Source organism: Mastacembelus armatus, chromosome 16 (assembly GCF_900324485.2).
Source record: "Mastacembelus armatus chromosome 16, fMasArm1.2, whole genome shotgun sequence".
Taxonomy (NCBI): Eukaryota; Metazoa; Chordata; class Actinopteri; order Synbranchiformes; family Mastacembelidae; genus Mastacembelus; species Mastacembelus armatus.
This window is the reverse complement of record NC_046648.1, coordinates 440,207-581,085: the sequence shown is the minus strand read 5'-3', so window position 1 is coordinate 581,085 and position 140,879 is coordinate 440,207. Positions and strand designations below refer to the sequence as shown.

General features: G+C 43.2%; 12 protein-coding genes across 23 annotated transcripts in view; 8 read left to right on the top strand and 4 right to left on the bottom strand.

Annotated features, from left to right (window-relative positions):
• hacl1 (2-hydroxyacyl-CoA lyase 1) overlaps window positions 1-455 on the top strand; it is a 4,624-nt gene extending 4,169 nt beyond the window's left edge. Inside the window, exon 17 of the mRNA XM_026293251.1 lies at window positions 230-455. Within this exon, the coding sequence (XP_026149036.1) occupies window positions 230-262 (33 nt within the window). The 3' untranslated portion in view covers window positions 263-455. The remainder of the gene's footprint in view (window positions 1-229) is intronic.
• A 109-nt stretch (window positions 456-564) lies between these two features.
• colq (collagen-like tail subunit (single strand of homotrimer) of asymmetric acetylcholinesterase) lies at window positions 565-9,812 on the top strand. Of its 4 annotated transcripts, none has more exons than XM_026293253.2 (17): window positions 565-1,714; window positions 2,328-2,437; window positions 2,722-2,829; window positions 3,604-3,648; window positions 3,774-3,800; window positions 4,598-4,669; window positions 4,985-5,047; window positions 5,145-5,171; window positions 5,262-5,306; window positions 5,415-5,450; window positions 5,529-5,609; window positions 5,861-5,957; window positions 6,474-6,595; window positions 6,686-6,805; window positions 6,929-7,055; window positions 7,163-7,265; window positions 7,368-9,812. In XM_026293253.2, the coding sequence occupies exons 1-17, from the start codon at window positions 1,618-1,620 to the stop codon at window positions 7,435-7,437; spliced, it is 1,350 nt and encodes a 449-aa protein (XP_026149038.1). In that variant the 5' UTR covers window positions 565-1,617; the 3' UTR covers window positions 7,438-9,812. The 4 variants fall into 4 exon arrangements, with proteins under 4 accessions (XP_026149038.1, XP_026149037.1, XP_026149039.1 ...); XM_026293252.2 differs by having other exon boundaries at window positions 6,914-7,055; XM_026293254.2 differs by lacking the exon at window positions 2,328-2,437 and having other exon boundaries at window positions 6,914-7,055.
• Window positions 9,813-10,372: 560 nt separating this feature from the next.
• On the bottom strand, window positions 10,373-18,921 carry plekha8 (pleckstrin homology domain containing, family A (phosphoinositide binding specific) member 8). Of its 2 annotated transcripts, none has more exons than XM_026293249.1 (13): window positions 18,882-18,921; window positions 18,396-18,512; window positions 16,568-16,723; window positions 16,335-16,456; window positions 15,981-16,139; window positions 15,840-15,880; window positions 15,463-15,587; window positions 14,546-14,906; window positions 13,657-13,742; window positions 12,862-12,920; window positions 12,428-12,629; window positions 12,277-12,338; window positions 10,373-12,176 (listed from the first exon to the last, which is right to left on the bottom strand). In XM_026293249.1, exons 1-13 carry the CDS (start codon window positions 18,919-18,921, stop codon window positions 11,979-11,981), a joined length of 1,728 nt encoding a protein of 575 aa, XP_026149034.1. In that variant the 3' UTR covers window positions 10,373-11,978. The 2 variants fall into 2 exon arrangements, with proteins under 2 accessions (XP_026149034.1, XP_026149035.1); XM_026293250.2 differs by having other exon boundaries at window positions 12,095-12,176; window positions 12,302-12,338.
• A 343-nt stretch (window positions 18,922-19,264) lies between these two features.
• Window positions 19,265-21,752, top strand: fkbp14 (FKBP prolyl isomerase 14). Of its 2 annotated transcripts, none has more exons than XM_026293600.2 (4): window positions 19,265-19,580; window positions 20,201-20,352; window positions 20,460-20,587; window positions 20,698-21,745. In XM_026293600.2, the coding sequence occupies exons 1-4, from the start codon at window positions 19,384-19,386 to the stop codon at window positions 20,854-20,856; spliced, it is 636 nt and encodes a 211-aa protein (XP_026149385.1). In that variant the 5' UTR covers window positions 19,265-19,383; the 3' UTR covers window positions 20,857-21,745. The 2 variants fall into 2 exon arrangements, with proteins under 2 accessions (XP_026149385.1, XP_026149386.1); XM_026293601.2 differs by having other exon boundaries at window positions 19,470-19,580; window positions 20,170-20,352; window positions 20,698-21,752.
• A 760-nt stretch (window positions 21,753-22,512) lies between these two features.
• On the bottom strand, window positions 22,513-44,485 carry chn2 (chimerin 2). 2 transcript variants are annotated; one of them, XM_026293599.2, is made up of 13 exons: window positions 44,373-44,485; window positions 35,097-35,135; window positions 33,446-33,501; window positions 32,146-32,177; window positions 31,877-31,990; window positions 31,467-31,737; window positions 26,977-27,060; window positions 25,925-26,009; window positions 24,557-24,730; window positions 24,278-24,355; window positions 23,912-24,049; window positions 23,718-23,823; window positions 22,513-23,225 (listed from the first exon to the last, which is right to left on the bottom strand). In XM_026293599.2, exons 4-13 carry the CDS (start codon window positions 32,175-32,177, stop codon window positions 23,054-23,056), a joined length of 1,254 nt encoding a protein of 417 aa, XP_026149384.1. In that variant the 5' UTR covers window positions 33,446-33,501; window positions 35,097-35,135; window positions 44,373-44,485; the 3' UTR covers window positions 22,513-23,053. The 2 variants fall into 2 exon arrangements, with proteins under 2 accessions (XP_026149384.1, XP_026149383.1); XM_026293598.2 differs by lacking the exon at window positions 44,373-44,485 and adding an exon at window positions 41,073-41,555.
• cpvl (carboxypeptidase vitellogenic like) lies at window positions 44,172-47,768 on the top strand. Its single transcript, XM_026293597.1, has 13 exons — window positions 44,172-44,258; window positions 44,429-44,607; window positions 44,674-44,795; window positions 45,302-45,416; window positions 45,532-45,590; window positions 45,692-45,771; window positions 45,874-45,940; window positions 46,144-46,266; window positions 46,397-46,528; window positions 46,654-46,752; window positions 46,833-47,006; window positions 47,113-47,295; window positions 47,382-47,768. Exons 1-13 carry the CDS (start codon window positions 44,254-44,256, stop codon window positions 47,478-47,480), a joined length of 1,437 nt encoding a protein of 478 aa, XP_026149382.1. The 5' UTR covers window positions 44,172-44,253; the 3' UTR covers window positions 47,481-47,768.
• A 4,624-nt stretch (window positions 47,769-52,392) lies between these two features.
• creb5b (cAMP responsive element binding protein 5b) lies at window positions 52,393-87,866 on the bottom strand. 5 transcript variants are annotated; one of them, XM_026293038.1, is made up of 12 exons: window positions 87,737-87,866; window positions 82,990-83,067; window positions 82,561-82,654; window positions 80,718-80,839; window positions 79,139-79,296; window positions 69,666-69,792; window positions 68,403-68,513; window positions 58,020-58,343; window positions 56,658-56,885; window positions 56,185-56,293; window positions 55,474-55,505; window positions 55,109-55,250 (listed from the first exon to the last, which is right to left on the bottom strand). In XM_026293038.1, exons 2-11 carry the CDS (start codon window positions 83,041-83,043, stop codon window positions 55,489-55,491), a joined length of 1,344 nt encoding a protein of 447 aa, XP_026148823.1. In that variant the 5' UTR covers window positions 83,044-83,067; window positions 87,737-87,866; the 3' UTR covers window positions 55,109-55,250; window positions 55,474-55,488. The 5 variants fall into 5 exon arrangements, 4 of the variants coding, with proteins under 4 accessions (XP_026148821.1, XP_026148824.1, XP_026148823.1 ...); XR_003294826.1 differs by lacking the exon at window positions 55,109-55,250 and adding an exon at window positions 55,605-55,924 and having other exon boundaries at window positions 55,486-55,505; XM_026293036.1 differs by lacking the exon at window positions 55,474-55,505 and having other exon boundaries at window positions 52,393-55,250.
• Window positions 87,867-93,667: 5,801 nt separating this feature from the next.
• Window positions 93,668-106,781, top strand: jazf1b (JAZF zinc finger 1b). Its single transcript, XM_026293040.2, has 5 exons — window positions 93,668-93,850; window positions 100,500-100,572; window positions 103,181-103,377; window positions 104,100-104,269; window positions 104,873-106,781. Exons 1-5 carry the CDS (start codon window positions 93,736-93,738, stop codon window positions 105,047-105,049), a joined length of 732 nt encoding a protein of 243 aa, XP_026148825.1. The 5' UTR covers window positions 93,668-93,735; the 3' UTR covers window positions 105,050-106,781.
• A 429-nt stretch (window positions 106,782-107,210) lies between these two features.
• On the bottom strand, window positions 107,211-120,020 carry tax1bp1b (Tax1 (human T-cell leukemia virus type I) binding protein 1b). Of its 2 annotated transcripts, XM_026293033.1 has the most exons (18): window positions 119,897-120,020; window positions 118,248-118,441; window positions 115,265-115,367; window positions 114,647-114,837; window positions 114,358-114,516; window positions 113,297-113,445; window positions 112,854-112,944; window positions 111,836-112,021; window positions 111,417-111,668; window positions 110,631-110,804; window positions 110,427-110,499; window positions 109,983-110,101; window positions 109,725-109,850; window positions 109,092-109,178; window positions 108,331-108,532; window positions 108,080-108,234; window positions 107,883-107,968; window positions 107,420-107,618 (listed from the first exon to the last, which is right to left on the bottom strand). In XM_026293033.1, exons 2-18 carry the CDS (start codon window positions 118,422-118,424, stop codon window positions 107,420-107,422), a joined length of 2,529 nt encoding a protein of 842 aa, XP_026148818.1. In that variant the 5' UTR covers window positions 118,425-118,441; window positions 119,897-120,020. The 2 variants fall into 2 exon arrangements, with proteins under 2 accessions (XP_026148819.1, XP_026148818.1); XM_026293034.1 differs by lacking the exon at window positions 109,092-109,178 and having other exon boundaries at window positions 107,211-107,618.
• Window positions 120,021-120,447: 427 nt separating this feature from the next.
• Window positions 120,448-126,330, top strand: hibadhb (3-hydroxyisobutyrate dehydrogenase b). Its single transcript, XM_026294393.1, has 8 exons — window positions 120,448-120,548; window positions 121,546-121,706; window positions 121,802-121,911; window positions 122,009-122,130; window positions 124,691-124,824; window positions 124,952-125,028; window positions 125,116-125,272; window positions 125,709-126,330. The coding sequence occupies exons 1-8, from the start codon at window positions 120,482-120,484 to the stop codon at window positions 125,865-125,867; spliced, it is 987 nt and encodes a 328-aa protein (XP_026150178.1). The 5' UTR covers window positions 120,448-120,481; the 3' UTR covers window positions 125,868-126,330.
• A 3,175-nt stretch (window positions 126,331-129,505) lies between these two features.
• On the top strand, window positions 129,506-130,572 carry hoxa13b (homeobox A13b). The gene is made up of 2 exons (XM_026293943.1): window positions 129,506-130,139; window positions 130,340-130,572. Exons 1-2 carry the CDS (start codon window positions 129,506-129,508, stop codon window positions 130,570-130,572), a joined length of 867 nt encoding a protein of 288 aa, XP_026149728.1.
• A 5,946-nt stretch (window positions 130,573-136,518) lies between these two features.
• On the top strand, window positions 136,519-138,486 carry hoxa11b (homeobox A11b). The gene is made up of 2 exons (XM_026293645.1): window positions 136,519-137,248; window positions 138,174-138,486. Exons 1-2 carry the CDS (start codon window positions 136,645-136,647, stop codon window positions 138,404-138,406), a joined length of 837 nt encoding a protein of 278 aa, XP_026149430.1. The 5' UTR covers window positions 136,519-136,644; the 3' UTR covers window positions 138,407-138,486.
• The last annotated feature ends 2,393 nt before the right edge of the window (window positions 138,487-140,879 follow it).

The window sequence follows — 140,879 nt, the reverse complement described above, 5'->3', positions numbered from 1 at the left end:
TCACGTCGAGGACTGTATCCACGGTTGTGCACTGACTTCTCATCATTGTTTTCCTCTTGGTGGTTATTAATTATTTTTCCTGTTGGGCTGAAAGTTAGATACTAGGTCAAGACAAAACTAGGGATCTGAATTTAGACATGACATGGATTCCAACATCCACGAGGCCTTTTACATGCAGCAGCTTCATGACGTCAGTTGGTCTGATATAAAGTTGTGTCTGTATTTGCAGGAGTTTCCTTGGCTCACACGCTCCAACTTATAGACTCGGAGAGAATCATCGAGGCTTCCTCCTTCACAGGAAACAGACAAATGTACGGCTGCTTTTGATTCTTTGTGATTATTTCCATGAAATAACTGAAATATTTTTAGTGACTTTTTACTAAATACAAGTGTTAAAATTAACAAAAATGACAACTATAAAACATTTTACTTGAACAGTAAAACCATGAATTTTATTTCTTCCTGTCAAGTCAGTTTTTTCTCTCACGTACTGTGAATATTGATTAGTCTGATCATTATTCTAACTGCTCAGTTATTTTATCTATAAAATATAAAACATTTTGAATAAGCTAAACTTTATTAATCCCTGAAGGGAAATTCAAGATCATGTTTGACATGACATGTTATTCTTTATCCATACACGTCCACAAAATGTAATGTTTTTCTGTTATATCTATAATGGACAAAACCTGCAACCAAAGCCTCTTTTAAAAAATGTACTGAAATTATTAATCAAATATATAAATAGTTGGCGATTAATTCTCCATCGATCAGTTTATCAAGTAACAGTTTCAGCTCTACTGCCACGTGATGCGTCTTGTAGCATCGTTAACATGATTAACATACTGGACACGGGTTATTAAAGCTGTCGATCTAACGGATCCGGTGCAACCAAAAATGCTGTGAAGGTGAAGATGCCACTTTATGGTCAACTTGGTGCTGAAGTCCACTTCAGATTTCTTATATTTGCATGTGCATAGAGTCACACCCTTTAGACTTTAGGTGTTTTTTCATTAGATGCACATCATATTATCATGTTCTGTGCTCTTGTGTGTTAAGCCACCTGCACCTTAAGTGTTTTACAGCTCTCACGTCCCCCAAAGAGCCTCCTTAGAAATTCAAGCACTTCATTCTGTTGGCAATAAAACCAATCCATACTGGGCTGAATGTTACGATGACGTGAACTGGGATGCAGATTAAACCACATTAGAAAATGTACAAGTGTATACGGACTCTGAGACGTTTGCTGAACCTATAAAGGTTGTCACGGGATACACAGATGAATGCATACACCTTTGTGCAGAATCCTCTCTGGCAATAAAAGCCCAGTGTAGGTTAGTCTGTGACAAGTCTCTGCGAGAGGAGTGGAAACAACAAAAGGCATCCCCTGCAGTAGTAGAGATCTAATATTGGCACCCGAAGCAGCTGGCTGGCTGTCTCCTGTAATTTTAGAGCACAGTGATGGGGAGGAAAGATTTAATGGGCATTGGTCAATGCACCCTCTTCTGAGGGCGTAGCAGAGCAGAGCGAGCAGAGGGGGAGGACAGCGAGAGAGAAAGGCAGCGTGTGAGGCTGCTGTGGCTCAGAAATCCAAGTCAGGCAACTATCTGGAGCAGCATGACTCTTCTAACACTTGGACTCTGTCTGCCACTGTGGTTCTGTTATGGCCTGGCCCGATCCTCGTTTCTGGACAGCCTTAATTCTTTCCCAGCAGGTAAGAATATTGTGAGCTTAAGCCTCTACGTGTGTGTGTGTGCGTGCGTGTGTGTGCGTGCGTGCTGTGTGCGTGCTGTGCGATACTGTACATACAGTAGAGTATGCACCACTAGTGCTCAGGAGGTCGAGCTGTAGAAACATGGTTGCAAAATGTCCAGCTCTGAGATTCACACTGAGCTCACTGTCTTTGTGAAATACACTCGTTGTTATTTGTCTGTCTGTCATGAAGTCGACTGCAAATGCCTCTATAAATAGCGAAACCAGCTCTAGTCCTACACAGGCACTTCATGTCTGAGTCCAGCCTTAGGAGTTCTGCTGGACGGGTGTCATGATTTGATAGTTTGCACCTGTTTGCCTGTTGCTCATGCTGCTCTCCCGCATGTTCTAACCTCTTTGGTTGTCCAGGCTGTAACTGTATGTGTCGGGTATTTTGTGTCACAATATGCTCGTGCATGTGTTGGGTTAGGGTTAGGGTTAGGTCGGTATTTACATTCAGCTGCGCTGTTGCAGGAGTTAAGGGTGCACATAAACATGACCTCTAGCGACTGGCTTCTAATTTTGACACCCGGTATCATTGCCTGTGTGACTGACCGCATGCACACCTTGCACAGCTCTCAGTTCCCAGGAGCAGCAGGAGAGATTCAACCCATGCTGTTTACTGAGTCCGCCTCCACCCCCACTGTTTCCTCCACCCCCTTCACTTTGGCGCCGCCACACTCATGTGAGTCAAAGTCATGTGACTTTCAATTATGGAATATCTGACTGTTGATACGTCCTTGGGTGACATCCAAACTGGCCCCAGTCTTACTGACCCCTGAATGGGACCGTTAAAACACTTGCAGGAAGAAATGGATTAGCAAGTCCAGGATGAGATTCAGACCTAATGTTCTGTAAGAAAACTTTATCAAGTCAGTAAAACGTCCAAGTGATTTTCGCTTTTCTCCAATTAGCGTTTGTCAAAGGAAAAGTGTATTTTTTAAAATATTTTTTTTATCTATTTTACAGAATGAAGACACTTCATCAAATGGTGCTGAGTCTGAGCCAGGCAATGAGAACAGAGAGTCTAATTGTGGCCAAGGCCCCACTGGGCCTGCTGGGCCACCTGGACCTCAGGTAGGATCAGGACCTTTCCCAAAGATATTGCAGAATCATGAAGGTACTGTTGACCTGACATGATCATCCAGTTTGATTTAGATGTACTGTCGGTATCGCTGAATCACAGACTGTCTGTGTTCCAGGGTTGGGGTCTGCATAGATTTAAGGTGTTAAGAATCCAGCAACATGTTAGCCACATCCCCTTTCCAAATTGAAAGTTCCTGCAGAGCAGGAGATGGGGATTTCTCTGGCCCCTGCAACACACCGGCCCATTAACGCTCTACATTTAGCTGAGACACAAATAGCCTTTTTCCACTGCCTGCCAGTGCACCACACATCATTCTCAGAAACCGTCCGAAGAGCCGTCTGCCTGGAAAGGCATACGGTGTCTCGTAAATTCCAGGGATTACCGACACAAACATGTGTCCCTTTGTTGCTGTACATCGATGATGAAAGTTGTAAAGACATTTTGGCTCAGTCGGTGCCTGTAAACCTCCTGCACTGTTGTCCCGGCATTTCTTCAGTGAGAAGCAGGTCTAACAAATGGCTGCTAATGCTTTTGCTCTGTTTGTCCATCTTAGACTGTTACAGCACCAGCTGGACTGCAGCAGTCCATCAGTAGAGACCCACAAGGCACTTTTTAAATCAATAGTGGGCACTCAGCCTTTAGATAATTGAAACTGCAGCTCTGAACCACCAGATGACTTTGTGCTGGGATGTTGTGGACAATGAAATTAATTTCAATGACTATCTTTGTGATTTATGAGGATCTGTTTTTTTAATGCTCATCAGGGTCCACCTGGATTACCTGGGATAGGAGGGCCTAAAGGAGAAAAGGTAGGATGTTTACTTCCCAGTGCAATGCTCATTATACAAGTCCTGTCATGCATGATGGAGAGAAACTGGCAGACGTGTATTGAATGACTGCTGTCCTTGTCCCCTCCTCCACATTCTGGTATCAGGGAGAAATTGGAAGACCTGGGCAAAAGGTAAGAATCTCCATTAATCACTTCATATTCTCCGCTAAGTGGATTTACTCAAAAATGAGATGCAGTGCCTGTGCCTGCTCTCTGGCTGTAACTCTGCCAGGGCCCGGTTGTGGACATTAAGAAATTATGAGCAAGTACAACCTTGACAGGAGACAGAACACACACATTGACGGGATGCGAGGGATGCAGAGCTGCTGAGATGGGCTGTTTTAATGGCGGGGGGAGTTAACATGCAGTTGGTGTCGTGTCATAGGAGGAGCATGTACTGCCTCCTTTGACTCCTCATGTCGCCCTGCAAACCTCTGTGTTACAAAGGGAGGCTGAGCACACGCAGCTTTTATTATTGAAAACTCAGGACACGCTGTTTGATCAGTGGAGGCAACTTCCTAAATGATCTGTTGCTGTGATGGAGCAGTAAAAGCAGCCTAGTGGGACATTCGCTGGCTGGTGGCCTGACTGAGCAGCTTTGCAGCACTGCGGTGCAATTTAGCTTAGTGCTTCAGCCAGGTCATAAATCATTTTATTTCCCACAAGCACGGGTTCCTGTTCTATATACAGCCCATCATTTAATTAAACAGAGCAAAGTGACAGAGCTCATTAAAGTCATTCTGCCCCTGTATGTGCAGCAGTGTGTCATAAATACTGTAGCAAGCAGAATGTCAGCTTATGCAGCAAATACTGCACTTAGATTTCTATTTTAATAAACAGGCTTAAGAGCCACTGGATCCATAAACTTCTTCTTCTTCAGCTTATTGGTGTATCTCAGACTCTGTGGTAAAATTGGTGTCACCTGTTAGGGTCGGACCGGTCCTCCTGGACTTCCTGGGAAGCAGGGACCAGCTGGATGGCCAGGACCAAGTGGGCCCAAAGTGAGTAAGTCAGACCTCATAACGCAGATGATATGACCTATAAGAGACAACAGGAGACCACTAAGTGCCAGAATGAAGTATGTTTGATTAAAATGGTCAAAAAGAACCTTCTGGATTTGAAGCCCTCTGTCATAATCTCTGCTCTGGGTTGGGGTGATGTTGTGGGACCTCGTATCTGAATGATGGAAGCGTATCCACGTTTTAATCAGAAAAGACAGATTAACACGGGGGCGGAGAAATGAAGCCTCAGTGTGATGATGAGATTCGACTCACTGTCTTCATTTGTCTTATTTCTGATGTTTTTCTCTGTGTCAGGGTGAAAAAGGTGACCCGGGGCTGATGGGTTTGCCTGGACCCAGAGGACCAATTGGGCCAAGGGTATGATCCACATCTGAACTACACCGATGACTCTCACATGATCTCGTCGTTCATTAATTTACCTTAGATATTCTGTGTTTTTGAACTTTGCCTGTAGGGTTTACCTGGGTTTAAAGGGGAAAAGGTGGGTATCACTTTAATAAACAGAATTGACTGTTTACACAGCAAAAGTTACCGAGCAGATTTTCTGTAACGCCGCGTTCTGCTCCATCAGGGCTCTCGAGGGGATCGTGGTGAGACTGGAGTGAAAGGCGACAAGGTGAGCGGCCGTACCAGTGATGCCGTAGCTGTGTGTCATGCATATACACATCTCCATGATTATATCACTATTATGACCATAATACCATCCGATGTCCTGTATCCACAGGGGGCGATGGGTTTCCCAGGGATGCTTGGACAGAAAGTGAGCACCACGTTGGTTTAAACATGTTTCAAAAGTCTGAATGAACTCGGTGTTGAGTTGGTCTGATTTGTTGTGCAGGGAGAAATGGGCCCAAAGGGAGAACCTGGGATCTCAGGAAACAGAGGACCCACTGGCCGACCAGGGAAGAGAGGCAAACAGGTGAGGTGTTCGTGGGCACTGAGGGAGATCTTTATATGTTTGATATATGGATAACAGCTACCACACAAATACATGTATTGATTACTGATTATTGTTCAGATTAGATTATTAGATTGGATCATTTGGTGCTATACAGATAAAACTGAACTGAATGAACCAAAACGTCCCATCACATACATCAGATCTGTGAAACATTATGTGACGTTACGCTTTAAACATGACTGTCCAGTGTTATTTTGATGGTGTTTCAGGGAATAAAAGGTGACCCAGGCAGTGTCGGTCCCATGGGGCCAGCAGGCCCACAGGGACCCCAAGGCCACCCTGGTCCTCCTGGTTCTCCTGCCACAGGTAAGAACTTGTTTGCTGAGAGTGTGTGTGTTGTGTTACGATTGAGAGGACTAGGAAACGTCTTTGTCAGCAAAGAAAAACAAGAGAAAGCAGAGTCCAGACCAGTGTAAGAGGTAACACCGGTCATCTTCTTTAGCACCACAGAAATCTAATCCCCTGAGGTGAAACCAGACGCTCTCCTCATGACATCATGTGACTGAAATGGAAACACAGATGGCGTCCCACAGTTTCACAAATATGTCACCACATAATGAAAGTGACATTTGTCTTCATAAAGTCTGTCTGTGATTTAAACTGGTTGTGTTTGCCTCCTGATTGAGGAATCAAACATACTACATGTACTGTCATTCACTACTTTCATGACTTGCGGTATTTATATCAGCTCCTGTATCGTGTACTCTCAGAAACACGTAGTTTGAGCCGCTGTATTGTGATACTTGGCACTGAGCATGTAACCTGTGGTGACTGGATACTATGTGGTATCTAACAACCACTTTCCTCTCTGCATATGTTCAGGCCTGTACATGGTTGGAGCAAAGGGTGCACGTGGTCCACCTGGGCCTCCTGGAAAGTGCAGCTGTGGCTCCCTCAGTAGCTCTGATCATACTTCCAGAGGAAACTATCCCAAAGTACCAGTGGTGAGGAATGAATCGTGTTGTTGCATGGAAGCTTTAGTAGTTCAGTTCATGAAAACATGACAGGAAATTGCCTGTTTGCCTTTCATTCAGATATTTGTTGTGAGCAGTGAAGAAGAACTGGAGCAGCTTCACATGGACAATGCTCTTGCGTTTCGCAAAGACCAGAGATCTCTCTATTTCAAAGACACCGAGGGCTGGCTGCCCATCCAGGTATCACTGCATGCACCAAAATGTGATTTTAGCTTTTCCTGCACATGGTGTGATGACACTCCTTTTTTTTTTTTCCAAGTTTTTTTTTTTTTTTTAACTCTGTCAAAGACTTTCCCATTCCAGCTGAGCCCGTTCCAGTCCATGGAAAATGCCCCTGACGATGAAGGTTACTGCGGTGATGGGATAGTGCAGATTTCCAGCGGGGAGGAGTGTGATGACAGAAACAGAGTCGTCACTGACGCTTGCGTCAGTAAGTCATCTGTCTGTGTTAGGTGGTTTAGAACACGGCTCTCTGGTTGCCTTTGCTGTTCACATATAACACAACACCATAACCTCAGTTACTTCCACTTATTTCAGAGTGTAAACACGCCTACTGTGGAGACGGATACCGCTATGAGGGAGCGGAGGAGTGCGATGGAAAGGACTTTGGATACCAGACATGTAATTCGTATCTTCCTGGGTGAGCACAGTACACAGCTGGACGTGGACAAAAGTCTATGCTTCATACACAGTGTTTTGTTGACATGTAAGACTTACCTGAGGGTGTTTCCTGTGTTTCCAGCTCATATGGCCACCTTAAGTGCACACCATACTGCGTTATTGACTCCACAAACTGCAAATACTTCACCTGAGGAGGAAGCTCTTCGATGCGGTGGGATCCTCTGTGTCGTTCGCTTCACACACCACAGGAATATTTTCATGCAAAAAAAGGACAATAATGCTCCAAGTGAGAGACTCTGAAGAGGAAGCCAGTGATTCTATAAACTATAAATATGTATTTTCTCTATTTCTGCTGAGACGCCACGTAGCTCCTCGGAGTTACAGAGTCGGTCAACGGAGCCGGAAACCTTCACCCACACATAGGAAACGCACGGGACAAGTGCAAACCATCTTCTCAAGCAGGACTTAGGGCTGACCTCCTCACCACACCCAGTTGGACCAGAATCAGACTCTGGATGCAGCAGTTGCGTGACAGCCATGCAAAGACTCAATTAAGTGCCAGAGGGAGATGTTGCAGAGGAGCCAGGCCTGGGGTGTGTTTATCTTGACCCACTTACTGTTGAGAAAAAGAGGCAGTAGGACACCCGGAGCTGTGGTCTCAGGTCTTCTACTGCAGTGTGAGCGACATGCACAACACTTGCATGAGGCTGGGATTGCTAAGACTATGGCAGCAGCTGTCACTATCCAAGCATGTAACCTATTACGTTTTTTCATTGTTGCCACAACAAGGTTCGTACTGTACACTCTCACTATCACATCAGTCATTTCATTTGTCAAAGTGAAACCAAACGTATGGGAAGATCAATATGTGGTTATGGGATGGAGGTAGAAGTGGATATAGTGCTTGAATTGTGCACGTGTTATATTTTAGTAGGACTGTTACACAAGGAGACCACACTTGAAATCTCCCGGCTCCTGGAACCTTCAGAGGCTGAGTTGACTTCATGAGCTCGTGGTGCTGAACTGAACTGGACGAGGCTTCATCAATTCAGAAACTTCTCAGGAACCAACAAGTAATGTAGCTCCAGGCATCCTCCACTAATCTCTTTGTAAATGAAATGGCAGTGACTGTACCCTGATGCACACAAGCAAAAGCTTTACCGGACCGACAACGTGCAGTCCTGTGCGTTCGATCGAGTTCCTTCCCTGTGCTTTGCTGAGAAACAAAACCTACTGTCTGTGAAGGCTTGACACTGTTATGTTCTTAATTTTCTCACTGCACAGGAAAGGCTGGAATAGTCTGTAGCTGCTAAAGGGGGAGAAACTTCAATTCCAGTCTGTTTTATGGTCATTACTGTATTTACTCTAATACCTCTCTATCCAGTCTTTCTGTCTTACAGCATATACAGCAACAGAGAAACTCAACAGTAAACTTAACGGTGTAGATGTAGTCTGCCGCGTGTTGGGCACCAATGGTGAAGTTTGCCGATATAAGCTGACATGTTCCATAAGCTACTGTACGAGTCGCAGTGCCAAGGGAGACCTTTTCTCAGCCACACGTAGACGTAGTCAGGTGTTACAAAGTGAATCTCCTGTAAAAGCAATCAAAAGATAAAGACTGTTATTAGATTGTGTCCGCATGCTTGTGATACTGTGCTAATGACTTCACCACACATCGTTTTGTAAACCATTGCATTCATCAGCAGAGCAGGCGTCTTAAGAAAGGTCAGTCTTGCTCTGGCCAGAGCAGCGAAGTGCAGTGTGGATGACACGGCTTCTATCATAGTGACGGATGGTGCCACGAAGCTGACGCACCTTTTTGGAAATATGTTGAGTGTTGTGACTGTGGCCTGTGCTGCTGTGATCGATCCTGTACCGTGTATGCACATCAAAACATGCATGTGGTAACGTACTGTAAGGCTTTAAGAAATATATTACTCACTGTGACTGGGATAGTAAAAGTTAATATTGTTTTATTATTCTGATATGATTTATACAGTAGTTGTGATGAATTTTCAAAAGAACCCAAAATAAAAAGAGATTTTAAATCTCTGCCTTCGACGTGCACTTCTAAGGTTGGTGTGGGATTTGTCTGCAGCTTTGCCTCTCGTCTGCTCTGAGCAGGCGGTGACAGTGATTGGCAGCTGTGCAAAAAACAGATAGTGATGAAGATGCTATTGATGTTCTTTCAGAGCTGAGCTCTCAAAGTAGGAAAAAAGAACTGATGTCTGTCAAGCGGAGAAAAACTGCTGTCAGCAGCTCCTGCGAAGTGCTGCGTTAGACGTAACAGGCAACAGACCACAGTGAGCTGTTTTCTCTGACATGCCAATGTTTCTTTTTTCTTAGCTTTAGTCTTCATGAAGCCCTCAAAGCTGAGTGTGCTGGGACATGGGTGGGGACAGGCAACCAGCCAGTGTTGCAGCAGAGATGTTTGAGACCGAATGCGACCGTGTAACTCTATTAGCGTGGCATATTTCTTTTCTAAATCTTATCAGGACAATTTGTCTGCAGAGATGCCCGAGTAATAGCTTACCTTAGTGTATTTCTCCCATCATGTGCATTCCTCGAACCAGGCCAATCAGATTTGTGCCACAGAACAGCACTAAATGTCAGTGGGGATGCATTGAGCAACCCAGGTCTACTGACTCTGTAATGAAAAGATCAGCTGTGCACACAGAAGAAATCCCCAAAGTGAAGTTTTCTGTGTGGGGACAGATCAAATTATCGACTAACACGATATATCCTCAGTATTTTGTAACTGATATTCCCAAAGACATTTAGTTCATTAAGTTAAAGTTGCTCTCACATGTATTGAGTAGATGAAGTGAAATCACACACCTTTTCCAACAAAAGGGGTTATTTTAGTGCAGGTTGGCTGGTGTAGCGTTACAGCCGTGGCAAAGAGCTACGCAAAGGAGGCCACAGGGAGATGAAGCGGGCAGGGACCCAGCTGTCGGCCCCGGCCAAGTGAAAATCCCTGACCCAGAGGGAGGAATTACCGGCATGCAGGGCGCTATGGTTCCAGCCGAGGACGCGACACGGCTGCACATACAAAACACAAAAACATGATTATTTTACCTGTGGCCTTGTATCACATAGGACTGGAATGTATGAAGGTGCCAAGAATATTAGCCATCTTAAGTATTTATTAAGTAAAGATCAAATAGCATCTTATATACACTCATAGAAAAAAAGGTCGATGTTTATTATACAAGAGTATATTTGCAGGATTAACATCAGAACATCTGAAAAAAGGAAATCGGCCTATTCAACATCTGTACACCTGCTGTTACTGTACAAGAGGGTTCAGTGTATGCATACCTGAAAGACAAAACAAACAAAAAATAAAAAATACATTTTTAAAAAATACTACGGGGTACATTGTGGTGAAAAAGCCCTCTGAGAACGTTCTTGCTTTGTCCGAATGGCTCAGTGAATCTAAAGCCAAACTTTCAACTGGCCAGGAGGCGCCTTAACATTCATTATTCAAATATTGTTAAAGTGACCTTATAAAGTCTTAAGTCCAGTACATGGATGAGGAACCTGTAGGACACACCTGCAGAAGGTTACTGTTCATTATCAGTGCAAAGATGAAGGAAGAACAAGGTCTTTGAACTTTCCCTTAGGTTCATAACTGACTTCATCTATACTCAGTTTTCCATTGGCACCTATGTTCCTAAACGCAGAAGACCATGCAGTCAGTAAGCATGCTCTACGGACAGACATGTCAGTACATTCACACACGACACGACCGATCGCCAAGACATTAATATGATTTTTATAACTTAACACATAATAAATAGATTGTGACAAAGCGTAAGACGCGTTGGGTTGTGCAGACACAATACTCAGCATTTGTCAGTACTTTAACAGCTACACTGTATTAGTTCGCTCTAGTGTGTTGGGGTACGGTAGGCAGCGAGGTCAAAGCCATTCATTTTTGGTCCTATGGAAAAGGTTTAGAGCGACAGCTCGTAACATGTTGGTGACTTCAACAAAACAAAATACACCAGGTGCAGGATTTTGATTAACATATCAGGGAAAAAACTAATATTGGCCACAATTTTCACTAAACAACGATCAGTGCAATAAAACAGGTCTACTAAATACACCAAAAAACAGGGTAGTATGTAGTTCGATTACATACATAAGGCATATGTTGGACTTTGTCACAATTTGACATCATTTGTCAAGTTAGTGCTTCATGTTTCAGGTATAACCCTATTTCACAATCCAAGGAAACAGGACAATCTCCATTAAAAACTCTGGATGATCAGTTCAAGGGGAATCACAAATGATCTTCGCACAAAGAGCCAAATAACTTGTGGGTATGTACCTCAAAACATGCATAGTACATTAGAAGCCACAATAAAGAGACATGTGCACCAGAAAGAAAAGTCACTATGAATTATTATTGTTGGAGTCTGTAAAACAGGACTTAATACCCCGATTTCATCAATGATCATCTGACCTGGCAACTACATTTAATCACATCACAATGTCCTCACTGTTCCTGCTCGCTCTGCGCCTTGTGGGATCCCAAAAAGAGACATTAACGCCTCTGACGAGCTAAGAGCCTCTACTGAAAACAGCCCACACTTATACGGGACATGCTCACGTTATTTGTACATTAAGACAGTTTTGGCATCCAGAGCCTTCCTTCAGCAGTTAGGCATTACCCTGCCTCTGCAGTCAGGCCTATCTTGAACTCTACTCATCTCTGTTCCAGGTGTCACACCACCTCATCGGACTCCAGGTTGTACTCTTCATACAGGCTGTCTAAGATGGCCAGCTGTTTCTCCATGGCGGGCAGATACACTTCCAGGTCCCTGTGCATGCCGCTGATGAAGCCGCTCTTCAGCTCGTCTCCTTCTCTCGACACTAAGGCAGCGGTGAAACTCTGATAAGATGGGGCGGCTCTCAGGGCCAACTGAGGGACAAAAAGTGAAAAGGTTAGTCCCACTCCAAGCAGGGATGAACATCAAACACTAACATGAGAGAAAACAGTGGTGTAAGTGAAGAATACCCACAGCAAACACTCCTCGCACAACCCACCCATGGTACTGTCGAAGTGTCTTTCCATAGGCATTATCTGCGTGAAGCGGGACACATCATGAGGACACCGGACAGGGAACATGCATTGAATTTCATGTTTGTATGTATGTATCCAACACTGCTCACTTAGCGCTCCCTGGATGTCTTGCTCCCCCACGTTAACCTCGGACAGAAACTCTTTGAGGAACTTCAGGCCTCGTCTGAGCCACAGCAGGGCCTCGGTGGCCGAGTTGCGCACCTGGGCAACATCTGTCTGGACTTCATGCAGTACAATGGACTGCAAGGTGGGGAACCTGTCAGGCTCTGACATCAGCTTCTGGTTAATTTTCTACAGACAAGACAGAGTGATGTAGTGACCAAATCTGAAACAGATCCAGGTTCTACTCCACTATTAATGTTAATCTGATTTATATTTGACAAACGAATGAGCAAAACTAAGAAACATTATGTCATTTATATAAAACAGCTTTTGAATAATGCAAATATAGTTTTTACAATATTTAGAGAAACCAGTTTGTTGATCAGTAAAACTAATGACTAACAAAAACATCTGCACTTACCTTGATGTTTCCAACAAAATCCATTTTAACTGGTGCAAAGACTGTGGACCCCAGTTTGTCTGAGAAGAAAGAGTCCATGATCATTTCTTTGTTGCTTCCTAAGCAGATTTTCAGTGTGATGAAAATGTGTATGATGCTGTGGTTGGTGCTCAACTGTGTCAGGTCAAATTCACAGGATAAATAGAAATGCATTTTGCTATGATGAATGTTATATTTTGCATCTCGTTTAAGAAATGTTGGTTAATATTAAACAATATTAAGACAATTAAAACTGAAAATTATGGTTCATCTGCAAATATACCAAATAATTCTTGTGTACCAATATGACGCCCTCATCCTATCTCTCCTAAATATAAATAAATATGTGATAAAGCTCTAACAAAGAGGCCTGTTGTGTCTGTGGCCACTTTTCTTTCCTGACAGTTTCCACCAGAAGAAACAAGCATTTCTCCAAACACTGAGCGACCACCTCAACTTTCATCTATGCGCAGTAGGCACAAGAACATGTATGACCTGTTTAGATCTTGTCATGTGATTGACTTTTAAGCTCCAAAGAAAAAATTGAGCCACTGACAGACACAGGTTTGGATGATGAACCCCAGACAGGAAGAGGCCTCCTGGTTAATTACAGTGTGAATGACAGAGCAATCGAAAGGAAAAATAGCAGGAAAATTAGTTGTAGTTTTCCTGGTTAGCTGTGAAGGATGAAATGACTGCAGATGTAGATGGGCATCATGAGAAGGAGGAGCCAAGTGGCAGATTAAAATGAGAAGAGACTGAAAGTGACTGGCCTACCTAATACAGGCACTATTGCATAGCATGAGTCCAAAAACTCTTGTGTAGGGATACCATTGTCGTCGTCCAGTCTTATATCACTAAATCTAAAGAGCAGAACAGATTCAAACAGGAGAATATATTAGATGAGAGTATCCCATTTCAATGTTTATTTGACCAAATCAAAGAGAATAAGAAAAAGGTACAAATGTCAAAGCCAAGCCACACAAATGAGTCACAGTGTCATGCAATTATATGCCTGACGATTCCTGAGGCTATTTGGCTTCTTTCTCCACAGTTCATAGTTTTTGGCCTTTGACCATGTCTAAACATACCAATTTCAAGATGCATATACTGTAACTTCATCCAGCTGTTGAGTACTGGATGAGATACTGATTTCCTTCGTTGTAATAACAGCAGTTATCTCAAAACTTCATTTTACAGAAATGATCATTCACACTAGTCAAATGTTCACTTGCACTCTTTGAGAGCTTAAAAAACAGAGAAAGCAAATTATGATTGAAATACAGAGTGAAAGGCTAACAGAAAAAAAACTTTACCAACCCAAATATCAGATGAGGGCCTCTGTGTGACGTGGTCAAGAGAAAACACACTACTATAAAACATTTATTGTGACATCTCAAAAAGGATTCAGCTCTAATTTAAACAAAATGCTGTTCATTTTGTGCAACATAGTGATACAATAAATATATTTCCACAACCTAATTACCTGTGTATTTTAGTTAAAAGATATAGCACAAGTGCGGTGCTTCAAAGTCTATATGTAGCTTAAATAGTACTTACTTTAACACTGTATATCAGAGAGAAATATCAGACAATAATACAGTAACCTTATACAGTAACTACTGTGCCCTAAAGGATGTGACTTTCCAGAGTAGCATTTTCATACCTGTGACTCATTGTGCTGAAGAAAGTGTCCACCTGCTCTGTGTCTTCAGGCTCTGCTGAATCTCTGGAGGTCTTGTCCTCATGTTGAGCCTCATCGTGCTCTGGGCTGTCGTCGTCTTGGTGCTGCGGCCGGACTGTGTTCAGTTCCTTGTTGTTGCTGCTGCTGCTGTCACACTTTTGACTTTGGCCCATCTTGTGCTTCTGCTCTTGTTTTGTTTCCTTCAGATCTTCAGCCTCGTTCGCCTTACCTCCCTCTGCTGGCTGGTCGTAGTGTTCAGGATCAGACTCATTCTGGGCATTGTGTAGAGCAGAATCAACTCGACCCTTGTCCACTGAGCTGTTAACCTTGGCTGCATCAATATCTGTATGATACAGGAGACAAACAAAGACATTGGAAAATGAACAACCATACAGAATTTGGTTTCCAGTCATAGCAAGTTGGAGGCAAACCTCACAATCAGCCTTAATTCTGTCTTCTGTATGGACCAAACTGTAAGTGTTGCTGCACTGAGCTTCATGGGTTGAAAGTATAACACCGTAAATCTCAGTTGGGTGTGGCAAGGTATTACCGCACTCAGCTGTGACCAAGCCCAACTTCAGCATTGTGCTTTGTGAAATAGTGTACAGCACAGGGTGAGGACAGAGCAACTGTGGGAGAGACTGGTCTTATTTTCTATCAGCAGCAACAGTGTCCCGTGTGTAAAGGCTGTGTCGCTGCTAAGAAAAATGCAATAACGTGACCAGGCATCCATCACTGTCTCCGGACTAAAAAGCAATAATCCATCCACATCAATTATGATGATGTACACACAACAAACAGGTCCCTTGTGTGTTGTGGTCTTTCCTTTATGGAACGGAGCAATGGTTCCTGTTTCAGGGAATTGTATGTAAAGTGAGTGGCTGAGACACCTGACTTACCCAATTTGGAAGGATGGTGTTCCGGTCTAACAGGTTCATCTGGCCCCTCTATCACAGAGACAAGGTTCAAGCTCTGGTTGTCATGTACAATAGTTTCTCCTGAGGTTTCAGCCAAATCTCTCAATCTGAAAAAAAATTGACAACACCCTATATCCAAAATTGGCAATGAAATTCTTTTGGGCCTGTCTAATTAGCAATCTTATCCAGCTACAAATAAAAACAACATAACTTAGCAGCAGAATATCAACCAAGTGTGTTTAAGGGAAGCCTCTGCCGAGAGCTACTGTGGATATTTACGTGACAGTAACCCCAGGGTAGATGAGGACATGTTGTACATCAAAACAACATAATTACACAGTTACGAAAACACAACCTACTTTTCTCCAAGGTTCTGACTTAAATGGTTGACTGGCTTGATCTGGTGAAAACAAAAGACATAAGATTACACATATTTACTTTTGAGAACTATCCAAGTCTGGTTATACTAGACTGTGAGTACATCGGAGAGAGAAACGTACCTTCTGGGGTTTGATGGCTGCAACTGGAGGTGATCCTGGTGGACTCTGCGTTGCCATATCTGTACTGAAAGTACGATTGGCTATCTGCATGCATTCCTCTAGAGTTTTAAGGAAAGTGGTGCATGTAGACTTCACCATATTTCTGGTGTCTATACCCGTCTGAAAAATTGCACACAAGCACTTTAGCTAACTCTGAATCCCAACATTGCTCTGTCCATACAGGTAAATATGTTGTTTGCTAACAATATGCTAACAAATCCACTCAGATGGTTAAAGGAAAGCACACGGTGAATTGCTGTTTTGCTACTAAATACACAAAAAGACAGCTTCTCTCATTTCATCCCGTACCCTTACCTCCACTGCCTCTCCCAGCTCATCGCTCTCCTTGATCTTGTTGACTTGTTGGAGAAGAAGGTCACAGTACAATCTGAGCTCTGACATCTTAGTTTTCAGCGCCTCTGTGTTCTCCTGGAGCTCTGGAGTAGTTACAGCAAATGAGCCAACGTTTAGAGAAACATTGCACAGCAACTTGCAGCTATAGTGGAATCTGTACAACAGCCTGTCTGGAGCTTTTGGCCTCCAAATACCTTTTTCTCTCTTTGTTCGGTTGTCTGTAAGGCAAGCTTTGGCTGTTCCCAGCGCCACCAGCCATTTCTGCCTCTCTGCTGCATTGATGGCTCTCAGGTAAAAGTGCTGCTCTCCTGGTATGGTCAGGTCAACCCGAGTGGAGTCAGAGGAATGAACTAGTAACACAGGGACACATGCTGGTCAGGACTCTCTCACACACACACTCTCACACAATCACACACACTCTCTCTCACACACACACACACTCTGTCACACACACACACACACACACAAACTCACATACACTCTCTCACAAACACACACACACACACTCACACAGACACACTGACAGACACACACTCACACACTCTCTCTCTCACTCTCTGTCACACACACACACTCTCACACTCGCTCTCGCTCTCACACACACTCTGTCACACACACTCTGTCACACACACTCTGTCACACACACACACACACACACAAACTCACATACACTCTCTCAAACACACACACTGTCACACACACACACGCACACACTGACACACTGTCACACACACACTCTGTCTCACTCACACACACACTCTGTCACACACACACACACACACAAACTCACATACACTCTCTCACAAACACACACACACACACTCACACAGACACACACTGACAGACACACACTCACACACTCTCTCTCTCACTCTCTGTCACACACACACAGTCACACACACACACTCTCACACTCGCTCTCGCTCTCACACACGCTCACACACACACTGTCACACACACTGTCACACACACACACACATACACACAAACTCACATACACTCTCTCAAACACACACACTGTCACACACACACACGCACACACTGACACACTGTCACACACACACACGCACACACTGACACACTGTCACACACACACACACTCTGTCTCACTCACACACACACTCTGTCACACACACACACACACACACTCTGTCTCACTCACACACACACACACTCTGTCTCACTCACACACACACACTCTGTCTCACTCACACACACACACTCTGTCTCACTCACACACACACACACTCTGTCTCACACACACACACACACTCTGTCTCACACACACACACACACTCTGTCTCACACACACACACACACACTCTGTCTCACACACACTGTCACTCACACACACACACACTCTGTCTCACACACACACACACACTCTGTCACTCACACACACACAGACACTGTCTCACTCACACACACTGTCTCACACACTGTCTCACTCACACACACTGTCTCACACACTGTCTCACACACACACACACACACACACTGTCACTCACACACACACACACACTCTGTCTCACTCACACACACTGTCTCACACACTCTGTCTCACACACACACACACTCTGTCTCACTCACACACACACACACTCTGTCTCACTCACACACACACACTCTCTGTCTCACTCACACACACTGTCTCACACACACTCTGTCACTCACACACACACAGACACTCTGTCTCACTCACACACACTGTCTCACTCACACACACACACTGTCTCACACACACACACACTCTGTCTCACACACACACACACTCTGTCTCACACACACACACACTCTCTGTCTCACACACACTCTGTCTCACACACACACACACTCTCTGTCTCACACACACACACACTCTCTGTCTCACACACACACACACTCTCTGTCTCACACACACACACACTCTCTGTCTCACACACACACACTCTGTCACTCACACACACACAGACACACACGCTCTGTCTCACACACACACACACACACACACACACACTCACAGACAAAGTGAGACATACCAACCTTGGATTTCACAAACGGAAATTTTAATGCTGCCCTTGCAGCCCTTCCAGGCATCCTCCTGAGAGTCATAGTAGGACAAAGTCCCTCCATCGAGCACAAACCAGCGAGGCTGCCAACCTGACAAACACAGTTTAGATCATGAGCCTCATAACGAATCTGCGTCCTGACGACGTTAATTTAGGCTAAAGTCCGTGAGGAACAGCTGTATCCCAAACTTGGAAAGAGTTAACCTGACGTTATGTTAGCAACAACTAACCAGCCGAGTCGAATTACAGCAACAGATGACAGGAGCTGCCTAAACCAGCTACTCGTTAAGATTCCCTACACATGGTTAAGTCGTTGGACAGCTAGTTAAGTTAGCTCCTCTAGAATTAAGCTGCCACAGCTGAAGGCAGACGGCAGCTAGCGTTAGCTTGCTGTGACGCCGTGGTGCTAGCTAGCTAGCCGCCGTAACGCGAGCGGCGTAGACACGTCCATGAATCTTACCGCTAATGTAGTTGGTCCACTTGTACAGCATTCCCTCCATCCTTCAGCTAAGTGTCTTCGCCGCTCATTACTTGTTTAGCCTAACAAGCTACGATGCCCAGCTGATTGCAGCGACTCCACCGGCGCCAGAGTGAGCTTCGTGGAGTAACGTCCCCTGATTTACATCCGCCTACGTAAATAAAAGTGCGTAAACTTTTTCATGAATTCAGCTCTAGGCGCTCACGAGAGACGCTAATGACGTCCCTCCCACATACGTCAGAGGGATTTAAGTACAGAGGGGTGCGGATTATAAAGATTGACATATGAATTAACCAATCAAATGAGAAATGTGGCTTTGGGGCGGGGCTTATGAATGAATTTATCCAATTAGAGAAGGAGGAGGGCGGACAGCTGAAACAGTAGCTGCCACGTCGTTAGCGTTTCTTCCATGCATTTGTTTTAGGTGCAGTGTTTAAATGAGCTTTTCATAAATGCTGTGCGAAGTGAGCTGTTGTCTGTCGACATGATCCTCTTTGCGATTTGTTCGATCTTCCCCTCGCTGCTTGTGCTCGCCATTGGAAGGAAGCTGCCTGAGCCAGAAGTGAAAATTGAAGTTAAACATAAACCCTTCATGTGTTACCGCAAATCAAAATATGGAGACATGCTTCTTGTTCATTATGAGGGCTTCTTGGAGAGCAATGGCACCATGTTTCATTCCAGGTAACTTTTATCTGTTAACCTTTATCTTCCTGTACAGTTTTTCCTCAGTGCTGGAATGTCATTAAGTTAAGGTAACTTGTTGTTGCAGCAGTACATAGACCAGCTCCTTCCGGTTTTGGCCCTCAACACATGGATATTGTTCTTACACACATAGTGTTGGATCATCACTGGACATACAGTCCTGTGCACAGGTTTTATGCACTTCCCATGGTGTCTGGCTGATCCCAGATCCCAGGTTCATTGTGCAGGACAACAGGCCCATAAAGAACCCATTACAGTCCATGAAGAACTATTTTCAGCGGCAATAAGAACCAAGAGTCCTGCAGCAGATGGTCTGACCCCCCACTGAGCCCTGATCTGGGCAGTGTGGAAGGAAACACTGCCCAGTTACTGGGATGCTGCTGGTTTAAAATGGAGAGAGCTGCAGATTCTGATTAGATTTAGGTTTTGGTTCCTTTTCCCTTTGGATGAAGTTAACTGATAAATAAAACACAATTTATTTCATTTATACTAAAAGAAACCAAAACGTTTGCACCTTAGTGTATTTCTGATATCAGTTCTCTGCTTACTAGACTTTTCTTTCTCAAAGAAAACTGTTGCATCTCTGTGACTCTTGGCAGCCGCGAGCACGGGGATAAGAATCCAGTATGGTTCACTCTTGGGATCCGCGAAGTGATTAAGGGTTGGGATAAGGGTCTACAGAACATGTGCACAGGAGAGCGCAGGAAGCTGACTGTCCCTGCATCACTGGCATATGGCAAGGAAGGAAAAGGTAGGCTGCGGAGACATGGACTGTTTCTGTACCACCAAGGATATTTTCTGTTCCATCAAAATTCTCCTTTCCTGGTGAGTTTCATGGTAACATGTATTTGTTTACAGGCAAGATCCCACCAAGCAGTACCCTAGTTTTTGACATTGAGCTCATGGAGATCCGAAATGGTCCCAGGTCACATGAGTCTTTCCGGAATATGGATCTCAATGACGACTGGAAGCTCTCCAAACAAGAGGTGTTTTTTTTTTTTTTTTTTTTTTTAACACTACTTTTTAAGTTTTAGACCCTGAAGGCATGTTTTGGTGTTTTTCTGTAAAATCTGTTATTTTTCTCTCTGCACTTCAGGTGAAGGAGTTCCTGAAGAAGGAATTTGAGAAACATGGATACTCACCCAATGACACAAATCATGAAGTGATGGTAGATGACATCTTCAAGAATGAGGATGAAGATAAAGATGGTTTTATATCTGTGAGGGAATTCACCTACCAACACGATGAGCTCTAAAGGACGTATTTTGAACCGATGAATCGTGAAACAGTCACTGAGATGCTTTATTTGAACTAAGACCAAGGGCTTCTTTTGTTTTTGGTTTTTTTTTTAACACTGCATTTGAGCTGTATGGCCTTTGGTTTGTATGGTTTCCGTTCTACATGCACTGATAATGTCACCACAGATGTATTTAGGCTGCAGTATTGATCTTTTTCATTTCATAAAATAAATGTTTTTTATAAACAAGAACAATTCATGTGCTGAAAACTGAACATGTGAATGCTCTGACAACTGGGGTGATGCCATAGCGGATATATATCTTTTCTGGTAATGCCTTCACCAGTCACTAGGGGGCACTGGTGTCCTTTTGTATTCTAGTCAAGAACTCTAATCCCCCAAAACAGCAAAAATGTACCACAAGTGACCCAGTCTACAAGTTTCGAGGTGGCATAATGTTTATAGCACATAGACTGTCAAAGTTTTAGCATGACATGCTTAAAGTGTTCACTCCATTACATATGTATGAAAATAGCACTAAAGGAAGTTGGTGTTGTTGGCTGCTCATTATTTTAGTAACTCAGTTAACTTAACTTATAGCCAATAAATAAAGAAAGGTGTGAAAAACACACAGGTAATATTGTCAGGGACCACTAACAGATTTCAGAGTGACGACCATTAAAGCAGGAATCTGGTGGGGACACTGTGGCACAACTATATCTGCTCTTACAAACAAACTGCAGGTCATGGGATACCTGGCAAAACTGACGAGCACACCCCCAGGTGAGTGTGACAGTGATATGGCCAGACAGAGACTGAGTAAGAGATATGGCATGCAGTGTGGCCTTTTTGGCAAGGGCCTGACAATACTTGTCAAAAGATGAAAAAGGTTGTGAGCTACACGCTGTACCTGATTTACTGCACTTCAGATTAAAGCCAATCATCACTAGCAATGACCAGAGTCTTTATTCCGACTGAAACACTTCAGACATCTCCCTGTGGTAAAATCATGTAGAATTTCAGAGAAGAAAACATTTTGAAAAACTGTAATAGGTTACACATTATGTTTTAACTGACCTTTACATCCTTTAAAAATCATCATTTGATAAATTACATTTTAATTGCAACTGTCATAAAAATACTTTTTGAAAAATGGATTTGTAGAAAGGACTCGATCGTGGAAACATGCTCGGTAGAGTCTTGGTATGGTTGTTAACTTCCATGGCACTATGTAGTGAAGTGAATGGCATCTGCCGCGGCACCGAGCGATGCTACTGGCATCAAAAAAATATATATATTTGACCTCCAAAATGACAGAATGTAAATGGAGCTACTGCAGAACTGGCAACCAACATGTAAATGTAGTGCTCTATGCAGAATGACATGCAAATCAGTGACCAGTATTTAATCCACCTGTGCATTCCTCACAAAACACTGAACACGGTGAAAATGGAAAATGTACATCCATAGAGTTTAGCTCTTCTCTTTTCTCCTGTGTATTTAGACATCAAGTCAACAAATATCATTGTCTACAGTATATATCATCGTGAGTGAACATGATGCAGAGTAAAAGACAAAAATAAACATCTTTACAAAATAAATCTTTACACCTGTTGCAAAAAAGTGCTTCAACGAGCGCCCAGTTGCCTCATCTCATATTTTTTAGTACACACAAAATATAAAATAAAATATTGATCATCACATGATCTGATTTTATCCACAATGAAAGGATCCATATTGTTTCATTTTGAATTGTAATCAGTGTGCCCACACAAATCTACATATGCATATGTGGCAATGTTTGCTGCTGCTGTGAGGCTTGGTTTACACAGCACCAGGCCCTCAGTGACTGATGAGCTGCCTGGGGCAGATTTCACATAGTGCTGTCATCAAGACTGAGTCTACACCAGGTAGTGACAGCCTTTGAAAGACAGAGGCGAGGGAACAGCACTGAAGGTAGTTCAAATACTGGATCCTTACCTAATATAAAAATGATGGTCTGGGCTGAGTATGGAAACTCAATTTTACAGTAACAAGACAATTTCACCACTGAACCAACTTCAACAAAAAGTCATGCGAGAAAGAAGAGTTTCAAGTTCAATCTGATTACAAACTATTCTGCAACTTCATTAGAATCAAGGTGGCTTGAGTTCCCTCTTTGACAGAATAAATAACTGTCCTTCGTTTCTGCTGTAAGGCTGGCATGTCTCAGTCCTTAGAATAATACATCTTCATGCTCTATCATAAGCTGCACCACTAGTTTCTGTTGCCTCATGTCATTCAGGGTTGTCAAGGCATTCTGCTCTGGTGGCTGCATAAGAGTTGGACCAAAGACAATCCCCAGGTTCTCAGCATTCATTAAATTGTCCTTTTCAAACATTGTCACCCTGTAAAATAGAATAAGATAACTGTAGGGAGAAGAGAGGCAATGCACTAAAATGTTTTCAAGCATGTCAGTGGTTTTCCCTTTTTCAGGTCATGAAATAATTCACCTCAGGAATATTAAATTCAAGGAAAGGCTCCCATTATTCTACAATTCTCCTCATTTTAACAAACCCCAAATCCCAGCTCTCAATAGTTTTCTTTCTGGTGCATGTAGCCCATAACACAAATGTTTAAAACATAGATTTATTGTTTGAAAATGAGCTGAATCATTTGAATAAAAAAAGGCTCTTTGGCCACAGACTACACAGTTAACACTGTGAGTGTTTGCACCAGGACAGTGCATGTGAAGCACAGCAGCCATGTTCATAATAACGATAAAATGGAGCACCTGTCTGTGTGTTATTAGGTTATTAGCTTCATCAATTTATTGTTAGTGTTTCCATGGGACCTACAGACATCACAGCAAATATGACTGATCTGCGTATTGAACTAACCTCTTGAGGTGAGCCATCAGGTATCGTAGGGTCTCATAGTGGGCCGGGGGCAGCTGCAGCAAGCCTTCATGGATGGCCTCTAGTCTGGACTCAGGATTAGGAATTTCTGTATCCAATTAGAAAAAGAAAGAATTACTATCGGAGCACAGCGTAACGCTCTAATGGCATGAAACTGCCTCAAGAGAAGCTCTTACTTGCAGCTTGAATAAATTTGGAGTATAAGTCAAATGTAATGACTGGAATGGGAAGGTCTCGTAGGTAAAGCTTCAAAGCACCAGCAATGATGTTGATGTCTGCATAGGCGTTGGCACTGATGTCCGCCTTCTCACCATCTGTTGATATGAAACAGAAGATGTATGACTGACATGTAATGTTATATTTGGACCACATTATAAATAAACGCTGGAGATGACTGTGCACTGCATTGTCACAAAATAATGAACAGGACTATTTCGTGCTGTGCTGCAGCTGAAACAAGCTTCTTATTTAAAGTTATGAAGCTATGAATGAAAACCTCAGAGACCTAGATCCCAGGGCAGAAAACGCTGATGTCAACAAACCTCGGTCAAAAGCGAGCCTCACATCCTCTACGTGCTCTGAGAAGCCAGACACTCGATACAGACCTTCAGATTTCATACCTGCAACAGAAAAGTGGGACGCGAGTTTTTTCTTTTCCCCTTACACCCGTTCTGCTTTGTAGACAGAAAATTAAGTCTCTAGTCAAACAAAAGGACAATTTACATTTTGAATCACTGCAAACTAGTGATTACTCCAGACTTTCTAATCTACTTTCGTTCCTCTGAAGCAAATGATGTGATGCCTGATTAACTGCGTCCTACCTCTCAGCTCTATCTCTCGTATACACATGTCCACCACCATGGGCCGCGTCGTGTTATGAGCTTTGACAAGCGTAGTGAGGTCACAGCTAAACACTTTCTTTATCCTGCGCAGGTCCGGCTGGCAGTCGCTGGGAACCAGTTTGGAACACTGTTTGTGTACATTCAGCCCACAGTCTAGCAGTGGGAGAGCGAGATAAACAGAGAGGGAGAGATTAGCATCACACTGATGCTTACACACCTATCACAGCAGGCTTAAGACAGCAGTTTGAAAAGATTTCCCAGAGTCACTGATAAACTGCACTGTCAGACAGCACAGCCACTGCTAAGCTGTCTCAGTGCACTGCACCAAAGGTAGATAACAGCTTACATGGCAGCTTGAGAGGGGGCTCTTGTAGTTTTAGTCACATGGAGCATGCTGGACAACTGGCAAGTGCAGTGTGTGTGTGTGTGTGTGTGTGTGTGTGTGTGCGTGTGTGCGTGTGTGTGTGTGTGAAAAAGAGATAGGCCTGATTGTGTGGCAGCACAGTCTGGAATGAAGGTTTTGAAAGAGCCATACTTGTAGACGGGGGTGTCCATCTGAAATCATTCATCACAGGGACTTTTTTACTGCCTGAGCGACGTTAGCTCTGGTTTGCTGATTGGGTTCCCCGCCCAGTCAGTGCTTGCAGAGAGAGTGTAGCACGAGATAAGACAAAACACAGAGGCTAGGCAGGGAGTGAGAGAGGACAAAGAAGTCTCTCCTGTTTCCCAAAGCACATGAGGTGTCTGATGATACCAGTGCTTGCCTCTGGCTTATCAGCATGGCAAATATCTCAACAAGTAACACTCTGTTGGAGGAGAGCACAAGCAAATCCAGCAATGTGTACATCTGGACACTTTCTGGACTGTGTCTGTGCAGTGTATGAACCTTGTGAGCAGGAAAACCTCACCGAGCTTTTACTTCACGTAGTTCTACTGTGTCTGACCTGCATTTCATCATAGTTAATGTTTGCATATTTTATTTGCTATTTCTTTGGCAGAGAAACACAACGTCCATCTGTGCATGAATGCTGTCAGCCCACTGCATCACATGGCTCAGTCTTGACGGGAAGAGGGTTCAGGCAGAGTGACAGCAGTTAGAAATGTGATTGTCTGTGCAGTCTTTCTGAAAAACGGGCTTTGTTGAGTCAGTGACAGGTGGATCTCAATTTGGTTTCCACAAATATAGCAGGAAACGGAAAATAACCATAATTTCCATCTTTCCATCTTATGGATATCACATAGAAAAAAATAAATCAACCAATTATAAAAGCAAAACATCCATATAGTCAGGACAGACACTTTGTGTAATCCACAACAGGCACCTTTAATGTCGGAGCGTATAGTTACCTGAGCAGCGGACACCTTGGGCAATGAGGCCCCACATGAAGTTGGCACAGTACTCGCACCAGTGTGGCCCTCGAAAGGTGTGTACCTGAAGTGAGAGACGACATATGGTTATAAACAGACACCACGTATCGCAAGCCACTGCTGAGTCCACTGCAGAGATTATGTTGTGATCCCAAGCCAGAGTGGATGGGACCCCTCCGCCAAATAACAGCATTTGTATATACAAGGCAGCTTAAAGGATTTACTGCAGCGTGTCTGGCATCTGCTCCTGGGCAATCGGATACATGCAGGCAAACCCAGAGGCAAGTCAAAATAGCAGATGTACACCCACTGTGCACCCTGAAACACAGATAAGATGGCAAATGGAGCCGCACCTGCACGCATGTGCACACACACCACTGGTACAGTGAATAGGTAGCATTAGACTGATGAGTGAAGAGGCCATATGGCAGGTGGTGAGTGGAAGGTTTTTGTTCTCTTTCAAAGGGGAAGCAGAGAAAAAGCTGCACGTCATTACAAACTGCCTGTTAAGTGAAACTCAAGATACAATTGCAAGAATGTTGATGTGCCCAGAGGCAAAGGTTCCCTAAAGTCTGTTGTTCTTTATTTTAAAAACATTCTGCTTTTACACTTAGACTGAGAACTTACAGCTGTAAAACACTTGTCGGTCCTATAACTGTTTTTATGAAACAAAAATGGATCTAAAAGCTTTCAAATCAATGAGAATCAATGTGTTTTGCTGTTAATGGGTTGTGGCATAGTGTTTCCATTAGTTCCCCTCAGTGCATATGGGTGTCAGCTGCATGTGTTCTCATCCAACCACCAACACACACTGTGGCCAGTGAAGCAGGCAAAGACCTCTCTAAAGGACTGTTTAACCAAAGAAAAATAAAACTCAGTCACTAGTGAACAGCTGAGAAGGTCTTAGTTATTTATGGAAATATGACCAATCTCGTCAACAGAAAAAGTCAATTGTAGACAGCTGCTCTAAAGTCCTCAAACTTTTCTTTTGGCTCCGGCTTCACTCTCCGTGTTAAACAAAAGCCACTTACCTTGAAATTGTGGATCTTCTCATAGGAGCACTGCTTCTCCGGCGTGTCTCTCAAGGCACTCCGTCGCACAAGAGGTGAGGAGATCTGTGGACAGGAGGCCAACAGTTTAATAGGCTTCCACAGGAAAGTCCCTTTGCTCCCCAGTTTGACTCCCAGAGCCAAAGCCAGTAGCTCCTGACGCTTTCGCTCCTGTCTCTTAGATTTCTGGGTTATCAGTTCCCCTCCTACGCCCCCTTTGTTTTCTTCGGCATCCACGTCGGACCGATCAGGTTCCCACAGACTCTCCATCTCCTCTGGGGAAAGGTGTGGAGAGGAGACGTGGGTGCTCTGGAGCAGACGCTGCCGGCAACAGCCCAGCACAGAGGCAGCAGCTCCACTCCACTCCCCTCTGACCCAGGAGGCTGACTGATGACAGGCAGCACGGGGTTGACTGTGCATCTGGTCTGAATACAGCAGCAGCAGCAGCGAGCAGGAAGAGCAGGGCGAACAGGACTGATAGTGGGAGGCCCGAGGGCAGGAGTGTGCCTCACACAATGGCCCTCTTTCACACACTGAGAGAAAGGAGAGAGAGAGAGAGAGCACAGGGTCCCTGATGGGGAGGGGCCAAAAGGTTGGTCGGGTGCTGTCAGGACCGCTTCGCACAGCTCAACAGCTCTGTAAAGCAGGATCAATAGTGCAGACGCCCTCTTTGTAGCACAGAGCACCCCCCCATTAGCACACTCTCTTCCGGACACACTCCACTTCACTTAACTGATGATAATAATCCACTGCCAGCAGCTCTCAGTCAGCACCGGGTCTCCTAAACGGGTCACTTGCCAGCTCAAAGACAGACCCAAGACTCTCTGGCATGACAGTGCTGAGGCTGTCATCGTAATTCAAACAGATCCTGACCTCCAGCTATGCCGGTCGGCCGGTGGAATTCCCCACGCTGCTGTCCAGACTGGGTCTTCCAGACAAAATGACTGCAGACCACTCACGCCAATCACAATCGTTTGTCTCAGAGGACCAGCAGAGCCAGACCATCAACTGGGATTGAGAGGACTTACTCCCATAATCCTTAGACAGGGAATAATCCTGCAGTGCCCAAATCCAAGTAAAATCCCATAGGAAGCTCATTTGCAGCATATAGTGTTTTACCAGTGGGGGGTTGTTGCTATGTTCATGCTGAATTTGTCCCTATTAGCTCAGCTTTTAATGAGCCAATAAACAGCACCACACGGCTTGTTGCTCTTCTAATTAATCAAGAAGCTCTGAAATGAGGCAACCGAACCACACATCACACGACATGGCAGAAAACACCAATCGCCAATATTCTATGTCAAAACTCACAGAAAATAAGGCTGTAGTGATTTATTGAACAGGGAAGGCAGGAGAGCAGTAAGCAACGGATTTACGATGCTACGGAGCACAGTGAAAGCAGAGTGGTGAGGGAAACTGAGACAGGATGAACGGACTGGCAGTTCACAGACACAGAAGCAAAGTGAAAAACTCTTTTTGTGCATCAGCTATTTCGTTTTGTCTGCGATGTCTGGGGGCAACGATTAACTGGCCGATAACTGCAAGAGTGACAGGACAGGTGAAGATATCTGTCACTGTGCTTTGAAAAGACCTACACATACCATAGCATACAATTCGAGTCTGAGGGGACAGATGAGGAATAGACCAGTCTGAGATATTTTAGCCTTGTGAGGCAGGAGGGAGGGAGACGGGGGCTGCTCTTTGTCTCCAGGCAGATGGCTTCTTGTCTTTTAAAGAAAAGCTTGGAAGAAAGGAGACAAAAGGTGGTCACACAACAAGCTCTGCTTTCTCTGCAAGGCTTTGTGGGACTCTGTGGTGAGGGAGTACTTGGAATCATGGGAAAATAGTACAGTTGGCACTGATACAGTGAGACAGGAGGAAAGAACTACCCACATGCCAAACAAAACAGCCCTAACAACATCTCTCACAAACAGCAAAAAGGAGATACTGTGAAGGGGGTGAAGTCAAAGACATCGTCCATTATTCAAAAAAGAAGAAAACCTTTGTCTGCAGTAGAGTCACTGAAAATGTATCTGCTTTTCTGTCCAAGGCTGAAAATAAACACACTTATTGCTGTGTGAGGAGCATTTTTACATTTTACAACTACAGCCGTAAAGAGCAGTTTTTGCATTTTTATAGCAAGGACCTCTGGGGAGAGAACAGATAATTATCCTAACAAACAACATGACATTTCTTTGGGAATCTTTCCAGAGCATGTGAGCAAACCAGTCTCAGTCTGAGTCCCACTGAGATTAAACCAGTGTGGTGCATATCAGGAGGACTGTGGCAGAGGTCTTGGCCACTGAGCAAATTCCTGCACATGCAAAAAGTACAGAAACTCAGGATCCACAGGTCCACAGGTCGTGTCAAGTACCCCCTCTCATCTTAAGGGAGTATTTTAATTATACAAGAATTTGCAGTCGTAGCAATATGGAGGCATCAACGTGACGCAGAGCAAATACGTGTGAACGCTGACTGGACAGTGAAGCTAGTGTGGACTGAAAAGCCTCTGGGCGTGGTTGTGTAATTGGTAAACATGAGGTTCAAAAAGGTACCACAAATTGGAGCCATCAAGTCCAGGGCTCTACTCCTCGGACCTGAAACGTTCGAGCACACAGAGCGTGTGTTTCTTATGGAAGTGACTGGCAGGTGGTTTTCTGACAAAGGCTGCCATCGTCATAGCTGTCACTGCCTCAGATCCTCGTGTTTGAAGCTTGGCAGGAAGAATATGAAGTGAGTTTTACATTAACCGACAAGCTGACATTTATCTAGAGATGTGCTCCAGATTTACTTGCCAAAGGGGGCTTACTGGGGCCACAACATTTTAAACATCCCAGTCGCAAACCAAATAAAGAGCAACATTGCTTGATACTATTCAATAAGGCACTGTGCGTTAAGCAAACACAGTTTCTCTGTATGTCTTGGAGGACTTCTGAGGGCTGCTCTCTGTTCTAGAGGCTTCCTGGGGGTCCACAGTGGGGTCTGTAATACCAGGCTTATTTAAAACACAATGTCAGTGGGCTGCTGACTGACTGATGGCCATCGGGTCAAAGTGTCTGCAATAATGGCTCATGTCCCCATTTACAGAGACACCACACTAAGACTGATCACATTAATACTGCAAGTGATGCCTCCACCAACAGGACTGACTGGGTCTGTCTCTGACCGACTGCCACACTGACAAACCACAGTCTAACAACCAGGTAGACAAAGAATCCTCAAAGCAGCAGACTGACGTCTGAAGAGGAAAATATTCAGTCAGTGCTATAATCAGAGGGAAACAAGAAGAGATTGCCATCTAGTGGAGGGAAACTTCAGACAGACATTCCACATTCTTCGTTGATAAATCATTGACAGACCTAAATCAGACAACAGCTCCGCAGCGCCGCAGAATATAATGTGCTGTGTCTCACCCAAGATCTGTGTGTCTGATATGCAGGGTAGGCAGAGCAAAGTCCCAGTCCCCTTGGTCATCATTACCTTTCAGTGGAGGCAATGAAGCATGGCTCCAGTGAACACACCCAGAGGCCACAGAAATAATGTACGTCTCATTCCCAGGACAAAGTGTCCTCTCAGACGCACTCTCATTCCACTGTAAACGTAGTGGAAATGTTCAGCAGGGACATAGATCAGAAGTGTCTGTCAAGAGGCCTGTGGAAATGGACCGGATCATTTACACACACAGATAATGGGAAACCAAGGATTTTTAGTTAAATGAGATGTCTTGCCTTTGAAAGAACTGAAACTAATCTAATTCAAAAACAATCCTGGCTTATTATAAGTGGCCTTTAAATGACTGTGGGCAACACAAGTCCTCAGATAATAGATGTAAAAAGTACTTTTTTAATAACAAAATGAAAACAGTTTTTACTGAACTCCAAAGTCAGGTTTAAGTGCTGAGGGCTGTAACTGTCTAATCCATAAGAATTTAATTTTACAATCATATAAAACAGATAAAGGCAGATCCTAATTGATCTGCCAATCAATTAAACAACCAATTAATTATTAGTAGGATGGAGATGTGGCTCAGACTGAACTGGAAGCAGCATCTTGCTCAGCTCAGCAACAGATGCTTGTAGCCTCATGTCAGCTCATGTTAGCACAAATGAAAACGTAAGAATGTGGATACAGAAATTATTAAGAACATCAAGTGTGAATGTCTCTGCAGTGCTAAGAATAACTGAGTAGACTTAAGATACGCTGAATGGGGCTGCCACCTACAGGTCCGTTCTCTGGAGACAGGGACAGACTTGTCCTGAAGCCTCTGAACGATTCAGGTCACTGTCGTGCTGAAAGGTGAACTGCTGCCCCAGTCTCTAGTCATTTGAGCTTTGGGGCATGTTTTCTTCAAGGACCTCTTCCTATTTGGCTGCATTCATCCTTCCCTCAGTTCTTACCAGCGTGTAGGGGGCTAAATACTTTCTGAAGCTATTGAATGTACTTCTGGTGGCATGGGGAGTCATCAAACTCACCTTTTCATCTCTCTGGAAGGTGACCTTGCGTGGTTCGTTGCGTCCCCGGCTGAGCCTGTGAACCGTTTTGTCCTTAAATAGCGAAGTATAACCGAGATGCTCATAGATGGGATTAGTGGTCATTTTGGCGATATACTCCGCTGCCTTGGTCTCGATGTATAAAGTGATGAGGGCGTCCGTCACAAGGTCGTGGACTGACTCGAACCTCTTTTCCCCGACAAAGTGTTTCCCATCATAGAACAGCCTGTAATTGAGGGTCTGGTGCCCAAACCTGGATTGGAATACATGGACAAGGATGTGGCAGAACACAGATGGAACAGAGATGAGCAGAGGTGGAGGATGGAGAAGCTCTAGGCCTGTTGCCTGCAAGGGCGGACCTTTCATGGGTTTTATTTTCATGGTGTCGGTACCTTAAGGCCAAGGTGTATGTGCCCGGCTGCCTTTGGCTCTCTCTGATGAGGTACGCACCCTCTGCCCCTGCCAGCAGCTCATCTGCGTACTCTCGAGAAATCACGCCATGAAATCTGTGGAAAAGAAAAGAATTTGTGTATAATTCTTCCTTCATTTGCGTTTAATCCACACTACCCACATCTGATACCAGGCAATAATAAGAACATTGTCTCCACAATAATACTTAAGAAAAACACATAAAAAATGACAGTAATTAAGTTGCACTCACTCTCTGCCATAATATTTGGGTCTGCTCTCCATCTGTAAACCAGAAGAAGAAATGTTGGCTGCAGCAATATCAGTTAAATGGCTTTGCAAACTGTGAAAGATAAAGGACTCTACACCACAGGACAGATTATCACCATCTGTGCCCCCATGTCTGTTCGTGGCTACCAAACCATAAACCCAAATTATTGAGTGCAGAGATGAATTAGAGACGGTGTAGGAAAACAGCTGGTGACAGATAACCAGCTGAAGAAAAAACCATCTTGAAGATGATAGATAACAATGTCAAACACTGGCAGGAAGAACGTCTGTGATAGAGTTGTTTTTTCTTCAGTCAGGGAATAAAGAATTTAACAATTTCATTATCTACACCCTCTTTCTAAACAAATACCACCGCAAATGTCAAATCTCCTCAAACTCACAGTTCTGATCTTAATGGATCTACGGGAACACTTTGGTAACACGCCAAATGTCATTTTGTATTTCGAATTAATGGGCCACTAATCTTATATAACCAGCCCACAACTTTCACTTTGCTCATCACAGTGTGACAAGACAGGATAACACATAACGCATCGTTTCTGGGAGACTGGCAGCTGTTCCATCAGCTTTATTCACAGAGCTGAGGGAATCAGGTCTGCTGCCTGGACTTACTCCACTTGTTACTTTAACCGGTGGTTAGGCGTCCATATGGACAGTGATTATAACCACCCTGCCTGATAAGCTCCCAGAGTAGGTGATGGGTAACCAGTGTCCTCTCATTGTTCAATGCAAAAATCTATTGTACTCTATATGAAGTTAGTGTGAAGCATCAGCTGTTTGAGGTACAGTCCTTGTATGAAAAAGTAGGAGCTTCGAGAGGCAGCGGGTCAGTCCACACGGGTCACTGATCAGTCCGCCTTGCAGCTGCCAGGCTCAGTCATTTCTCAGTGAACTAAGTTTGGCTGCAGTCTGGTAGAGCACGTTCGAACACAAGGCTGTGAAGAACTCTCGCATTTAAACAGAAATAAATGGGCCCAGCAGATGGTTCAGCCTGTTGAGGTCTCTATCTCTAAAGCTGTGAAAAATAATCCCAAACCAGGTTGGTGCTCATTTTTACATTTGTTTAGCATATATACAGTCATAGTGCTGACTATTGATAATCAATTAACTATTAACGTGAGTCAAATGTATCATATAACAAGTACTGGTCCCTTGAAGGGAGACATTATTTTATATGCTTCACAAACAAAATGGTTAATGAGGATGCAAAGCTGATCATTTCAGCCTCAGCCTGTTGTAACGAGATTTACAGGTGTACTGACCTCCTGAGGACATGTGATCCTCTTTGGTCTCGGGGCTTCCTGCTGTAGCTGGTACACTGTTACAGACAATACATGCATGTTAATTAACACTGCCTGCCCTTCTGTACGCAGCTCAGTGCCTGCTGCAATCACATACATAGTAGTGCAGCTTTCATACAAAGGACAGGACAGAAAACAAGTTAACATCCTTTAGACCAACTGCTCTAACTCACAACAAAGGCAACAGGGGAGAAAAGGAGCCATTAGCTTACAGTACATTTGCAGGGCTAAGCAATCAATGTTTCACAGGACAGCAGCCATATATCTTTAATCCATTTGTGTGAATTAAGACCTGTTGTGCACTTATAACTACACACTGTTCCTTTTCACTTTAGAACATAGGCACTTAGACTTACAAATACACCCATGCTGCAAATCCAAGCTTCAGTGTATTAGATGCACATGTATTGGGAGGTGTAGTGGGAGTAAATCAGTGAAGCAGAGGGGAAATGGAATTGAGGGATTTGCGGCAGGTGGAGTAATCACCACAAACACCTCAGCAGCCTCACAGAATTAGTACTTTACAATTAGTGATTAAAATGTGAGAGAAGCCAAAACGCTGCTGCTGTTTCTGCTGTTTGCCAGAACTGGATATCTGTCCAGAGAGAAATATTACTAGCTGAGTGTGGTTTCTTTCTTTGTATCCAATGTTTAGTCCTTCGTCTGTCTAGATGTGCAATTTCTACTTTACTGTGTTTTAACTGCATCTCAACCCAGATTCTTGCAATAACAGTCTCTGCTGTCTCACACCATAACGCACACGCTCCTGATGCCTGTTTAGCAGTCCATGGCCTTGTGAAATGTGGATGAGAGCTGGAGCCATACAACAGTGTCCTCATTACTAACGACTGGCACTACAGAAAAGAAATCTCTGTGTGAGGCTGAGCCTCAGTCTTCACTGCAGCAGATTCTCCAGGCAGGAGAAAGAAGACTCCTAACTGTGAAATTTCATGTTTTGTCAGGGGGACTTAAGCCAAGCAGCGAGAGCTGGACATTATCCATTCCTGTGACACTGTGTGCTCTAAAAATACCTCAGCAGAAGACCACAGGAGTCAGGGGAAGATGGGAGACCTCAGAAAATTATGCAGATTTAATCGCAGGGCACAGGTATATAAAAGCTATGCCTTGTAACTGGTTCAACTAAATGTAATCACTCTAATGACCACCAGTCAGTCAGAATCCCAGCTGAGGTGATTTGTGCTCAGCTTTAAAAAATGCATCACATATTTTCAGAGGAGTCAAGCGATTTCCTCCCACATGCCAAAACCATTGAGCAATGAGGTGGGTGCTCTGAGAGGCAGGTAGAAAACCTTATTTTGCTGGTTGATGGTAACCTACTTCACTCAGAGATCAGGAATGTGCTGCTTTGCCTTTGTGTGTATGTGTGTATGTGAATGTGTTGTGTGGGGGCGACTCATGTTTTAGTGCATGTGTGTTTAGCCTTTCTATGTGCTATGTGTCTAAAACCCAATTAGTCCCAACTATTGCAAAAAATGTCACTTTGTTATGAATAAATCAGAAGCAAATGTGCTGTTATTGAAACAAACACACAAACGGCCAAATAGAAGTTAAAACATCACTAATCAGCATATAAAATGAGGTCATTACTCACAGTAGGACTTCCATATGGGCGGCTGGTAATCCTCAGGGTCTGTAAAACACAGAAATAAAGCAGGTTTGTGTTATGAACTCACACTAGTGTTAATAGACTGTGCCCTGTTTTCTCTCATTAAAAACTCCATCTCTGTGTGTTCCCAGGGGACCGACTGTGAGCCCTTCACCACGGTTATGTCACTGTTGTTTATCTCTCTGTTATAATTACGCATATGGCTTTACTCTGTGCAGCTGCCTCTTGAGATGCACCAGTGAATACACTTCCAATCAGTGTCTCTACTTCAAGGACAATCAATACAGATGTTTGCTCATTTCACTAAACACTGTGTCGGCTCACATCTGATCCAACAGACTAACAAACCGGCAGAGTCCGACCAACATGACGTCTCTTTTGTGAGAGATACAGACCAGTCAAAATGAAGGGAAGTAAATACAATCTTCACTTTACCTCCCACAGCAGGACTTTGCTCTGGGAAATATAGTGGATGAGTTACGATAATGTGAACAGTGAACACAGTCCTGGAATATATGACAGTATGCTGTTAGAGTCTATTAGCTTAAAAAGAGGAAATGCCCTGTAGCAACTAATAATTGAACTAATGACTTGTAATAAACTGTGTCACTAAATGAACCAAAAGCTGCTACTGCAAGTGATGTATAATACACAGTAAGGCAGAAAAACACTGCAGCGTATTTTAGACACAGCAATGTTGCTGACAGGGACATTTCTCAATACAAGGCCCAAATTATTTGTTGCTTCCTTGAACCACATCTCACACCACATCAACCTCATGTGTTGAGATGAAGGTGAAAAGCTTTGGAGATGACAAAAAAATGAAGTTGCTGTCGTGAGTTTTTCATTATTTTTACAAGGTTAAACTCAAATTATAATGAGTCTTCCTATTAACGTTTGAGTTTTAACTTTGCAGTACAATTTCATTTGTTAAATCAACTAAGACTTAATGCATCCACAATAACTCCCACAGCTACTCTGCTGTTATTGTATTCTGCCATTTCATAACAACAGTTCGTTGCATATTAAAAGTTACTGATTATGCCGATGTGCTTTTCACACGGTGGGAATGACTGGGAGGACGCAGTCATGGTAGTGTACAGCAAAACACACACACACACACACACACACAAAAAGAAGAACGGTGCTATGCTAATAAATGATGAATCTGCTTAGATGTTATAGTCAATGTCTCCCAACCTGCCAGTGCCTGGGAGACTCAGTTTACTCAGTGAATAATGAATCATGTTATTCCAGAAGATACATGTTGTACATTTAAAACATTCCTTTGTCTTCATGAGCCGATCGGCACCACACCCACCGGGCCAGAGGGAAAAAACAGAAATCACACCTGAGAGGAGGAGGAATCAGCAAATGAAAACCAGTGAGCACTTGTTGGATGTGGGCACTGTGTTGCAACATACTCAAATAAATGGTATTAGTATTAAAACTGGATGACAACAGGTTTCTGTATATTCCTGTTCTGTATTTCTCTTCACTGGCTGCACAATAACTTTGTTAAGAGTGGTGTTTCTTGCAGAGGAAAGACAAGATGGGTGCATATAATAAGGAGGTAAATAACAAGGCAAATGATCAAGAAACATCTGAGTTGAGGAGTGAAGGGCAAATGTGGCTCAAGCCCTCCACAGAGGCTCTGCCTTCCAAAACAACTAAATGGCTTTCAGGTTGTCAAGCTGCTTTGGAAATGTATTGTCCCAGAGCTCAAGCTTTGTCACCATGAACTGGTAACAGTCTGAGAGATTTATGCCACTGCGCTTGTTTAAAGAATGTGATTTCATCTGGTTGGCTGCCAAATATTCTCTTTTCAGACTGATTCCTTTTAATGACAAATGGCACTTCAGTCTGTAACTGCAGCAGACTCGGCCGAGAAAACGGGAGATTTTAAGGGTCGATTCTGGCACAAACATCGGCACACACACGGTACACAAACATACACGCACATGCAAATGCATTACTACAAATATGCACTACACTATGCATGCCCAGACTGAACCAAACCCATACATACATATACACAAGCACACACACGCACTGAAACACACACAGAACGCCAAACAGCATCAGAAAGAATCTCTAAGTGGCTCTGAATTTATGTGGTGTCTAATGATCGGGGTGAATTTAATATTCTAGAGGAGCCAGAGGCTTCTCCCCCCAAAGAAACAAGCTATTAATTGTGTTGCCCTCTATTACTCACCACTGTTTTCTTTGGTGACAAAGAGAATATGTGATGAATGCAGGTGTAGCTCACCTAAGACTTTTTCCCCGCAAGATAACGTCTGCTTCAGAGTCTGCACTTAAACCATATGTTAAATATGAGACTTGTGTAGAGGTACAACAATTACCTGACTGACAACTCAACACAATTAGAGCATTTTATTATCTGTCCATAATAAATATTATTATAATATTATCTGTGTTCAACAGCAACACAAAACAGAGACATTGACTGATGTTGGATATTGTAACCACATATCCTTTGTCTATCGTGTGTGCACAACAGTCAGACAAATAAAAACCCTTAAACAGTAACAGTGACCAGTCTTCTCGGTGTATACAGCTGTCTGAACACTGAAACCCCTATTATCACATGTGCAGTGTTGTTGTTTTTGCTGTATGTTCAGTGATAAAACATCTTTCCTCTCCTCCCAATACTTATCAATAATTAATACCAGATGTGACTTCAATGTGCAGTCTTTAACAGCTGTCACCACCTCACATCTGATATCTCCTCTAATTGAATGAGGCTGGAAACATTTCTACCTTCCTAAACAAAACCTGGTTGTTTTCACTGTCACCTTGTTAAGATTTCCACAGTAGCAGAGATAAACCAGTCTTCTTATAACAAAGCTAAGTCCTGATGATTTCAGCTTTAGGTCCCATGTTTCCCTGGTCTACATCCACCTGCTCCTCCATGTTGGGGGTGGGGCTCCTGTCTGAGCGCCAGAGGACGAAGGGGTTTGTGGTTGGGTTTGAGCTCACGGCTCTTTTTCGTTATTTCATGCTATGAGTGTGTCTGCCCCCGCCTCTTCTGGAGGCTCTGACCCTGAGGGTCATTTTCATCACAACCTTTGCAAAACTCTGACAATAATGATTATCACGCTGGTGCTGATGCACCTAAACCACACATTTCACTGGCGTTTTTAATGTGTACATTAGTTTGTCTCCGTTCTGCTAAATCCAAACCAATAAACTGTAATTTCACAGACCACTGGACTGCATTCGCTTTGATCTGACATCGTGATATCTGCATAATGACATCACGGTGCTATCTGGGACCTTGTTTGCTTGTTTTCAATACATCCTAGATCTATAACATCCTCATACAAGGTGCAAGCTTCCTGTCTAAAGTTGGAGGTGACTCACATTAAATTATTCTTTCATCATGTTACTCACGATGTTGTTTTGTAGGGACTTTTGAGCCTGCAATGATACACATACAACACATGCAGACAGACACACACACACACAGTAACACACACAGAGTCAGTGGGATGCAACCGAGCTGCAGCAGGGAGACCATCTGTGTATTACACTGGTCCAAAACAAGTGTTTGAGCACCGTCTTAGAGCTGACCAGCTCACATGTGACAGGTGTGAAGGTGCTTCTCTGGACTGTGTCCATGTGCTACCGGTCAGTGCAGCCTCAGGGGAGCTGTATGTTTTGCTAGTAACAAGAACTGAAGGTAAGTTTAAATGGGGAAAAGGATAATTTGGTAACCTGATATTTCCCTGTATGCTGGTACAGTTAACACTGCATAGACTAGTGGGGTTACCTTAAGAAGTAATGGAAAGAGTCTGAGGTGAGCGGCAGCATTTGTCAAACACGTGTGCAGGACTGTATGGAGCAGGCAGAGCTCTGTAATACATGGCTGTAATTCTGCCTCCCTAACCAATTCTGTCATTTAAGGCCTGGAGCAGAAGGCATACTTTCATGCTCCATCCCTCAATTTATTTTCAAAGCTTTATTTCCTGCAGCCTTCCAGCAAATGGTGTGCTCCTGGTACAGTACATGCTTCCATGCCCGTCGGTGCCAAAAATGTGTAGGAATCTCCCTGATCTAGATGAGCAGCCAGAAAATATCTTTCCTGGGAAAGAAAAAGATTGCAACATGCACATGCAACCATGCTGCAATCATTGTATGCCACTACAATACATCCTTCCACTTTCAACTGTGTTTTAAGGCTGTTATTATAAACTGTATATATAATGCAGTCGACACATTAAGTGGGTTTTGCATTCACCTTTGTTCTTTGACAGTTTACAGGAAGCACAGAAATAAATGAATATTTGCTTCCATAGTGTAATTACCATTGATCATAGATCACGTCTCGACACAAAAAGCAGCCATGTGTGACACTCGCTGGATGAACTTTATTTACACACTATTACCCAAACAGCAGCCTCCAAACAAGATGACTAGATAGACGCAGCTGAAATAACCACACCAAGAGCGGTTTCTTTGCAGCCAGAACAGGAGGCCTAATATGGAGCTGGGATTCATTTTTTAGTCATATGCCTCATAGACAAGATTATTCAAATGCTGTGTCTGACTGCCAAAGAGCTCTGCATGAAAATAATAATACCCTTGTGACAACCACTCTATCCCTGGCAGCAGTGCCGCTTGTAACCTCTGATAATTATATTGAGAGCCCAACAGTAATGACAACCCTCCAATGCCACAGAAAGAAAAGACTTTCCTCTTAAAGCAGCAGTGGTCAAAGAGTAAATCCACTGCTTTCTGAAATGCACACATGAGATAATGCTTTGTGAAGCATGTGGTTACCACAGGCTATATCAGCTTGGAAATGACTGTCCGTCCCTCCCATTGGGCTGTACCTCGGGAAATGTGACTCTGCTGTGTGGTGTGGTTGGGATGCAGAAAGAGTAAGTAAAACAAACACCGTATATACAATGCACGAGCCTCACTCTGTAGTAAATCCTATTGCTTTGCATTGCTTAAGTTTGCGTTTTATCTGTTCAGAGGTGGGCAAAGTCAAATATTGGTAGAATCAGCATGAGCCAAAGTGGAGAAGCTAATATTCTCTCTCTTGTATCACACACAGTCTCTCACAGGACTTTGGCTATTGCTGGAGCTTCCGCATCAACTGTGATAGTGGAGTTTGCACTTTACACCCTGACAAACCTGAGCAACACACTTTATCAACACAGAATACACAAAGACAAGCACAGAGATGCTATTTCCTTCTGGGTTTGTTTGAACAGTTGCTAACCTACTTTCTGTTCTCATTTTCAGAAAACTGGAGCTGAACATTCAAATGTGAACAAATGTAACCGGTTTAAATTTCCCAGTATATGTGAAGGGGATTTGCCTGGAGACTAAAGACTATGACACTGTGCCAGTGTGGACTGTGTTTTTTCACTGGACCATAGCATGTTAGGGTTTTTTAGTGTCAGAAAACATCCTGGGCTGTTGCTGCCTTTTGGAAAATTGTAGACTGCACAGGCCAAAGATAATCCCTACAGCCAGTCAAATGGAAAGTCAATACGGGAATAATGGAGATGATTGGCAATCTAATGTTACATCAGTACTGACTGCATCTCACAACCTTATAATCTGTCCTGCACACAAAAGGCATCAATTCCCTCTAATGCGTCCAGCAGTCAGCGCAGTTACCACAGATGGAGATGTTTTTTCATTTACTAAATCACAGAAGCCAATGGACGTTACTTTAAAGTGTCTTTCATGCTTATTAGGCACAAATGAAATGGTTTCTTGGTAAACGTGCTCATGGTGGGTCTATGGTGGCAAAAGTTAGTTTCAGGTTAAATAAAAGCATAATTGAAAAGCAGACGGACAGAATTAGCAACTTTCCAAATGGAAACGTATCATTATAATAATAATAATTATTATTATTATTATCATTATTATTATTACGCGCAATCCCTAGTCTGAGTGTGTGTTTAGACTGTCAACTCTTACCAGAGGACACAGAAGAACCTGAGAGGCTTGAGTTGCTGGACGCTGCCATCCCAGCGCGTTTCACGACTCGGTTACTCCCGTTTGGCCAAGGTGCGCTCACGGCAGCTCGTCCCCGGCTCGGTCCCCTCCATTTCCCTCACGTTTCAGTGTGTTCACCTCTGACGGCTGCACCGGTGACTATTTCATGTCTTGTCTCGAGCCGAGACGCGTCTGTCTGAATCCGTCGATCCTTCCACTGTGCTCGGTGTGCGCCCTGGCGAGGAGCTGGCGCTGCCGCATACAGAGTAGGTGATGCCGACGCCGATAAAACCGTCAGACAACCCGCAGGAACATGCTGCGTGGGTCAGTTTCTCCAGAGCATTTCCTCACACTGACGGACTGTGGGTCTACATTCTTGCGCCATGTACATGTCAGCTATGATTTTCCATGTGCCACTTTAAGGACTGGAATAAACACACTACACTGCAGAGTAGACGCCTTCTTAAAGTGAAAGTTTGGAGGACGCGTGCCAGATGTAAGCAAACCCACTGGCAAAAAAAAAAAAAAAAAAATACTTTAAAATCCACAACACACGTTACTCGTTTTCTTGAAACCCGTGGTTAAACCGGTTGGACCACATCCCAGCTCTGCTATTGCATATTTTCATTTCAGATGCCATGTTATGTTTAAGGAACCAGAATGAGTCTCTGGTTTCTGCGCCATCTGCTGGACTTCTCTTTGGAGGTAGAGCCTTTGCCATGAAAAAGTTTTTCCAGGGGGTTGTTTTTTTTTCTTGCATCTCTACCTTGTTTTCTGACACACTTAGAAAAGTGTGTCAGTTTTATCTCAGGAGCAGCAGGAGGCATCTGAGCAGCTCAAAGAAACAGCAGCGCACCCTCCTCTGCCATCACCACTGCAGACATGTCCTTGAAAAGACCAGTTGGCAGCCAAATGTTCCAGTGCAGGTGTTGACTGGCCAACAGAATAAACTGTGGTGGCACTGGGCAGCTTCCAGCTCAGAGTGTGTGCAGCACCTGGGGCCAAACACACCTTAGGAACAAGCCACAGTGTGACTGTGCATCATCTGTGCAGTCCGGTCACTAAGCTCCCAATGTGCAAAAATTAACATAGAGCTTTAACTTAAAGAAAAGAAGATGGGAGATTAAAAAAGATTCCTAGGGAATATTTTATACATATATACAATCTGAACTGTCTGAACTGTCTGTGGAGTGAGAGCCAGAGAGGCCTATGAAAACATACAATACACAGTTTTCTTCCTGGCTGTGAGAAGCGTTTTCATTTCTGTTGTACAATCTATGTTATTTTAGTGCAGACTGTAAGTGTCACTTCTTAAAGCTGCATCAATCTTAGGGTGACAGACACTCAGCTCTCACGTGACGTATTCTGAACGTAAGTTACTCGGGCTAACGCTTCAGCAGTCAGGACACCTTTCCACTGGAGGTGGAGTCCTCCCAGAGTCTTTCAGAGACTTCAGTAGCTTTCCAGCTGTGTTTCTGTCAGTGGACCCCAAGGACTGGACTCAGAGCCCCCTGCTTTAGTAGACCCACAACACTTAAGAATTAGGGGTGCACGGATCGATTCAAATATCGATAGTATAGATATCAATGTTGGTATTGGCATCAGATGGACACCAGAGTGATGGGATCAGTTTTACGTTGAGTATTTTAGTCATAACACAGCACTGATTCCTCGTACATGAAAGCACATAAGCCTGTAAAAAAGTATCGGTATCAGTATTAGTGTCAGTATCAGTATTAGTATTGGCAATATTAGTCCTGTATTTACTCAGTATCCAATCGATGCCAACTTGTGCAGCATCGGACAGAATAGAGTCATTTTCCTAAGTCCTGTCACTTTGTTTTGTGAAGACACACAGTTCAGATGCTAGATAGAGCAGCTGGATTGAACTGAACTGAACTGAACTGAACTAAACAGCTAACCCCATCCTTTGTCCCCACAGCCATTAGACGTTTTAACATTAACTGTTGATATATTTTTGCTCTATGTTATTGACTGGGTGTCTTTATCTGTTTATCTGTTTAGTTTATTGTATATCGTGACATTTCTATGTAAAAGTAAATATAAGATTTGTTGGACAATCTGAATGTCTCCCATCCACCTGTCTGTGTCTCTGTCTGTCTGTCTCTGTCTATCTATGTCTGTGTCTATCTATCTATCTATCTATCTCTCTATCTGTCTATCTGTCTGTCTGTCTGTCTGTCTGTCTGTCTGTCTGTCTGTCTGTCTCTGTCTATCTATCTGTCTGTCTATCTATCCGTCTATCTATCTATCTGTCTATCTATCTATCTGTCTGTCTGTCTGTCTGTCTGTCTCTGTCTATCTATCTGTCTGTCTGTCTGTCTGTCTCTGTCTATCTATCTGTCTGTCTATCTATCCGTCTATCTATCTATCTGTCTATCTATCTATCTGTCTATCTATCTATCTGTCTGTCTGTCTGTCTGTCTGTCTGTCTCTGTCTATCTATCTGTCTGTCTGTCTGTCTGTCTGTCTATCTATCTGTCTATCTATCTATCTGTCTATCTGTCTGTCTGTCTGTCTGTCTGTCTGTCTCTGTCTATCTATCTGTCTGTCTATCTATCCGTCTATCTATCTATCTGTCTGTCTGTCTGTCTGTCTGTCTCTGTCTATCTATCTGTCTGTCTATCTATCCGTCTATCTATCTATGTCTGTCTGTCTATCTGTCTGTCTATCTATCCGTCTATCTATCTATCTGTCTGTCTGTCTATCTGTCTATCTATCTATCTATCTGTCTATCTGTCTGTCTATCTATCTATCTGTCTATCTATCTGTCTGTCTGTCTATCTGTCTGTCTATCTATCCGTCTATCTATCTATCTATCTATCTGTCTATCTGTCTGTCTATCTATCTGTCTGTCTGTCTATCTATCCGTCTATCTATCTATCTATCTGTCTATCTGTCTGTCTATCTATCTATCTGTCTGTCTATCTCTCTGTCTGTCTGTCTGTCTGTCTATAACTATTCTATCTATTTCCTGCAAGGCCGCGCTGAGGGTTCAAACTCCATAGCGGCTCAAACAGCGACCACGTGATCTGAACTCTCATGTGATCTACTCAGCCTTGATCATGTGACTCAGCCTGGTAGGTCCACAGATTTGAGACGTTTCTGTCTGTCAGTTCTGGTCCTGCCACAGACCCTGATCATGAGGTGAGCTTTGGAAAGCGAGTATTGTTTGTTGTTTGGTTGTTGTTGTTGTTGTTTGTGCTGTTGTTTGTTGTTTGTTGTTGTTGTTGTTTGTTGTTGTTGTTTGTTGTTACTTACACACATCGTCGCTGTGCTCCTTTGAAATCTGATGAGCGTGTTGTCAATGCTGGCAGGCTGCTGAAGGAGACTCTGGGTTTCCTGTTACTCTGGACGTGTCTGGACTCCGCACACTCAAGGGGCTGCTCGTCGTTTTTCTGCCGGAAGTCTTACCGTGCCAGCGGCCTCGGTGGGGTCGACCCCGGGTCTCCGCTGTTTCTCACGCCCTACCTGGAGAAAGGCGCCATCGAGGAAGGTGAGCACTGTCCCTGCTGCCCATAGTTCAGAGGCTGCAGCGTCTGAGCCTGCGTTTCTCTTCCAGCCCGGATGCTGAGTCTGGTGGGAAAGTTGCCTGGGGCCAGTGTCAAGAGCTATGCCGGCTACCTGACTGTCAACGCAAAGTACAACAGCAACCTCTTCTTCTGGTTCGTCCCCGCACTCACGGTAGGTAGCCGTTAGATGTGATTTGAACTAAACCAGTGGAGCTGTGATAACTTGTGTGTTTATTCAGCAGCTGTGATGACAAACCTTCTGACAGAAACGCTGAGATCAAATGAAGCCATGAACATCTTTGTTACAGGAATAAATAAATAACCAAGTTTCATATCTTCATTCTTAAGCGTGGTCAGGTCACATGACACCAAATGAAGATCCATCTGCAGCTCATATGAGCCTCACATTACACAGCAGCCAGTTTGTGCAGTTACATTTCTATGTGTATATATTGTTGACAGGGCCTTTCACACAGCCCAGTCCATGTCTCACCACATGTCTGATCCCACTGTGAGCAAACTACAGAGACAACTGTTGGCTCCTGTCAAGGACATTTAGTGACGACAGTGTAAAACGAGTCTTTAGAAGTGTTTTATGTCTGTTAGTAAACTGTATCCACCACAAGGTGGTGCTGAGATCTTTACTTTACTTTGTCTCCTCCCTGATGGGACCAACAGCCAGGCTATGAGACCGCTCCAGTCCTGCTGTGGCTGCAAGGTGGACCTGGGGGAACCTCTATGTTCGGCCTGTTTGTGGAACATGGACCATATGTTGTTTATAAGAACTTGACAGGTAAGAACGTGCTCTGGTCCTGTGGCAGAATATGAGGTAAAAACTAACAATCTCGACTCTCATGTAGTTTGTTCGACAGCATGTTTAGCTTTTGTTGATCTGCTCGTCTTTGCAGTTGGTTTGAGGGATTACGCCTGGACGACCAGATACTCAGTTTTGTACATTGACAATCCAGTATGTATTACTCAAACACATTCATTCATTCAGGGTTTCTCAGCTCGCCTGAGCTTCTTAATCTCCAGGAATGTTTACTAAAAGAAGCGTGTTTTTCCCAGGTCGGTACAGGTTTCAGCTTCACTGAGGATGACAGAGGCTTTGCTCAGAACCAGGATGATGTAGGCAGAGATCTGTACAGGTAAAACACTGCCTTCCATCTCATACACAATCAAACGCAGGAGATTTGTCACTTCAGAGTTTCACTGGTAACTGACTGTTTTGTTTCCCTTTTTCTCAAAAGTGCTTTGACACAGTTCTTCCAGCTCTTTCCTGAGTATCAGGCCAATGAGTTTTATGCGACTGGAGAGGTAAGATGTTCCTGTTTCTCAGCTTTATAAAGTTCTGCGTAAACAGGGTAAAATCAGCAGGATCACACGGTTCTCACATTTATTCCCACTGAAGAAATTCTGTTTCAGACCTCTAGTCATGTCTTACCCTCACATCCTCGAAATGTGAGATTTTTGTCTAAATAGAGAGTAAGAAGGAATAATCCTTTTCTGTTCACGTGCAGTCTTATGCAGGGAAGTATGTTCCTGCTGTTTCCTACTATATCCATAAAAACAACCCCACTGCCAAGGTGAAAATCAACTTTAAGGGCATGGCCATTGGTGATGGGCTCTGTGATCCAGAAATGGTGTGTATCTGACATTGGGTCATCATCCGCATTTAGAACTTTTTGAGTTACGGGAGTTTCCATTAAAACATCTTCTAATTTGTCATCCTTCATGCAAATGATGAATATTTAACCTTATCTCCGTTCTTAGATGCTCGGTGGTTATGGTGAGTTCCTGTACCAAACAGGCATGATAGATGAACAGCAAAGAGAGTATGTTGTCCAGCAGACGGACTACGGGGTTAAGCTCATCCAGCAACAGAAGTGGGTGGAAGCTTTTGAGGTAGGAGGTTCTGGCCTTTTAAATTTCTCTAAATAAAAGCTGATATTGTTTATCATGTTTTATCCAGAATTACACATCTTTAGATTTATAATCCATTGAAAGGTCTCTGATGTCTCTGTCTTCAGGTTTTTGATAGCTTGCTGAATGGTGACGTGTACCCATATCCCTCTTTCTTCCAAAACGCCACGGGCTGCACCAACTACTTCAACTACCTGGCGTGTCAGGTACTGAGGGACACCACGGAGCCTTGTTTGACCTTCACCATTAGTTGCCAAAGTCTAACCTCTCTTTGCGTACGCCACAGGAGCCTGAAGACCAGGAATACTTCTCCCTGTTTGTGACTCTGCCAACGGTGCGACGCTCCATCCACGTGGGGAACCTGACGTTCCACGACGGCTCGGAGGTGGAGAAGCACCTCCTGCAGGATGTCATGAAGAGCATCAAACCGTGGCTGGGGGTGCTGATGGACAACTACAGGGTGAGGGTTGGAAAGTTATGCAGTGCATGGATGGCAACAGGATTTATTGCTAAATACTGTACTTCTGCTTCTTCTTTCTTTGGGCCCTTTTCTTTCTTACGTCCAGGTCTTAATCTACAGTGGCCAGCTCGATGTAATTGTAGCTGCTCCTCTGACCGAGCGGTTCCTGCCCACCGTTAACTGGACCGGGGCTGCTGAGTACAAAACAGCCCCTCGCTACTACTGGAAGGTCCAGCCGAATGACAGAGAGGTGGCAGGTTACGTGCGACAGGTGAAAGACTTTTACCAGGTGAGAAGACGGTCGGATTGCCGACACTGTGAAAAGTCTCCATAGACACCTGTTTTAAAATCAGGTTCTGTCCTCCTGTCCCTCAGGTCATTATCAGAGGAGGGGGACACATTCTGCCTTACGACCAACCACAGAGAGCCTTTGACATGATTGACAGGTTCCTCTCAACACGGGGCTGGTTATGAAGTGTTTTCATGCTGACGTGCGGCTGTTCAAGGCATCGGGACCTTAAACAGTGTATTGTTGACTGACTGTTGATTGGAAAGACTGCTTCACTGTTGTAAACTCCATCAATTGGCAATTTGTTTAGTATTTTCAGCTGAGCTGACATTTAGGATTGTGCACAGGCCTCAAATGCTGCAAAATAATGAATTTCTTTGCACCTGAATTCAAAAAAAAAATGTTTTTAATGTAAAAACCTTGAATCCAGAGAATCAACTTGAAAGAAAATAAAAATGTTTTTCAAATAGAAATGCATTGGTTTAACTGACTTCTGCAGCAATGTCTCTGATTGGTCAACAAAATGTACAGCAGGGGTCACTGCTCCACAGTGCTCCTTATAACACAGTGCTCCTTATAACACAGTGCTCCTTATAACACCAGTGCTCCTTATAACACCAGTGCTCCTTATAACACAGTGCTCCTTATAACACCAGTGCTCCTTATAACACCAGTGCTCCTTATAACACCAGTGCTCCTTATAACACAGTGCTCCTTATAACACAGTGCTCCTTATAACACCAGTGCTCCTTATAACACAGTGCTCCTTATAACACCAGTGCTCCTTATAACACAGTGCTCCTTATAACACCAGTGCTCCTTATAACACCAGTGCTCCTTATAACACCAGTGCTCCTTATAACACCAGTGCTCCTTATAACACCAGTGCTCCTTATAACACCAGTGCTCCTTATAACACAGTGCTCCTTATAACACCAGTGCTCCTTATAACACCAGTGCTCCTTATAACACCAGTGCTCCTTATAACACCAGTGCTCCTTATAACACCAGTGCTCCTTATAACACCAGTGCTCCTTATAACACCAGTGCTCCTTATAACACCAGTGCTCCTTATAAACCAGTGCTCCTTATAACACCAGTGCTCCTTATAACACAGTGCTCCTTATAACACCAGTGCTCCTTATAACACAGTGCTCCTTATAACACCAGTGCTCCTTATAACACCAGTGCTCCTTATAACACAGTGCTCCTTATAACACCAGTGCTCCTTATAACACAGTGCTCCTTATAACACCAGTGCTCCTTATAACACAGTGCTCCTTATAACACCAGTGCTCCTTATAACACCAGTGCTCCTTATAACACAGTGCTCCTTATAACACCAGTGCTCCTTATAACACAGTGCTCCTTATAACACCAGTGCTCCTTATAACGCAGTGCTCCTTATAACGCAGTGCTCCTTATAACGCAGTGCTCCTTATAACACCAGTGCTCCTTATAACACAGTGCTCCTTATAACACCAGTGCTCCTTATAACACCAGTGCTCCTTATAACACCAGTGCTCCTTATAACGCAGTGCTCCTTATAACACCAGTGCTCCTTATAACACCAGTGCTCCTTATAACACCAGTGCTCCTTATAACGCAGTGCTCCTTATAACGCAGTGCTCCTTATAACACCAGTGCTCCTTATAACACCAGTGCTCCTTATAACGCAGTGCTCCTTATAACGCAGTGCTCCTTATAACGCAGTGCTCCTTATAACACCAGTGCTCCTTATAACACCATTGCTCCTTATAACACCAGTGCTCCTTATAACGCAGTGCTCCTTATAACACCAGTGCTCCTTATAACACCAGTGCTCCTTATAACACCAGTGCTCCTTATAACACCAGTGCTCCTTATAACACCAGTGCTCCTTATAACACCAGTGCTCCTTATAACACCAGTGCTCCTTATAACGCAGTGCTCCTTATAACACCAGTGCTCCTTATAACACCAGTGCTCCTTATAACACCAGTGCTCCTTATAACACCAGTGCTCCTTATAACGCAGTGCTCCTTATAACACAGTGCTCCTTATAACACAGTGCTCCTTATAACGCAGTGCTCCTTATAACACCAGTGCTCCTTATAACACCAGTGCTCCTTATAACACCAGTGCTCCTTATAACACCAGTGCTCCTTATAACGCAGTGCTCCTTATAACACAGTGCTCCTTATAACACCAGTGCTCCTTATAACGCAGTGCTCCTTATAACACCAGTGCTCCTTATAACACCAGTGCTCCTTATAACGCAGTGCTCCTTATAACACCAGTGCTCCTTATAACACCAGTGCTCCTTATAACACAGTGCTCCTTATACACCAGTGCTCCTTATAACACAGTGCTCCTTATAACACCAGTGCTCCTTATAACACCAGTGCTCCTTATAACACCAGTGCTCCTTATAACGCAGTGCTCCTTATAACGCAGTGCTCCTTATAACGCAGTGCTCCTTATAACACCAGTGCTCCTTATAACACCAGTGCTCCTTATAACACAGTGCTCCTTATAACACCAGTGCTCCTTATAACACCAGTGCTCCTTATAACACCAGTGCTCCTTATAACACAGTGCTCCTTATAACACCAGTGCTCCTTATAACGCAGTGCTCCTTATAACACCAGTGCTCCTTATAACACCAGTGCTCCTTATAACACCAGTGCTCCTTATAACACCAGTGCTCCTTATAACACCAGTGCTCCTTATAACACAGTGCTCCTTATAACACCAGTGCTCCTTATAACACCAGTGCTCCTTATAACACCAGTGCTCCTTATAACGCAGTGCTCCTTATAACACCAGTGCTCCTTATAACACCAGTGCTCCTTATAACACAGTGCTCCTTATAACACAGTGCTCCTTATAACACCAGTGCTCCTTATAACGCAGTGCTCCTTATAACGCAGTGCTCCTTATAACACCAGTGCTCCTTATAACACCAGTGCTCCTTATAACACAGTGCTCCTTATAACACCAGTGCTCCTTATAACACAGTGCTCCTTATAACACCAGTGCTCCTTATAACACCAGTGCTCCTTATAACACCAGTGCTCCTTATAACACCAGTGCTCCTTATAACGCAGTGCTCCTTATAACGCAGTGCTCCTTATAACGCAGTGCTCCTTATAACACCAGTGCTCCTTATAACACCAGTGCTCCTTATAACACCAGTGCTCCTTATAACACCAGTGCTCCTTATAACACCAGTGCTCCTTATAACACCAGTGCTCCTTATAACACCAGTGCTCCTTATAACACCAGTGCTCCTTATAACACCAGTGCTCCTTATAACACCAGTGCTCCTTATAACACCAGTGCTCCTTATAACACAGTGCTCCTTATAACACCAGTGCTCCTTATAACACCAGTGCTCCTTATAACACCAGTGCTCCTTATAACACCAGTGCTCCTTATAACACAGTGCTCCTTATAACACCAGTGCTCCTTATAACACAGTGCTCCTTATAACGCAGTGCTCCTTATAACGCAGTGCTCCTTATAACGCAGTGCTCCTTATAACACCAGTGCTCCTTATAACGCAGTGCTCCTTATAACACCAGTGCTCCTTATAACGCAGTGCTCCTTATAACACCAGTGCTCCTTATAACACAGTGCTCCTTATAACACCAGTGCTCCTTATAACGCAGTGCTCCTTATAACACCAGTGCTCCTTATAACGCAGTGCTCCTTATAACACCAGTGCTCCTTATAACACAGTGCTCCTTATAACACCAGTGCTCCTTATAACACCAGTGCTCCTTATAACACAGTGCTCCTTATAACACAGTGCTCCTTATAACACAGTGCTCCTTATAACACAGTGCTCCTTATAGCAGTGCTCCTTATAACACAGTGCTCCTTATAACACCAGTGCTCCTTATAACACAGTGCTCCTTATAACACAGTGCTCCTTATAGCAGTGCTCCTTATAACACCAGTGCTCCTTATAACACAGTGCTCCTTATAACGCAGTGCTCCTTATAACGCAGTGCTCCTTATAACGCAGTGCTCCTTATAACACCAGTGCTCCTTATAACGCAGTGCTCCTTATAACACCAGTGCTCCTTATAACGCAGTGCTCCTTATAACACAGTGCTCCTTATAACACCAGTGCTCCTTATAACGCAGTGCTCCTTATAACACCAGTGCTCCTTATAACGCAGTGCTCCTTATAACACCAGTGCTCCTTATAACACAGTGCTCCTTATAACACCAGTGCTCCTTATAACGCAGTGCTCCTTATAACACCAGTGCTCCTTATAACGCAGTGCTCCTTATAACACCAGTGCTCCTTATAACACAGTGCTCCTTATAACACCAGTGCTCCTTATAACGCAGTGCTCCTTATAACACCAGTGCTCCTTATAACACAGTGCTCCTTATAACACAGTGCTCCTTATAACACAGTGCTCCTTATAACACAGTGCTCCTTATAACACAGTGCTCCTTATAACACCAGTGCTCCTTATAACACCAGTGCTCCTTATAACACAGTGCTCCTTATAACACCAGTGCTCCTTATAACACAGTGCTCCTTATAACACAGTGCTCCTTATAACACAGTGCTCCTTATAGCAGTGCTCCAACCACCAATTACTGAGTTACAAAATTATTGCAAACCTGCTGTGGTTGTTTGAAGGAGTTAACAGTTGATTCCACTTGACGTCTGCCCACCGTAGCTCAGCTTCCTGAAACACTGTAAACTGATTATCTCAGAGGTATAGAGGCAGTTTGGCACGTTGCAGCAATAAACAGTGCGGTGCTTTTTAATGTCATTGTTATTGCTAAAGTTTTTGTTTTCTGCAGTGATTTGACATTTTGACAGAACGCCACGAAGATGTCTGTGTATGGATGTTAACTGCCATGTTATTTCATCAGGCAACTATCAAGCCGTCTAGACAGTTCAATAATTAATGAGTATTCTAAACCTTTAAAACATCTAACTATTTAATGAGCAGTTATGTCTCAAGGACAAGTATCGGGAAATGCTATTGATTAGATTTTAACATTAGTTTTCTTTCATATAATTCTTCAGATATCTCAGTTTGGTTTTGTGTTTTGGTTGTCAGTTATGACACCAAACCACATGAGTTAGTATGTTACAGAACAAGTGCTTTATTTTCATACCATAATGTAACTGCATTGATAACTTTAACATCTGTACAAATGCAAAACAAAACGGAGACCGTGTCGTTATAGAAACAAACATGTACAAAGTTATGCAGGCAGAAATGGGTTTCATCAGTCCCTTACATATAAACAATGTACTTAAGCGCTGACATGAGGCTTGACATACAATGAAAGGCAAGTGCTATGCAAACATTATTTACAAATGTGTACCACACATTTACTCCCTTCAAAAAGAAAGGTGGTTGCATTACATGTACAGGATTACAGAAATTAAGGACTTTATGTACAATATTTATCATTTTAGATTTAAAATAACAAAATTATAACATGAGTACGAATTGTCTTCCAACCCTCACACAAATCCACACAGACACACTCACACTGCACTTCCATCTGTCCTTTTTGTCTGCCTATACAGTAACAAATGGCCTTTTCTGAATCAAGGTCCCCTGTCAACAAAGAAACGCTAAAATAGCAACATCATCCAAATGTTGATTCCAGTTCAAAGTTATTTTGAGGTCATTATCATATTTTCACATGCAAGAACCTAATTTGGAATGGTTTAACGATCTAAATATGGTTTAAAAAACAGCCCAAAATAAGGCAAGCTTCAGTTCAAAGGGTTGGTACAACACAGCCCTTTTCAGGAGAAGCAGTTTCTCTGTCTCCTCAGCACTAAACTGCACACACAGACTCAAAGGTGTTCAAATGCCTCGAGAACACTAGGCCGTAACCCGTTATGAGGAAAACGGGCATATGCGATTCACATCCTTCATTTTGACAAAACTGTAGTTTAGGGAATAAACTAACAAACACATGGAGCTTAACTGAGCTTCATCCTACTATACAAGCGCTGTGTCCCATTTAACACGAAGCAGGCACAGTCCCTACACAAAACCAACCACAGTTAAGTTTTGAGCTGGTGAGTGAAAAAAGGGGTAATCACTGAGAATTACTCGGACATGGCTATATGGCTATTCTAGCCTCTGGCATGGCAGAGGACAAAGTGCATAGACAGCTCTGCGATCGCTCCACCTGTCAGTGGAATGTGTTTCTTCCAGCCTACTGTAAAACACAGTGCATCGTGGTCGTAATGCTAATGAATTGACATTCCTGGTCATAGAAAAGAGAGAAAGGAAGAGGAGTTGTGGTCAACATGAGAAGGCATTACGTTTCAAGGCTGGAAGGGCGATAGATCAGGTCAGGTCTATCAGTACATCCATCACCAACCTGAAATACAGAGGAGGCCTGAGAAAGAGTGGAAGAAAAACTGATGAAGAGGTCAGAGGTCAAATGGAACATGGGTTTCTTTTCTCCTTGGTCAGCTGGTTTTGCCCAAACATACAACAAACATCTATAACAAAGTCAATAGCAGAAAAAATGTAAATTAGTACGCTGACAAAAACACACTGATAATTACGGACAATCCGTTCCCTATAGTAAGCCAACAACTGATTTTAAGAAAAACTTCAGGCACATCGTGATATTTTGGAAAGCACAGGCATAAACTACTCTGCTTTAGAAACCATTAAATACTTTGCCAGTTTTGGGACACCAGTCAAAATAAAAATATGCCCACAGTCACTGCTCAGACATGTTTTTTCTTTCTTAACCCACCCACTGAACTTTGTTCTGCAGAGGAAAGTGAGCAAACTGCAAACACATAACGTACATAATTCACATGCATGCTCAAAACTATGCAGCTGCAGTTGAATGTTACAGTCATTTGGAAGTTGGACCCAAAATATGGATCCAGGCACACAAACACACAAAAAGAGGCCTCAATAATTAAAGCTTCGGTTGGTCCTGGAGAGTGGAGGAATTAATTTCGACTCCTGAGCTGCCTCACTGGTATCACAGTGCACATTTCTGTAGCTGTAATAGCATCGCATGTCCTTGGGATCAGAGTGGCCTGGCCACGCTGATCATAATCTGGACATACAGTAAAGAAGATGATCAATAGTGAGATGTATTGCTTCAATTTGATCACATGGTATTTTCAATGTCATGCTGTATTTGATTACACTTGAAAACTCCACTGGTGGGGAAAATGCTAACAGTCTAAGGATCATTACTCTACCTTGCATATTCCTGTCTTCAAGACATCATGGAGACAGTTTGACTTGGTTTCAGAAAACAACTTGAAGGCAGCAACATCCAAGTCACTTATTCAAAGTCCTCTGTATGACACACATGTGCATACACTCAACATACTGTGCACATGTGGCACACAGATGAAGGGTTGCCTGATTATCAGTCCATTAGGCATACAGAGATGTAGGTTCTGCGTACAGAGATGACAGTCCTGGGCTCATGTTTCTTTCCTCTGGGTCCATGGACCCCCGTGGTCCATTCTGTACCATTACACACCAGAAAAATTCACTCAAACAGTGCATGAAATTAGCAAAACTCTCTTTCTGCTAAAAGCACAAAAAAAGCAGATTTAAAAAAAGAGGCAACAAACCATACGACATTTATGCGTTAATATGGTTGGTCTATAAAAATACATAATGTGGCTACTGTATAAAGAACAGCCTCACAGGCCTTTGAGGTTTTTCTTGATGGAAGGAGAGGGGGGCAGCATGTGCAGCTGGAGTCCCTCAGAAAGCCAGGGAGTGCGGTGGGAGGTCAGGGCTACAGCTGGGGTTATAGTCTCTCTTGTCCCTAGTGAATGGGGTTAATGTCTGTGCGGTGGTTGGTTTGCCCGTGGACACTGCTTCCCCCTACAGTTGTGGTGGAGGTGGTGATGGTGTTGTGCTGAATGACCTGCTGCTGGGAGCATGCTGGCGTTGGACTGCCCGCCGGACTGCTCTCTGGACCTGGGCACACAAAAGAGACATGTCTGAGGACGGGGCAACCCGTGGAGTGCATGTGTGAGTGCAAGTGTAAATGTTGTGGCCTCCAAACTGCACAAAGGCTTCAAAATGCAAAGTGCTAGTAAAAATAACATGATACACACAGACTGAGTCTTATAATTGTACATCGACAGTTTTATTAGCTGAAAGAGATGAATTTCAAACAAATGACATAATAAATTCACACCTTCACTGCTGCTCCTCATCTGTCAACATAGGCTATAAATGGATAAAACAAAAATGGAAATGTGAATCATTCAACTCCATAAACATGCCTGATGAATTCTGGACACAGTGAAGGTGACATCTGTACAAAACCCTAGACTCATCGATGAAAGTCTTTCCCAGCCCAGTCTGGGAGTTGGCTCTCCTGCATAAAGGAGCCATTCAGCCAAGGGGGGATGTGAGTGTTATTTTCCTCTGCTTAAGCCACGCAGGGAGGTGCCTTATCCTAATTGCATGGAAATGTCACTCATATCTGTATCGCAGGGTGGAGCTCTGACGTCATGCACAACTGAGCCGAGGCACAGTCGCATAATCAGTGAGCTCGTGAGGCATCAGTGAGAGTTTGAACGCCAATATGCAGCCCGTGATGTCGTTCTCACGTTGCTCCCTGGCTGCCTCTGTGAGCTGAGGTGCTGTCAGATGGAAAAATAGGTCACATATGGGATTCAGACTACCAACTCCCATCCCAGGCCAGCTACCAGGGTGTGCAACACCCATATGTCAAAGCAAGAGTCCTGCAGCGAGCCTGGGATCTAGACGCCAGCACACAGGGGCAAGGAGTCTGGGCAGTCACTGTGGTGCTTTCTGCACCGCAGGGCTAAGGCACACAGATGAAGGTGTGTGTTTTTGGTCAAATTCCCGAGTGTGTGTATGTCTGTGTTGGGTTACTCACTGAGGTAACCTTGGGACTCTTTCTGCATAGTGGTGATGGGACAGTCCTTGTGTGTGAGGAGAAGCTGTTTGAGTTGGGTCACCTCATTCTTTAGCATGGTCACTTCATTCTGGAAACCAGGGAGGAGAAAGAAGCATTTTAAGACTTTAACAGTCTTTTATCACAACAACCACCATTTGTTTATGTGTTCATAAGGTTTATTTACATGTTGGATTAACTGGAAAGCCTTTGTTTAGAAAAATTGCATTATGGGAATTGTAGGATCCAGTGTTTTTGGAGCTTGACCCATAGGAACCAAAAGTTAGGATATCTCTGTATCTGTATGTATGAATGATCTGTATTGATTGATTGATCTACTTTGCTTACAGCAGAATAATGTCCTTAGTTCTTGACGAGGAACAGGGTGATGAATAGATGCTGGTACAAGTGGCAATAAGTGCCGTCTGTGGGTTCAGAGACTCGTGGGTTTGTACCTGAAGCTGCATGTTGGTCTGAGTGAGCTCTTCAGCTTTCTTCTCTAACGACATCACCCACACTTTTCTCTTTTGTCTGCATCTTGTTGCTGCTGCCCTGTTCCGCTCTAAAAATTTCCGCCGGCGTTCATCTGGGTCCTCATCCACTACTCGCCTGCGTCGACCACCGCTGGGGGGCGGAGACTGCAGCGTCTGTGTAGGCTGCATCTGCTGAGTGGCAGGGGACATCTAAAACATGGAGAAGAAGAATCAGCACCACTGAGCACTTAAATGAGACAGCGGCTGTCTGCCACCAATCGACGAGACCTAACAGTTCGGACACACCTGTGTGCCGTCACCGCTCCACGTACTAAAAGCCTCCTGTCTCTAAACAAGCATCTATACGTCACCTCCTGCAGCTATTCCGTGTCTGGCAACTTCCTCACAAACAACATCTGGTTGTGGCACGTGCCCCACGATCTGAGCTGTGGGCGTCAACGGTGGAGTGAGTGACTGGACCGATTCACCAGCATGCCCACCTTGTTAAAGAGGTGTGAGGAGGCAGTTTTCCAACGCCCACTTCCACTCAGACTAGCAGCACCAGATACAGTCAAAAGGCCCGTTTCTAAAACCGCACATGCACTGACGGATCTTGACATATACTTGGCAAGGTCAAGTGTTCTCAGTCTTCGGATCATTACCATTTTTATGAGAACCATGGAAAATACAAACTGCCTTAATGGCCACTGTGCATACAGAGAGTGTTATTTTAATGCCTTAATGGCACATTTGGAACATACAGTGAGTTGCATTTCTTGACGTTGGACTGTCCTCCGTCCAAAATGCTCGTCATTGCAGATGGTGTTAGACAATGCAAGGACAAAGAGTCTCACATCACACGAAATAGTTTCAAATGAAAATATTCACAGCTAAGATGTTCCAGGACTATTAGCCACGGCTGTCTGTTTGCCATCAGGAACAGCATTTACAAAATGTCTTCTGCACCTGGAGCATGTTGTGGCTACGTATCGACAGCTTGGCAGCGCAGCAGCACATGGAGAATAGTTTCCAGAAGACATCTTTTATAATAGCCACTTTATGGCCTCCACATGACCTCGTCCCTCCATCAGACACTGACCTGCAGCTGACCATCCTCAAAAAAGTGTTTCTTTGAGGTGGGTGCCAGGAAACTACTTGGCATTAGGACCGCAGCAAGGGAAAATGTGTTTGTCCACCAGTACAGCCGTACTAAACCACTAATAGCTGACGTCTACCATGTTCAGAGGGTTACTAAACCCTGACTTGCTCTAGTCATGGCACATATGTAGTTAACGTGTTAGTGAATCTAAAAGCTTCTCCCTCCCAGGAATGTGCTTTGCTTACCTGTGAGGCAGAGTGCATCGGAGGGTGCGGTGAAGTCTGGTGTGGGTGCCCGGGGTGGAGGTGGGGATTGTGGGAGTTGTGATGGGGATTGTGTCCCTGCGGGTGGTGGTGTCCACCTTGACTGTGGCCCTGGCTGTGGTGGTGATGGCTGTGGTGCTGGTACGCATGAGGAGGGGCTTGCAGGTGCTGGTGTGGGTGTGAGTGCATGTGATGGTGGGCGCCTTGCTCCTGCTGTGATGACATCATCTCCATCATGTGACCCATGGAGTTCATGTTTCCGTTGACGATGGCACCCGGGTGGTGTGAAAGTGCAGCCTTCAGCCTCTGAGCGGACAAAGACACCAAATGTGACGTTTACATTTATTCTTTAGGGGCATTTTGTGTTTGTACCTGCTCTTATGTACCACGTCAGTAGTTTCAGAGCCAGTTCATGTGCTGACGATGACATGATGAATGGCTCCATAAATCCACATGTCAGGAGAACAAATCAAAGCCACTTAGTCTGTCCTCTGCCTCTCCTTCAGTCCTGTCATTGTCCTGCTTTACCTTCCATGATTGCCATCCTACCAGTCCCTCCTCTTCATAATACTAATAGCTTCTCTCTCTGCTTAGCGTGTGTGTGTGTGTGTGTGTGTGTGTGTGTTTGTAAGCTGCAATGTGTGAGCCTCAGACTGCTCCCTCACTGCTGACCCAGCAGGAGGTTTGTTGCTTTAACCATGTGGTCTACTTTGCCCAGACTGGCTAGATGTATCCAACCACTGAGACCAGAGAGAGGCTCACTGAAAGTGCACTTGTGTTTCTTGTGTTTACTGAATGCACCTCTCTTCGACAGTCTGTTTTTCTGGGCATGTCATAAAGACAAGCGCTGGACCAGAAAAAAAAAAAAATCAAAACCCAAACATGTAAGTGCCAGAATATGTCTTCAGGCTTCATCTGTTGTACACAAACCTAGACAAAACAAGAAATCTACATCTGCAGCCTCTGCCTGACTTATTTACATTTCACCACATTAAAAATAACAGGATGAGGGAGTGTTGAGAGTATTAAACTTTGATGAGTGCACGTCTTTTTACCAAAAGCACATTGCTGATGTGAATACATGCCTGAGAAAATACTAAAAGCTAGACTTATATTCTGTTTATAATAGCAAAGTGTTTGCAGCAGAAGGGAAAACAAAGACATTCATTTCAAGGCTACTGTTATGAATTCCACAAAGTTTTCTATTCTCCTTCACGGTGCTCTCTCTCCTCGCTGAGCTCCCTTCCCCCTTCTCCCAGCTGCTGTCAGTAAGTTCACTCTGTGTCCAGGGCTCCATATCTTTTAACAACATTCACATTCATGATTCCCAGAGGGAATGGCATCCAGCTGGTCTGGATCACAACACTGGGACTCAACCAAAGCACAGCATCAGCGCTCCATTCCTCTCTCACACTGTTCGTGAGTGGAAAGCTTTTTACCAGGAGGGAAGAGACACAGTCAAATAAATCAAACGTACACTAGGGGTTTGTACTGCATATAACAAAGTTCTATATGTATTTGTATGAGGCTGCACTAGTAGACTAGTTGTCAGTACGTGGCTTGCCATACCTCAGAGAGGTGCTCATGAAACCCACACATTGAAAGTATGACCCTGTCAAGCCTGTTTTGGCTGAATGCAGTTTCTGCTTGTCGAACCAATAGTTTGCACTGAATTTCTGAAGCCACTTTTTTTTTCTGTTGTCCCTTATTAGGAATGTTATTTTTAATGTTTGTCACTATCTGATCAAACCCTGCGAACTACCTTCACCACAGCCTCAGCAGCAGCACTCTCAGGGACCACTGCCCTTCCTCTTTCTGACCACCAAGAAAGGACTTAAAATACCACAGGGTCTACACAAACACAGCAGCACTGAGATGTCTTTTGACTAGGTGTAACAGGATGTCATTGTAAACATTATGAATTATGGTCTGTATATAAGTCGTAATGCTGGATATCTATTGGGAGATAAAACAAACAGCAAGCTGACATGCAACTAAAACAGTAAAGTGATTTAAAACAGCTTACAGATATCAATCATATTCCCGAGTGTTGACAAGGACACCTCCGTGTAGCACAGGATGGGTTCTGAGTCTGACAGCTGTCACTAAACACCTTGGCTTTAGCCTTCAGCTTGTGAGTCAGCATGAAAAAGGTGAGGCCCAGCCCTCTTATGAAGGTGAAGACCAGTCAGGGTTGGCAAAGGTCCTGCCACTCACCCACAGAGTAGGCAATAACCTGAATGAAGAGTTGTCTCTATGTGGGTACAATGCTCATCTGGGGCCACTACAGCTGCCTGACTCCCTGCCAACCAAGCGCCGGGAAGAAGGACACAGAGGGAGATGGGGGGGGGGGCGGTGAGAGAGCGAGAGCGAGGGTGAGGAGAGATTAGATGGCTTCTAGTGTCTCCTCCCCACACGCCATCAGCTCAAGACAGCAAGTGCTCATTTATCAGTGTCTCTGAGAGCTGTCCAGCTGGCAGGGCAGCACTATCTGTTTATTAATTGAATTAGCCTGCATCTGAAGAGGCCTGAGACTGTCGAAGTACAGAGGGGGGTCAAAGAGCTGAGGGGCCACTGTGTAAACCTCAGCCACAGAAAAGCACCATGTATGATGGAGGAGCAACACAACCCACACAGTTCTATCAAACAGAACCTGATACCAGTATTTACATTGTTGAGCCAAAACAGAAAAACCTATCCCACATAACAAACAGGTCCAAGACAGGAGGAAGTACTATACCAACAAGCAGTTTTAAGGAAAAGGTTAAGCTGCAGTTTAAGACCCTTACCGTGATATAAGCTCGTTCCTGAAGCTGCACAAGTTCCTGCTCCTGCTCTGTCTGGAGAGGAGACACAGCTCAGATAAATCCAGCTCGGCCAAAACTTAAGTCTTTGTATCCAGAACCACAGTGACGCAACTAAGGGACGTTAGCAGGGTGATGATGAGCAGGCTGTGATTCTCAAACACCTTCATCAGCTCCTTAATGACTCTTTAACACATGGTTGTGTTCCCCAGACTGTGCTGAGCACCAGAACTTAACCACCATGTGCATTTCACTCTAATAACACACACATACACATACACTTCTCCTGCAGCAACATGGCTGCCACAGAAAACAGTCATTAAATCAGTGCAGGTGTTAGCCTGTGGCGGAACAGGGCGCTCACAAATGGGATGGCACAAACTCCGTCCTAGCACCATCTGCCCCGCTGGTGTCGAAAGCTGGAAAAGCACTGCAAAGTCACGACAATAACATTAGTAGTCTCTGTTGCCGTAAAGACAAGGTCAGCATTATCCAGGATGAATCTATAAATTAGCAGCCTATATATCTGTAATCACATGCATTTGACACCACAGTTCATGCATTGTGACAGTGCACTGAAAGTAGCAGGCCTATTGATTTTCCACTGCTGAGACACCGCCCTGATTCAGCCATTCTTTGCCAGAGGGGAGCCATCGCCTCTCAGACCTTTGCTCCCTGACCTCTTTCCTCCTGCTCCTTTTTTTAGGCTTTTCTCATTTATGTGGTTTCAGGGACACCAGGTGATCACCCATTAATGATATTTATTAATGGCTGCTTCCTCTCTGACACGGGGGGCTGTGAGTGATGTTCCCGTGAGTGCTCTGGGCACATCCCGAGAACACACTCGAGTTTCTCTTCGCCAGATGACTTCATATCTATTAACCCTGGGAAGAGAAGGCATGGAGCAGGTAAAAAAGTGAAGAGACCACGCCTGCCTCAGAACGGGTAAATCAAACCCAGTGAGGTCAGGGTGACTACTTTTATTCCCCTTAAAAGTGGAACAGCATACTACCAAGGGACCTGCAGCCCTCTGGCGCCTTATAGCAGGTTAGACAGATTTAGCCAGTCTGTGGAGTCATAGTTTAAGTGCGAAAAGATCAGTCTGAAGTGGTGCTCTTCAGCCTCACATTAAAGAGTCCACAGAGAAACGTAAACGCTCCCGTCTCCGTCAGCCTTTTGTTTGTCACCACAGCAGCACGATGCATATATACGTACAGTATTTCTAACTAAGGCCTAAGACCCCTAACTCACACTCTAAACCCCACATGGGTTCACCATCTGCAGCTGAGAGCAGTAGTTTGGCTCTGCTGCTTTGCCAAGCACTCAGAGGATCTAATTCCATCCCCATCTCCATCATCACTACCCACCAGTGCCTGCCTGCAAAACCCTCTCTGTCCCCTAAAACTCCACACCCCCATTAGTTCAATTTTATTAGATTTCCCTGTCGCCCAGAGAGGCAGTAACATCCCCCCTTCTCTCTCTCTCTCTCTCTCTCTCTCTCTCTCTCTCACACACACACACACACACACACACGTACACACGCACACGCGCGCGTGCGCGCACACACACACACACACACACACACACACACACACACACCCCTCTTCCTCCACCCCTTTCCCTCTGCCTGCCAAGAGCTGGGGACTGTTAAACTGATTTCCTCAGGGAACAGCGAGGCAGACAGTCTGATGGGAACGCTGGGCTGTAATGTCACCCCCTTTCTCCTCTCTCGGGTTCTGGGCCAAGCGGATCACAGCCGGGCCGAGCAGAGCCGCCCTGTGGTTCCAGACACAGACGGGGGAGATGGACATAGACCGGTTGTTCTGCCAGGGCCAGACGTTGTGGTGGTGCTCGGAGGAACTGTGGCAGTATGGGCGCAGCGAGGCTCACGCCCACCGAGGAGAACGCTCCAAAGCATGCACTCATACTCTTGGCAGCTTCTCCACCCTGTCAAGTTAATGGATAGGCCTCTGACTCCAGTCTGTATATCCCCACTGTTCCCTCTCTTGTAAAGCCCTGCTCGAGTGCAGCCTACATGGTTATCACTACACCCACTGCCACAGTGTTGGATAGAGAGAATTCCTCAGAGTGAGAGAGACAGACAGCGCATGAATATTATAATAAACACTAACATATGTCTTAATTTTTGGCATGAGAAATGGCAGGCGAATTATGAGACATCATGTTTATAAAGTAATCTGAAATGTGACAGCGGCCCTCTAGTGCTCGTGTATTTTGGCTGAAGAGAGACTCAGCGTCATTGCCGCTCATTGTTTACAGGTAAATTGTGAGCTGTGTGTTCCTGTTTGTGTTCGGGGTTTTCATTCAGATGTGACAGTAAATCCTCACTTTTCTTGCATCAACATATTCAAACCATTTTATAGACTTTTGGGTTAGGACTACAATTGTTAACACCCCACAGGCACAAGACTCTTCTTGTGTTCCAACATGTCAAAGGACTGAGTGACAATCCTTTCTGCAGAAAAAGGACTGGTTCCAACCTGTAAGCGTTTACTGGCGCGAGAGTTGATGCAGTGACTGAACTGGTCTATACTGACTAAGCCTTATCAAACTGAATGACTTTCACCCAAGAGACTTTATTTGACCATCCCTCTCGTGTCTGACGGGTTGTTTCGGAGTCCAGCGAGCATCTCGTTCACGGCTCAGGCTCAAGAGGGGCCTGTGGTGCCTGGACCGGTGCTTTCTGTCCAGTGTGGTGATGGCAGCCGGTTTACCCGAGCTTGGCTCTGCCTGAACCCCATCCCATTCATGGGCCCTGAACCATGACCAAACAGCCTTTACGTACACCTCCCATCAGCACAGCTAAAACAACACACAGCCGTCCAAAGACAAACAGATGCAACACTTCTCCATAGCTGCTCTCAGACACAAATACAGACAGCAGGGCATACATGTCACATACGTAACAGCTCAACTATTAATGTACCAGGATACACACTCCTTAAAAAGCTTTCTGCATATTAGCTTTAAAATGTCCACTTTGAATGTTGTCCTCGCACAAATACAGAACCTGGTTACCTCTGAGACTCGCACAGCTTTCATTTCCTCTAAAATCTCCTCATTTCAATTAGGAAATGATCAACCTTCATCCTGTAACTTTAAAAACACCTTAGAGATGTTTTGAATCAGCTCCATGCTCATTTAGGAACCAGCAGTTTGTGGTGCTGTTCAGCTGTATTGCTTAGTACTGACAGATGCATTTAGTTATTTGGTATAGAGTAAATAACATAAACACCTCTCAGTGTACAGTTCAGACCGCAATTAACTTGTGAAGCCTGTGTGCAAACTGTAAATCCAACCCCAGTAGTTGCAGCAACTATGGTTGAACACAGTGTTTATCATTGCAACAACCAATCACGTGAATGAACAGGACCATGCCTGCATGCCTATTTTTTACAGTACCTTTGACTTACTATGACCAGAGACGATATATTTCTCTGCTTCAAACAAATCAAGCAGTGAAAGAGGGGCCCCATTCTGGCCCGTCTCCAACGCTGATAAACTGGCAGCCACACATTGATCCAGCAGATCCTCAGCTGTGTCCTCCACTCTACAGAGACCACTCCATGACAATAGAGAGAAATATAATGTGTTATGATCTGCAAACCTTTTTTTGCATCCAATATTTTAACAGTCAACCTTTTCTGTGTGCACACTGTATCTCAGCATGTCAGAAATACACATCTTTTGTCCCGTGTCCCTGTCTGACTGCTCGACATCCACATGTTTACTCAGCTAACCACAGACATGTACATAACAGACATTATGGTTTGTTTTAGCACATTTAGCCCACAGATGTGTTTCGACTCAGAGGACAGAGACTACCAGAGAGGGTTCCAGTGCAATGACAGTTAACCGTTTGCACACACAGCGATGCACACAAGCATATACAGTACACTTATTCTAGAGGCCAGTGAAGCAGTGTGCACATTCAGCTGTGCTCACCGTCCCTCTTCAGTGACATCATACCCTGACAATGCCGCCATTCATACAGATGTTGCTTACAAAACCTGGAGTTAGGCTCCTATTGTGTGTCTTCATAACAAGAGGTTTAGCCAGAGGTGCTCCCCTATCACGGTGGAGGAAAATGAATGGAACACGTAACAGGGTCACCATGTAGGCTACACTAACGGCCTAACTGCTAACAAATGACTTCATACTGAGATAATGGCTTAATCAGTCACCATGTAGTAGAGTAGAAAACGGACACATCTGTGGTTGCTTCAAAATTAGTCTTTTCTTAGCATTTATATAGAGAATCTGCAGGCAACAGGCAGAACGTGACCAATTAACCTAATGCCTGTTACAACTCTGTAACTGCACTGAAACCTTAGAACAGTAAGGGTCGTGTAAATGAAATGCAGAAAGCTGCATTAGTGTGCTAGAAACACTTTGATTATTGGTCCTCCTGTGTCCTGCGAGATGTTTCTTTAAGAGACGCAAACTTTTTTCCCTCCTCAAGTAAAAAGGAGTACATTTAGAGCATGCCAGGAATTATGTCATCCACCCATTTAGTGCCAGCTCCACAGCCAAGAGAGCTGCAATGAAGGAACATATAGTATTGTTTACCTCATAAAATACTCAGCACCTAGCCTGATGCTTAGTGACAAAATTATTGTCCTTAGTAACAATGTAAACAATAGATAATTTGGAGATAATAAATAACACATTTTCATACTCCAGGACCAAACTGTTTCAAGGCCCCTCTGTCTGAAATTAGCAGGCAAGCAGGATGTGTGCAAAGCATGGAGCTCATTTAAAAGGGACACAGAAACAATGCCGAGTGCACAGCTTTAAAAAAGGCTCCTACTGACATGAGCTGAGTCATGTCCCATAGCTGGCACTGACAGATGTGATTTACAACCAGCTTGATAAGAGCCTGCTTGGGCTTCCCTTATTACAGATAAGAATATCTTTCATCACACAAACAGAAGAAACAAGGTTTGAGACAGGTTTTTAGGGAAGGTGTTTACAGTGCACATTTGCATGCTTTGTGTGTTTTTTTAATATTCGGTGCGCGTGCGAAGACCTTATTTGTGACTTGTTTTTAAGTATGGGACTGTCTGCATGAGCACACGTGTTTGTGGCTGTCTAAATATGTGAGGAGGATGACACAAACCTGGAGCAGGCGGCGTTTGCGTGTGTGCATGTGTGTGTTTGAGACTGTTCGCGAGGCCCTGTGGAGAACTGGCTCCGAGCGGTGACGTAATGCTTTGGCCACGGCGCTGTGGAACTTGGCCTCCTCTCTGCAGCGTTTCCTCCATGCTGCGAGGGTCAACTATCCCACAACCTTCAGCGCACAACATGCACCATTCAATTCCCAAGACCACAACAGAGCAGAACACAACCACACCCGGCACCAGAAGCACCCAGATCTTCCAGAGTGGAAGAAGAAGATAAAAAAAACAACAACACAGAAACAAAACTAATAAAACACTGCGATCGCAGCAACACGTCCACACAGCAAAGTAAAAGCATTAAGGGAAAACACACAAGTCAGTTACTGCACCACAGAGTTTTTGTGTACCACTTAAATAATGGCACTTAGTCAGAGATAAAGGAAAACATAGATGGGCACTGATGCAGAGGCAGTCTTTGGCCCAGGGAGCACACACAGAGAGCTTAGAGCAAGATATGAGTCCCCAAGGGGCCACAGCAGTCCTTCGGCTCATTAACTATTTACACCAGAGACAGGCCTCCATGTTGCTCTGGTCCACCACAAAATCAATTAGCCTTCATTAGCCAAGGCTCTGGCTATGCTTTCTCTGACAGGGGAGGGTTAATCCTGCTGCTGAGGCCTCCAGTTACCAGAAAATATCAAACAATCCCAAGCACACACACATACAGACGTACATGGATGCACACGTGGAGGGGGCACAGGACACGACGCTGAGCAAAAGTCGTTGTGTGTCACTTGCAAAAATTCTTCCAACTTCTCTCACGCACTCATGGTTTGCTGCTGTAGAATATCGATACAGTCTCTCACTTTTCAACTGCCTGCTCGCTCTGCCTGTCTATCCACTTCCTCCATGTCGATCAAAGTCCCACTCAATCTCCTTCCCTGCTCTCACAATGTAAATGTTGAGCAGAAAGAGTGCATCCAGGTCCGTGCCTCGGGGGTGTGGGGTTACAGTGCGGAGATTTCCCATTGGCGGAAAGTCAACATGGTTGGGGTAATGTGATTAGAGCCGGATTGGGAACGTCGCAGGGGACACATGGGCCTGATCATGGCCCAGTTATCCGATAGCGAGTCCGTATTTATCGACCTGGCTCGGGTGCGGATATTACAGACATTAGAGCCCCTGTCTATTCTTACGAAAGCCACACTGGAGATCGCACCCCGATAACACAATTAGCCTCTCACTTTCTGTGCACAATCATGGAATTCCATCAGTTTCAATCAGACATCAGGGACCAGAATCTCAATTGATCCACATTTGGTTGCTGTGCTTCATGTCTGAATGGCCAACTAACCAGAAAGTTGCATGGTCCAGGGTCCTGTGGCCATTTACTGGGAAGCCTAACAGAGTGTTTACAATCCAGTTTCAGAGATAGGATGAGAAAAAAAGAGCAAGATGTGTCTGGATGACAGCCAGAGGAGAGATAAGCCTAATACACTAATATTGTGTTACCCCAGCATGTTGCCATAGGAACAGTTGAAGAGATTCAAAAGACTACAAAGACGATCAATCTTGAGAGAGCAGGAGGAAGAGGGAGAATTAAATGCCCTGGGAATGCTCCCTCTCTCCTCTATCAGGGCAATAACTCTTCTAATGACCTCTGGTACCCCCCCCCCCCCTCCGTCCACAAGATGTTTCTCTCCAGTGAACTTACAAAGAGCAGCCACTGCTTTTCTTTATGGTTTGTGATTTTTTGATATCCAAGCCATGGCATGACTTAGTTCGATGGAGGCTTTTCCATTTTCAGAAAACGAGGGTTGGCTGGTGGTCATGTTGTTACAGCAATAATCAGGTCATATCACCTGGAGTGTAGCTGGTTAGTCATTTGACATTAATCAGAGCTATTCTGTCAGGCTCTGGAGGACTAGCATGCAGAAATGGACTAGGAATGGCTCTTTCTTTTCGTTTCCTCCTTTCTGCCATTCTCTACTCCTCCTAACTCTTAAAAACCATGTCTTTCTGCTTCTCTGTTCTCGTAGCGATGCCTTCTCGCTGCTCTAACCCACTGCTTTGTGAAGGATGAGGTCATTTGATTTTTTCCCTGCTGTGTTAAACCAGTGCTAACAAGTTGCAGGACCTACAGAACATGTTCTGTACATTAAGATATACATCAGGCAGTCGGTGGACAGCCCAGCCACGACCACATAAAGGACTCTTTATTCCAGCCCGAGTCTCCAGCGCTGCACTGGCAGGTTCAGACACAGCTTTGATTACACACCAAATGATGAAATCCGCACAGGCCTAAGAGCACAGCTTTTCTGGCACAGACCAGTGGAAAAGAGAATTGCAACACTTTGAGCTTGTGTGTGTATGTGCACTTGTATATGTGTATATCCATGTGAATACATTCGTATACTCACCAGTTTGGCTTCTGAGTGCATGGAGGGAATGTGGCTGGAAGAGCAGGAGCTGCTGTGGGTGGGACCTTGCATACCCATCATGTTGGAGCTCATGGACATTTGTCTTTCCATCTGAGTATCACAACACCACGAGAAGAGTCATACAAGTGTATGCATTCTTCCTACATCACAAAATAAATGGATATAAAACCGCTTGTTTAGCTAAGTTGAGATTACGTAGCGATGGGCTGAGAGAGCCTGATTTCACATGACAGGCTGCCCTGTGCACAGCTTTGTGTAATGATAACTGGAGCTGACCCAAAACAGGAAGCTAGCACAGGGGGACTTAACACAGGAAGCCAGTGCAGCAGGGGTGTGTGTGTGTTTCTGATAATAGAGCGGTGAGTGTCACTGTGTAGGACCAACACATCACATGTAGCGTGTGTTAATTAGATGAACGACAAGCGCGGAGGTGGTTTACCAACATAAATGCACCAGTCGGTAACCAGTCTGGTTACTGTCTGACACTGGTCATGTGCCACAGCAGCGGCCTGAATGTGAGGGAATCAGCTGGCTAAGCTGACAGGGATGAAAGTGTCACTTGTGCAGGGTGACGGGGCGAGTGGTGTTCACCAAGTACCAGGAAAGAAGAAACCTTGTGTGTGTGTCTGTATGCACACGTGTGTGTGTGAGCTGCTGTGGCCTCCCAGCTGTTGAACTCTGGCTGGTGTAGTGGTAACCATGAGGAACAGCCCCTCTGCACCCCCCTTTGCCTGACCCCCCCACCCCCTCTCGTCCATAGAGACTCAGGTCTAGAATCTGACACACAGCCTTAATTGCACTAAGTGTGTTTTGTGTAAAAATATCACCCAAACCTGCACCCCTTTCCTGAACCGCCAATCTTCCCCAACATTGCTTAGCTCCTAATTTAATAAACATGGGAGGGCTTTTTCCATACCATAAACACAGGCTGTCTTGTATTACAATGAAAACATATGTTGTATCATTAGAATCCTGATACGTGGAGCTTTCATTGGGGTGTTATCATTCCCTGCTTCCCAGTGTGGCTCCACTAAACCTCGTCTATATTCTAAATCCAGAGGGAGAATCATTCTTTAATGCAGAAGACGATTTGCTTAAACTATTGAAAACATCCAAAACTTCAAACCTGCAGAATGTTTGTGCAGTCTGAATGTGCACTATCATCCCTCGCGGTGAGTTTGCTTCTGCATGTGAGCGTGCACCCATAAGTAAATGTGCTCTGTGCGCCCTTGTCATACTCACGGGCATCAGCACAGCAGAGGAGCCGGGCATGGTTGGGTCTGGCAGAGTTCCAGGCATGGAGGCTGGCAGAGGCTGTCTCTGTCTGTTTCGTAGGTGCAGCAGTGAGGACAAAGAGCCGGGGACAGGCCTGAGAGGACACACACACACACACACACAGAAGTCGATCCAAGATTGAGTCTTTGTTTGTCACATAATAACCTCAAACCAACTGCCATGGTGCCAATTTTAACCTTCACACGTAGAAGGTATGTCTGATAATATCATGCCTAACAATGTTTATATATTATATTATATTAACTGTTAACACATTATACATTATAATAAACAGAACGACATTTATTAGACTGATTGTGGAGCCATTTATTTATTTATTTATTATGTGATGCACTCCTTATATTACACTCATTATATTTGCTTACAACTAAATTACAGCGTGTTACAAACCATTAACTTGACGTTTAAAAACTGCTTTTAAAAGCTAATTGGGGCATTGTTAGAGTAACGTGTTAACCAGGCTAAACAAAGACTTACGAAGAGCTTTAACAATCAAACAGAAACAAACTATTATGCATTAGGACCGAGACAGAGATAATAGGTAGACGTATAGGCCCTAATGGCTTAAGTCACCTTTAAACCAGCAAGTTTAAAAGCTGAAGTTGCCAAAGAGCTATTGATTATCCATATAAAATAAAGGACCAACTCGGTCACAGACGTCGCTACAGACACTTAGTTCCTGAAGGACAAAAATGTGTCCAAACGTCTAAACATGAAAATCTAATTAGTGTATTCTTTTACAGGTCCACAACATGAGATTGCTACACAGAAACACAGGCCTGGAAATAAGCAATTTCATACTTTCACAGTAAATGTTTCCCTTTTAAGTTTCTGCAGGTGTGTGGCCACATGGTCATGCTACACTTGAAAGCTGAGACATCCTGGGAGCTTTGGATGGACTTTAAACAAGCAGAGTTCATGTAATAAAACGGATAAATAATGATGATGGAGATGACGAATGATGTATGTCATAACAACCACATAAGATGTGCATGATGAGGATCACATTTTGAAACTGTGGGGAAAATCTGCCTTGATGAGCACAAAGCACGTGCGGACCAACAGACTCAGCCAGACTCAGAGCCACATCCATAAATCACATGAGGCTCAAGATGAGCTTAAACTATCGACTCAGTCGGTGGCTCAGGGGCTGCAGCCATCCAGACACCAAGACCACTCCATCTGCATGAGATGACATCGTTTCTACAACTGCCACCAGCTCCAGGCCGCTGCTACACTAACACGTATACAGCAGCCTACCACAACACAGCAGCCGAAGTTCACTGCTTAATTCTTTAATAACCTGGGTCAGGAGGATCAATAACTCTCCAGTTATCGGTATCAGGATCAGGGTCAGGACAACCGCTGCTGCTCACCAGTCAATAAAGCTCAATTTTCCTGAGCATTAAGAAATTAGCACAAACAAGACACACTTGGGTCAGTTGTGTCCAATGGGTAAATGTAATCAATTGACCACATCATAGCCTGGATTACGGTAATAGAAGGTAGTGGGGGAGTGATGGGCAAATGGAAGGGCAGACCGCTCCCCCACCTGAATAAATACCCATATTTTTCCAGACCTAAATATGTGCATTTACGCTCCAGACATTTTGGATTGCTACACACACACACAGGATCATTACCATCCTGACTGCATGTCATTCCTGTCTAACATCTTAATTTATCACAATCACACTCATTTACCAGCACGTATGACATCTGAGCAACACTGCGAATCCAAACATTTCCACATGGGAGAAGTCATGAAAATACAACGAGGTATGCAGCGTAGCTACGCACTACATCAACACAGGTTCTCTCTGCATCTAAACTCTGCCAGCATTCAAAAGATGAAATACCATTCGCGAGGCAGTGGCAGTGACAAGCTGTTGATTTTGTAGTAAAACGCTGTTTTGCTAGAATTTTGTCCAATACGATTATAAGTTTTTGTGCCGTTTATGCAGAATTACATTTTATAAAACAGATATTTTGCCCCAAACCAAGAAATGCATTAAGTGAAAACTATGACTGTAAAATATACACTTTATATGGTTCTAAACGGAACAGTGTATTTGTTTGTAAAGAGTCCAATACATTTTAATGTCAGGCACACTGATACACACCATCCATACATCTGTTATTTATAGCTCTTATTCCTGCTGCCTGGAGCCAATCCAGCTGACACTGGGCAGGACTCTGGGTACACCCTGGACAGTCCACCACAGAGCTTTCACACTCACATGCAGTTTAGAGTCAAATAACCTAATGCACATCTCAGGACTGTGGATGGAAGCCAGAGTAGGTGATGAAACATGCGGTTCGAACCCAGAACCTACTTGCTGTGAGGTGACAGTGCTAACCACTGCTCCATGTCACCCTGACATATATTACGTGATGTTATATTATATACGCATATTCACAAAATCATGCAGTATGTAAGTTAATGATGCTACTTTAATACATATTGAAGCCACAGAGGATGAGACAAATGCTGAAGTCATTGACACCAAATATAAAAAGTCCTCTGTTACCAAAATAAAGGAGCATGTGTGCCAGGTCCCTAAAAAAACATCAGCAATAACCGTTTCAGTTTGACGCTCTGAAGAGCTGATGGTAAAGTTAAATCAGACTGCAGCTCAACAACTAGCAGCTGTAAATAAAAATCATCATGTCTTTCCTTACTCAGGGTCAAACTTTAGTTGTCCAGCACAGGGCTAGCTGTGACAGCTTGCAGGAAGTCGGTACACAGCACAGGTACGTCAGGGTCTCGAAGGCTCCTCTGAAGCCTGTAGAGGTTGCACCTCTGTGCCTGTCAGTTAGCAAACACTCACCCGCAGCAGAGCAGAGAGGACGAGCACCGTCCGTCACCACTAAAACACAGACTGCTTCTCCATGCAGGGGCGAAAAGCAACCCTGACAAGTAGCAGCACTTCTGCAGATTAACCTTTGGGTTTTGAACTGTTGGTCAGATAAAACAAGTCGAGCTGAAGACGTCGTACTAGTTTTGGGGACGTAGTGGTAGGACTACTGTCAGACAGTCCATACATGAAACATTTAGTCTTTTCTTGTTTTCTTTTTTTTGCCCCAATACAGACTGAGAGACTCAATGAAGCTCTGTTCTTTGCTTTGCCTAAATAGTGTCTGAAGAACATTTTCATTTCAAAGCACCTTAGGGATACCTGAATGTACCACAGTAACTACTTGGCCTTCTCCAATAAATATTTAGATTCATCAATAACGTTGCAGCCTTACATGCATCAATGCATCATTTCAATAACAGCTTGGGAGCATCACTTAAAGCGTAACTGATATTTTACAACACATGTTCCTACTGTGCTTTTTGTGGTTGGGTCTGTTTGTCTTTAAAAACATTATGCACCCAACTGTGCGTTCGATTAGTGGATTCATGTGTTTGATAGGTGCATGTGCCAGCGTGTGAATGTTCATGAAGCTGTGTGTGAACGTGTGTGTGTGTGCATGAGAGTGAATAATGACAGGCTGTGGCTCCACTGAGGGGATTGATAATAGCCTGGGCTGTGGGCCCCGGGGGACAGCAGGTAGACACTCTGCAGTCCCGGCCCTGCACTCTCACATTACTGAGTGCCTTGCTCTTAGCCGCCCAGCTCGCCTCCACAATCCCCGCCTGAAAACCACCACTGCAGCAGCCCCCCACCCACCTTCACTCCACCATGACATCACTTAGACCTTCTTCCCTCCCTGAGTTGCTTTTGCTGCTTCTATAGTCTAGTTCAGTAAGTTACCCTGCTATTTTTCTCCCGTTAATCCTCAGGAACTCTCTTCTGGACCCGTCGGGGTGCCCGCACCTCAACTCAAGCCTCTCCGAACTCGCTCGCCCCAACCTGCAAATCCTGGAGCCTGCACACACGCAGAGTAATCGTTACTGTCCCTATCCCCACAGTCCCAACTCCAATTCAAGTACCGGGGACTTGAAGCCAAGGGCCTTGGATTGGATCCAAGAGGAGCAAGAGAGGGAGAGAGAGGTGCAGTCAGTCCACTGACTCATATCCTTCCCTTTCTGACTCTGCTCCAGCAATGATGTAATGCTCTTGGCTTTTCGCCCTCCCCCCACCCTGTGCCTGCCTACCCCCAGACTTCGTCCCTCCCTCCTCGCCTCTCATTTTTCTTTCTCTTCCCCTCCTTGACTTGTCCAACGTCTCTTCGCTCACTTCTAGTCCTGGTGAAGTCACTGTGAGTTCTGGGTAGACACAGCAGCTAAAAACTTTCGAACGTAACCAAAACACCCCGGGGCCAAGTTCGAGACGTTCGGGAGACGGTGGTGCAGTCGCCACGGGAACCGAGGTAAACAGAGGGAGAAACAAGGGCCTCAAACAGCTTGCAGCTGCCTGGCTCTCTGAGTAAACACTACACAGGACCTGCCCCTGATTTACTGCCTTTAATCACTGGTGGGAGGAGAGTGCCATGGGGTTTGGATGGAGGAAATAATATGAATCTGATCAAATAAATCAGCCCTAATGGGTTACGACACAGGCTGACTTTTATTAGCGGACTAGAGGAGGGATGGATGCTGGAAGGGTGCTGCACTGGGATGGATCTGGGATAGGGTCGTCCTCACATTAGGAAGCCCCAAGCTGAGTTAAGTTATGCCAGAATTACAGTTGAGGAATGGTGGTGAATGACTCCAGAGCAAATTAGCTCGAGTGTATGAATTCACCAAACATATTATTTGAATTCATTGGATGCAACTGTCTGAGGATAATGAAGATAGGCCTTCACTTTCAAGAAAAGTAAAAAGCATGGCAGAACATTCCCAACACCAGTGAATCAGAAAGACTTCTCATCCATGACTGTGTCATTACAAACTAAGTTGGCATCTGTCAGCACCACCTGACTAGTGCTGTAACTTCTGGCATATACAGGCCCTTTCACTTTCAATGATACTTCATCCTTGTCCCTCCTGATCTACTAATAGCTGACTAACATATTTAACATATTTTCTCTTAATCAACTTCTCTTCCTCTAATCCTTTACATGAGTCCTTCCTGTCTTCCATCATCAATCTCATCTCGCTCTCACTCATCCAGGTTTTCCATCCTCGCGTTTCCTTTCATAATCCCAATTCATTTTTCCCCACACCTTCATTCCTCTGATCCCATTTTGTCCAAGCTTCCATCCAAACATGATCTATCTTTTGCTTTTCTTGTGCAGACATGTTTTTATCCTCTTCCCCACCCAACTGTAGCCACGATTCTGATAGAAAACCTTTCACAACTGATGCATGTGTTCCCTCTCTCGCTTTCTCTTCCACCCTCCTGATCCTTCATTTCCTCTCCTATCCCTCTCTTCCTCTGCTCCATCCACCTCTGATCCCCCTTTTCCACACTTCCCTACACTGTGATCCCTGCACTCCCCAAAGCTGTGAGGCTTGTCCCTGTGGTGTGAGTTGCTTGTGCAGGAACCTGCATGTGTGGTGGCCCTGGGGCAGGGATGACACAGGCCCACTGGAATGAGAGGGAACAGAGTCTGGGCGTTCCTCTACAAACGCACTATTAAATCCACTGCAGTACACAATGAGCTCATCTTAATTCAGGTCAGATGTACATACAGCATTCTCCCTTTCCTTTTCTCTCATTCCTCTTTTGTGATTGATCACATTGTATACCTTTGTTTTCTGTAGTTTATTTACTCTTACGTTTTCTCTACCTGCTACTAGAACATTTCCCACTTTACACACAGCCTTTTTTGGCTTTATTAACTTGTGGAGAAGAGCAGTAGGACAGGGCCCCTCGGCCCCTCGGTCATTCTGTGGCCATTCTGTGGTCCTGCACTCAGGATGGACCTCCCTCCTTATCACCACTTTCTCAATGCAATTTAATCATAAACAATAGTGAAGGAAGTTTTCTTTAAATTGCTCATGAGGTCAAAATCTGTCCATGGAAACTGATAATTGTTTGCAGAGGTGTGGAGGCTTTCTCTGCTCTGGCGCTGGCAGAATGAATGGGTATGGAAATCAGTGCCCTTGTTTTGTCACATGACTGTGTAAAGGTGTCAATCTATAGAAATGTGACATGCAATGCATCCTAAAATCTCAACATGTGCAATACAATGGTAAATTAACTGTACTGGACCGGAATGTTCTGTATGTAAACAGCTGAGAGCTACTGGATCAGGATATAGCTATAGAGCACGCACAATTCAATTATTTATTTCAATTCATTTTCATTTAGTTATTTTAGAAAATGCATAAAACAATAAAGCAAATAAATAAGTAATAGATTAGCTTTGTCAAACCAATTCTTGGTTTGTCAGGTTTTAATATCTCACAAGATCTTTTATTCAGCAACCTGTAGCCTATCACCAAATTTTCTTGAGACAAGACCAGTAGTTTATAGGAAATATGTCACACTATACTTGAGTTCTATATGAAACCATGTTCTGATGTCTTGCAGGCCAACAACTATTTGTGATACTTCCCTTAACAGGCAAAAACAAGGACCACAACTAATCGCTTGGTCCAAGGTGTGAAAAATATTGTGCATTTAAAGCAGCATGGGAAACAAAACCACAAATTGACTTCCTTCAGGGTGTTGCACAGTAATGTGACAGCCGACATTTAGGTTTCACACAGTGTGCCAAGGGTGGGAGATCACTAACAAGACATATTTAAGTCGAGAGATAAACCTTCCACAAAAGAAAAGAAGACAGCACCAACGCCAAACCTTAGATGAGCATGATGGAATAGAAAAAACACGTTTCTGTCATACTTACACAATATATAGATATATATTATATATATATATATAAACCTGAAAAAAAATTATAAACCAAAACCACCTGACATAAGCAACCAGTGCAAGGAACTCACTCAGTTCAGGTGTTAGAGAAGGTGCTCTGGCATTCATGCACAGTGAACTTAAATACCATGTCATAAAAAAAAAAATTGATGATCAGATATTTTACTGCATCTTTATTATAATTACACCTCACTGCACATTCAGACAGACTGTGCTACAGCATGTGATGGAAACAACTGCACTGAATTCCTCTACTGAGCCAGAACAGAAGAATCTTCAATAATATTGATTTGTACCCACACCCACTTACCCCGATACAAATCTAAAGTTTGAGGTTTCCACAGAATGTTGTATCTCGCATGGTTAACTGGTAAAGTCTAACATATTTAACTCTGACACGACTCACTGCCAGATGTTTCTAACTAAAACGCAGAGAGCATTCATGTGTTGGACACAGCTTCCTTTTGTATGATAATGATAGCCAGGACATTAGGATCTGCTGGCTGTTTCTTGTGCCTGGTTTTAACGCTGGTTTGTGTCAGTGCAGCTCCTCAAACATCTTGGTTAAGGACTCAGAGCCGAAAGAGAGAGAGAAACAGAAAGAGAGCGAGAGGTCCTCAGGTTTCACAGCTGCAGGCCCAGCTCAATGCTAAAGTAAATGGACTTGAGGAAAGCCAATCCTAATTGATTCCAAGCCTCAAAGCTCTTTAGTAAACATTGTGGAGCAATGAAAATGACTTGTTATCCTAATTCATTGGATGCTCACACTGTGTGTTCAACACAACGGGGGAACAAACCGATGAAACAGATGGATGTGAGGTTGAAATGATTTTGTTTGATGATTTTAAATCATTCAGAGGTTTGTTCTCCACAAAACTCCATAAAGTGTGTCGAGACTAAAGTCTTGTTAGGTCTGCAGTCATCTCATACACAAACCTCATCACTCCTGACAGTGATACCTGTTTCCTATTGTTGTTCTGACTGTAAACATTTGTACAAAAAAGAATGTATGCTGTGCCAATAATTACCGCTCAGTTTCAACAGTTTTTCACAAAGGCAGATGGAAGGAGACTTCAGCTGAGGTGGCTTAATATCACAACAGGTTAATTGTAACAGGATAATCGTAGTGAACCACTGAGCTGATGTTCGGTCGGCTCTCTCACTGAACAAAGTGCAGCTAGCCTGTGAAGTGTGCTCAGTGTGTAGGAAGCTCCTGCAGAGAGACCACGTTCACACAGACTTTGGTTTGCCCGAATGGCTTCCTGTGGAAGCACTGCTTCTCAGTGGAGGGGTTTCCTCAACCCATTTCCCTGCTGATGTTAACATTTCCAGATCAGTTTTCTCCCGTGTGAATCTACTCATTCTATTCATGTGGTAGGACTGCACCATTCTGGTAAACAAAGCATGTCTCTGCACTTTCTGCACATAGAGGACCTGCTGTTTGTGGGGTGATACAGACTGTGTGTGCAGCTGAGACTGCTAACAGACTGCTAACAGGTAGCATACCAACTGTGGTTTTAGGTGATGTGTTTTTGTGTGTGTGCAAACACTAAAGGATGTGATGAGAAGTAACGTTGTGAGTCTAAGCTTTATCAAGGTGAGGGGTTTTTAATGACAGGTAAACTCAGGTGAATCAAGCAGTGTCTCTGTTACTGGCAGTGATTGCTGCTCTTCTAAAGGGATGAAATTCCACCTCTGTCCTCCACAAAGAGCCTGATAGGGTGTCAGTCAGGCTTAGTGATGGGCCTCCCATCCAATATTCACTAGCTCCCCAAGCTGTAAATCTAGCTAGGCCTGGTTTGTAGTAAGAAAACCCTGGCGTGGGTTGGTGCGTGGGGTTATGGAATACAAAATGTGTTACGCAGGGGATGTTTGTGATGATGACACTGATTGTGCTACTAAAAACAGACAAAGACAGACATAACCCTCCAGGAACTGGCCCTGATGCCTCACACAGCGTCAGTAGCTACATACGGTGAGCAGGAAAGGACCATCGGCTGATTATGACAGTGACTGAAAATAAAAAGTTTGTTGAACTATAGCTTGACCACTAAACACTGCAGGTATATAACAAAACAGCACGCCATACGCTTTGCTGTTAATATACTGGTGGCATCCACACTTTCTGATGTCTGTGCTTGTGGCCCTACAGTGAAATGAACTATTTCAGAGAATGAAATGCTAAACTCTTGTAAAAGCAGTGTCATGGCTGAGTCTTCAACAATGACCTCACCTTGTCCTCTGGGAGCCTCTTTAGCATGCTCTGCTGTCGGACAATACCGAACGAACAGCAAAACATACACACACTCCTCCAAATGTAACCAAACACTGTCATTACCTCGGAGACAACAGCGGGATGACAATCGGGACACAAAGGGACCGGGCTGAGCCTAAGGCTGTCGCTAGAACACGGGTGATGGGAGCGTATCCTCTCATCACTGCACCCGTCAGCGACCTGTCAGTGCGTCAGCAGTTCTTTACTCTGCCTCTACTCCATGATAACGGCATGGAACCTACATAACTAATGAGATTTTATTTCCTCTCTTCCTGCTCCAAGTCCAGTAAAACCTACATTACTTATGACTGTTACTTAATTTGATCTCGCCATTGTTTTTGCTAGATTTTCTGACTGTGTTGCCTACTCACCCTATCTGTCGATTTGTGGATGGAGCCTGAGTGATGACGGAGCTGGACTGAGGAGAGGGCAGGGCCTGCTGGATCACTATGCTGGTATCGTGGTTTCCCATCCGTGAGTGCGACTGCTGGTGCTGGCCTTGGCCTGTCTGACCGTGCAGTGAGATGTTCTGCAGAAAGGAAGAAAGGTGAAAGGCACACAGGTACACAAGGTTAGGAACCTGTCAAGAGAGAACTATATTTGCAAGGAAGTTCATGCATTACAACTGTTTGGCCTTGGGCGCCATACACCCAGCTTGAATTGATAATGAGGAACTATGTAAACTATCACCTACAGGCTTTTCCTGAGTTGACATGGAGAAAATCAGAGTGTAATGAAGAACAGGTTTCTTATTGTTATTTACTCAGCAGGACAGTTTGTTTTTCCTAGCTGTGTTATATGTAATGGCAAATATAGCTCGTTATAAAATAACCCTGAACTGTAAGTAATACCATATCTCCAGGACAAATTCACATACGGTACTTTGGCATAAAACAAACAGCAAGTTAAAATAATTTGCACTGAGCTAAACGTGAAACAGCCACTGGTAATCAAATATACAAAGGAGAACACAGATATTCTCAAAATCTTAGACACACATCTACATCTCCCACTGTCTCATATACTCATATCGCCTGTATGTGACTGCGAATATTTTTTATTTATATTGACCGGCGGCTGTTTTATATTTCACTGCTTTCGTTCTTCATCCCTGCCTTTTGTGCTTTGCATTCCCAAAGAGTCTTGCACTGACTCGCCTCCTGCTGACTTAGCAGAGTCTCCTATCATAAACCACACAGGCTTGGAAGGCGAGACGTGGCTGACCAGAGCATAGACGAGCTCCAGAGCCAAACCGCCCAGACGACAGCTTAGCCTCAGCGTGCACTGCACATCTTCCCAGACATTAGATAAGCAGTATGTCTTGTGGTGATTTGACTAGTACACATGCTTCAGGGCAGAACAATAATGCATATATGATCACGTCTGTTGTCAAATGTCAAAGGTCTGCAACCCTTTCCACAGGCAAGAATGTCTGGCCAGGGCTTTTATTGCTACCACAAAAGTTGTCTCAGGGGTCTGTCTTTATGTCCAGGATGAAATAGGACTCCCTCCCTGAGAGATGGCTGGAGAGCTGTTTGAAGTTACAGGTGGAGAACCTGATCTCTTTTCTCCTCACTTGTTGTGGGTGACAAATCTCTACCTGCTGTCTGTTACCATCAACAAGACTGATGGGGCTCAGGGAGCACGGCGTCTGTATGTGCAGCACATGACTAGCCTTTGCATGAAGAGAAGGAAACATGTCAGAAACACACAAGCTGTGGTTGTTAGCGCTGCAAGCAAGTGATTTACATGCATATGTGGTTTGGGTGTTTTTGGGTGAAATCTATTAAACGTATGTATATCAGCTCGTAGTGTGTGGGCTGTTATTGGTAACATGACTGATGACCAGAAAACTGTTCCCAACGACCTAATCCCTGCGAGTGGCTGTAGCTTTGGGTTCACCAAAGGTTTTGGTTTTTGCATGAGGATTCCTGTTCCACACTGTGGTACCTGTTTACTGTCCTCTTCTTCTGGGGCCTTGCAAAATTCCTGGTCAATGGAGCAGTCCAGGTCACTGAACAATCCCACCTCTTCACAGTTCTTCAGGAAGCGTGTTGGTGTAGGAGTCTGGTCTGGAAACCCACAAACATTTTTTTTTCAACTTGCATACACCATGATTACTTTCAGCAACAAGACTACAGCAGCTTGGAACCTTTTCTTAACTTTAGGTAAAATATTCAGCATGTCAGACTGACGATCTGTCCAAAGTGTCCCCGCACCTCTCGCCTTTCCCCCACTGTCAGCTGGGATTGGATCCAGCCCTGCCGCAACCCTCTACAGGATAAGCAGCGGGTAATGGATGGATAATGGATGGATGGGCTATTAAACATAAATGTTACCATTTGATGTTCTGTGCCACGGTTAGCTTTAAGCTAATTTCTCTGCAGTCCATTGTCAGGTCACAGTTGAAACATACAATGACTGAACTGTACTCAACAAACACATAGTCCAAACTTATACCCAACATCACACACACACACACACACACACACACACACAAACCAGAATAACAAAAGAAAAGATATGAATATCACAAAATGTGACTATTTGTTATTCTCTCATTGTACAACTTTGCTGTCATGACTCTTTTCTATCCACATTCAGTTTCTTTATGTTTGTTTTGTATTTTCTGGCCTTGTTGATTCTGCATGATGTTAAAATGCTGCTGCTCATGTGGACTCGAGTCAGACCAGCAAACGCTTTAATGAACTTAATGGAGATAAGTCTAAAGTGTAAACCACGTTCGCTGTTAGTATTTGCAGTTTTTTAAAGAAAACACTGGTTTCATTAGGTCACAGAGAGAGAGAGACACCACCCTTGATAAAATACAGATCCCACCTACTGAGTGGGGGTCTCATTTGTTGAGCTCGCTCAGGCCGTGGTATTCAACTTGACATTGTGGGGGGTGCACACAGATCAGGTTTCAGACAGTGGAAGGTGATTTTAGGATCAGGCTTGTTTCAAAGGCTAAAAGCATACTTCATGGTTTGTTTATCCATTCCTGTTCCACCGGGGATTGACTCAAACTTTCATCAAGAACTTTGTACCCAAAATACATTTTTACCCCAAACATCCATTTTTCACATTTAAGAGGTGAAGAAAGTAATTCAAGCTATATTATGGAGTTGTCACTTACAATATTACCAGCAATGATTCTATCCTGAGTTCAAGTCGCAGTAAGAGAACTGGTCAGAGCTGTAACTCAGACAATAGGCTATGAAGACACCCAGCCTGGAAAATCCGATCCTGCTGTCCACTGAGTGTAAATAATAAAGAAGACACAATCCTGGCAGCGCGACTGGAGCAGTTCACACTGTCGTCTAGTGTAGCAAGGCCATTTCTAGAAATGGAGATATATACGTTTACATGGGCTGACACCCTTGGGTGCAGTACACAACCTATGAATCTGATGATTCTTTGAACAAATCAGCATCTACAAAATAGCTCCAGTCCATCTCCCAGTCCCTCTGTAGTAAGGTCTATGGAAACTGTGGTAATGGGGAGGGGCTTATTAGAAACATCACTCAGAGAAGAGATATATTTAGCTTCACTTATTTCTCCCGTCATAGTATCTCCATCCTGCTGCAGTCTGCATAGGCGGTATGCACCGCACAGTGCTGATTAGCGAGGTAACGTGCCATACGAGTTACATTACTGTAAACAACTGGTACAGACACGCCGTAAAGTTCTGATGACAGACAAGTGTGCCTGTGCGTGACTCACCAAGGCCCACACCTGCATATGAACTACAGTGTCCCTTATTAGGCGGTGTGTGTCTGCAGCCGTAACTCACCTGATAACATGTTGTCGTTCTTTATGGAGGGGAACTTGAGGGTCATCTCATGTTTGTGTCGATGTATCATCAGATGGTCCTCCGTGGGGAATCGCTGGTAATTTTTCAAAAAGCAGGTTTGCAAGAATTGTATGTGCAAAGACAAATGTGGCAAACAATCACACACGTGTTCACTGTTATCCTGATGTTAAATATAAGACGTGCAGCCTGACCGAGCACCGGCCGTGGTGTTGACTTCAAACAGCATTTATAGGTACTTCTACACCCACAGCATTAGTTACAGTTTGTGTTTCCCTCAGCTCCATCCTCTTCTGTTTCTCCCTTATGTGTGAGGCAGTAACCTGCTCCTTAGGCCTCCCAGTACACACCAGACACATACACACATGCAAACATACACTCTGTGTTGTTTAGTTTTAACTGGACACTCACCTGAGAACAGCCAGGGGCGTTGCACACAAACGGCCTTTCCTGGTCTGAGTTCATTACTCTGGCCAACTTCTCATAAAACTACACAAAAAAACACAATAGGAGAGAGAGAGGAGAGGAAGCGAATGACTCGGGTTTCCCCACATCCAAGAGGGAAAACACACTCACTGTGTCACGCTACACATAAAACTGCCATTGCACCTGCAAAAGTTGTGTGGTTATTTTCAGCAATGAAAACGACATCAAGACTGGGACCTTGCAAACTTCTGCAAAACTTTCATGGCCCAAGAAAACATTTAAACATTCACCGTAGTTAAACATATAAATATTTAACATGTTTTTATTGCACATAATCATACAGACTATTAGGTGTTCTAAATAAAGCCATGGACACAAATAATATCTTACTATAGCACAATAAATCCTGTGCTACAGCTAATTACAGCTGCACTAATTCAACATTCATCTCTGCAGGTGTGCAGTTAATATCTAGTGATGAGATTCCACTTGGATACGGCTGAGAACAATGAAATGAGAAACCATGTTTGCAATTTCCAACAAAACAAGAATCATGTTGCAAACAGTTGTGACACGGTGATTTCAGATGTTTGTTTTCACCACAAAGTGACAGAATCTGGTTTGGCACATATGGCAGTAATCTGACAACAATTACTCTCAGTCAATAATGGAAAAAACCCATTTGCACAAACTTACCAATCCAGTGCGACTAAATAAATCTCAAATCAAAGGCTCTTACATTTTATCAAATTGTTTGAAAGTTGGCATGGTACGGTATTTTCAAGTTGCGGCTGTGGTAGAATCTAAATGTTTAATTTTAGGTTATTCGGGCGGTATATGCTTCACAGCGACAGCTGGAAGAGGAAGTGGTGACAGAGCAGCACTACTTTAGAAATGCACGTTACTTTTAAAGTTTACACATAATAGGACAATACATCTGGTCACCTGCACCTAGTGCCAGATGTGTGCTTTAGTACTAACAGCCCAGCACACTCAAGCCATTGCCCTGTATCAGGTTATATGTGCAGTTGCTTCAGTTAGTTGTAGATGCATTAATAATTAAAGGGAAAGAGAGGACAAACTTTCCCAGGAAAGAGGAGTGCCTCGTACTTGTGCTCTGTTGAAAAACCATAAAACTGAACCACCGGCACATAAAAATGAAATGCCTACAAATTCTGTAAATATTATCCTGGCTCTCCGTTTACTTACGGAAACAAAATCGTACACAACAACACAAAGAAAGCATTCTGCATTCAGCTAAAAATATACTAAAAACAACCAAGAGCATGAAAGCTCTCAAGTACCGAAAGCCGGCGCTGAGAGCTTGGTCAGACTCCTCGCTAATTTATTTGTCAAACAATGATTTCCTGATTAAAGTCATTTTCATAATTATATATCGCATTTTATTGAATTTAAAAACTGGTGTTAGCTTTGCTTATTTATTTAAATGGGAAAAGGGGATTTGTAGAGAAGAAGATTTGCCAATACTTGTACCTTATAAAGTCCAGACAGGACTTTGTCTCTAACTTCACATTTGGCTCCACAGAGCGTCTCTGATTTGAAAGTCTTATCGGTCCAGTGCAAAGTGTGAAATAGCATCATCACTGACAAACAATAACAAACAAATCCTGATGCTTTCACCACAAACTCCCAGCACTTTGTGACAGATGTTTCCACAGATGTTAAGCCAGTATGACAGGTGTTCAGCTAGTCTTTATTGATCACACGGTCCATCTTCAGTCTCAATCCACTGTTCAATCAGCAGGAAGACTGTTAACACTTACATGTTTGACCTGCAAACCTTAGGCCTACAGGAGGGCCCCGGTTGGCCCTAATGAGTTTGAACCAAAGGGCTGAGTTACAGTCGTCAACACTCGTTTTGCAGTGCACTAAGTCCGTTTTGGTGCCTGGAGGAGGACAACAACACATTGACCTTCTATTTTATCATAGAAATAAAGCTAAATGAAGCAGCTCTGTCTGTTTCAGGCGTGCAGCACTGGTCCGATCACATCATAACAAACCACTGAAAAGGATTTGCTGAGAGACCAAAAAGGTAATCATGAGTGTTTGGACTGTGCTTTGTTTATTGTGTGTGTTCTTGGTGATGACTGGAACATGTACAGTATTACATCAGCGCGCTGCATCATGTAGATCTCATTTACTGGACACACACGACACAAAGTCCAGCACTTCTTTATCTGCCAATCTCATCAGTTCACAACAACTGCAACCCATCCGAAACCCAAGTCCGTGCCACGTCAGTTGTCGAGCACCGTCACACGCTGAGTACACATGTGTCTTTTTCATGGTTACAGACTATTTCCTCAAGCACAGTCAAAACACTCAAATATTGTGCTTTGCTAAGCAGTGCTGTTTTCCTAACAAGCTGTACTTCATGACTGAGCCTGCAGAACAGGGTCTGGACAGGGTCTTTCTGTCAGAGCGCAATGAGCACTGCTCTCGCTTTCTGTCACCAGTTCACTCCGTCTCCGCAACAGGGCCCCTAAAAACTCACCTGGTCTCCTTTGACATAACACACATGACTAACCCTCAACCCGACCCAGACCAGGAACAGGGGCGAGCATTTGGACTAGTGCTTGGACAAGCCTACAGACATTTAATGCCACAGTTTGATGTCAAATGAAGTTATGTGGATTTCTCTACTGTTTGTATGTGAGACCTGTTGCCACAGTGTTTTGGGACTTTCTTCTTGGCCTCGTCTGCTGCTATGAATCACTTTTTATTTAAATGTGAAACTTTACAATTACTCACAAAAACTGGTGTTAGTTTTAACTTCTGCTTCCCTGTTCCTTCCTAAAATGGGACACATTTACCAGGAAATTCAAACCATATGAAGCCAAAAAAAAAAAATTAAACCATTAATTCTGTGAATGCCTCCGTGAATTAATAGATTTCACACTTCAAATTATCAGTGCTCAACGCCCTTCCCTTGGAAAGGCCACTTAGCTCCATATAGATGTTTTAGTTTAGCAGAGGAAATTTGGTTACACTTTACATTAACTATATCCTGATGTGTGCGAGGGGAAGGATTAGGGTCTGGCATTTGATTTCAAGAGGAGCTGGACAGGAATACTCCAGGTAGACCCCATATTAGAATTTAAACAATATGTTGAGTGGGGGTGCAAAGGCATATGGGGTTAAAGCAAACGCAAACATGCAATTCAAATCTTTGGCTTGCCGCAGCCTGGGCCTTTGACACTTCGGGTTCGAGGCCGGATGGTGGCGATCCCCGAGGCAGGGCCCTCGTGAACTCTGTGACACAAAGGCCACTGTGATGTGATTAGCTGTGTACATGTCTCTACAACATGTAAAATACATGCAACAACTTTTAGAGGTGAAATGAGGCGTCTGTGGCCAAACTGGTGGTACGATTCCTGTCATTTGACCACGTCCAACATTCGTACAATCACTACCAGAGCAAAGTTTCACTTGGAGCACATGCACAACCAGCAACAAATATGCTCAGTGCAGATCAGATTTCATTGCAATGAGCCTCTGGACTGTAATCAAGCTGAACACAAAATAGGGGAATAACTGTACCTGCATCAGCTGAATAATAAGTTTTACTGACAGTTCGTTGTATTTACAGTGTTTGCTTTTCTTGTGATTATCCACTTAGGAAGATCATCAGGCAAAGTTAGAGTTTGATACAAATGAAGTGGTGACCTGGTTAATTATTTCTAAGGAGACATTCAAGTTGTTTGACCTTTTTAAAAGCTAAATTAAAACATCTTTGTAGGACTTCCTGCAGCAACATAGTTTAAGCTATTTCAAACTGTTTTCATGAAAACACAAATTAGTGCTACTGGATTTGGTTTGTGTTGTTACCTTCATACAAGGAGCCTGTAAGTTCATCTTTTAAAAGCATTTAAAAAATAAAAGTCCATCTTAGTCTGTATTAAACTGACATCGCACTAAAAAGCCTCATGAGGTCTTATTAACACTTCATTTAAATAAACACCCTAAAACAGCAGCGTGCATGAGAGTCAATAGGTGCTTATTGATAAACGATACGTGCTTATCGATAATGTTGACACAGGAAAGTACTGATCAGATGATTTTTGAAACTCATCTTGAACAAATGCAGAATGACGTCATGGCCGTCGGAAGAAAAAGGGACATAAATTTCACTCTTTTCTTTGGAAATGACATGACAGCAAAACCACCGAGCTATCACATGCACGCGCGCGCGCACGCGCGCACACACACACACACACACACACACACACACACACACACACACACACACACACACACACACAGGACACCGGCTCTGCGTATCCCGAGATGGGACAGGCATGACAATAATGCAGGGATCCAGCTTTGGTGTCCGGCAGCAAAGGACCCACGGAGTCGGACCACACGACGTGAAGCCTTTGCAGTCACGCACTGGCTTCGCTCGTTCTGCGGTGAATCCCGCAGATTTGTCCCGCTGCAGCCGGACGCACCGAGCGGCTGCGGCGACACTTGACTCCGCGTTCAACTTCGACAACAATCAACAGGCCAGAGCTCGAACAGAAACAACGACGCACTGTCTCCGCTGCAGACACACAACTACACGGAAAAGCGCTTTGAGCAGCACCGCTGGGGCGAACGACCAAACAGGCTGTTGCATGAAAAAGGAGCAAAAAAGTAAGAAGGGAAAACGGAGAGAAACCCACAGAGACGCGTGCACGGCGCCCTGCGTGCGGGTAGAAGCTTTGCCACTTACCAAACAGGTGTAGACAACGCTGAAGCAGTCTCGCAGAAGAAACCACGTTGGACTGAGGAAAGATTACAATACGATCTATTTAGAGAAGCATAACGTCACCCATGGGTGACGTCACGTGGGATTCCTGAACTTCTAAATCATTGCGGTCCGCTTGGAGGCGGCGCGAGCAGGGCGGGGTTTGCGAATACACACCCAGAGAGAGGCGTGGGTGGGTGCCGCTGGACCTGGGGTGGGTGGGGTGGGTGCCGCCGGACCTGGGGTGGGCGGGGTGGGTGCCGTTGTACCTGGGGTGGGCGGGATGCAGAGCTGGATGCAATTAAGCGCAACGCAATGCCTGCGCTATACGCGCTGACTCCAGAAACAGTGTCCACAGTAACTGGCCTGAAATAGCAGATAACAGCAGTAAATCATTTTAGCGTTTTAACCTGCAGACTGACTATAAATGACTGAGCAGCTGCTAAGAGCTAACGTGCTGAATGCATCCATAGCTCTGACTCAGAAATATAGTAACTCAGGCCAACTGTGCAAAATGAAATGATTTAATGACACATTTCATCACTGGAGACACAGCATTAAGTCCATTGTACCAGACTTCATGTAGCACAGTGGAAACATTACAGTAGCTCACCCCTACCAATAAAAAAGTCTCTTCGTTTCAATAATGAATGAAGTTTCACTCTCAGCCAAACAGAAAACTCATCTTTCAAGTTTTTACTGCAGACCATTATCCTGCCACAGCAGGGAAACTTCACCTGTTCCCAATAACAGTCATCATGGCTTTGCTTAGTCCAACACCATATGATAACAGGACCACGACAAACAGAGTTCAGCAATGATTCATTTCATTATTTAGGCTTTTTCCACCTCAGGATGTGTTTCATGAGAAGGTCTGTTGGATTAAACCGACAGAGAAACAAGCACCGATGCCAGAGGGAGGTTCCATGAAACGTTTGTTGTTCATGGCCTCAGGGTGCTCTATGCTGTGTTCTGCCATAATGGCTCCCTAATGTGTCCACAGGTGCTTCACTATTATGCAGCATTATACAGTATTAACCTTCCACTAGGCCCCAAGGCAGAAAATAGCTTAAACCCCCATTCTCCAGTGTTTAGGATGGCAAAGTGCATACTGAGTCCCTGTCTGGGAATGTGATCAACTTAATCTAGAAATATACAACCTGTGAGCACAAAACTGAAATAACAAAGGTCTTAAAACTACTTTCATCCACAGACACCTATTTATGACGGGACCCACTCATCAGTTCATTTGTTCATTCCAGTTACATTTATACAAACTACTTTCCATGTAGGGCGGCACGGTGACTTAGTGGTTAGCACTGTTGCCTCACATCAAGAAGGTTCCTGGTTTGAAACCCATCAGGGGCCTTTCTGTGTGGAGTTTGCATGTTCTCCCTGTGCTTGTGTGGGTTTTCTCCAGGTACTCTGGTTTCCTCCCACAGTCCAAAAACATGTATGTCAGGTTGATTGGTGACTCTAAATTGCCCATAGGAGTGAGTGTGAGTGTGTGAGGTTGTTTGTCTCTATGTGGCCCTGTGATGGACTGGGGACCTGTCCAGGGTGGACCCCTGCCTTTCACCCAGAGAGAGCTGGGATAGGCTCCAGCTGATCCCTGGGACCCTGGTTAGGACTAAGAGGGTACAGATGATGGATGGATGGATTTTCCATCCATCCATCATCTATACCCCCCCTCAACTACTTTCTTTCTTTAAAAATAGCATCGCAGCCTGGAAGACTTTACATGGTTCCCCTTACAAATGACTAGAACACACAAACCACATACAGTAGTTGTTCCACACTGCCTTATCTGCAAAGTGTGCCCTGGCTGCAGCACATTAGACATTCAGACAGATTCTGAGTGCAAAGCATTTATGCAGGTGTGACCTGCTGGTGCCAACTGGCTGTGATTTCTTGGGCCACAGACACTGGTAGCGAAGCCACGCTCGGCTCCAAGGATTAATGGCTCCTCACACATTGAGAAATGTTTACCACTCCAGCAGAAGCACTAAGAGCTCTGTCACAGAAACAATAACGCAGTCTGAAAAGCCCTCATAACTCAGAGCTTTTCCGCCTCTGTCTTTTAACCAGAGCTTTAATCAACGTTTATGACAGCCTTTTGTCTCTTTATTGCCAATATATTTCCCAACCAATCCAAACATTATGCTCCCAGAGGATCAGACTATTAAGGCTGGAAAGAGCCGATACAGTTTAGGTCAGTGACCCACACTAAAGCTGATTTGATCTATATTATACTAAGCCTTTTATTATTGTGCCTTTGGGCAATGCTTTTTAGTGAGACCACCTGGGATTAGCACATCTGAAGATGCTATATTCAGGTTCAAAAGGTGAAGGAGGCTAAATGACAAATGTATCAGACTGGTTTTCAGTTTCTACAGAAAATTTAAGACATTTACTCTTTACAACAATCAGAGATGGAAAGTAGATGTCAAACAGATGTACCGCTACTGTCCTACTCGTTTCAACCAACAGGTATGGAAACACTGGCCTCTCTGGTTCCCTGTATTAACATAAGACCACATCAACAAGAAAACCGAAAGGATCATTTAAACTAAACGCACAGTCAGTTTAAATGATGCATCCAGTGGTTAAGATTCATTGCAAATATGGGTATATTTACAGTTTTAGTACATATAAGAGACTAATCACAGTGGCTAACCATGTGTTTGTTCAAACAAAGGCTGAAGTTCAAGTTAAATTCGAATATTTCTATATTTAATTCCTCTAAATGTCAAAGTTTCCAGTGTAAAAACGTCTAATCAGTGAGATAAAAAGAGCATATGCTCAACATTTCTGCAGCTCTGTAAACAATAAAACTACCTCCCTAGTTTAACCACACAGGATTTGTGTTATCCTCTCATCTTATGAATTCACTTTCTCCAGATTGTTCTTCTCAAAAATAATGGTCAGCTGACTAAAAGTAAGGAATATTACTGGAATGGAGGAACTTGGCTCCTGGGACACCAGCCATCAGCACTGTAGCGTAACTGAGAGCCTAATTCAACAAAACATATGTGCTAGGAGGTTCCCAGTAGATAACCCCAGTGACATTCACACACTCAAACACTCTACCCTGTAACGGTCACATTAGGTGGCTGCTGAATGGTGTGTGTGTGTGATGGCTCTTCAGATTTATAGCAGTGCAGGATAATGGCCTCTGTGTTCAGAATCTGTTGGTAAGTAAATCCCTTTCTAACATCTGAACATTGGCTCATGTTTGTCATCAAACTGAATTACTGAATTACTGAGCCTGTTTGTCAAAGCTAAAATTTATAAACATCATCTGGCTGAGTTTTGTCAAATGGATTGTGATGTAATTACCATCGTGTTAGTACTTCCTTTATCATTCTCCTTGGCTGGCAAAAGCTTCTGTATTGTTATAGTCTTACAAAATAATAACTCGTCTTGGACACATGACACCTGCTAACTTACAGTGGGCTGGAATAAGTCTCACTCCATGTGAAACTGTAAAAGCCAAAATGATTGAGAGGCCTCTCTGTAGTATGTCTGAGTGCATTGTGGGAGTTTAAGTATCTAACAATGAACAACCATTGCTGGTCAGCACAAACATGTTGGGTTGTTCACTTATCAGCAGACGTGACGTCTCCTGCAGATGTTTCTGCCCTGAGGTTAGACATCCTATTCAGTAAATCACAGAAAAGCTCAAACCATCTACTTTTATGAGCTGCAACAAACTGAATCATAATGATTAGCGGCATCTATGATCAGTAAGTGCAACCATCGGTAAATAACCAAGGAGAGGCAACTTTCTCAAACAAGGCACCGTGCATGACGTCATGCTGCCAAAGTAAAGTTCACAGTGTTTTCAAGCATAAATGTGGTGCTTGAGCTTAGTGATGACCCATTACAGCATCACCAGGCACAAACTCAAAGTTCCTGCTGTGCCAACAAATACAAACAACACACCGAGGGGAGAAAATTAAAGTTACTAAAGCTTAATATTGTAATTTTGCAAATCAAACTGTGTTCCTGCCCAGACAATCTGCAGCTCTATATTTCTATGGGTGCAAGTAAGATTAACATCATGTTCTACTGTGCATCCCAGTGACAAGACTCATGTGCATTGTCTGTTTGTGCCTCACAAGTGATTGCGTCACTGAAAACAGAAAAAATAAAATTGTCAGATTTTGTGTATAATGAAACTAAATATTTTATATTCATTGCTATTTTTGGTAATTGGAATAGAATTTGCACACACGAGTTATTTACTTTTGCTGACCCTAAAATCTAAAAATCTATCATCTATAATCCTATAATCCATAGGATTATATGTGAGTGCATCTAGTATATATATGGGTTAGGGTTAGGGTTAATGGCAGCAATGTCCTAGTGTATCTCTGTTTCTCTAAATGGCTGCAAGGATCGAGTCACCTTGTACCAGCTGCACATCCTGATGATGTAGGAACAACAGCTGGCAGAAGAAACAAAACACTTTTGATACTGCACTTTTTGAGTTCTGGTTATCTTCAGATATGCAACAACAGGTTTGGGGTAATGATAAGAGAGCATTAAATTAGTGAAGACAAACAACAAACAAGACTTACTTTCATTGGCTGACTAACACTGCCCCACTGTGGCCACAACAGATCTTACTCTACTTGTTGATCCATGGGGGCCACGCAACCTATCACTCACATTCATAACACAAACGAATTACTGATATTAATTTATCGATGGATTAATTCAGTATTAAGTGCATACAAAATCTAAAAGTCTAATGAAAGAGGGCCTCCATTCTGCCAAATGTAATAACTGCACGAATACTGCAAAAACTAAAACAAATAGCAAAATCAAACAAAAATAACATTACAATATTAATGTTAACATATAAACTATATTCTATCTTTTATCATCAAAGTTGTTTGTCAAAGCATCTTAATATGGTTAAGGGCTTGTTAAAAGCTTGATTAGATAATAATTAAAATGAAGTGATTCCTATTATGACTGTTACATTAATCATATCAACGACTCCTATAGCACAAAGCTTCTTAGTATTTACTGTTTACAGCTTCTCGAGCTGTGCACAAGCGCCTCACATCTACGTTTGCTTCATTATTAGAAACTGGGAAGTTTGGTTTAACAACACTGTTGTTTCTAGTGAAAGAAAAATAATAACAAGGATCAATAAATGCAGTGTAACTGTAACTAATTATTCAATAATAAGGATCAATAAATGCAGTGTAACTGTAACTAATTATTCAATAATAAGGATCAATAAATGCAGTGTAACTATAACTAATTATTCACTAATAAGGATCAATAAATGCAGTGTAACTGTAACTAATTATTCAATAATAAGGATCAATAAATGCAGTGTAACTGTAACTAATTATTAACTAATAAGGATCAATAAATGCAGTGTAACTGTAACTAATTATTCAATAATAAGGATCAATAAATGCAGTGTAACTGTAACTAATTATTCAATAATAAGGATCAATAAATGCAGTGTAACTGTAACTAATTATTAACTAATAAGGATCAATAAATGCAGTGTAACTGTAACTAATTATTAACTAATAAGGATCAATAAATGCAGTGTAACTGTAACTAATTATTCAATAATAAGGATCAATAAATGCAGTGTAACTGTAACTAATTATTAAACAATAAGGATCAATAAATGCAGTGTAACTGTAACTAATTATTAAACAATAAGGATCAATAAATGCCTAATGTACTGCACCTTTACACATTAATCTGTTTCTTTAAATTGACAAATCTTTGATCACATCTGTCTTTTTATTCCGCTTGGTAAAAATCAGCGCATCCTTTTTCCCTGAAAGCCAAACCGTCTTACTTCCGGTCTGGTTTCCGCTCTCCAGCTGGTTACGCAGTCGCCGCTGCCGCTCCAGCTGTTAGCGCCGCTCCAGCTGTTAGCGCCGCTGTCCGCCCGCCGCTCCCGCCGCCTCCCTCCCTCCCTCGGCTCCAATGCAGCAGCGACCATGACAGGCGTCGCCGCCGCGTCCTTCTTTTCCAACGCCTGCAGGTTCGGGGACTGCGGGCTTCAGTTCGACTCTCTGGCCGAGCTCATCGTGCACATCGAGGACACCCACATCGGTAAGAGCACCGGGCCCAGGCTCGCTCGGCTAACGGCGAGCTAACTTCCTGCGTCCTGACCACCCTGTTGCCAGGCGCGGCGATGGCGCTGTCGGTAGATGTGACGGTGACACTGCTGGGACCGGCGCAACGGCAGCACCGGCGCAGGTTCTTTCCGCTCCGTGCACGTTAGTGAAGCGCGAGGCCCACGCGCAGGGCTGGAAGCGTCGCGAGTTAACTTGGCAGTTTGCACGAGCCCTGCCCCCGATTGGTTATCAGTCGATGTCAGATCGATTATAGTAGGAATCAGGATCCCGCCTCTAGACACAACAGGTTAGTCTGGATGACGTGGATCAAACGCTGCTTCACTAGAAGTTTGGAGCTGTGGGCCGGTGACCTCCGTGACCTCCGTGACCTCGGTGACCTCACCTGGCCTGTGTTGTACCTGTTGGACTTCCTGTCTATCGGACGTGTCCGCAGGTGTCTGCAGACTGACTGTACAGACTGACATCAGCCTGTATCTAAAATCAGTGTTGGTCTGAATCAATATCGATAGAGATCAATCAATATACATATAGATACATACATGTTGTACATGTAAACAGTCAGATCACATATATCTTCATTTAGGTAAATATAAATTCCAGATCAGCTCTGATCATAAACGTCAGCTGGAAGACGTTTCTAGAGTGACGAGAAGCGTCAGCGTTCATCACTAATACACAAATATTACCATAGTATTACCACAGTATTACCACAGTATTATTACCATAGTATTACCACAGTATTACCACAGTATTATTACCATAGTATTACCACAGTATTACCACAGTATTACCACAGTATTATTACCATAGTATTACCACAGTATTATTACCATAGTATTACCACAGTATTACCACAGTATTACCACAGTATTATTACCATAGTATTACCACAGTATTACCACAGTATTATTACCATAGTATTACCACAGTATTATTACCATAGTATTACCACAGTATTATTACCATAGTATTACCACAGTAATACCACAGTATTACCACAGTATTATTACCATAGTATTACCACAGTATTACCACAGTATTATTACCACAGTATTACCACAGTATTATTACCACAGTAATACCACTTCATTAAATAAAACTTATTTAATGAAAGTGACTTTTCTTCAAATTGCTCAATGTGAGTAATGAGGTTATATATTTCATCTTGCGTCAACATGCTCAACAATCCTGTTATTATATTATATTTAAATGTGTTTAATGCCAGTGTTTTATTTACTTCAATGAAATAGTCAAATATATAATGTATATCATCTTCTTTAACTTTTTCATGATGTTTTCTTCCATATTGAAGCTATTTATAAACTACTATCACTTTTTAATCTAATAGTTTTATGCACATGGTCGTTTTTCTTCTTGCTAAACAATTGAAATCTTTTCATCACGTCTAGTCTGTAAAGAAAGTTTCCCTCCTCACACTTTGACACTCTTTTAGTTCCTGCATCTGTTTCCCAATCTGATATTTCTGACTCTTATTATTGAAGCTGACAAGGCCCAGCTGTCTCTGTTGTTCTTGTTTGTTGCTTGACTGGCTTTAATATCCCCTGCCCTCTAATTGTGTGCCGTGCATGTGTCCGAGGTGTTAGCCTTAGAAAAAAATGCTTCCAAATGACTTATTGGGGAATAATGAGGCAATTAGTTGGCTCAGAGTGGAAAAACTTTGCTGGCCCCCCCTTTGTCCACTGGCCCCTGCCTACTCTGAGAAGTGCGAAATCTTGCGCGTTGTGCCAAGTGCCTGTGAAACATAATTACAGAGAGGGTGCTTGATTTGGCCTGTCTTCCTCCTCATCTGGTGGCCTGCTGCTTGAAGCACATTCTCCTTTATAATTAGACGTCTGGAAAACAAGCGCACATTCTTATCCCTGTTTTCTGCAGCCGGGGTGCCGGTCGGGTCAGTGAACAAGAGGTGGCGCTGTTCTGCTTTGGGTTAAGGGAGCGTTTCTTAAGAGGCCTGGTCTTCAATGAAAGACTAAAAGTGAACATTAACAACCCCAAACTCACTTCCTTGTGTGGTTTAATCACATTCGATTAAATGATCCTGTCTCAGTGGATGAAAACATATTGATCGTACAGCAGATTGAAGGTGTGGTACTGTGAATCATGGCCCTTATGAACAAACTGAGCTAAGTTGAACAGATCAGGAGCCGATGAGACCAGGACAAAGTCTCACCACTCAAATCAAATCAAGTTGTTTAGCCTGACTGTGATTCTCTGCATTCACTGACCCACGATACATCTGCTTTGTCGCTGTGGACCAGGTCGCTGTGGACCAGGTCGCTGTGGACCAGGTCGCTGTAGACCTGAAGCAAACAGTGACCATGTCATTTAGACCCGTGAGTGTGTGCATATTGCTGCGTTCAGCCTCGGTAACACAGGCTGTTTGTGGCCAGTCCTCACCAGAGCCTCATTTAGAAGATTTTGGCATGTGCTCCCAAAATCTGTGCGGAAGTACTAAATTTGGGAAGCACTAACTAGTTCCCTGATCTGTGCACCTGGTGGGACCAATTACATTTTCCTGACACTGCGGCTCCTGTTCCTGTGCGCTTACTGCAACATGAGGCGCTCTTGTCCTCCACAACATTTTTCTGACTTTGCTCGGTGTTTTCCTATTGCTGCTTTTTTCACAGCTGCTGCTGTTGTTCCTCGTAAAAATGGGAAAGCTCTGGGTTCTTGACTGTTGGTCTTTGAGAATCTCAAAACATTTGCACATTTGCAAAGTAAATTCATTTAGAATTTCATCAGTAGATTTATCATAAATGTACGTAACTGTTCTTTGCTCTGCTGATGCATATCATACAACCCGAGTCTCGGCTCAGCAGTGAATGTGCGTCCCCTCGTGTGTGTCTGTGCCTTTGTTCAAACATGTCTTTGTGAATGTGTGGATGAATTAGTGCAGGTGCACATGTTCGAGTCTGTGCTCAACATATTTATAATAGATCATTTTAACCTTACCCTGTTTTTTCAGTAACCAGCAAAGGCAGCTCACACATGGAGCTTGACTGCGTTTCATTCCCTCCTTAGAGGTCACATCGTAATGAATTACCTGTGCCACCACTCCTGGTAATGTCCCCCGCTGCTCAGAGCCGCCGTAAACATGTCACCATAATGCTCGCCACGCTGCTCTACCCCACAGTGCATTTGGCCATGAGGGTAGATTGGAGAGCCAGACACTGGTGGAAATGAGAGGGTGTTGTGTGTCTGGTCTGTGTGTGTGTGTGTGTGTGTGAGGGACAGGGTCATGGAGGACGTTATGAGAGGGCAGAAGGCGTCACTTCCCCCCATTGCCCTAAGACGGCTGGATGTGTGAGCATCCCTTGGTTGGTTTCCTTGTGCAGGCTGTGACTGTTATTCCCTCAAACACTAACTCCCATTTTACATATAGACACACACTACAGAGCAATGTTGATGTGAACTTTGATGAAACATGTTTTTTAAAAGTCCTGATTTTTCTTTACGTCCGCTAAGTTCATTGATTTCATGAAAAAGGAAAACGGTTTAATAAAAAAAACGACTGAACATTCAGAGAAAATCAAAAACCCTCATTATTCATTCGTCATGTAGAGGAACAGTCAGTGGGACTTACAGGAACAAACGTTTGGCTTCTGAAACTCTAGATGGTGAATAGCTGTTGTTTCCCAGAAGGCTTCTAATAATCGGCCAGCGGGGTGGACCACCTGTGTTGTTTGATTAGCAGGGTTGCCATCTCTGCTTACGGTGCCTCGTCCTGGTTCTTGACTGCTGGTGGCCCCAGAAGAACAGCAGAGGCTGTGTGGAAGTGGCCCCTGCTGGCCTCCCTCTCCCCGGGCCCCAGTTGAGTGTGTGTGATTTACAGTGTGTGGGAGCAGATTGATCCACTGCTGTTTGAGTGGCCTGAGAGCAGGCTCATTAGGGATCTTAGGTAGGATTCTTGGTCACTCACACACACACACACACACACACACATCAGAGTCCAGAACAGTCTCTGGTTTTTGGCAGGGGGGATAGTGCCATTTTGACCATGTCTGTCCTACTCTGTGTTTCCACAGGCTTTGGATGGAGAGTAGGCAGAGGTGCGCTGTCGTTCTCACTGTTAATGAAACACTTGCTTACGACCGAGGCCTTGAGAGAAACCTCCGTCCGGAGCCTTAGGCACTGAGGGTTCAGCTGTTCTCAGAGCCTACCTGCCAGTGACATAAAACTCTGCCACTGTTTTATCATCAACCAAACAGCCGAAACTCTGAGTGTCTTTTGACACTTACTTCAAGTGAGACTGACACTGGTTCATTCACTTTGAATACAGTTAGCCAGCTATAGGTGTGCTTTGTCTTGTGGTTTGGGTTGACTTCGTCTGGTCACGCTCGCCTTCAGGTTCCTCATGACAGGATTGACCTGGCCGTGTGTCTCCTTCCTGATTGTTAGGTTTACTGTTCATTGTTTGGGTTTATTGGGAAGCATATAAAACTTCTTCTAACACGTGGCATCGTGGTTTTAAGATGAGCAGATGAACAAAACGTAGGGAAAGAGAAATAGTATTTATTTGGTTTATTTCGAGTGAAATGAACAGTCACAGCGAATAAACAGCTAAATACCTTCAGAGAATGAGACTTGACATTGACCAAAACAGTATTTTTATGACTACCTGCAGAGGTGTCAGTGCAAGGATTCCAATATTTCATATAGTTTATGTTTAAGTATGTTTTTCTGAAGAGTTTGATCAGAGTTTACATCTGCAAGGAAGGATGGGAACAACGATGTGATGCCACCTTTGAAAACACGACAGTTGTTGATATCAGCCTTAGTCTCGGCCCTGCAGACGTAAGTCCATGATTTAAAGTCAAGTTTCTGTGGCCCTCGCAGTGGAAACTAGATCAACATCGAAAGGTGAGCTCCCAAAACCCAATCAGCTCACACACGATACATGGAGTTTCTGTCCAGGAGAACTTTAATGGTTTGCAATCTGCAGTTCATTTTTTTCATATAAACAAACAAACAAGAGTAAAAGCCCAAAGCTGAGGGAGTAATAACTGAGCATGACTTCAGGTTTTATTACAGCCCCACAAAGGTGTTGCTTAGCCCTTAACCAAGAAAAGCTGCACTATTTACACTAATTACATGTGTTTTATGGATTTGCCATAGTCATTTTTAAACTGGACCAACTAGGACAGGGCTATTTTTTGCTTACTGAGCATCCAGAGTATATTAAAACTTCACTGTGGTCACGCTTTGCAGAAGCATCATTTCAATTTTAATGTCATGAGCAGCTTGAGGCGTGAAGAAATGAGCATGTGGATGGAAACAAGTGATAGTTTTAACCACATGGGGGTAGCAGTCTTTCACAGCCCTGTCAGAGGCAGACAGGGAGGCTCAGCTGGAAAGTGGTAGACACCGTGGTTTTATGGGGCATCTCTCTTCTCCCACATGGACCGCAGTGGCAAGGGCGTTTGAAGTCAGGCCTGCTACACCTCAGGGTGTGGAGATTGGCTATTGTTGTACATTTAGCACTGCTGAGCAAGATGAATGTCTGGATCACAGCATGGGAAAACACAGTATGTGTCAGGAGTGGTCATGTATGAGCAATGTGTTGTCTGCAGAGCAGCTTTTCAAAAACCGCAGTGGAAATTCAAAATAATAGGCACTTGAGGTATTTTTTAAATAAAAGCAATAACGTAGCAGGATGGATCCTGCAGTTTGATTATATTGGGCAGATAGTTTTAATTTGCCTTTATTTTGCTAAGCCCTTTGATAGAAAAACACTGTACACATTCATGTAGGCAGGTTTATAACTGGTTCAGCAACAACCTGCTAGTTTGCTTGCTACTGAACGCACTGCTCAGTTTTTCAAGGCAATATAGAGCAAAAGTTCTGTCACAGGTGTTTGTCTCATAAATACTCAGGAGATACAGCTGCAGATCGGCTTTTGTGCATTTACAGCAACAGACGCATGGGGGACCTTATGAGATTGGGTAGGAAGTGTTTTGGTTCACCAGAAAGCTGCAAAGCGTCCTCTGATAACAAAATCTAAAATAATTAGTGAGTGTGCAATGTGTCAGTGGCTATGGTGCTGTTCCCCAGTGGTGTTTTCTCATCCCAGAGGTTTGAACATTTGAGATTATGGAAAAGCCCGGTGGAGTATTGCATGCATCTGTTTTCTGTAAATTTAATATATAAGAGGTTATCCCCGATTATCTTCATGCTGCTTCAGTGTATTTAAGATTTAACATTTAAATTAAAATCTGGATTTTACATGCGCCTGATTTAAATCAAAGTCCGTGTAATGTACCACCTCTGTCTGTGTTTGTCAGACACCACAGAGACATGGATTCATTTGCTGGCTTACAGCTTGGCCAAGCACTTCACTTCTTTTGGACCTGATTGCAGGTGCGAAGCCAGTGAAGGATCTTTGTCTCTACTGTATTAATTTCCATTTGGCTTGTTTGGAGGTTGGACTGCAGTGTGGAAAGAAAAACAGACAGCTATAATAATAATAAATACTACAAGTTCACTGAGTCTCAATATCGCCGTGTATAATAAAAAGGAACTTTTTGCAAAGCTGCAGGATTGTGCCGTCATTTAATGGTACAAAATGTGCCTGATCCTTCCCCACCCTGTCCCTCTCATTTGTTTAGACACAGACCCCCGACTTCTGGAGAAGCAGGAGCAGCAGCAGCCGACATACGTTGCCCTCAGCTACATCAACAGGTAAACAGCTGGAGCTAGACTCAAGAAAAAGAAGCTGCATTTTCACTTAGTCCTTATGCAGTAAGTGTAGGATTTCTACTTTACGAAAATAAGGAAATCAAGGTAATTATGACATTAGTATTATTGATATTTGCCCCCGTAAAAATGTATCTACAAATGTCTTTTACTACTGTGCCCCATGAAGTGTTTGTGTTTCCTATGCTACTGTTCTACCAACAAGTTCAGATGTTATCTGCCTGATTGCTTCGATGAATTGCCACAGTATTTGGTAGATGCTTTTTATTGCACTGGGTTCATCGTGGTCGTCTTTGAAATGGTGTTTGAACAGTGGTTTTAAAAGCCTTGTCTCCCTGCCATCACAAACACATCTTGATGTGGTTATTGCTTAATTTGTTAATTCCACTTTTGCTGTAACACTGTCTATGTTAACGTTTTGTTTTTATGATAGACGTTTATCAAAGACTCCACTGTCTATCAATAAGACAAAAGACTTTTTTATTAGAACAAAATGCAACTCTCACCAGGTTCATGTTCCACAATACCAGTTTCATGTTCTACAATACCAGGTTCATGTTCTACAATACCAGGTTCATGTTCCACAATACCAGGTTCATGTTCTACAATACCAGTTTCATGTTCTACAATACCAGTTTCATGTTCTGCAATACCAGTTTCATGTTCTACAATACCAGTTTCATGTTCTGCAATACCAGTTTCATGTTTTACAATACCAGTTTCATGTTCTGCAATACCAGTTTCATGTTTTCATGTTCTGCAATACCAGTTTCATGTTCTACAATACCAGGTTCATGTTCTACAATACCAGTTTCATGTTCTACAATTTCATGTTCTACAATACCTGTTTCATGTTCTGCAATAGCAGTTTCATGTTCCGCAATACCAGTTTCATGTTCCACAACACCAGGTTCATGTTCTGCAATACCAGTTTCATGTTCTACAATACCAGTTTCATGTTCTACAATACCAGTTTCATGTTCTGCAATACCAGTTTCATGTTCTACAATACCAGTTTCATGTTCTACAATACCAGTTTCATGTTCTGCAATACCAGTTTCATGTTTTCATGTTCTGCAATACCAGTTTCATGTTCTACAATACCAGGTTCATGTTCTACAATACCAGTTTCATGTTCTACAATACCAGGTTCATGTTCTACAATACCAGTTTCATGTTCTACAATACCTGTTTCATGTTCTGCAATAGCAGTTTCATGTTCCGCAATACCAGTTTCATGTTCCACAACACCAGGTTCATGTTCTGCAATACCAGTTTCATGTTCTACAATACCAGTTTCATGTTCTACAATACCAGGTTCATGTTCTACAATACCAGTTTCATGTTCTACAATACCTGTTTCATGTTCTGCAATAGCAGTTTCATGTTCCGCAATACCAGTTTCATGTTCCACAACACCAGGTTCATGTTCTGCAATACCAGTTTCACGTTCTACAATACCAGTTTCATGTTCTACAATACCAGTTTTATGTTTTACAATACCAGGTTCATGTTCTGCAATACCAGTTTCATGTTCTGCAATACCAGTTTCATGTTTCACAATACCAGTTTCATGTTCTGCAATACCAGTTTCATGTTCTGCAATACCAGTTTCATGTTTTCATGTTCTACAATACCAGTTTCATGTTCTACAATACCAGTTTCATGTTCTACAATACCAGTTTCATGTTCTACAATACCAGTTTCATGTTCTGCAATACCAGTTTCATGTTCCGCAATACCAGTTTCATGTTCCACAACACCAGGTTCATGTTTCGCAATACCAGTTTCATGTTCTACAATACCAGTTTCATGTTCTACAATACCAGTTTCATGTTCTACAATACCAGTTTCATGTTCTGCAATACCAGTTTCATGTTCTGCAATACCAGTTTCATGTTCTACAATACCAGTTTCATGTTCTGCAATACCAGTTTCATGTTCTGCAATACCAGTTTCATGTTTTCATGTTCTGCAATACCAGTTTCATGTTCTACAATACCAGTTTCATGTTCTACAATACCAGTTTCATGTTCTACAATACCAGTTTCATGTTCTACAATACCAGTTTCATGTTCTACAATACCTGTTTCATGTTCTGCAATAGCAGTTTCATGTTCCGCAATACCAGTTTCATGTTCCACAACACCAGGTTCATGTTCTGCAATACCAGTTTCATGTTCTACAATACCAGTTTCATGTTCTACAATACCAGTTTCATGTTCTACAATACCAGTTTCATGTTCTACAATACCAGTTTCATGTTCTACAATACCAGTTTCATGTTCTACAATACCAGGTTCATGTTCTACAATACCAGTTTCATGTTCTGCAATAGCAGTTTCATGTTCCACAACACCAGTTTCATGTTCCACAACACCAGGTTCATGTTCTGCAATACCAGTTTCATGTTCTGTAATACCAGTTTCATGTTCTACAATACCAGTTTCATGTTCCACAATACCAGGTTCATGTTCTGCAATACCAGTTTCATGTTCTACAATACCAGGTTCATGTTCTACAATACCAGTTTCATGTTCTACAATACCAGTTTCATGTTCTACAATACCAGTTTCATGTTCTACAATACCAGGTTCATGACAGATGCTGCACGGCGAGAACACGAGGCCTTGAAAAAGAAGGTGCAACCCAAGTTATCTCTGTCGCTGACGGGCAGTCTGTCTCGCAGCAGCGTTTCCACTCCACCTCGCCACACCAGCGGAAACCTCACCCCTCCAGTCACCCCACCCATTACTCCTTCCTCTTCCTTCCGCAGCAGCACACCTACAGGTAACCACCTGCAGAGCCTGTGTTTAATCGCAGTAGCAAACACACTCAGCATTGTTCAGTAGGGACGCAGCAGATGGTGTAGCGTGATGACAAATCTCCATTCAGCTGGAGAAAATATGAAACTCTGTCATGGCTTATAAGACACTGGCAGAAAGGAAATGTTATCACCTTTCTAATCAAAGGATATGCATTATGGGAATTGGGATAGGCATCTTATTTCCCAATGTAAACATCTACACATTTTACTGACTCAAACTGAAAAAGCTTGGCCTGTTGTGGAAACATCTTTACTGCAGTTTTCCATCCAGCTACAGAGAACTGGGAACAGCTCTCACAGTTTCTAATTTTTCTAATTCACTCGTGTACATTATATAACAGGATTTTTTGTTTCTTCCTCTAATGTTTTCCCATGTACTCATTTCCTTACTGTGTAAAGTTTTCTGTCTTCTGGCATAACATCTTTAATTAATCTATAAAACAATTGCAGCTCGCCGACCCCAAGACCTCAATGAAATGCATAAATTCTTTCCCACGATTGGCATGTTTCAGTCCCCGTACCACATTAAGGAGGGATTATGGGAAGGCCAACTTGGAACATACTCTGAAAACCCATGCTTGTTAGTTTAAGGCCCAAATGTCAGGATTTCATCACAGGCCTCAAACTGTGCGTGTGATCGCAGGCTGATGCCTTGAGCCAATTACTGTCCTTCACCCTCCCACAGGTAGCGAGTGTGATGAGGAGGAGGTGGACTTTGAGGAGTCTGACAGTGATGAGTCGTGGACCACAGAGAGCGCCATCAGCTCTGAGTCCATCCTCAGCTCCATGTGCATGAACGGAGGAGACGAGAAGCCTTTTGCCTGCCCTGTGCCAGGCTGTAAGAAGAGATACAAGGTATGTTCAACTCAGCATCGCTTCTTAGAGTACACACGATATTTAGCCGAAAGATTATCTAGGAGTGTGAAAAATATCTTCACCATGCCAAGACAAGACCCGAGATATTTGAAAACTGTCTGCCTGTTGTTGAGAATGGAAAATCAGTTCTTAGTTGAGCATTACAACAACATAAATGCATATATCTAGTCCACTTCACTGGTGTGGAGTTTTACAGGATTTTCCATTCACATCTGGTGTGTGTGTGGTTGGGATAAATTATGCACAGCCTGAGAAAATTGCATTGCTGACGTGAATGACAGGGTTATGGGCGATGACTTAGTCAGAGGCAGCAGGCAGCATTAAGCATGTGCTTTGCGGCACAATAAGAAAACATTAGTTCTCTAGTCTTTACGGTGTTGACTGGTGACCTGTTTTTGGTCCAAAAATAATGCAAAATATAAGGCAAAAGTCTTCGGACACCTCCAGTATTCCTTTGATTCAATGGTGATGATTTAATGACTTTTGACTATGCGTTGCAGTTGTGTGAAGCTCAGCCAACCCTATTTCAATACATCCCTAAGTGTTTTCGCTCAGTATGTCTGATGACCTGCTTCACTACAGAATGTAAACGGGATCAAGTATCACGCCAAGAACGGCCACCGAACCCAGATAAGGGTCCGCAAACCCTTCAAGTGCCGCTGTGGGAAGAGCTACAAAACATCTCAGGGTCTCCGCCACCACACCATCAACTTCCACCCACCCATCTCTACTGACATCATCCGCAAGATGCAGCAGTAGAGGCCAGCTCTCGCACCTTCGGGCTACTTCCCAAACATCTGAACGCCACCATCACCAGCAATGGCTCTTTCTCGTTCCACCGCGTTCCCCTCATCCCTCAAGCCCACCCCTTCCCTCTGTAATCCCACTTAGCTCTGACGCTATCTTTGATTGCATGATAGAACTTTATCATTAGTCATGTTTTATTTCTAGTCAGAATGTTGAATCTGTATGTAGCTCACGTTTCTGTTTTGCACATTTAAACTATCATTTACCTATTTGAGTTTATTTTTTGAAATATGGTGCTTGTTGATGATGAGGGCATGTTGTAGACTAGAACATGGTCAAACCAAGTCTCGAGTAGTGTTGCATGTACAGTTTAAAGGCAGCGTATGTCAAAAGATACTGGGGGAAATGTTGAATGTTTTTGTAGAGTAAGGACGAACCCTCACCTCACTTTGCCTTTAGACTCATCTGAGCCTAAAAAACTGACAGAGGCAAATGAAAACAATATGAATGTGTGTGGTGTAACATGAGAAATCAAGCCTGAACTCTTCTGTGTGTTACATCTTCTACCAGATGTAATAATCAGTTGTTTCTTTCATATCACAGATATTCCAAACCTTTTTTCACGTGCACACCAAAGGATGATCTCAGGAGACATTTACGAGCATTTCTGCACCACGATCCTCCCCAAGGGTTCTACCAGTGTTTATGCTGTTTAGGGGGACCATGGGATCATTGTTCCTAATGTTCCTGATCACTTTTCCTTGCTATTTTACAGTGAGTGATCGAAGCACCTTTTGTAACAAGTTACCAATAAATTAGCAATTTGCCAATATTGTGTGTGTACACATTAGCTATGGAGATGAGCCTCAGAGCAGATGTGCCAGTTCTCCCTTTCTCCAAGGGAAGACATATACCAAACCTTTAGTATTTCCAGTATTGTGAGTTTTCTGTATGTACAGTAGTTGCCTTTAATTGTAAACCATTCCAATCAGTGCAGATTTTTGTAGGGCTTCAACCTGACACTTCAGACGGTTCTAGCTGAACACAGCTCAGTCCGGACTGTTTGCTGTTCAAGACTCCCTGGACCGGACCAGGGGGTATTAGCCACCTACTTGGCACATTCTCATCCTCACGGCCCTGTCGTTAGGCTGTGTGACACAACACGTGTGGTGCCTACTTTGTGCCATAATGTCAATCACCCCTGAAATAATAAACTAGATCATAAAATGACACAATGAGCCATTAGATAACATCTTCGCTGCATGGATGTTAATGTTGTGACAGTATTGTACTGCCAGTACGGAGGAACGTTTATATAATGTACAGTGAATGTAGTCTGATATGTTAAGTGCATTAAAGTATATTTTCATATGTTTCTGGAGTTGAAGTAAAAACAATAGAATAACGTACAAGAGGAGGTTAAACCAGAGGTTCTTTCATGAAACAAATTTTGATGTGTAGCTCCTCAATAGCTGCTTCATGTTATATTTCCAATAAAAGCTCCTCTGATGTGTGCCTGGAGGTTCCTGTGTTGGCTGTTTTTACACCGTTAACCATTGACTCATACATCAGTTTTAAACAAACTTTATTGGTTCATATTAGATACAGGAATCTCACTTAACAAATGAAACATGTCTATGAATAAAATAACTTAATACTGTGAAAGAACAAAAGAAGTAAATTCAAAAGAAGCTCAGCATGCACTGATTATAGATGGTATCAAGGTTCTTAAGGATTCAGACACTGCAACCCAACTGAATCTAAACCAGAACAAAAGGAAACCTAACTTAAAACAAATCTATATCATACACAAATCATCAAGGCTTTCACAATATCATTGGCTTTACTTATTCTAAAATAGATGATCTGATGATATATGTATAATCATGTCTGGATGTGATCACTTTTCTCCCTGACTGCTATAGTGCACCAAGGCTTTCTAAAAAATAATTAGCAGATGAGTGGTTCTGTGATGTTTAAGGGGGAAGCATTTGGTTCAATGTGTTTAAATGCAAGGTTAGTAAACACTTACGTCTTTCCCTGATTCATTATGTCCTGTAGTCTGACAGAGCTGAGTCCATTTTAAAGTTATTACATATACCTACAACAGTCTTTCCCCCTAAATTATTCTTCAAACCCAAATGAAGTGAAATCTTTAAACCTATAAAAGACGTTTGATTTGCAAACAGATTTATTAGCCCTGCGATATACACTGGATTTTAAAATGTCATCACTTCAAAGTGTTTCTCTAAGTAATAAAGCGAAAATCAGTATAGCCCCAGAAGAGTGGATCCTCACACCATTACATGCAGAAAAGAGTGCAGATTTATTTCAGTGACTGCCAAGAAGTAAGCAGCCCGGATGTGCCGATTTTATGTTTCTCTAGTCAAAGTTGAGCGCGTGGCCGTCGAAGTGAGTGAGCACATGACTCTCAAACACCTTCTGGTCGCAGTCCAGTGGGAACTGCTCGCTGCACATGGGGCAGATTTTCCAGTGGCTCTCCACATGCTCCTCAAACTTGCTTTGGTCATAGTTGGGTGGGAAGATGACCTCACACAGCGGACATCGTTTCATGTCCATGCTGCAGCAGAAGAGGAAGGCGAGGAGAGAAAGCTCACGTTAAAAAGCAGTCAAGCGATGACGTGGGCAAACCAGGGGCGCAGGCTATTAAAGAGCATCTGTCTGATGCGATGTGGGTGGTCTGCTGCTCAGCTACTACCAGCAAAGGGGGCTGTGCAGCAGAACAAACACTTTGCACATGTTACAACGCACAGGTTTAGAAACTGTAGGGCGCTGCAAAATTGGGAGCAATTTATGACAGTTTGGGCATCTGAGGGTACATTACCTGGGATCAAAGCAGAAAGCAGTTTGTCCATCATTCACAAAAGGGTTGAGAGCTTCAGTTGCTGTGGGCTGTTCACTGCCATTACCCTAAAACAGCCGTTACAAAATCAATTCATTCTAAATATTTAGCAAGAGAGAGAGAGAACTAGGTAAGTTGGTTCCACAGTATTTAACAAACTGCATGAGTGTCAATCTTACATTGTTGTTTTCTTTTTCCTCTGACTCCTCGTGACCTTCTGGTCGGCCGTGGTTGCGGGAGGGTTGGATACACACCACATTACTGTCCCAAGAGGGTGGCCCCACAGGAGGCAGCCTGAGCAGCTGGTCATCTGAGAACTCCTCATCTGCTTCATCTGCAGGGACATAACCCAGAGACACAGCCACTGTAAATACAAGTCACTCCTTTCTGTTGGGGGCTGTATGGTACATGTTGTCTGAAAAGAACCAACCTTTTGAGTCTGCTACGGAGTACGGGTTCCCAAAATGCAGCTTGCTGGGGCTCTGAGACACAAGCAAGGGTGTGGGGGCATCCTGTGCATAAGGGACTGGGTACTGCAGGAATAAAGGCACACTGGACTGGATGCCCTCCACACTGGTTTTCTCCTCGGCTCCCTGATCTCCCTTGCTGCTGCCGAGGCCTTTCTGGAGCTCCTGGGAAACAAAAAGCAAAAGTTGAGGTTTTTTTTCTTCCTAAGAACAACCACTGGCAAAATTAAGTGCCACCACAAGGATCTTTCTTTGTTAGGAACAACTTATCTGGTTTCTCTACACCTCCCACTCTGTATAGGAAATACATTACTGCTACAGTCAAACTGCAGCTCCAGACTAGTGACGTCTCTCGCTCACACGAACAGTTTAATTAATGCCTTCATTAAGAAAGAAACGCTTCTCGTTTTCAAAGGGTATCGGGCGCTGTGCTTCAGCTGCAGACGCCAATTTAATTTACAGTCTAAACCTCAAATTGGGTCATTCTGCTCCTCTTAGCAGTAACAGCATTACCTCCAAGCAATATTTTAGGCCAGTGAGGACCCTGCTGTGGTCCAAAGTAATGGAATGGAAAATAAGAACTCATTTACTTTGCTTCTACAATTAGAGGCATATTAAACACAGACCAGATTGGGAAAGGGAAAATGGCAGAGGAATAGCACTTTTCAGGGAATTTTTAGAGTGGAAGAAGTCTATAAAAGAGAAAATGAAAGCTGTCGCTAACCCCCTCCAGTTTTTCCTTCTCCTTCACAACAAGTGCTAGTGTGTCTTTCAGTTCCTTCAGCTCCCGTCCCTTCTCAGCAACCTGGCTCTGTAGTAAACAAAGAACAGAGAAATGAAAGACACTGTTTACTGTCAAACTTCTGACATATGCAGCTCGATGAGAAATGCATCACCAAAATACCTTCAGTCCTCTGTGTGTGACATTAATTGATCACAGCCATAAAAAGCTTCCCCTAGCTGAGGACTGATTTATGCACAATCCTGCTCAAAGCAAAACAACCTGTTTGAATTCTTCTAAGACATTAAGCAAATATCTGCCTGACCTGAGCCAAGCACAGCATTAGGCAGGCAACTGGAGATGGCTGCTCTGAGCCAAGCTTCGTCTGACTCCAGAGTCTGACATAAACAGCAGTAAAATGTCGTCTCAAAGATAGGCCCGCTCATAAACAAGCCTGTCAGAGTTGCTGCGTTCAAAGGGAGAGATAGCATCAAAGACTCAAACCCTGAGCTAGACCAGCCATACACAGCGGTGAAAACACAGCACAGTCCAAAGACAGAGCTGCTTCGAAGGCAGCAGAGCACCTCTAACAGCCGAAGTCCCGAGCAGTGCAAAGTACGTTCTGACTGCACTAACCTTGTAGCGATCCTCCTCTGCCGCCAGCTGCAGCCTCAGGCTTTCATTGGTCTTCTGTTGCTCCTTAAATTTCACCTCCATCTTGGCCAGTTCATCAGCAAACATGCAGCTACGCTCCTTCTCCTCCTAAAGAGCAGTCAAACATTGACCAACCCGCTTTCTATCGCACCATATTAGACCTTAGGACAACAGAAGCCCTTCACGCTCAGGGTTCAACATACGCACATTCGGAGCTACATGTGCAGTGACATCTCTTACCATCAGCATCTGCTTGCATTTCCTGTACTTGTCATTCCTGTCAGACGCCTCTCTACAGATGCCTTTCAGCTTGTCCTGGATGATGGCTTCCAGCATGGGATCAGCAGAGCCTGGACTCCCTGCAAAGACAATGAAAGCAAGTCATGCAGGCCGTACAGGTCGTGTTGCCATCGCTTCATTTGTTGATTATTAAAATGACAAATTACCTAATTATACAGACTTTAACGCGCCATGGTTTTATAACCCACCTACATGCTAATATGCCAAATACTAGAGTAGTCCACATTAAAACAGCTGATTCACTGATTTCTAATGCAAGGCAACAAGACATTTCACTGCTGGTGAATTTACACGTTATCATCTTGCAATGATTGCTGACTACAGTTATTAAGTGAAAGTATTTACTTTAGAATGTAAAACGTGGCACAGATTGACATAATATACCAGGTACTGAAGTGTCTGGACTCGCTGATGCAGGGACTGCTGTGCCCTCTTGTGCTGAGCTTTTCCTCGGCTCCTAAACACAGGAAAAAAAATAAGTGTTGAAAATTAACTCAATGAAACAACAACATTAGAGAAATGACGCTCATGCTGTCTTTTGTCTCTTGTGGTGACACAGTATGTCAACTGGTGTGCGATGGGACCTACCCCATGCTGCTCGGACAGTCTCAGTACTTGTTTTTGCAGTCTCTGACACTCCTTGTATTTCTCCTTGTAGTGCTCTGCAGCCATATGCAGCCGCAGCTTCAGGTCCTCCACCTCTCTCTGCAGCTCTGCCACAGCAGCCGGGTCAGCAGCGGCAGCTTCTTCCTCCGCTTTGGCCTGGACATGAAACACGTCACAGTTAGACAGATCAGAGACAATAAACACAGTAATGGCTCAAACTCAAGGATCCCCGTGAAGCAGCAGACACATTAATTAAACCCTTATTAATGGGGTCTTTATGATTGTGAGTTCTCTATAATGCCTAACAGCGTTTTTTGTATTAAAGAGGTGCTGTCAAACCATTCTTCAGTGAATTTGTAGTGATCAATAAAAAGCTGCTGTAATGTGAGGTAGTCCTGTGCTGATGAGGGAGGAGGACGTCTCATTATTGGATCAGACACAACACAGGACTTTTATGATTTATGATCTTTCAGTACTGTTCTGTGGTTACATAATGCGCATTTTACATGTGGACTCTAAATATATAATAAATAAATTCCAATGAACTTCTAATTGAATGAACAGAAATTACTTATTATTCATATTGAAATTATGGTCAACAGACATATTTGATCATATCATGTGATCTCGTATGTGTTTTACCTTTTTGCTCATTACTACTCTGGTACATAGAGTGAAACATGTCATCTACTACGATATTACCGATGTCAAAACCACATTTCCTCTAAACCTAGTTCAATCAAATCCTAACGAGCAGGTCAGACTTACTGCTTCCTGCTTGGCCTCAGTCTTTAACTGCTCTACCAGGCTCTCCAGGCGGACATACTGGGCCTGAGTTTCAGCCTTGGCCTGGCGAAGAGCATCGACCTCCATCTTTATGCGGTAGAGTTCAGACATGGTACGGTCGCGGGCGCTAGAGACGTCCCTCAACTCAGAGGCCAACAGGGAGGACTGTTGCTGGCTGGCCTGGAGCTGCTCCTCCTTCTGCCGCAGCTGCTCCTTCAGGGTCTTCATTTCTCCCTGGCAGACACAACCACATTGTAGGTGTCCTTCATTTCACTAAGGTAATTCCTACTCTTGTTACTATTCATCCTCGAAAATCATTTGACACATGAATAAATCAAACACTGCATATGACGAATCTACGTGTTATTTCTAAACTTTAAACAAAATCCTAATCTTTGTACCAAGGGGGAGACTTTGGCCAGGACTTCTCTGTACTGTTTCTCCTTCTCCGTGAGGCATGCCTGCAGGCGCCCCACCTCCTCTTTAAACTGGGCAATGGTGTTTTCCTTGTTTACATCCACAGATTTCAGCATCTGCAACTCTGCACTCAGTTTAGTGTTCTCCAGCTCCCGGTTTTTCAGGTGAATCTGGTGCACACACACACACAAACACACACACACACACACACACACACACACCCGTCCACACCCACACACACACACACACACACACACACACCCGCCCACACCCACACACACACACACACCCGCCCACACCCACACACACACACACACCCGTCCACACCCACACACACACACACACACACACACACGGTTATAAAACACAAGAGAAGTTATAAAACATAAAGTTGTTGGCTTTTGCCTCATTTATATAACCCCAATCACGATCATGTACCAAAGAGTATATGACTATTAAAATAAATGTTGCATGACCTCAATTACAAAACAGAGATTGAGATGGGCCCATAAAGGTTTCCTTGTGCAACGGGCCCCAGTGTGATAGTGCAAGTTAAATTAGGTGTTTGGCTCAATTTCCGTGGCGACAGTACAGTACGTTTACTCCCGGTTCCGGCACAGTGCCCACCACAACAAAGAGAGAGAAACCTAACCAGACCAGAAGAAGAGTGAAAAGCCATGCTCTGTTTAAATTAAATTTTTGGGCAAGAATGTGCAAAACTGTTGGCAAAGACTAAAACACAAAAAAGAAACAGAAAAAAAAAAAAAAAAATCAATGACGTGGATCACTAATGTCCAGCGTTGTAATAAACACACAGCACTGTAAAATCTACAGATTGTAAAGCGGTCACTCACTTGACATTAAAATCATGTATCATGAAAGTTACTAGCTGCTACCTACCTGAGACATGGCATCCCCGTTCTGTTATTAGTCTTCATGTGCATAACAGATTTTTTAATGATGTTAACTCAAGGAAACGTGTTAATGCTACCAGAACATTACCTTGTAGAGTTCCTTCTCATCTTTCTCATTCTTCAGATGAGACTCAAGTGCCTCCTTCTCTCCTGTGAGTTTCTTCACTCTATCCTTGAGACTAAAGAAATTAGGATAAAAATGGTTAGTGACAGATTGTATCACACATCACGTCGTCTTATGTTGGAATAACTAATTAGTGACACTGATTACGATCTCTAAAAGAATCTTTAAAAACTAACCGGTAACTCCTGTCTTGACCTTTTACACATAAAACAATGAGACCATGTGATGCAGTGAGTTGCTAGAGCTAAACGCAGCTAAACCCTTTCAGTTAATATATAAAAGCACCAGTTTACACACAACTCTCATGAGTCTGTTTAATCAAACGACCAAAAATGGAAACTAAGGTTTATCCAAGTTTTTCTGTCCATGTAATCAAAACTAGGACAACCCCACCATCCTCAGCTCACCTGTCCAACTCAGTTTCCTTCTGTAGGCCCTTCTGAGTGACTCCTATCAGATCCTCCTCCAACTGTATAACTCTGGCTGTGGCCTCCTCCAGCCTCCTCTTAACCTCCTCTCTCTCCTCTTGCAGGGCCTGAGAAGAATTCTGCATCTCCTGAGAAACAATAAAATATATTGCTAGGAATAAAATATAAATAAAAAAGAAGAAGTCAAAACACCAAATATAAACACGGAAGAATGCTTCAGGTTTTAACACAAATGCCTCAGCAAAATTATCATCATTCTGATTCATGAAATAAATTATTGACTCCATTTGCTTAAAAAAAACTGGGTTAAAATCTGGCCTGACGAAATAACGCTTACGTCCATCTGTGTTTTTGACTCTACGCCTGTGGAATGTGTGCAAAACATAAAAAGTTTATTGTCTTTCAAATGCAAGTCTAAATCAAAAGCATTATGCCACGACCGTTTTCAAACTCGAAAGATGGCATCAAAAAAGCAAAAGGAAATGATTTTTTTACAGTTTGTTTATAGGCAAAATTTTGGAATCTTTATATTCACACCACATAAAAAATCATATAAAAGTATAGCCATAAAATTAACAGCCACAAAATCTGTAATCATGTTTTCATCTGAAAGCCGTTTTAAAACCTGTAGATTTATGGCTGAGGACAGCGATATGAATTATTACTGACACTCCTTTTAAGACTTAATGTTATGCTATAAAAAGCTGAATTACAACTTTGATAATACAGACATTCATATCTGCCAGAGTGTGATTTATACCCTGTAGTGTATCATGAGTTGCACATTTGCAGTCTTTCACTAGGGGGTGCTAAGAGACTGTTTGGCCAGAGGACAAACTCTATCATAAATGCAACAACCTGACAAAAGAACCAATCATACAGACTCATTATTCCAGCATGATCTGATAAATTAAAGAACAACTACACAACAAAACAAAAACAGGGCAAGTCATTTTTTTCCCATTGGCCAAAGAACAGAGAGCAGAGACTGCTGGCATTCCTACCTGTCTTCAATAAGTGACAGTCCTATCTCAGCTTACCTGGTTCTCTCTCCTCAGCTCAGCACAGGTTTCTTTTTGCTGCTCACACTCTTTTTGCAGGCTCTCCTTCTCGGCTTCAAGCTGCTCCTTCTCCTGCTGAAGGAGGGCCATGTTTTTGACTAGCTCCTCTTTCTCTCTCTGGGCTTCTTCCACCTTTTTCTGCATAGAGAAATTAAAACAAAGAGCAAAAATAAAATGGCAATTTGTGGATGTTGGATGTGCCAGCCAAACAAGTCTCACAGAACACTTGTGTATACTGTGTGTATACTCTGACTGAGGATCATGGTACCTCGAGGAAGCCTGCCTTGGTGGTGACCACCAGGATGTCAGAGTTGCATTCATCCTCCACAGCCAGCAGCTCGTCCTCTGAGGGGCTGCTGGCACGAAACTGGAATGGCGTGCTGGCTCCCCGAATCTCCCCTTTGTGGGTCACGTAACAGAACTGGTAGAACTCGCCATCGTCATTTGGCACATAATATCCTAGGACAGAATGACACCAAGGCTCAGCATAGAGCAGGACAGAGAAGCAAAACAAAAGACATTTCCCTATAAGTTATAAGAAAGTACAGTGTGTGAGGAGATAGAACTAAAAAAAGTGCTGTAGTCATTCAGCGACTTGGAGCACACACCATTTCTGTGAGGTTGTGGATATAAATCTAAAAAAAAAAAAAAAAAGACATTTCTCCACTTTAAGTCCGTTTCCATCACTTTATAAAAGTAGCATAAAAGTAAAAAAACATCTAAATTAAAATGTCTTTCCCCACAGATCTCTGTGTTGTCGTTAAAGTGTGTAATTTAACTCTAGCCACCGACTTGGTATTAAACTTTTAACAATTCTCCGAACACGCCTTTGATATTTGGTTATTAAAAGGTGTCAAAGTTACATAAAACTATGGCATGATCTTACCCTGAAACACCACTGTTCTGTTGACTGTGGTGCCTTCCACATAGTTCTCAGGGAGAGGTGACCACAAAAATGTGTAATAGTCCCTCGCTGTGCTCCAACCAACCTGTGAGACATTGTGGGGAATCCATTCAACCAGGCGCTCTCACCACATCAGTGCAGAATAATAACAATAGGGGATTAACAGGGAGATTTCCTAGAATCCACACAGTGCCATTTCCAAAATAACTCTGGTTTACTACAGTACTCATGGGGTTTTCGATCTACGTTGGCATGACAGTGTATGACCATGAGACTGAAACTACAACTGCAACTCCTGCTCACCATGTGCATGTGCCCCAGCCCAAGTGTGGAAATGTAGCTACAACTCACTTCTAACAGGAAAAGGAAAATAGGTGAAAATTTTATACATAGACATCTTGAAAATGAAAACCAAAAAGTAATTATATGTATTTTATGTGTTGTTAACTGATGGCTGATGAGGGGGGAGTACAGAAAATACATCCATAACTTCGGCCCGGTGCCATAAAACTGTCAAACAAAATCAGAGTCACATAGAGCTGGCTGGCTTTCAGTGTGTGCGTATTCAGGCACAAGCATCCACAACAAGCACATTCACACCAGCCTATTACAAAAGCTTCAGCCACAAAACATAGGGTTAGGGTTGTTTTATTAATTCATGCATGTATTGGAACATATACTGTTTCTGCCGCTAGTGGTGTGGGCAGGTCTTTTCCACTATCTGGGCAGTTCATTCTCTCACCCATGTACAAACAGCCTACAGCCACAATACTGAGAGTGTTCATCAGAGCCAGAGATAGAAGGACCTGGTGCTCCAAAACCCCCAATTGTTGCCAGTGCAGTTCCAGCCTCCAGCAGTAAAGAACAGGAAGCAATTAAAACATGCACCTAGTTAGTGAGTGTCATTACTGAAGGCTAGCCTTCAACAGCCTACTCATTAAAGCTGCAGAGGTGGTGGGTGCAAACTCTGAGAGGAACTCTTTCACTTCCAAAACACTAGTCTGTAATGTGCATAAATAGGCAAAGGGGGGGTGGATATGGTTTAGAGCCACCTTAAAAACAGGAATGGTGACTCAAGTGACAACACAGGCAATGCTGCGTTCCCAAAACATGCATAAAATTATGATAAAGCCTGTTTTCATGTAAATATGACATTTCACCTGCATTCCAGCAAACTGACAGAAGCCAGTGGCAACGTTGCTGCAAGAGGTAATGCATCGTCTAAGTGCCAATCAGACTGTATAAATTCAGGAGCGAGCTGCTCATCAATCACACAGTGAGGCTGTGTTCAGAGACACGTTAATTACAAAGCTGTGCTTGCTTTCTACTCTGCCACTCCAACAACTTGTCCCAACAACATTCTTCCATGAGGCCGAGGACAGATCAGATCACACAGAACGATAAATGTGGCAACATCAAAGGCCCAAAGGCTTTTGTCCATGTGCAAACAAGCCCCTGTCTTCCATCTATTTATCATCAACAGCACGTTTAGTTTTGTGTGACTTGGCCACGCTGAAGTGTATATTTCAAACATCTGTACATTATTTGACACTGACACATTAAAGCATTTTAAAAAGAGTAAAGATGTATAAATAATGTTTTTAATTTAGTCATACTTCTTTAAATGCAGAATTATTTGAAACAACTTACTGACAGTTGTGCTGACAAGTCACATTTCAAGTGACTGAACCTTAAGATATTTGCTTATATTAACTACATAACTTATCTGGACATATCTTGACTCCAAACAATCTAAGGCAGAATCAACTCTGCTTGACTGGGAGCCAACACCAACCAAATCTGTGTCAGGAGGGTAACGGTGAAACTTAAGTGTATCCAGGTATCTATGCACACAAACTCAAAAACTTGGAACCAAAGTCTAATCTGTCAGCACTGCCAGGAAAATGTACATGATTTACAATCCAGCACTCAGTCTTTTCCAGCACAGCTCTGTGTTTTAGAGGCTTAAGAAATTAGTGATTCTAAGCCACATACTGCCAGTTGGTGTCTACCTTGGGGCTAAACACAAAATGGTATGCCATCCTGCTACAACCCAGTGCTGGACCCTGTATTTAAAAGGCCTCCAGACAGCAGCCTATCATGACCTCATCTCTCTGAGAGATTTGATAAAAACCCCCATTTACAAAACTATTGTTTGTATTGTTAAAATTGTTGAGTGAAACATACAGAATAAATACAAGGCAGTCACTCTTGGTACAAAGACATCATCAGTTTAAGCCTGATGTCCAGCAAAACCTCAACTGTCTTGGCTGAGTTTTTGACATAACACTATGCTCCCACAGGAAGTATATTCCTCAGGGTTGAGGTGGAAATAATGTTAGAAATGATTTTGAACAATCTCAGTAATTTTGTATTAGCTGGAGCTGTAATAAAAGTAGAAATACAGGCAATGGATGTCTCTTGAATATTTTTTCAAAAGCTGCATTCTGGAATTTTTTCAACAAACTAATTAGGATGAGAGGCACCATCAGGCAGAACACAACACACTGATGTGTGGTGATTTTATCCCAAATTCCATCTGATCTCATACATAAAAACCATGTTGGTCTTGAAAAGCCTGAACCCATATGCTTCTATCTACATCTGTGAATTGACTGCAGATGAGGCTAAAATAAATTACTGCCACTGTATTGGATTTAATGTACTCCCATAACAAGATCCACGTGGGACACTCAAGTGTATGGTGGGAGTCCATCCGCCCTTTCAAGCTCATTTTTCAAATAAACATCAAAGTGGCTAACCTTGTCCCAGTTTCACCACTGAATTAATTACCTGTTCCCATATTTTAGTAAAATCTCAACATTTTATTTTCTGCAAAATGGCAGCTACATGTCCACTGGACTCAAACATTTTAAGTTAAGCCACTAAGCTGGCCAAGATGTCCTTGCTCCAAAGTACAAGTGAAGAAAACATAAATATTTTTACATTGAATATGATTATTCACCTTGAATATGCCCACCCAGTCCTTTGGGTGTGGCTTGATGAACTGTGTCAGGGTATAGTGACACTCCAGGGCATCATGTGGTAGATAACTCTTCCCCACGTTCTGGAAGATGACATGGGCAAAGTTTGATGTGTCCATGTCGTTGCTTATCAAAGTCCTGTCGAGGAACAGTGCCATAAATCACTCAGCAGTGGCTAAACAGAGAGACACAAAACAAAAGAAATTATTGGAAAAACAATAATGAGAGAAACAACTGAATAACAACTTTTTACAGACAGAATAAGTGAAGAGAAAATCAAAAATGTTTTAATGCTGAGAATCCAAACATTGCTCTGTTTTGTTAAAACAAATATGAGCACACCCCTTGTCATCATGAGACAATATCAGGTATTACAAATCCCTTTAATACCATCATGTGTGTCTTCAATCAATGGTAGATAATTCATCTAAAACAAACTAACAGTATAGCCGATAAAGAAAATCTATACCCCAAAACCAGATGCAACAAAGGTCAGTTCAAAGTTCAATACTGATATAACATTCTTTTAGTTTGCATTTTGTATTTAAGCCTTGAATAGATGTGTTCAGGAAATATGGATCTTTGGAAAGTTTTAAACATGCAGGTGTTTTTATGAGTTTAAGGGTTCCAGGTCCATTCTACAAAAAACAGATCACATGTTTAAAGTCCATGCAATCTGTTCTTTACTCCCAGGAAGGTTAGAGCACAGCTGTGGCTTTTCACTTCCAAGGCACGATAGACAACAATGCCATGGCTTGATGCCACTGCAGCTACACCCGTGCAACTATAATCTGTATATGACTGGGCAACAAGAAACAAAGACAAAGCAAAACTTACTTCACACACGTCATTTCAAGACTTTTGCTCCTAAGGGGCGACAATGAGTAACTCATTATTTGGAAAGGGGCCTTTACTGTTCGCACAACAGGTGAAAGCTTGTTTACATTTTGTTTGCCGTTTGGGCCACTTTATTTTCAGGCAAATAAATGTTCATCGCACATCACAAGGCGTATTAAACCCAACACTCAGGCCCAGGCGACAGGACAAACCTGAGCGTTGCCTCGATCTGGATTTTCCATCTACGATCAGCTGATTAAATTTGCCTGACGTAATTAGGCCTCTGACTTACAAAACATTCTTCGGATGATGACCCGGAATTCTGGACAAAGTTGTTTTCTACTGCGACCACTGGATAAATCAATCGGTTGTGTAATTAGGCAAAAGTCAACGGTGATGGCTGAAACGGACAAATGGTAACTACAATCTACGCCTCGAGGCCTGAAGTGAAAAAGAGCTTGGCTAAGTTAGCTCTGTGGCTAAGTTAGCCACGCAGCTAACTAGCTAGCTAACGTTAAACACATGGCAAAGACACGTTTTGTATAAACTATCACAAAATATTCACGTCAACCAGACACATACACCGTGATAAGTTAGTAACGTTTAATGAAAAAAGGAAAATCTAACTAATATCTATCATCTGGACGACAAGGATAACTGACGTTGACGTAGACAGCAACGCTCTTTCTCGGGGTAGCCTCTAAAAATACGCATCGAGCGGTACAAGTATCGAAAACAGTCGTTTATTTAGTCATGTTAATATATAGAAAAATTAAAATACACAGGTATATACCTCAAACATACCGACTTGCCATGCTGACCAGCAGCTGAAACCATAAAAGCAATTGTTGACGCAGTTCAGTGCTTTCCCGTGCCGTCTTCCTGGAATAACAACAACATTACGTCATTTCCTGTCGCGACACCAATACCAATAATAATAATAATAATAATAATCATAGACGGGAAAATAATGTTACAGATAATTAAAGAAGAATATAAGGAAACATCGATCCAAGTACAAGTGATATGTCTTCTGGAGGAACGTATCAATGTGAGCATTTTCATTTAGATTTATTCCAAACAAATCGCCTCTACCTGGAACATTTAGCACTCCTGAATTTTATACTGGATCTGGCAAAGATCATGACAAAATAATAAAATATTTGAGTCAGTTTTTTATACTTTAAACACAATTTCGCGTTTTACTGAGGTAGACTGAAAACAAACTGGTGTTTGCGACACAGACACTCCCCTCACACCTCAGTGGCTGAAGCTGGCGGACCGGAACTGCTATTTGATTGGACGGAGGCGCTGTCAATAATGCGCGTCATTGATATACGTACAGTCGCGTCATGCGTAAGGTCAAGAGGGAAGAAGCATGGCGGCCGCGTTGAGAGGGTCCTGTCTGGTCGGACGGCTCTGCAGGCGGGTCGACTTTGCTTTTGGTAAGAAGAAACAGACTGTGTGTGCGTCGTGCACGTCGCTGCGTTCACTACAGTTACTATAGTTACTACAGTTACCGCCTAGAGGCTGTTTGTCACGTGAAAACGTACCTGAAGTGTCGTAAGACAAGTTTTTGCGCTCCGGTTCGCTGGTGTTACTGGATAACGTGTGGTAGAATCTGCCGGAGCCGCGTTAACGACGATAAAAACACGTAGAACCGAACGTGTCCCAGTGTCCTCTCTGTCCTACTGTGTCTTTATCTAGGGACATAATGTGTCGTCGGCCATTCTGCACTTTGTACAATGAACATTATAATCGTGTATTTAGCTTATCGAATGATTTATTTAGTTTATTTTGAACTCTGTCATGTTGTATGTGTTTTTATTTGCATAGAGACACTATGTGGGTGAACAAATGTCAACAATCTTACACAAGTTTGTATGTACAGCCCATGTGTGGGGCCCGTTTTATAAGAAGGGTAAAGGGGGAAAATTAACCATATATATTGTTTATGTTGCTTGTAATTAGGATGAAGTGCACACCTGCTGAGTATTTTAACAAAAAACATTTTATTTGAATTAAAAACCCCCAAAATGCAGCACATCCACCAGACACACAAAAATATGAGCACCACACAAATGTTAATATCTTGTGTTGTTGTTTTTAATACATTTCAGGATTAGAGTTGTTTTTTAAAATGGAGTCATATGTTTTAAGTGTGTGTGTGTATGTGTGTATGTGTGTGTGAGAAAGGTCTGGGTATCAGCTCGGATGACTTTGGCACTGTAGTGATTATACATCCACATGAAATGAATATAAATAAAGTCTGTCATGCTCAGAGATGAGCTAAGATGTTGATTATTACACAGAAATAACTTATTGTTTTTTTTTTTTGTTTGTTTTTTAAATACCAAAATGGGTTTTTAAATGGAAAAAATTGGCATCTTGGAAAAAATAATTGTGTGTGTTATTATTAATCCATGTGGCCATTATTTGTAGTGTCCAGGAGGTCTATGGCCTCAAAGACACAGGTGGGGTTTGTTGGTCTGGGAAATATGGGAAACCCAATGGCAAAAAACCTGCTGAAGCATGGCTACCCAGTCATCGCCACAGATGTGTTCCCAGAGTCCTGCAAGGAAGTGCAAAAGCTGGGTGCTCAGGTGGGACAGGAAAATGTACAAGTCTTTTTTTTTTTTTTCCTCCCTTTCCGATTGTTACGTCTCCTCTGACCCCGTGGTTCTGTGTGTTTTCTCAGATTGTGGATAACCCTGCTGAGGTAGCTGATAAAGCTGACCGCATTATCACCATGCTCCCCTCTAGCCCCAACGTCATAGATGTGTACACTGGACCCAATGGCATTCTCAAGTACACTTCAGTTCTTCTTGCAATGCGTTCATAATACCCACATGAATATATTTAATTTGGATTCTGTGGGCCGATAACGATTTACTTTTCTCACCAGAAAAGTAAAGAAAGGCTCCCTACTCATTGACTCCAGCACCATTGATCCAGCTGTCTCAAAAGAGATGGCTGCTGCCGCTGAGAAGACGGGGGCCGTTTTTATGGACGCACCAGTGTCCGGAGGTACAATTTACTCTTTTCAGAATCTAAGTTGCTTGATCTCTATATATTACAATTTGCTGACTTATCTTGAAACTCAGTTGCAAGTTTATCAGATAGATAAGCCTTTGAGTAAATGCTACCTTTATGAAGACTATAACATTTAGCTCCTGTTTATTAGTTTAGATGTGTGTGTTATTATTAGCTGAGAGTTGTTATGGTTTTGGAGGATACTGGGTTGTTGTGAATAGTATTTCATCATGGTGACAGGTATATCTAATATTTAGTGAATCAATGAAATAAATAGGTGAGAAGAAAGTGAGTGTGCACTTTAAACCATTTTAAAAACAAGCCTTATGTGTAAAAATGACTTCCGCTGTGAATTAAAATATACTCATGTGTTGCATGTATACGAAGCAGGGAAGGGACTTGTATTTGCATATTAACTGTACTCACCAGCTGCCTAATGGTACATCTGAAGTTACATCTTTAAAAGACTAATAATGCTTTTTTTTTTTTAATGGTGGCAAATGAGAAATGTTTCAATCTAAGGAAGAAGAGGAAAAGTCTCTGCCTTCACAAATGTTCCTAGTGTGCGCACTCTGACTTTCTTGGACGTGCATGTAGAAACACTTGTTTGAGTTTGGCTTACTTTAAGATGAGGTTGGTCCATTTTATGGTCTGGCCCTGAAGATTAGTAGTGATTTATATGCATCCATCCTGTAATAGTGCATCTGGATTAAAGTTGTCCTGTGTGTGAGAGAGATACTTCAGCATGTCAGTCCCCAGGCTTTGGCTCCCAAAGGAAACTTTTTGAACATCTCCAGACAGAGCTCAAAAGAAGTATGGTGGCATAGTATTGACTGTTTAATCTCTTGTAGTTAAAGCTTAAACATAAAAGCACACATGGTGGTGGGAGACGTAATTGGGTCAGCATGTGTCTGACAGTCGTTTCATCGTGTGGCAAATTGTAAGAAACCAGATAACTGCCATCTTGCATTATTCCTTAGACTGAATTGCAGAGGCCAGAGTAGAGGTTGTAAATAATAAAAACAGAGGCGTTCATATGTAGTAAATGTACACACTCTAAACAAAACACACCTCGTCTCCTTTGCAGAACGCACTGAATATTCTGTACTGGTCTTTGCTGATAGTTGTGAGTTGTTTTAGGAATTAGACTTGGACAAAATGTTTATGCATTTTTAAATAATTCATATATCCATTGCTATGAAAAGTTATTTGAGCAGTTTAAATACTTGTCTCAGTATGTAATTAATTACTTAAATGATTCAACCTCAGATATTCATTCCCTCAGTTTTGAGTGTCATATTTATCATTTCAGTAACTGTCTTTAGATTCACTGGTGTATATGATCCTTCTAAGTTAAAATCAAATCAGAGTTTCTAATCTGTTTTGCTACAGCTACTGATGATATTTTAAAATGTTTAGGACCTCTTTCCATTTATTTGACTCTGAACAGCAGACATCTTCACGTCCTGCTTTAATCTGCTAAATCAGTTTTTAAGGCTTTTTACATTTCAATGCATTTTTTATTACTGCACTGTGTGTGATTACTGAGTCCATCACCTGTGCTTTTATTTCTCAGCTTGACAGTCACTTGTCAGGTCTCCACCAACAGTCTTCTTCATTTCTAGTTAATACAAAATGCTGCTGGCAGGTTCCTCAGCAGGACTACAAAGAGGGAACTGTATTACTCGTATTGGCCTCTCTCCATTGGCGTCCTGTAATTAATTAGAATTAATTCTAAGACTGTTGGTTCATTTTTTGGCATCCATGTGTCTTGCACCTGGTTACTGCATATTACCAAACTTTTAACCCTGTGTGAACCTGAATGTGCCATTAAATGGTCCGGTAGACCCAGAAACAGCTGTTCCTGAGGCTGACTAGAGTTTTTCCTGTAGTGTGCCAAGGCTGTGGACTGACATGCCTAGAAATCCAAATCACTTTTAAAGACCCACTTTCACAGACTTTTTAACACTGAATGGCTTCTACATTTTCTGCATATCACCTTGATTTTACCTTTTTTTTTTTTTTTTTTTTTAAAGTATTTTTTTAATTGTTGATTTTTGCTGTTTTTATTTGGAATATGGTCTTCCAGATATCATTTTCATTGCATTACTATTTAGATGAGACACTTCTGTTTAGATAATTACTAAATATAAATTTAAAATTTACTGTTTATTCATATATTTTAAAACACTAAAAGGTACCACTAATCATGAAATATCATACATTTATTTTTATTATTTTAATTTTAAATTGTATTTTTCACAGTGTATATGAAAAAGCAACAAAGCCACGTTAGTGTCATATATTTCATTCTGTCCCTGATCTATGTCACTGAAAATAGACTGGTTATATTGCACCTCCATGTTGTCTTGACCCGATTTCTCTTGACAATGAAATCAGGCCTTTGGATTTTTTGGATCTAAAAAGATATGAACTTCAGCGTATCATTTTCAACTTATAAACAAAACTTACCTAAAATTTAGCATTATTGACCAAACGGCTCCACGTGCTTGCACAGGATTTGTTGTATGTAAGCATGATTTGCCATTCCCAGGTGTGGGTGCTGCATGTTCGGGTAAACTGACTTTTATGGTTGGAGGGGCAGAAGAGGAATTTACTGCAGCCAAAGAACTTCTCAGCTGCATGGGAGCCAATGTTGTGTATTGCGGTCAAGTTGGAACCGGACAGGTATGAATGGATTTGTTGTAATAGCCAGGAAACGTCAGGATGTATTTATAAATCAGGTAGGTCACTTTCTCATACTTAAACTTGCATTGTTTAGGTTATTGAATACTGATGCAGTGTCTCATTACAGGCGGCTAAAATTTGTAACAACATGCTTTTAGCCATTGGGATGATTGGGACTTCAGAAACAATGAACCTGGGAATCAGGTGAACGCTCTCGCTTACAAACAACAGAAAAGTGACAGTAAATCATACCAGTGTAAGTCGCTTCAATACTTTTGTATTTTCACTCAGACTTGGTCTTGACCCCAAACTTTTGGCCAAAATCCTGAACATGAGTTCAGGCAGGTGCTGGTCTAGTGACACCTACAACCCTGTGCCTGGAGTCATGGAGGGAGTGCCCTCTGGGAATAACTACCAGGGAGGCTTTGGTACCCAGCTGATGGCAAAGGTCAGTTTAATATCCCTTACACTATATCGGCTGCATTTCCTGAGGTATTACCTGTGATAGCATTAGTTTCTATTCGAATTTAATTTTAAGTTTGAACGTGTTGCCTTTCAACACAAAGGAAATAAATCATTTTGTGCATTAGCTATTGTGAAGAAGTAACTTTTCTATTAGCCTAAGTATTTTTAACAAGGTAAATCTATTCAGGATTTTCTTAATATTGCGTATTTAGTGTGAAACAGTAATGTAGTAATGCCTCATATGTTTTTGCATATGAGCAGGGACTGGAGCAACAGTGTTAAACTGGTTTCTTAGCTCACACCATTGAAATGCTTCAGTTTACCATTCAGCACTAATCCCTCTGAAAAGAGAATTGACCTGGTTTGAGTTTGATTTGCAGCTCAGTTGATTTTTCTAATGTTTGACATTTCATTTTCAGGACCTGGGCCTGGCACAGAACACAGCCACCAACACAAAGACTCCTGCCCCCCTTGGCTCTTTAGCCCATCAGATTTACCGAATGATGTGTGCACGTGGTTATGCAAATAAAGATTTCTCCTCCGTTTTTCAGTTTCTGCGTGAGGAGGAGGGCCAGTAATATCAGCCTCCACCCCGTCCACAGCTTTGCCCGGACTGACAGAGTAGTTAGGGTGCATTTGACCTCGAGGACTTATTTTTGTCAAACTTGTGAAAGACATGAAGCCCAGAGCTCCAGCACAGCGAGACAGACTATGTGAGCCCTTTCTCTCCTATTGGAAATTATGTGTCCTGTGAGATCTAGCTTTTTTAAAAATAAATCACACCTATTGGTTTTAGAAGTGAATTTTCAGATATGTAGGTGATGGAGGAGACTGGTAGGCCGTCTCAAACTATTTAAAGTGCATGGTGGGAATGAAATGTCTCTGCAAAGCCCAAACATCAGCAAGAATGATTCTTTTCTCCACTTATTTCTCTTGTCGGTAGCTGCAGCTTCTTCTGTTCATTAGGGTTATTTCTGCTAACAGTGGAAATAGTGCTTCCATGTGCTGTTAGGAAATAAAGACAAATTGTGAACTCTTAAACTCTGTGATCAGGTTACTTTGCTTACACTTGAACCTTTATTCATTTCTGGACTTGGATTTCAACCTGGACTGAAACATGAGCAGACGCTTTTAAAGCCATTGCAGATAATCAGTTTATTCCATGATGTGTTGAAGTAAATGCCATAAATTCAGCTTGTTGGAATCGCCTATAGACTCCAAGGGACGAGGTTTCTGTGTCGACAAACGTGCGTTTAAATGCAGTGAGTCGAAGGATATAATTATCACAGTGTAAAAAGAAATCCTGACGCACCACGTAACTTTCCTCCATTAAGTAAAATAGTTCCCAAATGTTGTAGTTTGTACCGTGTGTCCCACTGATTCAGTAGTCACAATAAAACCTTGCACAAACAGCGACGAGACGCGGTGCAGGGCCGAGGCTGCGCACGTTGTTCCAAACGAAAATCACACATCACCTTTTCTTCAGTTTGGCATAAATTGCCTCACGCATCATACCCAGATGCTAAAATTCCCCTCTAATGACTATTCAGCTACACAACGACCAAACTATGTTGCGAAAGACTGTTCGCCCACGCAGCCGCCTCAGTAGTTTGGGGATGTGCACTGGTTTTCTATCCCCACTTAGGCCCGACCGGGGGGTGCTGCATGTTTCTGATCTGGTTTGCCAAGAGCCACTGAGGGGCCGAGGTGCCACAGGTCATGCGATCACAAGACAACCCATAAAAAGTCCATTAAGCACTGTAGCCTGAGAGCCGCGTTGTCATCTGCTTGATATGTTCCGCAAACACAGCAGCGCTTTGGTCTCGGGCCTCCAGCAGACTCTGACACACGCACCCTGACGTCATGCGCCGCAGCGCGCACGTCACTGCTGTTGCTCATCCGCAGCTTGTTTATTTACAAACAACCGAGTATGACATATGTCATATGATATATGACATTTTGCACCGAGATCTGCATCTGCTTGTCTCGACTTGTAAGAAATTAGATTTGAAAGTTTCCTGTCACTAAAGTGCTTTGATCATATTTAACTCAGTTATTTGTGCTTTTATTTCTGCCTTACTCTGTTATGGCTCTATAGTGTTGGGAAAACTAACGAGAACAGTCCCTGCTTTTTTTTTTTTACTAACGCTGTTCAGAGTTTAATACATGAACTCTCTGTCCACATCAAAATATCATCCGCATCATTTCATTTTAATAATAAATGAACCTTCGATTCGGTTCAGAGCAATCGGCTGATTTATTTGATGGTATTTGTATAATCCAGACGTTTTATTCGGGCACTGCCGTTTTAAATTGTACTGAAAAAGTGAAATTATTCATGAAACTTTTAGGGAACATGATTTTTCGTTAGTTTTAACTTCGCCTTCCGCCTCCGTGTCGGTCCTTTAAACATGTTGTCCTTTGCGTAAACGCCGCGTCCGAGAGTTCACGACAAATGGAAATGAAGCGAACAAGTGAAATGTATTTTTTTTTTCTTTTGCAGTCTAGACGTGGCTCATAATTTTCCCTTTAACTGGATTAGCTGCTGTAGACGGTTTAGAAAGACCTCTGCTCTCTGATGTGTGAACCGCGTGGCAGAGATGACGCCTGTCCAACCAGAGAAAAATAAGTTTTCTTTCCCAAATGTAGTGCTGCGTTAAATAAGATGCCGATTCGTCGATCCAAGGTCGGTCATTTTAACGACGCAATAAAAAACGGATATCGGACATGAACTTATTACAATTTAGGCCTACTTCTTTCCTGAAACGCAGACTACACCTCACTCCTGCCTACAAGCTGAACTCGGGCCATAAAGATTTACAGCATCAAAAGTTGAGAAAATTCTATTAAATGATTTTTTAAATGTGCTCAATTTTACGCGCGTGTACATGCCCCTGCGCCTGTGGCCTAAAATTAAAGGCAAATATAAAACGACGATGGATTCCTAAAGTTAAACCATTATTTAGTGTCACACCGATCGATCTTAATCCTCGCATCTCTGTCCAGGTCTTTGTCACAGGACACTGAATGTGTTTGTGCTGTACAAAGCCTGAATCACAAGCATGTTCTTTTTATTCTTGCACTGCACGCAATGGATTTGTATTTATGCCGCACATCTGCGTCTCTGCGTACGAAAACAGGAGCCAACCTATGGAGACATTTTGCGCAGGGACATGTAGACATGATGAAGAAGGTTTATTTTACTGAAAACCACCTTTTTTTTACTCAGTTCGGAGGATCACATCAGTCCTTTAGAGCTTTGGGTTCGGTCATTAAGTGCCAACATCATATCCTCTAATTCCAAAGTCTGATTAAAGAATAAAGACACACGAGAGAGCGAAAAAAAGATGAGGTTGTGTTAAAAACTATGTCAGTGAATTTTCGTATTTAGTTGCAGCTTTTTTTGTCCGGAAAACTTTCAACTTGACCTTGGCCTCCAGCCGCGTCTTACGCGTATGGAGAAGAGTCCGGACAAATGTAGCTTGGACTTGTTTTTGTGTTTTTTGTGGATAATGAGCTTATGTTTATACATTTACACAAGTGGGACAATTCAATGTGTAACTGTTCTGATATGCACTTTGCATGTATCAGTATGAGAGAGAGAGATTTACTTTCCTGTGTGACCACTGAACAAAAAACTTTCACTCTAACGAAGTCGGTTTAAGAAACATAAGAATGTGATGGGAAATTAGTGAAACTGCACTTTAACTAAAAGCTCATTAAACACGAAAACTACATAATTGTGAATCCAAATACTCCATCTGAGGCCCCTTTGCCTTTCTTTATAAGTAGAAACTGTTTAAATCGTAATTTTGCGTCAATCTTAACGAAAAAACACGCATTTCCCTCACATATCAGTTTTCTTAAGCCATCAGAGAATTCGTCAGTTAAATCTGTTCAGGCAGACATGGTCGCCAAAATTCCCTTCACATCACGTCACACCATCCAGGTTCAGATGAAAAAATACGCGCAGGGCTTCTTTGGATAAGCTGGTGCACATCGGCTCCTAACATCCATAGCATACAGCTTGATCTGCCTTATCTGAAGCCCACACGTTTATCGTCGTCTTTGCATATCACGTGTCTGGCCCTGACCAATAACCTTGCGATCTTCATGCACTCAGGCGTGTTGGTGTCGTTACTCTACCCGAGTCCCTGTGTCTGTTCATTCGAGGGGATTTTGAAAAAGAGTTGGTCGTCTCGATGTAGGGCATGCTATGACCGCTTCATTGCTCCTCCACTCGCGCTGGATTGACCCGGTGATGTTTCTCTACGACAGCGCCTTGGATGAAAGAAGCAAGAACATGGAAGGATTTACTGGAGGCAATTTTGCTGCGAACCAGTGCAGGAATTTGTTAGCGCATCCAACCTCGCTGGCTCCCAGCACCACCTACACTGCGAGTGAGGTGCCAGTCTCTGGCATGGGGGAGCCTGGCAAACAGTGCAGCCCCTGTTCTGCCACTCAGAGCTCGCCCAATGCGTCTTTGCCCTATGGATATTTTGGCAGCAGCTACTACCCGTGTAGGATGTCCCACGGCAGCGTCAAGGCTTGCGCGCAGCCCTCTGGTTATGGCGATAAATACATGGACTCGTCAGTCACCGGTGAGGAGTTTTCGACCAGGGCGAAAGAATTTGCTTTTTATCAGGGCTATTCCTCGGGTCCCTACCAACCCAGCTACCTGGACGTCCCTGTCGTACCTGCGCTGAGTGCTCCATCCGAGCCAAGACACGAGTCTCTGTTGCCCATGGAGCCCTACCAGCCTTGGGCCATCACTAATGGCTGGAGTGGTCAAGTTTACTGCACCAAGGAGCAACCACAGTCAAACCCTCTGTGGAAGTCCTCGTTACAAGGTATTTTGGCATTAACACAGAAACATGCAGGGTGTGCAATAAAAGCTGCCAAAGTCACTATGTCCATGCAGCCTCGAATTAAAACACGTTTCTTTCTGCAAAACGCCCCTGAAAACAAATTCAAATGTAGTGCTTGTAAAATATTTCTCGTTTTGTGAAGCTGCAGATCAAAATGTGACGTTAATGTTTTTTCTCCACAGACACTGTATCTGGTGGAGACAGCTCCATCCGCCGTGGGAGAAAGAAACGTGTGCCATACACCAAGGTGCAGCTCAAAGAACTGGAAAGGGAGTACGCCACCAACAAATTCATCACCAAGGACAAACGGAGACGGATATCCGCGCAGACAAATCTGACAGAGAGACAAGTGACAATCTGGTTTCAGAACAGGCGCGTAAAGGAGAAGAAAATCGTCAATAAATTCAAAAGTTAGCTCTGGAAAAGAGGTGAAAGGCGGATCCAAAAAACTGTAATATTTATTACTCTATGAACGGCGTCTTGGTCGCCAGAGCGGCTCTGTTTTGACTTGCACATTTCCTTCCTCCAGTTTTAATTGGAACCAGTCAATGCGTCCCGTTGACAGGAGATCGGAAATGGTCTGCAACATGTTGACCAAGGCGATTCATGATGATGGATGCATGATGTTCAAATACTCGGTCAACTCAGTCCTGCGCTTTTATTCCCCTTAATCCAGCACAGCAATTAAAGCTGAGGCCACGGGCATCAGTTTAAAGAACATGCGGTATTTGGCCCTTACAAACCTTTAATCTGTGATCAACACTGGGATTTACGTGCATGCAACACGTAAAATTACACAACAGAAAACGAATCTCAGAAATTATATTTCATGGATTAACTCGAGCTGAAAGGAAAGATTAAATATCCGTCCATACACTGAGCGTGTAGCCTAAAACTGTTCTTTGGTGCACACCTGATTAAATTATTTAGATAAACTGGCTCTATTCCACCATGTCAAAGGTGTTGGAACCAACATTTACATCACCCCGACTTTAAAAGAAGAAATCACTTCATTTAAAGTTGGACTTATCCGTATCACTGATTTATTTTATTTTATTTTATTTTATTTTATTTTAAGAACACAGGGTTTTACTCGCAGGGAATAACTCGCCTGTCAACTGCCTAAAGACCTATGCAATTTCTGCCAGTCAGCCCAGAACGAACTCAATCGTGGGCATATTTAAACATGTAAATACTGTGTGAATGCAACTATCTATTCTCCCCCTTCTCTGACTGCAATAGCCAAAGTTTTTCACAATAAATGTTTGAGAGACGCATTGTGATCTCGTCATTTACCTGCATCATTTCCAGTCCAAACAACCCGGTTTAGGCTTTTGGACCAAAACCAGTCGTGGTGAAACATGTAGAACTGAGTCAGTGCTGAGGCCACAGGCCTGCGGGGTCGATCAGACAATAAGGGTTTATGTCGCCATCTAGTGATAAGGCGCCGTCATCGCACTGTGCGTCCATTGACGGGATGCATTTACTCTGCTGTGTGTCAGTGTGTGTGTCAGAGATGCCTGCTACTTTAAACCAAATTAGTTTACCTCTTAATGTGTAGCTTTGTCAATCAACGTAAGAGCCACTGTCTCCTAATATTAATAATAATAATTTATCTCTTTAGGGTGGGTCCATTATACAAATATCACTGAGAATAATTGTTCAGAAATTATAGGAACAATATAAAAATGATAGATTTGAAATACTGTGATCATAGTAAGTTATTATTACCTTTAATATGTTCACATATATGTTGGTTATATAATTTATCTAATTCTGCTTCTAAATTTAACAAAACAAAATTAAAGATGAAATATTTTCTGTTCAGTTTTCATCCGTTTGAAATGCCAAAGCAGTGCGCGCCTAAATAACAACACAATAAATTATTGTTTTTTTTGTCGAGAATAATTTTAAATTTGTGCGTTTATGTTCATTGATAGTGACATTTGAATTACAAGTTAAAATGTGGAGTTTGTTTTGTACACAGGAGGTGTGTGTTTTCATTTTGAGAATTAACAGAGCGTTGTGTGTGTGTGTGTGTGTGTGTGTGTGTGTGTGTGTGTGTGTGTTTCTATATATTGAACCATTTGATCAGCTCGTTCACATTCAATGTTGTTCCGTCAGGTTTAAAAGCCGAACCCAGGACCAGGACCTGACACTGACCTACCAAGTGTCCAGAACCCGTCGTGCCAGAACCGTCAGCTGGGTTTCAGCGATGGGTCTGTACATAAAAAGGAGCATTTGTTCTAGTAACGAGACAGCACCCTGTGGTGATTGTCAGTCTCACAGGGTGATTTCACTAACAATAGCAGCAAGTTTATCGTCTTGCTCAAGAGCACTCGGAGAGGTGGGCTGTCGGTGGATTATATGGCCGGGCCTTTTGACTCGGGTTATTGGCTCATTTAAGAAACTTGAAACGTTTCCTCGGCGCTTGGGCTGTTCTCACGGATCCACAGTTTGGGAGTGATGGAGAGTTGTGGGTCTGGATGTGCGTTGACCTTGTCGAGATGGGGTCTGACGGTTTTTCTCCTGGACCCTGACGTGTCTCCCGTGTCGGTCTGTGGCCCTGCTCCCCCTCACAGCCAATAGTTCCGTGTGGGCCCAAAGGAGCTCGGAGCCTTTTGTTGTTGTTGTTGTTGTTTTCAACACAGCAACAAAGACAAACTCGGTCTAAAAACTTTGTTGAAATTGACCAGTTCATTTAAAAAGCAGGTGACTAATGATTTTACTGTGTGTGTGTGTGTGTGTGTGTGTGTGTGTTGTGAACTTCAGACAAAACTGATTTTTTTCTATTTAAATCAAATCCCTCCAGATATTTGTGCCTCTTTACAAACAGCAAAGTCCATAAATAGATACTAAAAATATTTGTCTCGTCGTTTTGCAGTATTTTATCCTGATGTTGGTCTCAGTTTTCAGTCCGCAGTAATTTAATAACAGCAGCTGACACTGTGTGTGTGTTTTCCAGGTATGTGTTCCCACCTGTTTGACTTGGCAGTGAGTCGTGGATAAATACGAGACTGACTTTGTGAGTCCAGAAAGTTTTAGGGTTTTTACGTTGTTTTGTTTTACAGCAGCTTCAGCCGTAAAAATAAAAACCCACCCAACTGTCCCTGCTTCCGGAGCAGCCCCCAGTCCCTGTGCAGTCAGACTCCACGCTTCTTTACACCTTGATGACACCGAGCATTTAAGTGTTTGCTGGTACTTCATGTTGACATGACTTGTTTTCTTCTTAACCAGTGCATTTTTCATATGGTCCAGCTGAAGTAAAACGAATCTCCAGATTATCCTGCGCAGCTACTTTAGAAAGAAACACAGTCTGAACGGCACATTAAGCTGCTTACATGGGAAATAATACAGGCGGTGAGTCAGTATGGCTAAAAAAATGTTGTCTTTATGCTGAATTCATTTAAACATAAAGTCTTGATCCAGTTAACGACCTGTGTCATTTTGAGTTTGCAGTTCGCCTCCTCTTCAGGCCCCTGAATCATCACAGATGTTCTGCAAACCAACACGTTTAGACTTTCAGGTGATTTGTTTCCTCCAGTTTCCTTCGACAGTCACCGCTGAAACCTGAAGTCACTCCTCATTTAGAGCTCATTTTAATCCAAGACGAACTAAATGTAAACCACAAATATTTTTGTTTACCCGAAGTGATGAGCTGAGACACATCCACCCGTTTAACCGTTGCACAGACGTTTTAATATGAAGGCAGCTCGGCCACAGACATTGCAGGTTGTGCCTTTAAATGTGCATGTGCATTCGGCTAAATACTGAAATGAACTTCAGCAAAGCCATGAGGCGCACACAGCAGTTCAGCTAAACCACAGTTCCCATCAAAGAAATTTCAGGGAAACCAAGAAAACTGCTTTTATTTTTAAACTCCCCGTTAGCTTCCGCCAAACAGCCACATTAGGCGCCACAGGCTGTGGAGGATAGGATGTATTTATACCGACAGCTTTTGCATTTCCGCACACACACACACACACACACACTCTCACACACTCACTCTCACTGACACACACACACACACACTCTCACACACTCTCACTGACACTCACACACTCTCACTGACACTCACACACTCTCACACACTCTCACTGACACACACACACACTCTCACACACTCTCACACACTCTCACTGACACACACACACACACTCTCACACACTCACTGACACACACACACACACACTCTCACACACTCACTGACACACACACACACACACTCTCACACACACTCACTGACACACACACACACACTCTCACACACTCTCACTGACACACACACACACACACACACACACACACACACACACACTCTCTCACACACACTATCTGAACAAATGTCAGATATTGTTGATTACGCCTTTTTTTCTTTCTCTCTTCCAACTTTATTGCGTCTCATCGTCTCAAACCGACTCAAACGATCAGCCTTGACTTTCAGCCAATCAGTTCTCAGTTCTTCAATCCCCATCATTCTATCCCCATAGAAATTTCTGTTTGCCTAATGAATATCTTCTCTGTGAAAAACAAAAACAAATGTTATTTTTATGGAAATGTTTGTTTGTTGAGGCAGTTTGCATTAGGTCACCGACTGGAGGTCAAGGTTTACCAATCCTTTGTTTACATGCACCAGAATATAAGAGTCTGGTAAAGGAGGAGATTCACTAATATACGTTGCTGGATCTGGTGAACCTGTGGAACCATCGTTTTAGGGATGACGCTGTTCGAAAGCTATGAGACGTAAAAGGCAGCGGGTTTAATGTGACAAACAGGGCCACTCCTGCAGCCTCGGCCTTAACGCTGACGCTGCGTTTGAGTGGCTGAATAATTCACAAAGGAATAAAAACAGGAAGTGTCGTCAGATTTATTATGCATAAGACAATCTTAATCACCAAATGAATAACAGTCCGGTGTAGTAGCCTAATAACCACCGCTGAATGAAGCTCAATCAGCTGGAGCCAAACCCACCTGGGCAGGGTGAAATGTTACACCGTGCACTAATGCTTCCCTGTGCACGACAAAGTCGCAGGCTTTGATGTATGAAAGGTGAATTTGGACTAAATTCTGGTTGCTAAACGGGGTAAGTGATATGTGACACATGTGCGCAGTTACAGTGATGGCAAATGAAAACAGGTTGGAGTGCAGGAAATAGCCCGTGTCCAAACGTTTATACTGGGCGTTGCCTAAAGAGAACAGGCGATGCAAAGACTGGAGCCCCCTCGGCAAATACCTATATTCATAGGCCATAAACAGCACCAGCATGTTTACATGAACCGTCAAAGGCACACTGGGCATATATCAGCTGATTACCCAACTCCATCCAGGCTGCTTCTGGCACTGTTCTAGTTTTTATCTAGCCGTTTTGTTTGGCCTCATGAATCCTCCTGTGCTTAGTGTTGAAACAGAATTTAGCCCCAAGTACTTTCACATACGGGCCTAAAACAGACGATTTGCATTTTTACGTGGCTTCTTATGTGGAAACAGACAAACCAGCATGTAGTTAAACACAGTCTGGAGAAACAGGGTCGAGCTGATGTGCCATAATGGTTCTGGTCTTATAAGCGTAAGAGAAATCATCGCCTGTCTTTTACACGCGTTTGTTTTGCTTTTGTCTAGCGGTGCCAAATTGGACTGAGGCCTGACAGAAGTGCAGCATGACTCACGTTTCCACTTGCGCACTAGATCAGTCTATATATAGCCAGCAGAGCTAAATTAAATTCATATAGAGGGGCGATAAATTCATAGGTGAGATCATTAAAAACACGAATATTGGATTAAAACAGCTTCCAAATGGATTTGCGCATGTGCGGTGCAGGCCTGCAGTTTCCTAATTATGACCTGTCTTATCAAGCTCAAGGAGTTCTTTATTGCAGTCCTACTTCTGGCATCTGTTGCACAAGGATTGATCCTCAGATCCATAGCAAAGTTCGCGTCGTGTGGAAAAGGGATTTAAAGCGTCGTGACGTGTGCGCAGAGGTTAAGGTGAGGGTTAAGGTGAGGGTGAGGCTAGAACCAACTTTAATCTAAAAATCAGCAGGATCATCAGCTGGATATCATTTTTTCTACTTGGCCATGTGGTGATTTAACGGTGAGACTGTGTATTTTCTATAGCTGTGCAGCTGGAATTAGACCCAGCAGCGTATAGTGAGGGAGGAACATCTGTTTTTTGATATTTAGCTTCTTCAAAACAAACTGAACTGAGTCGATGCTTAATGCTCTCAGTATTTTTCCCTTCCCATAAAGCCAAAGGTCCACTTTATTAACTGGTTGACTCATATAGCCTACACGTTGAGGCGTAGGCTATCTGTCATTTTGTGCCAGTGGTCACATGGCTTTGGCCCTCAGGAATGGATAGAGATGGATCCCCACGTCAGCTTGTACGTCTAAGGATTTCTGCTCCTCCAGCCTGCCTCAAAGTGACTGGAGCGCAGCGCCGCGTAGGCACTATGCGAGGATTATTATAGGACGTTTTCCACAGCAGAGCATGGATTTTGATGATCGGATCTCTGGCTCTAATATGTATTTACCGAGCTGCACTTACTACGTCTCCGGAGCAGACTTCCCGGGTCTCCCTCATTATTTAACCCAAAGCCAGTCCTCTTGCCCCATGACATACTCCTACCAGTCCTCAGCCCTGTCACAGGTCCCGTCCGTGAGAGATGTGGCTTTCAGAGACTATGGCATTGATCCTTCCAGTAAATGGCACCACAGCAGGGGGAGCCTATCACACTGCTACACCGAGGACATCGTGCACAGGGACGGATGGACGAGCCCGACCTCAAGGGGGGGTGAGATCCTGGTGAAAAGCAGCTCCAGCGCCAGCCACCCAAGCTCCTCTAACCCGACCCCTGGCTTCTATGGCAGCGTTGGCAGGAACGGGGTCCTGCCACAGGCGTTTGACCAGTTTTTCGACACCGCCTACGGCAGCGCAGAGAGCAGCACAACACCGACAGCACAAGCGGTAGACACGGACAGAGACGCCGCAAAAACAAGCCCCGCTCCGGCTCACCCGGGCTCGGACACGGCGGAGAGCTGCAGCCCGAAGTCGTCCTCCGGCCACAGCGAGGAGAAACAGAGCAAAAGCAGCAGTGAGTAGCCCAGTTAATGCAAGGAGGAGAAGAACCTAACGCGTTCCTCTTAAAGCTTTTTATATGCTGTTTTATAAGCACGTAAGGTTTATGGAGGCCTGCAGATTTACCCTATAACAAAACTACGTTATAAACGACAAGATCACGTGCTTGGGATTGAAATTGGCCGTGAAGACGTTGGCGTTAAGCTCGTCTTCCAAGATTCAGACCAGATCTCCATGTTTTTTTCCTCCATATGTGCACACACACACACACACACACACACACATAGATATATGTATATACCGTGTAATTATATACATATTTATGAAAGCTCTTGGAAAAACAACATCAACATTGCCAATATGTCCAAAATCTCTCCGCTACGTGTGTCCACGCGCTTTCATGTGATATTTGTGTTTAATCTTTATATTTTGGGATTTGCTGTTTGTTTTGTGCTGTGTTGACTAAAGTGGGCAGCTGACATTGGACCAGACCTACGGTTAAACCTGGTTGCTTATTTAAAGATAAACATTTACAAATTCACTGGATTTGCGAGGATTTAATTCAGCAGCTGTTTCCAAGAAGGACTAAAACTAAAACAACAGCTTTTTACGCACAGTGAAATCAAAAGCGCACAACAGATACGTGATAATCCTTCCTGTTTGGTTTAGGCCCACTGCCTCACTCTTAAAAAACAGATTTCAGTAGGTCTTCATAACTTCTGACACGCAGTTCTTCATGCCCAACATGCCCCAGTATCAGGTCCGGTCTCTGTTTACAAATCCCGATGCTGTAGGCCTGAGAGGAAGGAAACACTTGAACTCCAGCGCTCATGTCGAACACCTCTGATGCTTCAAAGCAAGAAACAGACTCATGGTTTCATGTTGTCGCGATGCATCTGTGCTGTCATTTGTGGTGACCTTTGCTTTTTGTTGTATTCCAGGTGGCCAGAGGATGCGCAAGAAGAGGTGTCCATATTCAAAGTATCAGATCAGGGAACTAGAGAGGGAATTCTTTTTCAGTGTTTACATCAACAAAGAGAAGCGTCTGCAGCTCTCACGGATGCTCAATCTGACAGATCGTCAGGTCAAAATCTGGTTTCAGAACAGGAGGATGAAGGAGAAGAAGCTGAATAGAGACCGTTTACAGTACTACACCACAACCCCCCTGCTATAAAAACTGAACAAAGACTATCACTGGCATGCAGCCATACACCCTCTCATCTAGACTACACGTCTATGTCATTACCTGCACAGGATGACGAGTGTTTTTTTTTTTTTTCCTTGTGCCAGACTTCATAAAGAATTTTACTATTTATACACTATTTTGTCATTAAACAGCATTGACACTATTATTATTATTATTAATATAATTATTACAGGTGTATCATCTGGCTTCCCTGATCAATCAATAATTTTTCAAATTTTAAAGTAACGTGGTTGCATATTTGGTGTGTTTAGATGAGAAAACCAGATGTTTGAATCCCCTTCTTATTATTTAATATCACGGAGATTATTGTGGGTCTATTGCATTTTGAAAAACCCTCCTTGTTTTCCCTAAAATTAAACTTAATTTTCCACATTTAAGCACAATCTATGTAAAGTATTTTCAGAAATTATATTATTTTCTCTTTTTAAATGAAGCGTATTTTCTTCCAAATTTACGCAGGCACACGCAAGTTGTGTAGCCACACATGTTGCCATCAAAATAGTTGGTTTCTTCCTCCTAATTTTTCTAACGTTATTATACAAGTGCAGCTCCGATAAATGGACATGGATTTGTGTGCTACGGAATTACTGAAAGGTTTTATCTGACATTAGCAGTTGGCGGCGATGAAACTGAACCCAAAACTGACTGACCAGTGTCGCATAGTTAGAGAATGAGTTAAGTTATAATCTGATACCAATTCCTTCATTTCATGCATTTTAAGACTGATATTCAACATCTGCCTTTGACCCTCAGCGCCAGCGCGTTTTTTTTTTTTTTTTGAGCTCTCGGCCGTAAAGTTGGATTAATGTCCAACTTCATCCAAAGGGCAAACCGCTGATAAAAGAGAAAGATCCCCAAATGAAACATAATCCCATATTTTCTTTTATATTGCAGCACGTGGATCGTATCAGATGCATGATATGTAGGTCTGATGCTTTTTGTTCCCCCATGACTGGAAATAAGATCCGCTGCAGTTTTAATCTGAGATCCATTACAAAGGGTTCATTCATTCCTGGGGCGGTGTGGAAAAGGCTGATTTTCGACCCATTTGCATGTTCGGGCTTATGCTGAAAGTATTTTAACACTTGTTTGTTTGTTTGTTTGTTTGTTGATAGATATGAGAAAAGGCGTATTATCAGAGTGGGAATCTCTATGTGCTTGTTGTCCCGTCAGATTAGTTTTGTGAGACTTAAATGGCGTTTTATTTTTAAGAACAGGAGTGTTGACCCATCCAGGCAGTGGCACTGGGGTAAATAAAGAGATGAGCAAAGATGAACAGACAACTATTGCAGTAATGCTAACTGTACCATCGTTTATTTATTATCTGAACTGGTTTAATCTTAAGACCCTACGTCATTTTTCATACCAAATAAACGGACTGTGAAGGGAAAGTGACACATGCGCACATAAGAAGATGGGTAAAATCAGGTTGATGTGGCTTTAAATTCACCACCAGGCCCCTGAAAACAACTTGAATGGCCTGCCATAAGATAACAAGGGCCCTGATGCCTTCCTTGTACCGTGCATCCTGTGAAGCTCTCAGGAATTCAGCTTTGATTGCTGCACATCCTCCCAGTTGCTCCAGTAACTTGGCCATAAAACGCGGATTCGTCTGGAGCATTTGGAGTGTAGTGCAATAAAGCGTCTGAGACCAAGGTTATTAACTGTGACTAAGGGGCTGAAAAACAACGGCTGGGAGCATTGAAAGCTTGTGTTCACGGACCTTTCCGGCGTCATTTGTTTCGGCATCTTCCCGTGGTAGGAATATTCCACATTTGTGTTGCGTTGCGGTGTAGAGCTGCTCTCTGCGCCCACTGGGTGGCGCTCCTCAGATCAATGTCATTGCCGTGAATTGAGATATAAAAGAAGTTTGCCTCAGCACCCGTCTGCTTGAAAATATGTAACCACCTCAGGATTTCATTAAGGTAGGCACAGAAACATTATCAGCGCCTTTTTCGCTACAGTGTGCGGGTCTGACGCGTGTTCAGGGCGTGTGTAGGTTTTATTTTTCTACTACCAGCTCACATCCACCTGAAAGGCACTGAGCTGAAGACTGTTTCTCATTTCTCCTGCAGATGTTGTCATGGTACGAAGCATTAATGTAAACATTCAGAGAAGTATATTCTACCAGGAAAGATGTTTATTTCTCAAAGACATATCTCAAATGCAGTTTCTCAGGTTGCGGCTCTGCGTAAGTTATGGGCCTGGGGTGACTAATGCGCATTAAGAAATAAGATCAGGCTCTATATTCCAAGCATTTTGCAGCTCACTAACTTTAATAATCTTTATACGGTTTGAAATTATGCCTCATTTTATGAGCACTACATTTGATTTATGTCGTGTGGTTCTTATGTGGACTTTGCTAACGTGAAAATTTGGATTGTTCTATATAAACCATTTGTTCACTTGGATATTTTGGTGCAGCTTGTTGCAAACATGC

Bases quoted from the DNA above. Each gene is read 5' to 3' on its own strand.
- tax1bp1b (XM_026293033.1), bottom strand. From the start codon at position 118,424: ATGGCACTGTTCCTCGACAGGACTTTGATAAGCAACGACATGGACACA. The intron at 114,838-115,264 runs GTAAGATCATGC...ATTCTGTCCTAG, and splicing joins CAGAACAGTGGTGTTTCAGG to GATATTATGTGCCAAATGAC. The intron at 107,619-107,882 runs GTAATGTACCCT...CTTCTGCTGCAG, and splicing joins GCTTTCTGCTTTGATCCCAG to CATGGACATGAAACGATGTC.
- fkbp14 (XM_026293600.2), top strand. From the start codon at position 19,384: ATGATCCTCTTTGCGATTTGTTCGATCTTCCCCTCGCTGCTTGTGCTC. The intron at 19,581-20,200 runs GTAACTTTTATC...GACTCTTGGCAG, and splicing joins GGCACCATGTTTCATTCCAG to CCGCGAGCACGGGGATAAGA. The intron at 20,588-20,697 runs GTGTTTTTTTTT...TCTGCACTTCAG, and splicing joins GGAAGCTCTCCAAACAAGAG to GTGAAGGAGTTCCTGAAGAA.
- hibadhb (XM_026294393.1), top strand. From the start codon at position 120,482: ATGGCGGCCGCGTTGAGAGGGTCCTGTCTGGTCGGACGGCTCTGCAGG. The intron at 120,549-121,545 runs GTAAGAAGAAAC...CATTATTTGTAG, and splicing joins GCGGGTCGACTTTGCTTTTG to TGTCCAGGAGGTCTATGGCC. The intron at 121,912-122,008 runs GTACACTTCAGT...TTTTCTCACCAG, and splicing joins GGACCCAATGGCATTCTCAA to AAAAGTAAAGAAAGGCTCCC.
- creb5b (XM_026293036.1), bottom strand. From the start codon at position 83,043: ATGAACTCAGACCAGGAAAGGCCGTTTGTGTGCAACGCCCCTGGCTGT. The intron at 80,840-82,560 runs GTGAGTTACGGC...GTGGGTTTCCAG, and splicing joins GAACGACAACATGTTATCAG to ACCAGACTCCTACACCAACA. The intron at 58,344-68,402 runs GTGAGTATACGA...TTGTCCGCTCAG, and splicing joins TGCACTCAGAAGCCAAACTG to AGGCTGAAGGCTGCACTTTC.
- colq (XM_026293252.2), top strand. From the start codon at position 1,618: ATGACTCTTCTAACACTTGGACTCTGTCTGCCACTGTGGTTCTGTTAT. The intron at 4,670-4,984 runs GTGAGTAAGTCA...TCTCTGTGTCAG, and splicing joins CAGGACCAAGTGGGCCCAAA to GGTGAAAAAGGTGACCCGGG. The intron at 7,056-7,162 runs GTAAGTCATCTG...CACTTATTTCAG, and splicing joins CGTCACTGACGCTTGCGTCA to AGTGTAAACACGCCTACTGT.
- hoxa13b (XM_026293943.1), top strand. From the start codon at position 129,506: ATGACCGCTTCATTGCTCCTCCACTCGCGCTGGATTGACCCGGTGATG. The intron at 130,140-130,339 runs GTATTTTGGCAT...TTTTCTCCACAG, and splicing joins GTGGAAGTCCTCGTTACAAG to ACACTGTATCTGGTGGAGAC.
- plekha8 (XM_026293249.1), bottom strand. From the start codon at position 18,921: ATGGAGGGAATGCTGTACAAGTGGACCAACTACATTAGCG. The intron at 16,140-16,334 runs GTAAGGGTACGG...GCAATTTTTCAG, and splicing joins AGCTGGGAGAGGCAGTGGAG to ACGGGTATAGACACCAGAAA. The intron at 12,339-12,427 runs GTGAGCAGTGTT...CGCTTCACGCAG, and splicing joins AGACATCCAGGGAGCGCTAA to ATAATGCCTATGGAAAGACA.
- chn2 (XM_026293598.2), bottom strand. From the start codon at position 41,121: ATGGCAGCGTCCAGCAACTCAAGCCTCTCAGGTTCTTCTGTGTCCTCT. The intron at 24,731-25,924 runs GTAACTATACGC...TCCCACTGCTAG, and splicing joins CCAAGGTGTCCGCTGCTCAG to ACTGTGGGCTGAATGTACAC. The intron at 23,226-23,717 runs GTTAGTTCAATA...TCTATTTTACAG, and splicing joins CTGATGGCTCACCTCAAGAG to GGTGACAATGTTTGAAAAGG.
- hoxa11b (XM_026293645.1), top strand. From the start codon at position 136,645: ATGGATTTTGATGATCGGATCTCTGGCTCTAATATGTATTTACCGAGC. The intron at 137,249-138,173 runs GTGAGTAGCCCA...GTTGTATTCCAG, and splicing joins GAAACAGAGCAAAAGCAGCA to GTGGCCAGAGGATGCGCAAG.
- cpvl (XM_026293597.1), top strand. The intron at 44,608-44,673 runs GTGAGCACTGTC...TTTCTCTTCCAG, and splicing joins GAAAGGCGCCATCGAGGAAG to CCCGGATGCTGAGTCTGGTG. The intron at 45,772-45,873 runs GTAAAACACTGC...TTTTCTCAAAAG, and splicing joins GTAGGCAGAGATCTGTACAG to TGCTTTGACACAGTTCTTCC.
- jazf1b (XM_026293040.2), top strand. From the start codon at position 93,736: ATGACAGGCGTCGCCGCCGCGTCCTTCTTTTCCAACGCCTGCAGGTTC. The intron at 100,573-103,180 runs GTAAACAGCTGG...CTACAATACCAG, and splicing joins GCCCTCAGCTACATCAACAG to GTTCATGACAGATGCTGCAC. The intron at 103,378-104,099 runs GTAACCACCTGC...ACCCTCCCACAG, and splicing joins CCGCAGCAGCACACCTACAG to GTAGCGAGTGTGATGAGGAG.